General features: G+C 45.3%; 2 protein-coding genes and 1 non-coding gene across 3 annotated transcripts; 1 reads left to right on the top strand and 2 right to left on the bottom strand.

Moving 5' to 3' along the window:
* Positions 1–32233: 32233 nt before the first annotated feature.
* On the bottom strand, positions 32234–67923 carry ZFR (zinc finger RNA binding protein). The gene is made up of 20 exons (XM_056847971.1): positions 67859–67923; positions 67580–67664; positions 60465–60747; positions 58467–58611; positions 56994–57212; positions 55611–55858; positions 54515–54706; positions 53864–54149; positions 52961–53157; positions 50986–51105; positions 49589–49734; positions 49043–49205; positions 44481–44686; positions 43082–43232; positions 41721–41862; positions 36903–37000; positions 35980–36075; positions 33673–33784; positions 33414–33511; positions 32234–32424 (listed from the first exon to the last, which is right to left on the bottom strand). The coding sequence occupies exons 1-20, from the start codon at positions 67893–67895 to the stop codon at positions 32245–32247; spliced, it is 3204 nt and encodes a 1067-aa protein (XP_056703949.1). The 5' UTR covers positions 67896–67923; the 3' UTR covers positions 32234–32244.
* Positions 61656–61792, bottom strand: LOC130477225 (small nucleolar RNA SNORA66). Its single transcript, XR_008933312.1, has one exon. It is a non-coding gene; the product is annotated as a small nucleolar RNA SNORA66 (small nucleolar RNA).
* Positions 67924–76530: 8607 nt separating the features above from the next.
* On the top strand, positions 76531–98972 carry SUB1 (SUB1 regulator of transcription). Its single transcript, XM_056848409.1, has 5 exons — positions 76531–76542; positions 87808–87880; positions 92153–92272; positions 96729–96837; positions 98711–98972. The coding sequence occupies exons 2-5, from the start codon at positions 87809–87811 to the stop codon at positions 98788–98790; spliced, it is 381 nt and encodes a 126-aa protein (XP_056704387.1). The 5' UTR covers positions 76531–76542; position 87808; the 3' UTR covers positions 98791–98972.
* Positions 98973–136221: the final 37249 nt, after the last annotated feature.

Below are 136221 nucleotides of genomic sequence, written 5' to 3'. Positions count from 1 at the left end.
TAATATGGAACCATTGTATCCTGAAGTGATCTGTTAATGTGTGTAACCCAAAGCTAATCTGCATGGCTATTGTTGAATGTTGTCTTTGTTAGTCTGGAGGTTTTTTTTTTTTAGAACAGGAAGCCAAGCCTTATTCATTCTTAAACTCTCCTCTTTTCTGTTAAAGTTGTGCTGATGTTTATGAATTTCAATGGCTTCTCTGTGCAATCTGACAAAATAGTTGGTAGAATTGTCCAGTCTTTCAGTGTCTTGGAATAAGACCCTGTGTCCTGTTTGTGTCAGTCCATGTTCAGCCACTGCTGATTTCTCAGGTTGGCCAAGTCTGCAGTATCTTTCATGTTCTTTTATCCTTGTTTGTATGCTGCGTTTTGTGCAGCTGTGGAGAAGTTTACATCGGGACCACAAAACGCAGCATACAAACAAGGATAAAAGAACATGAAAGATACTGCAGACTTGGCCAACCTGAGAAATCAGCAGTGGCTGAACATGGACTGACACAAACAGGACACAGGGTCTTATTCCAAGACACTGAAAGACTGGACAATTCTACCAACTCTTTTGTCAGATTGCAGAGAAGCCATTGAAATTCATAAACATCAGCACAACTTTAACAGAAAAGAGGAGAGTTTAAGAATGAATAAGGCTTGGCTTCCTGTTCTAAAAAAAAAAAACCTCCAGACTAACAAAGACAACATTCAACAATAGCCATGCAGATTAGCTTTGGATTACACACATTAACAGATCACTTCAGGATACAATGGTTCCATATTAACATACCATACCATCATTAGCACATTATCTTGATACTTACAGGACAATGATTAGCACATTACTTTTGCAGGACAATACTCAGCTCAAACCCAACCCCTTTCTGACTATATATTACTCTTCCTACACCCTTGACACTGAGAGACACTGTCCTTCAGTGTTAATCCTCTGAAGATGCCTGCCACAGTTGCTGGCGAAATGTCAGGAAAGAAAATTCCAAGACCACGGTTACACAGCCCGGATAACCTACAAGAACCAATATAACTGATGCATTTTGTAAATTTTGCCACAGGAGCAGAGTAGTAAAGGACAATGAAGCCTTAAACTCAACCTCTTAGAATCCTATCCAGCCACCCCTCTGGAAGCCATTGTTCACACAGATGGGAAAGCAAAAGAAGTGGGGGGACCCGCATACATTTTTCCATTCCACAGAGGACTTTATTTTTCCAATGGAAAAAGAGTTTGGAGGAACACAATGCAAGAACACCCCTGTGGGATGTTCTCATTTTGGAATAGTACCGTAAGACAAAAGCATGTACAGACTTCTCTATGTTGATCTGTAGCACTAGATTGCAAGCTGCCTTGAGTCCCTATAAGGTAGAAAGGTAGCTAATGTTTAAAACAGAGAATGCCAATGTGTCTACAGCACAGACATACAGTATTTGCAAGCATATACATATTGCTGAAACATGACTAATTTTGTCTACAATTAGCATGCTATGACATCAGTGGTACATTACGTTTAAGCTGTAATCATTTCCACTGTTGCAGAAAGTTCAACCTGATGTCCAAATATGCTGCCCATCTTATTGAGACTTAGCAGAGTCACTGCCAAACATGTTTTTGATTACTGCAAAGTTTGTGCTTGGCATACTGGGGTTATGTTAGAGTTTGTCAAATTAAGTTGTGTACGGCAAAAGATTTACCCCAAGGTACACTATGAGTAGGTAAATCAATTACCGGGGGGGGGGGAGCTGCTGTTCTCACCTCAGCGCAACGTCTGTAGCAATCCTGTACTTTCAAGGGCTCAAAAGTATCTTGCTACTCAAAGCATGCCAGCCAGCCCTTGAATCATTCAGAAGAAGCCACTGCACAATCTACCATTCTCCTGTTCAATAGTCATGTAGCAGTAGCTGCTTTCATATAATGCTCTACACCTGATGCTTTATCTCTCTTGCTTTTGTAATATGGGACGCTGATCACTTGTGCATCAAAAGCACTTCCTTCTGCCCTTTTATATACTAGCGAATAAACAAATCCACTACATCAACCTCTTCCCTCACAATGCTCAGACAAGGATTCCTTTTTCCTCCCCTTTTTAAGGAAATCAGCTACTCCCAGATCCTGTTTGGCAACCTTTTATTCAAAGTTTCCATTCAACCTGGGAGGAGAGAGAGCCACAATCTAGTTTTGCTGCAGAAGTTTTACAAGGGTTTAATTTAAAAAGAACGTTGACGTCAAGAGGAAAAAGTTCTCTTCGGGCAACAAGAAAAGCGTGCCAGATCAGGAGGAAGACTGGAGATACAGTAGTAAAAACAAAGCTCTCTTAAATAGGAGCTGCATAAAAATGAGACTACAGGAGCTACTACCCCCCAAATAAAGCATGCGGGAGAAGATCAGGAAATGATGCCAAAGTAAAGTAGAATAACTTAGTTCATGTAGATCACAACTATCACCCCAACAGGAACCAAAGATCCATCGTCCTCTTTCCCATTTCCTCTTAACTACCTGTGAGGTACACCAGTGTAGTATAGTGGTTAGCATGTATATCTAATTAATGCTTGAGCTATGAACTGTTGGAACAGGCATTTAAGATCAAATCCCATTACCATCAGGCTCAATTCTGACATTAAAGAAATCTAAATTCGTTCACAATTGGCTTGAATCTGGTTTACTACCAGGCTCATATACTAAGCCCCCCCACCCCCACTCTAAGGTTAGACTGAAACCTTTGGTAAAACAATAAAGCAAAAAAGTTGAATAATCCTACTAAAACGGATTAAAATAATGTTTCAATGGTAGCTACCACCAGTGTTTGTTTTATTTTCTCTCACCTCTCCTTCCTAGAGTTATTTCTGAATTACCCCCTCCTCCCCCTGCACTGGCCTCCTCTGTGTATGCGGCTCCACCTCCTGCAGCAGCCTTTTTGTGGTTGGCTCCGCCTCCTGCAGTGGTTGCGCCCACCACCCTGTGTCAGATTTCCAAAGGGGCCCACAGGCTCAAAAAGTTTACGGACCTCTGGCCTAGAGCAACTGACTAAGATCTGGGAGAGCCAAGTTCAATCCCCACTCGGCCACGGAAGCTCACTGGGTAACTTCAGGCCAGTCACTCAGCCTATCCTACCCCCATAAGGCTGTTGCAAGGATAAAATGGAGAATGATACAAGCTGATCTGGATACCGAATGGGGGGGGGGGGGAGGCAGGATATAAATGAAGTAAATAAATCCCCATATCTCCAAGTTTCTTCAGACATCAGAATAGTCTTCCCATCAGCAATTTCTTAAGCTGACATCACTTCCTAGAGACTGCTTGAGGCAAATGTGGACCAATTCCATTGATTAAGATTCCCAGATACTTCCTTCAAAGAGGAAAGCTGAAAGGCAGGATCAACAGGTACACGAAGAGCTTGTTAAATTGCTTTTAGCTTTAACTTCTAATAAGTTAGAATACTGTCTCACTGAACTATGAATACCAATTGCTGAAGAGACAGAAAGAAACGGAAGGCTACTGCCTGCATGTGGGCTTCCTGGAAACATCTGGATGTTTAACAGTGGGAAACAGGATGCTGAATTCAATGAGCTATTGGGATGATCAAGACTCTTATGTCTTGAACTAATCTATTATTCTATAACCTTCATCCAGCATTTTACCAGGAAAAATTAGATCTTACACAGACTTGTCAGAAACCTTCTGCTAATGAGCCTAGCCTCCATTATTTGACATTTCTCAGATTACTTAAAATAAATCAATATTCACAGCAGTATGCAGCTTTAGGCTCAAGTGGATGCTGTATTTGCTTCCTTAAATGGACTAAATAACTGCAAAATCACCAAAGCTGTTGGAATACTGCAGAATCATCATCACATTATGGTCATTGACCAGCATTACAGAAAAAAGGAAAACATCAGTTCAATCCAATGGCAACGCAATTTGAGTCATTTTCAAAATGCAACCTTCAACCCTTTAAGACCATTTTAACCCACAATGTTTTTATTTTCCTTTCCCCCCAAATCCTGCTTATCAAAAAGCAGAATTTGGCTACTTGGCATGACATCTGATGGTTTTTGTCCGATAACAGAAAATTCAGTTTTATTTCATCAGTTTCATCAGAAATCCTATCTAACAGAGGCTTAAGTTTTTTTAATATAACCTCCTTATAATAAGGGCATCTCAAGAACATATGTTCTATTGTTTCCGTGAAATACTGCAGTATTCTGACTCCTTCCCTGTTTCACAGAGGACTCTGATCTTCAGCACTGTCCTAACACTGGACAACATAATACATTGGGTAGGGCAATTCAGGCAAGCTGTGAGAGCGGTGGCTAAAATGCTATTTCATGTTATTTTTGATGTCTTGGGAGTAGGTTTTTTTTTCTTGTTTTTACAAACATCTGCAATCCACAAATTAAAAAAAATCTTCAAAGTGGTATTGCTGAACTGTGAACTAAAGCTGGGTTTGTAATAAGGGATCTGAAGGAAAACAGGATGCAGGCTGATATCTGTTGAATGACTCAGTGTCGGGAACCTTGAAACAATAAGAACAGAATGCAGGGACATAAGTAGCAAGCATGAGCATTCCACAGGCGTGTGTGTGTCTATGTATATATATATATATTAGTGTATATATATAGAGAGAGAGAGAGAGAGAGATTATATATACATATAAATTTCAGGGGTGTAAGCTTTATTCGTTTTGACATTCAAGAGTTGGTCAAATCAGCAAGGAGGAAGCATATAACAAGGCAAGAACTTGGGGGTTTTATCCTTTTGGAGTGTTGACATCTGTCCCCACTGATGGTCTACCAAGCTACGACTACCTTCCAAACTCTTTTCTGAAGACAAGCGGTAATTATTCCCATGTATTGTAATAAACAGCAACAGAAGCGCTGTTGCTGTAGAAGCCAATTCATGGATGTGGAACATAAGATCCCTTCCTGGCCCGTAGCCTTCAGACTATCAGTCTGGTAGGGTGTGAGTGGTATATTGGAATACTTCCACATAAAATATCCCTGCCTGTGGAAAAAACAAGACATTGGGGAATTGTGTGGCTCTTCCTATTTGCAGTCTGAATGTTACTTTTTTAAAAGTCTAATGTGCAATGCAGATCAGCTAAAAGCCAATCTTTTCTCCCTAAAATGACACCGGTTAGAGTCACCAAAAGTAACTTCTTTGCACAAAAGACTGCTTCCCCCAAGGGGTGTTTAGATCAAAAGATTTATGTCTGGTGCCCCTTTGGATGACTGTGCACTTGTAGAGAAGGACTACTGTCAGTGGAGATGTGCTACTTGCAACTTGGATATGTATACTTGCATGGTTAAGGACAGCCTATATCCGTGTTGGCGAACCTATGGCACGCGTGCCGCCTCTGGCACGTGTAGCCCTCTCTGCCGGCACGTGCCCGGCCGCCTCCGCTCAGCCCCCGGGAAGCAGCCTCCCTTTCCCTTCCCTTCCCGGGCTGGAGGCGAGGGGTGGAGGCACGGCTTTGCCTGGCCCCGCGCCACGGGCGGTTCGCAGTGACTCCGAATTGGCTCCTCACGCCCGAGGTCGGACTGGGAGGCGCTTCAGAACGGGGGCGGGGAACAGCGGGCGAGCTGGGAGCGGTCGCCCTCAGGGACCCCCGGGGTACGTGGCCTGCCCCCCCGACTCCTGCCCCGGACAGAGCCCCGGCCTCATCGACCCGTAGCAGTCCAGGGGCTGCAGGGACACAGCTCCTTGCAAGGGAGGCCGGGCCCGCCCGCCCGCCGCAAAAGGCCCCCGAAGGCCGGGCCGCCACCTGCGGTGCCTCCCCCGCTCGGCCAAGAGGAGCCGCCGCCGCCGCCCTGGTTCTGTCCAGCGCGCAGCCCAGCCGAGCGGCCTGCGAAGCGGCGCGGGGGAGCGGGAGCGGCCAGTGCGGTGGGGGGGGCATGCTGCGGTGGCGGCCGGCGGGACTTGCGCCCAAGCAGTCGCGCACCACTTCGCCCTTGCAGCGCTGCCTTCTTACTCCTCCTCCCAGAGGCTCCTGGCCCAGCCTGGGCTCCGTTGCAGCTGCCAGAGAAACACAGTGCAGCACGGCCCTCCCTGAAGCCGCAGCGTGCAGGACTTGGGGGTGGTGGTGGGGGGGAGAGGTGGGAAGGCTGAAGCCCGGTCGCAGGGAGCCGGCTGTGTGTATGTGTGAAGGCTTTTCTCTCTTTTCTTCCTTTTTCTGTCACTCTCTCTCCTAATCTTTCTCTCCTCTTTTTCTCTCTTTCTCTATTTTTTCTCTCTCCTTTTCTTTCTTTCTTTCTTTCTTTCTCTCTCTCTCTCTCTCGCTCTCTTTCCTTCTTTCCCTGCTTCCTTTCTTCCTTCTTTCTGTCCTTCATTCTTTACTTCCTTCCTTCCTTGCTTCTTTCTGTCCTTCATTCCTTCCTTCTTCCCTTCCTTCCTCCTTTCCTTCTTCGTCCTTCCTTCCTTCTTTCCCTGCTTCCTTCCTTCCTTCTTTCTGTCCTTCATTCTTTCCTTCCTTGCTTGCTTCTTTCTTTCCTTCCTTCTTCCCTTTCTTTCCTTCTTTCTGTCCTTCCTGCCTTCTTTCCTTGCTTTCTTTCCTTCTTTCCCTGTTCCTTCCTTCTTTCTGACCTTCATTCTTTCTGTCCTTCCTTCCTTCTTTCCTTTTTTCCTTCCCTGAAGATCGACCGCAGGCTGCAAGCTGTGCCCCCCTGGCACCTCAGTTGCCTGGGCCCACCACTGGCTGCCCTCCCACCTGGGAGGAGGGGGAAGATCTGGGGGAGCAGAGGCACCCTCCAAGCCTTGTCTGCATAGCCTCCCCTAGGGTTGCCAACCTCCAGGTGGTGGCTGGAGATCTCCTGCTATTACAACTGATCTCCAGCCAATAGAGATCAGTTCCCCTGGAGAAAATGGCCACTTTGGCCATTGGGCTCTATGGCTGTGCAGTCTTCCTCCCCAAACCCCGCCCTCCTCAGGCTCCACCCCCAAAACCTCCCGCCAGTGGTGAAGAGGACCTGGCAACCCTAGCTTCCCCCACACACACACCAGGAGATCTACGCCCGGTATGGCCCCCGAACGATGTTATAAATATGCAAATGGCCCTTGGCAGAAAAAAGGTTCCCCACCCCTGTTCTAAACTAAAACCTCAGTATTCAGGTTAAATTGCCGCATTGGCACTCGGCGATAAATAAGTTGGTTTTGGGTTGCAGTTTGGGCACTCGGTCTCTAAAAGGTTCGCCATCACTGGCCTATATCCTGAATTTAATACAGGCTAACATCACCAGTGCCTCCTTCTTTGGCAGCTCTAATCAGCTGGTTGCACTACGCACTGTACCTCTGCATCTTGAGTTCCTTCTTTCCAACTCCCCAACCTCTGACTGATGTAAGGACTCAGATCACTGTTCTGACTCATATCCGATAAAGGGAGCTTTGACTCTTGAAAGCTGGTACCCCAAAAATCTTGCTGGGTCCCTAAGGTGCTATTGGACTTGAATCTAGCACTGCAGTCCTATGCAGAGTTTCCCCAGCTGTCAATGGGTTTAGACTGAAATAACACTGCATAGGATTGCACTGACAGTCACCCACTCTAGGTAACTGGTAGCATAAAACTAGTAGAATAGCCATGAGTTCCTTCTCAAGAGAAATTTATCCTACCAGCTAATACATGTTTTAAATAAATACCAACTTTGGCCTCAAGCTTTTTGAAACAATGAATTTACCTGTATATAGCTTAGAAAGAGCCTTGGTTCACTTACCGTGAAGGCTTCTTCTGCTCGTAGGTAAGAAGGGCGTCTTCATTCTGGGTTATTTTCCTTTATTTGCTAGGGAAGGCAGGATTCAAACAAAAATGCAGGCCTTCCGGTCCTCGGGGGAAATGACCCCCTCCCTTCGGAAAGCCTCAGTAGTTGAAAAGCTTAAATCTTATTATCTAACTTTGAAAAAACATTTTTCCCCTTTCAATAGACGAGGTAACAGAAGGAGCAAAACGACTGGTAACAAACAAAACACCTTTAAGGTGAACGTTAACAACTTAACTGAAGACACCCTCCCTCTTTTTTTTTTTTTTTTTTTTGATGTGTGCTTCTGGCAGGAACTAGGGAGGGGAAGACGCCCTTCTTACCTACGAGCAGAAGAAGCCTTCACGGTAAGTGAACCAAGGCTCTTTCTCGCTCTAGGTAAGAAGGGCGTCTTCATTCTGGGACTTACCAGAGCTGTTAATGAATTAGGGTGGGGAACTAGTCCTCCTGCACTGCCTGAAGCACTCCCAGGCCAAATGCAGAGGAATCTCTGGAGAACGTGTCTACCTTGTAGTGCCTGGTAAAAGTTGCCAAGGAAGACCAGGTGGCAGCACTGCATATCTGTTCCAGCGACACCCTATGTCGAAAAGCCGCAGTGGTGGCCGCACTCCTAACGGAGTGGGCCGTGATGCTGGACGGAGTACCTATGCCGGAATTTTTATAGGCTAGGGAGATGCAGGCCTTAATGGTACTGCTAATAGCCGCCCGGGACATAGCTCCACCTTTGTTAGGAGCCGTCAAGGAAATAAAGAGGCGCTCTGATTTCCTAATTTGTCGTGTTCGTCTGATGTAAATGCGTAGGGCTCTTTTTACATCCAGCGAGTGCCACTCCCTTTCCCTTTGGTTGGAAGGGTTTGGGAAAAAGGTAGGGAGAACTATCTCCTGCTCGAGGTGAAAACGTGTATGGACCTTAGGGATAAAAGAGGGATCTGTTCGAAGAACCACTCTGTTCTTATGAAAAACGCAAAGCTCCGGCCTTACAGAGAGAGCTCCGAGCTCTGACACCCTTCTGGCCGAAGTGACTGTGGTAAGAAAAAGAGCCTTCATGCGCACCCACTTGAGATCGACCGTTCTGAGAGGCTCGAACGGTGACTTGGTCAAGGCTTGTAACACGGTGCGCAGATTCCAGGAAGGGAATCTATGTACCACCGCCGGGGACGACAGCTTAACCCCTCTAAGAAAAGCACTGATGTGAGGGTGTTTTGACAAAGGATACCGGGCCACTCGAGGTACTAAGGTGGCTATAGCGGCCAATTGACGTCTCATGGTGGAAACTTTAAGCCCAAGCTTTCTTCCCTCTTGAAGAAAGGCTAAAATGTCTGCCACCCCGGGTCTCAGGGGATCTTTGGCGTTACGGTGGCACCACGTGGCGAAAACCTTCCAGGTAGCCCCGTATATTCTTTGAGTGGCTGGTTTCCTAGACGCTAAGATGGTATCGACAATGCCAGAATTGTATCCTTGATCTAAGAGGTCTCTCCTTTCAAGTGCCATACGGTTAGTCGATACCACCCGGGGTCCGGGTGGCAAATCGGCCCTTGGATTAATAGGTCCTGTCTGGATGGAAGTCGCCAAGGAGGTTGGATGGACATCTGTTGCAGAGCCGGATACCATGGCCGTCTTGGCCAGTCCGGAGTTATCATCAGTACCGTGGCTTGGAGAGTCCGAATGCGTCTGAGCACCCTGGGAATGAGAGGCAGAGGTGGAAATGCGTACAGCAGACCTGTCGGCCAAGGGGACAAGAGGGCATCTGTTTTCTCCGCCCCGGTTTGGTGATACCTGGAGTAGAATCTCTCGAGTTGGGAGTTGGCTGGAGTCGCAAACAAATCCACCTGAGGGATTCCGAATCTGATGGTGATCTGATGGAAGACTTCCGGGTGCAAGGACCACTCGGCCTCGTCGAGGTGTTGTCTGCTGAGCCAGTCGGCCTGAACATTGTGAACCCCCCGGATGTGCTCGGCTGATATCGAGGCTAAGTGGGACTCCGCCCACTCTAGGATCCTGGAGACCTGTTTGTGCAGCGAGGAGGATCTGGAGCCCCCCTGCTTGTTCACATGCGCCTTCGCAGCGATGTTGTCCGTTCTGATGAGAAGGTGCTTTCCAGCTAGCTGAGGACCAAAGTGCAGGATGGCTTTCCAAATAGCTGCGATCTCTAGGAAGTTGATGCTTCTCTTGAGATGGTTGGGTTCCCAGAGACCCTGAGCTGGTTGATCGTGCAGGGTCGCTCCCCATCCAGTCAGGCTGGCATCCGTGAATAGTTGGACGGGTGCTTCGTGAATATACTGCAGCCCCCGAGAGAGATTCCCGGGAACCGTCCACCAGGTCAGACTGTCTCTGACCGAGACTGATAGGCTGAGGAGCTTGTGTTTTTTCTTGGCAATGTCCTTCTGGAACGGGCGGAGGAACCATTGTAATGGTCTGGCCCGAAAGCGAGCCCACGGCACTGACGGGATACATGAGATCATGTGTCCCTGGAGCTTGGCCAATGCCATGAGCGGAAAGGTTGGAGCAGAAGCTGCCTGTTTCGCTAGAGCGGAGATGGACTCCACCTTCTCCGTCGTGAGAATGAAAGAGCTGATTGACGTGTCTATGATGACGCCTAAATGGGTCAGTCTCTGTGAAGGAGTCAGTTGACTTTTGCTCCAATTGATCAGGAATCCGTGATCCTGTAAAATCTTGAGCACGATGTTGGTGTGAACCCGACTCAGCTCCTGCGTGGGAGAGCATATGAGGATGTCGTCCAGGTACGGGTGTACCTGGACTCCCAGTTTGCGGGCCTCTACCATGAGGGTCACTAGAATCTTTGTGAAGACCCTCGGGGCGGAAGTTAATCCAAATGGAAGAGCCCGAAACTGATAATGCTCGTCCTGGCAGGAGAAGCGCAGGAACTTCCTGTGGTCCTGGTGGATGGGTACATGGAGATACGCCTCGGTGAGATCCACCGAGGTCAGGAAGGCTCGAGGTGTTAAGGACTCTGAGATGGATTTCAGAGTTTCCATCCTGAACCTTTTGTAGATGACGAACTTGTTCACCCATTTGAGGTTCAGAATGGCTCTCCAGTCCCCGTTTTTCTTTGGAACCGTGAAAAACACGGAATACACTCCCAAGCAGCGCTCTGATAACTCGACGGGCTCTATGGCCTGGATGTCTAGCAGGTGACGTATTGCTTCCTGTGTGCGGATTAATTTTTCTTTGCCTATTGGTTGTGTTTTGGACATGAACCTTGACGGAGGGGTCTTGCGAAAGTCTATCAGGTATCCTTGATCTATAATGGAAGACACCCACTGATCCGCTTGGGATGACCGCCATGCCGCCAGAAAGCGGGTGAGACGGCCCCCCACTGGGCCGACGGAGGCGTCATTGTTTGGACTGTTGAGATCCATACCCAGCTCTGTCAGAGGGCTGGGTGGAACGTTGGAACCTTGAATAGCGGCCTCCCCTCCGAAAGGAGCCCTTAGAAGAATTCCAAGAACCCCTTCGCTGTTCTCCGCGAAATCTCTGGAGGGTGTGGGAAGAGCGAAAGGGACGAGAGTAAGTTTTTTGGTCTCGCTTAAAGCTCTTGGGAAGCGCCTTCTTCTTATCCCTGGTCTCAACTAAGATAGGGTCAAGCTGATCCCCAAAAAGCTTCTTCCCTTGATATGGAAATCCCATCAGGTCGGCCTTAGAATGATGATCTACCTGCCAAGGCCTGAGCCAGAGGGCTCTCCTAGAGGCCAGCTGAGTGGCGATGGCTCTGGCTGAGAATGAAAGGGTATCCAAAGAGGAGTCAGCCAGAAAGGTGACCGCCCTGAGGATCCTGGACACTCCCTCCTGGGCTTTCTTATTTCCCTCGGGAATGAGTTGACGCAATTTGCGTGTCCAGACAATAGCAGCCCTGGACACTAGAGCCGATGTGACCGAGGCGCTGATGGCTAAGGCAGAAGCCTCATGAGCCCGCTTGAGTGAGATCTCTGCCTTCCTATCGAGAGGATCTCTGATGGACCCCATGCCATCTCTGGCCACTACATCATTGGAATGCAAGGCACAGACAGGAGCCTCTACCACTGGGGGTTGAAGCAATTGAGCTGAGACAGGCTCCAAATCATAGAACTTTTTAGCTATAGCAGGAGTTTGTCTACCTGCTAGTGGTTTTTCCCATTCTGCAGTAATCAGAGATGAGAAGTAATCTGGGACTGGAATAACACGAGAAGGGTTGGTATGTCTGTGAAAGAATTCTTTTGACCCTTTAAGTTTGTCACAGGCTTGGGGATCCTGTGGCTCAGACAGGTCCAAAGCTTCTAGGGTCTTAGCTAAGAGGGAGGGAAAGTCCTCCTGAGGAAAGAGCCTGAGTTGTTTTTCCCCTGGTTTAGGAGGATCCTCCTCTGGGGGGGAGTCCTCCTCCTCCTCTCCATTCTCATCCTCTGAAGAGTCTAGAGGAGACTGGGGCTGCATAACTACCGTCCCTCTGGGTTGGCCAGAGGATTGGCCAGTCAAGGTCTTTTCCCTCCCAGACGCCTTGTGTTTGTGGAGTGTACTGGGTCCCTCTAGAGGGTCCTGGTACTCCTCAGTGTCCCTGATGGAAGGAGTGGGGGTCGCTTGAGCCGCCAATAAACCATCCACGAAGACACTTCTGATGAGCTCAGTCAGTTCTGCCCTTAAGGCAGCCAGCCCCCCACCATCTGAAGTCCCCGCGATCGCTGGTACATTACCGGTAGCAGGTCCCTGCTGTGAAGACATCGGCCTCTGGGGAGCTTCATCGCCGCTAGTGAGAACGTGGCTAGCAGCCGCGGCGGTCATAGGGGGCCCCGATGCCTCCTATGCGACGGGCCCGCGGAGCGCTCTGCAGCCTCCGAGTCATTTGGCGTCCGGCTAGCAGCCGCGCCTGTCGTCCGGCCAGCAGCCGCACCAAGTTTCACCCGCTCCGCTACGGATGTAGCAGCGGGTGCGGTAGGCGGCCGGCTAGCAGCCGCGCCTGAACCCTTCTGTCCTGAGGGACAAATCTTCCTCTTCTTTTTTGTTTCTCCTACTGGGTCCGCTTTCCTTTTTCGCTTGGGGTTGATCCCCTTAGAAAGGCTTGGGGATTCCCCGCGGCTCGGGGCCGCTGCGACCAGGAGACCCGGGTCTAAATCTGTGGGCGAAATAAATTCGTCCTGGCTGGGCGCCGCCATTTTCTTTAGGCGGGAAAAGGTCTACTTCAACCCCCCGGGCCCCACACACACAAGACAAAAGAAGACGAAACGGACACTGATCAAACTGGCACAAAGGTAAGAAAGGGAAAACACGAAGGGGAAAAATCTGGGGGGGAAATGGAATACTCCCACTATAGATTAACAAAGAGGTTGTAATAAAATGGCGGAGCACCGCCACAAACCTGCTTCCCTGACAAAGGCAGGAAACAAAACTGAGGCTTTCCGAAGGGAGGGGGTCATTTCCCCCGAGGACCGGAAGGCCTGCATTTTTGTTTGAATCCTGCCTTCCCTAGCAAATAAAGGAAAATAACCCAGAATGAAGACGCCCTTCTTACCTAGAGCGAGAATGACATTTAAGGCTTAATTTATTTGGTACTAAATACTGGACATATGCTAAAACAGGCTTCAGGTAACTCAAAGTGAGTGTATATCTACAGTCCAGTGGTACGTTATAGAACAGAAAAAGCTCTAGATAAGATACTGCCTACTGTTCGAGTGAGTCTAGGATCTGGGAAACCCATGTTTAAATCCATTGCCAGCCACCATGAAGCTATTTAAGTACCAGTCACTCTTAACCTAGCCTACCTCTCAAAGGGTTGTCATGAAGGCAATTGGAGGTAAATATATGTTACTATGAGCTCCTTCCAGGAAGTGCAGAAGCGATATACTAAAGTCCACTAACTCACTGAGATGTACACCAATAGGAAATTGACCACAGTCATAGCCGAGGCTAATAAAGTGTACTGTGAACGTGACGCGTTAATCTTTACAGTAACTACTCTAGAAAACAGATATTCTAAACAAAGCAGTTTAGAAACATTCTGGTTTCCCAAACCCTGCCTTGTCCCAGTTTAGTGAACGGAACTTTACCATGGAATTTCCCCCACATTTACAAAGCCAAGTGCTGGTTATTTCAGGACAGCCCTCATCTGTGCATACTGCTGGATAGCCTTCATCCAAGTTCATCCTGAGGACGTCTGACATCTAAGGACAGCCTGATATCTTGCATATTACATTAAACAGCAAATTTCTGTGTTAGACCTTAATCCAAGAAATCTCCAAACCAGAGCTGATAGGTGTTGAAAATAAATACAGTAAGGTATTTATAGTCAACTGTAATTTTGGATATTCCTGCTTTATTTCAAACTCTTCATTCAGTTAATACCAGAACGAAACTAAAAACAAGTATAACCAGTATGGAGGCGGCCTGAAGGGCAAGTTCAAGTATTTGCTTTCATTTTTTTGGGGCAGGTATACTTTGACGAAAGTCATTGTCCATTCAACACATCAGAAAGTGGCAAACAGATACTATATATAAAGGAAGCTCCTTTGGTGTCTTAAGTACAATTAGGCTCAGCAGTTGTATTAACATTGGCTGTAAATTCTCCCAAGGAATACTTGGCTTCTGAACCATGGTTTGACAATTTTATGTATATACACGGCAAAATAATCAGAAGAGGTACCAGTCAAGGTTCCATTAATGTCAGATTACCAGAGTTCGCACATCTGAAGAAAAAACCAAAATAATTCATTCCAAACATCACATCTGGTCCATAGCTAGACCAGGAATCGATACTAAGCTCCCCTTGAACTCTGCCCTAAGCAACAACGTTGTGCAGCTCAACTACCTACCTTGAGCCAGTGTTTTGTTCTGAAGTATCTTAACTATAGGGGGACAAGGTAGCTGGTCAACTGTCTGCATATTCTGGCAAGCAAGCTATAGCAGTTAGCCCTACAAATGTATTTCTAATCCCCCTCCAGGAGTCTTCCTGATTGTGTGTTGACATTCTGGTTATTAATGAATCTTATAACCTTCACAACAAATCCAGGCTTTCCGGCAAAAGTACCTCTTTATGTCACCTACCTTACTCCCACCCTATTACTGCCACCAGCCATAGCATTAATCGTTCAATTTCCTTTGTCCCAGTTCCCAACATTGCTTGTCCCTCGATCTATGCCAGTGGTGTTGAACTCATTACGAGGGCCAGATATGACATAAATGTCACTTGGTGGTGGCTCCCTCATCTGGCTATATATTCTTTCTACCCAACCTTGGGTACCCAAGATTTATATCCTGCCCTTTCCCGGCCAGGGCAGCTCACAACAATCAAATACAAAAAACACTATAGTAAGGAAAAGGTTATTAACCAGACTTATTGTCACTTAATTTTTTAACTCCTTTCCTACTATTATTCTAAATGGCACAACTTTACATCCTCATGGAGCTGCTTTACTTCACTATCTTCATAATTTCATTTTGGGGTACCCCTACTGCAATCCACCCTGGTATACAGAAACTACAAGGTATCGCATTATTTCTTTCTGGAACCCTTCTAAAACTAATTTCCCCTTCTCTGGGGCCAGTTTGGGTAACAAACTGACAGTAGTTCCAGTCTCTTGCAGGTTATGGTCTACTACTACACCAGCATGGTGTAGTGGTTAAGAGTGGTGGACTCTAATCTGGAGAACCGGGTTTCATTCCCCACTCCTCCACATGAAGCCAGCTGGGTGAACTTGGGCTAGCCACAGCTCTCTTCGAGATCTCTCAGCCCCACCTACCTCACAGGGTGTCTGTCATGGGGAGGGGAAGGCGATTGTATGCTGGTTTGATTCTTCCTCAAGTGGTAGAGAAAGCCGGCATATATAAACCAACTCCTCTTCTTCTACTCCCACCCTTCCTTAAACCAAAACCTACTTAAACCAAAACCCCATCTTTATTTAGGTATGCTTGCTTTTAAAGGAAAGACATAGTTATGTACATACAACTAGTTCCCAGCCCCCCAGACCTAAAAATTCTGGAACATTTTAATGTAACCAAAGAACAGAATCCAGAATGAGGTTACACAGATAGAAATAATCTTTATTCATAAAGGCTCAGGTCCCCTTGAGTAGGAGTAGCTCCTACTGATGGTGCACATTTTCCACCACTGAAGCGACAGGGAGCCATTCATTTATACAGGAGATGGTTAGTGCACTTCAGCACCCACTAGCATTGAGGACAAAATCTCCTGCTCTCCCCCTGCCCAACAGCCAGCAGCCTCACCAACAGAAGGACACATATGCAAGAGAGCCTACAATACACCCCTTTGTACCTGTTGCTCCCATCAGAATGGCAGATGTTTTAGAAAATAGTATCATACAGCAGACCTGAGTATGTTCAGAGCACAGTTCCTTCACCATTAAGTAACTGCAAACTATTCCCTATAGGGAGAGGAAAAGGTTCTTCAGCAGTAAATTGCAGAATTCTCCACACAGCACTTAATTTAGAATCTTTATTCCGTTTGGCTCTGCAGCAGCCTAAAAGCAAACAACTGTTTATACTCTAAAGCCAACAGCTTAAAATGGTGTCACTGTACCATTTCACTTACAGCTTAAGTAAATTAGGGTTGCCGCTTTTTTAACAGCAACATATTATAAAGAAAGCCAGGATGCTTAGCACATTAGTAGCTGAAAGCTATTTGAACATTCAGTTTCTTGCAGCCCTGCTACTACCTAGTTAACTTTTAACCCAAAGTAATCTACATCTTTCCATTATCCTACCAGCAGCTCCAATTTTCAAAGCTGGGATGATGGGAAATACCTCTGTTACTGCCCTTTGACCCTAACCCATTCTTTCCAAAGCATCCTTGACTGCAATCATTCCTACTTAATTATACCTTTTAACTCCCACCCAAAAGCTTTTGAGAAACTGAAAAGTATATATATATAACCCCAGAGTTTACACAGAAGAGTTGGTTTTTATATGCCGACTTTCTCTGCCACTTAAGGAAGAATCAAACTGGCTTAAAATCACCCTCCCCACAATGGACTGTGGGTTAGGAGGGACTGAGAGACTGACTAGCCCAAGCTCACCCAGCTAACTTTGTGTGGAGGAGTGGGGAATCAAACCCGGTTCTCCAGATTCCAGTCCACCACTCCAAACCATTACTCTTAACCACTACACCAGGGGTGGGGAACCTTTTTTCTGCCAAGGGCCATTTGGATATTTATAACATCATTCGCGGGCCATACAAAATTATCAACTTAAAAATTAGCTGACCAAGCCCCAAGCAGGCAGCTGCCCCAGATGCCCCCCCCCGGGGCGCAGGCAAGCATCCAACCGGTGGCGCACTTGCCCACCTGGTGACACAGGATGGTCTGTTGCATCAGCTGGTTGTAGCCGTCCAGCTGCATGCTGGAGTTGCTCCTGCTTTGCACGGTCGGGGCTGGATCCTACAGCCGGCTCCTGGATCACCAGTCTTAGATCCTTCTGAGCTAGAGATCTGCCAGAATCCACAAAGGGCCAGACCAAATGATTTCGCGGGCCTTATACGGCCCCCGGGCCTGACGTTCCCCACCCCTGCACTACACCATGCTGGCTCTGCCTTCACAGAAAATTGGTGAAGACTAGATAAGCAACAAGGGAGTTTATTAGCCCACTGGCAAACCACCTCTGTTAGTCTCTTGCCATGAAAACCCCAAAAGGGGTTGCCATAAATCAGCTGCGACTTGACGGCACTTTACACACACACACACACACTCACTCTTCATTTTAAAAAATGAAGCCAAAAACAGCTTAGTATAACAAGGTGAAATCGCTTGCTTCCGACTCATGGAGACCCTATGAATCAATGTCCTCCAAAACAGCCTTGCTCAGGTCTTGCAGACTGAGGGCTGTAGCTTCCTTTATAGAATCAACCACTCTCTCATTGGGTTTTCCTCTTTTCCTGCTGCATTCAACTTTTCCTAGCAGGATTGTCTTTTCCAGTGACTCTTGTCTTCTCATAATGTGACCAAAGTACAATACCCTCGGTTTAGTCATTTTAGCTTCCAGGGTCAGTTCAGGCTTGATTTGATCTAAAACCCACTGATTTGTTTTTTTGGTGGTCCACGGTATCTGTAACACTCTCCTCCAACACCACACTTCAAAGGAATCTACTTTCTCCCTATCTGCTTTCCTCATTGTCCAGATTTCAGACCCATACTTAGTAATAGGGAATATTATGGCATGAATTAACTTGATCCTGGTTGGCAGTGAAACATCCTTACACTTAAGAATCTTTTCTAGCTCCTTCATGGCTGCCCTTCCCAGTCTCAATCTCTTTCGGATTTCTTGGCTACCGTCTCCCTTTTGGTTGATGGAGCCAAGGAATAGAAAGTCTATTCACGTAGCTTGTTTATATCGATTTTTAGCTCATCTCATTTTTCAGAATACCACCACCTGCCTATACTTATTGCCTGCCTATACTTATTACTTGATAGTCCCTCGTCTCTCTAGAGCCTTCTTCCTAAAGCCAGATCAAACGCAAACCCTTCAATGGTAATGCAAGGCAGAATTCTGAATTTACCTTATTCAGAAAGGACTTGTCCCTGTGCTTCTGGCTCTAGTGACTCATTAGCTCACGTGCTCTTGGAATGTAGTTTCTATGAGGATTTTAGATCGTGTTATATTTCTCCTCTTTTAATACATAAATCCAATGCCTCTGTGTCTGATCTAATGCCTTTTTTATTAAGTGATAGGGGTCCCAAGGCTGCAGTGGCAAGATTTATCTCAGTCCTTATACGCCTCAAACATTAGATTTAAAACTACGCTGCCCAAGATCAATGGATCTTCTAAGGGATAAAGGAAAAGAATACTGATTTTTTAACATAAAAACGCTAAGTAGAGGGGCAATCATACAGACAATAACTGTCATCAACATTATCAACCCTTGAGTATCTTGGAATATCAATTTTTAATTAAAAAAAACAAATTTAAGTAGAGGAGGAACCATTCAGACAACAGCGACCACCAACATTACCAACCCTTGAGTATTGGAGGGAGGAACATTAATAATAATTTGAGATATGCTGATGACACTACATTATTGGCAGAAAATAGTGAAGATTTGAAACGACTACTGCTGAAAGTTAAAAGAGAAAGTGCCAAAGCAGGATTACAGCTGAACATCAAGAAAACAAAAGTAATGACTACAACTTTAAGGTTGACAATGAGGAAATTGAAATTGTTCAAGACTTTCTATTCCTTGGCTCCACCATCAACCAAAAGCGACACTGCAGAAGGAGATTGAGACTGGGAAGGGCAGCCATGAAGGAGCTAGAAAAGATTTTGAAGTGTAAGGATGTGTCACTGGCCACCAAGACTAGATTAATTGATGATATCGTATTCCCTATTACTATGTACGGGTGTGAAAGCTGGACAGTGAAGAAAACTGATAGGAAGAAAATAGATTCCTTTGAAATGTGGTATTAGAGGACAGTGTTACAGATTCCGTGGACTGCCAAAAAAACAAATCAATGGGTTATAGGTCAAATCAAGCCTGAACTGATCCTAGAAGCTAAAATGACTAAACTGCGGCTATCGTATTTTGGTCACTCCATGAGACAACAAGAACCATACAGACAGCAACAATTACCAACCCTTGAGTATCTTGGAATATCTATTTTTAATATTAAATACATTTAAGTAGAGGAGGAACCATACAGACAGCAACGACCACCAACATTACCAACCCTTGAGTATCTTGGAATATCTATTTTTAATATTAAATACATTTAAGTAGAGGAGGAACCATACAGACAGCAACGATTACCAACCCTTGAGTATCTTGGAATATTAGACTTTAAATACAAAGGGAGAAATAAGGATATTAAATGGGTCGAGGTGGGGAGAGGGGAATTATATATATCTTTTTAGTGATAGTATATAATATAAACAATTTCTATCTTTGGTTCTTGTAGGTTATCCGGGCTGTGTAACCATGGTCTTGGTATTTTCTTTCCTGACGTTTCGCCAGCAGCTGTGGCAGGCATCTTCAGAGGATTAACACTGAAGGACAGTGTCTCTCAGTGTCAAGTGTGTAGGAAGAGTAATATATAATCAGAAAGGGGTTGGGTTTGAGCTGAATCATTGTCCTGCAAAAAGTTCCATATTAACATACCACACCCTCATTAGCACATTATCTTGATACTTACAGGACAACGGTTAGCACATTACCTTTGACACTTTTTGCAGGACAATGACTCAGCTCAAACCCAACCCCTTTCTGACTATATATTGCTCTTCCTACACACTTGACACTGAGAGACACCGTTCTTCAGTGTTACTCCTCTGAAGATGCCTGCCACAGCTGCTGGCGAAACGTCAGGAAAGAAAATACCAAGACCACGGTCACACAGCCCGGATAACCCACAAGAACCAATGAACTCTGACCATGAAAGCCTTCGACAATTTCTATCTTATGTGAATGGAATGATACAATTGAATGAATTAGTTTGAAAAAAAATAAAAAAACTTAAAAAAAGTATCTTGGAATATCTATTTTTAATATTAAATACATTTAAGTAGAGGAGGAACCACACAGACCGCAACGACCACCAACCCTTGACTATCTTGGAATATCTATTTTTAATATTAAATACATTTAAGTAGAGGGGGAACCATACAGACCGCAACGACCACCAACCCTTGACTATCTTGGAATATCTATTTTTAATATTAAATACATTTAAGCAGAGGAGGAACCATATAGACCGCAACAACCACCAACCCTTGAGTATCTTGGAATATCTATTTTTAATATTAAATACATTTAAGCAGAGGAGGAACCATACAGACCGCAACGACCACCAACCCTTGAGTATCTTGGAATATCTATTTTTAATATTAAATACATGTAAGCAGAGGAGGAACCATTCAGACCGCAACGACCACCAACATTACCAACCCTTGAGTATCTTGGAATATTTAATATTAAATACATTTAAGTAGAGGGGGAACCACACAGACAACAGCGACCACCAACCCTTGAGTATCTTGGAACATCTATTTTTAATATTAAATACATATAAGTAGAGGAGGAACCATATAGACAGCAACGATTACCAACCCTTGAGTATCTGGGAATATCTATTTTTAACATGAAAACAAGTTTAAGTAGAGGGGGGAACCATTCAGACAGCAACGACCACCAACCCTTGAGTATCTTGGAACATCTATTTTTAATATTAAATACATTTAAGTAGAGAGGGAACCATACAGACCGCAACGACCACCAACCCTTGAGTATCTGGGAACATCTATTTTTAATATTAAATACATTTAAGCAGAGGGGGAACCATTCAGACCACCACGACCAGCCCTGGAGCCTCTTGAGCGGGGGAAAGGGAGCCCTCGGCCCGCACTCACGCCTCCCTCCGGCCCTCCCCGCTTCCCCGCCTCACCTCGGGGCTAATGTAAGAGACGAACGACGGCTTGGCTCCCTTGGCGGCCGCCGCCGCGCCGCCGCCGCCCCCCGCGCCCAGCATGGCTGGCCCTGGCGCAGCCCCTGCGGCGGCGGCGGCACCCGGGGCCCAGCCGGTGCCGGCGGGCAGGGGCGGCGAGCGGGGCGGCGTGGGCAGCTCCTCCCAGGAGGAGTCCCGCTCTCCGGGCTCCTCACGCGCCGCCGCCTGGCTCCGTCTGGCGTAGTTGACTCCTCCCATCGCTCCGCTCTCACTCTCGGCCTTCGCGCGCTTCCTGCCCTATTTCTGGAGGGGCGCCCGGCCTCGAGGCGTGCCGCCATTGGGCCGTCGCGCTGTCGCTCGAAGCCAGGGGCGCGCCCGGTCGCTTTCCCGGGTTGGTCCGAGCGGGGGTGGCGGTTGGTGGCGGTTGGAGGGGAGGGGCCCAGCCGGTTTGAGGCCTGAAGGCGAGCTCGGATTGACAGCTCCGTCCGCCAATTCGGGAGCGGAGGCTTCCGCGGCTGACTGATGCGGCCGACGTCAAAAGGGAGTCTCTCCACTTGTCTGGGAACTTGAAGGAATCAGTCGCTGGTGGCGATTATAGTTGTCATTCGCGTACATTAAAACTACAAATGCATTATACGCCTCACACACTGCTTGAATTTTTTTATAACTTTTTAAATTGTTTTTTTTTATTACAATAGTTTCCAACATTCATTAAGGTGATTATATGATATAAACAATATTTCTCTATTCTATATAACTAATTAATTCATCTGTTCACATAAATCATCGATTGGTACCACATTTCTACATTTTTTTGCAGGGAAGTTGTAGAGTACTTTGTTGGTGGATCATTTCAGGATCTTCGTATTTTAATGCATACTGTTTATCAAGTTACTAATTTCTCATATTTTTCTAACTGGGTTTCCCCCGTCCTTTTCATACACTGCAAACTGCGATGTGACCAGGGATTCTTCCAACATCATTAGTCATTAGGATGATGCAAAGTTTTTTTTTTTTTTTCAAATCTTTCAACTTTCCTTTTAGAGCCAGCATGGTGTAGTGGTTAAGAGCAGTGGTTTGGAGCGGTGGACTCTAATCTGGAGAACAGGGTTTGATTCCCCGCTCCTCCACATGAAGCCACCAGGCAGGGGGACCTTGGGCAATTCAGTTCTCTCCGAACTCTCTCAGCCCCACCCACCTCACTAGGTGTCTGTTGTGGGGAGAGGAAGGGATATTTACGTTGACTTCCCCTCTCTCCTCCTCTATCTTTTTGATAACTTTATTGTCACCTTTGCATTTAATTTCTAATTCAATACAATACCTCATATATAAATCGGATTACAATTCTTAAAACCTAAATCATTAGTCTTAATAATATTTCTACCTTAATCAATTGAATTGGAACAAAACATAACCTTCAATACTTCCCAATTTAAATTCATTTTGACAATATATTGTCCATGCCTCCCATCCTCCCACAAATTCTGCTTGAATTTGAAAGGAGTACAATAGTAAGAAGGGTTGGTTTTTGTATGCCGACTTTCTCTACCTTCTAAGGAGAATCAAACTAGCCTACTATCGCCTTCCCTTCCTCTCCCCACAACAGACACCTTGTGAGGTGAGTGGGGCCGAGAGTTCGGAGAGAACTGAATTGCCCAAGGCCCCCCTGCCTGGTGGCTTCATGTGGAGGAGCGGGGAATCAAACCCTGTTCTCGAGATTATACTCCACCGCTCCAAACCACTGCTCTTAACCACTACACCATGCTGGCTCTAAAAGGAAAGTTGAAAGATTTGCAAGAAAAAAAAATCTTTGCATCATCCTAATGACTAATTATGTTGGAAGAATCCCTGGTCACATCGCAGTTTGCAGTGTATGGAAAGGACGGGGGAAACCCAGTTAGAAAAATATGAGAAATTAGTAACTTGATAAACAGTATGCATTAAAATACGAAGATCCTGAAATGATCCACCAACAAAGTACTCTACAACTTCCCTGCAAAAAATGTAGAAATGTGGTACCAATCAATGATTTATGTGAACAGATGAATGTGCCCCGCTCCCCGAGTCCAAAGCACTTCCAAGTTCACTGGGTCTTTTATATATTTAATCTATTTGTATCCTGCCTTTCTCCCAACGCAATTACAAACAGCAAAACAAATTAGCCCTTCCTCTCACTGCAGTCTTCTCCAAACATGACTAGCAGCTCTCATAAGTAGCACAGCAAATGACACAAACTGCTTATACCGATCCTTTCGTGAACTTAGGAAGAAGAGACTCCATAGGTGAATCTCACTAGGTACCATCTAGAACTCCACAGAGTCGCATAAATACCCGGGCTTTGGAATTCTATTATTCAGGTTCCAAGTCAACAAGAAACAACTTGAGGTCTCAAATCAATCTTTGTCCACATTGTAATAGTGTACATGTTGAACAAAGTCAAGCTGTCTTAGTTAGATATTCAGACACTGCTGGCGGGGAAGGGGTGTGTGTCACAGGGTCAACTCTAGAAACAGCACATGCTTCCAGATAAAAGGCACAGTCTGCGCAGGGCTTGGGATATGATGATTACAACTCGCAACTGTATATTGTCCAAGGAAAAGTTGGACTCCAGACAAATTTATAAAAATTTGGCTCCTATTAAATTCTGGAATTCGTATTGCAAGATTTGTGGCATTTTCTGGAAAGCAGCAAGGTGTCATGCCAATCCGGCTGTGGCACACTGTGTGACTCAGAAGAAGAAGAGTTGGTTTTTATATGCTGACTTCCTCTACCACTTAAGGGAGACTCAAACCAGCTTACAATCACCTTCCCTTCCCCTCCCCACAACAGACACCCTGTGAGACAGGTGGGGCTGAGAGAGTTCGGAGAGAGCTGTGACTAGCCCAAGGTCACCCAGCAGGCTTCATGTGTAGGAGTGGGAGAATTTCTACTTGTCTGGAAACTTGAGGAAATCAGTCGCTGATAGGGATTATAGTTGTCATTCACGCAAATTAAAACTACAAATGCATTACACCCCTCACACACTGCTTAAATTTGAAAGCAGTACAATAAGAAGGGTTGGTTTTTATATGCTGACTTTCTCTACCTTTTAAGGAGAATCAACCTGGCTTACAATCCCTTCCTCTCCCCACAACAGACACCTTGTGAGGAGGGTGGGGCTGAGAGAGTTCGGAGAGAGCTGTGACTGGCCCGAGGTCACCCAGCTGGCTTCATGTGGAGGAATGGGAGAATCTCCACTTGTTTAGGAACTTGGGGAAATTGGTCACTGATAGGGATTATAGTGGTCATTTGCACAAATTAAAACTACAAATGCATTATACCCCTCACACACTGCTTGAATTTGAAAGGAGTACAATAAGAAGGAGGGTTGGTTTTTGTATGCCGGCTTTCTCTGCCTTTTAAGGAAGAATCAAACCAGCTTATGATTGCCTTGCCTTCCTCTCCCCACAACAGACACCTTGTGAGGTGGGCTGGGCTGAGAGAGTTCTAGGAGAACTGTGACTAGTCCAAGGTCAGTGTAATCCATACAACAGTCCTGCAAGGCAGGTTATGATGAGATCAGGTGGGGAGGGGCTCAGTGGCAGAGCCTCTGCTTGGCATGCAGAAAGTCCCAGGTTCAATCCCCGGCATCTCCAGTTAAAGGGACTAGGCAAGTAGGTGATGTGAAAGACCTCTGTCTGAGACTCCGGAGAGCCGCTATCGGTCTGACTAGACATTACTGACTTTGATGAACCAAGGGTCTAATTCAGCACAAGGCAGATTCATGTGTTCATGTGACTTGCTAAAGGCTGTCAATTATTCATTTGACTATGCCAGATCTTAATTTTGCTCAGTGCTTCAAAGTCATTTTGGAATGATGGGGCATGGACCTACTAAAAGACGATGTCAGAACCCATAATTAGGACACTTGGGGTGAACACCCTTTGGGGTTATTCTAAGCCTGTGGTAACTAGGTTTTATAGGCTTAAAATAATATAAGTAACTAACAGTGCAATCCTAGGCAGAGTTACTCCAGTCTAAGCCCATTGAAATGATGGGCTGGAAACACATGAAGGACCACACAGGATGGCATGCGGCATGCCTTTCTTCTCTCCATGGGCTACAGCTTCTACGTCTGAGGGTGCGGCCGCCTCTTACTTTCAATACTAACCACTGTATAAGTATTGCAATAATGGTATTAGGTGTCTACTCTAGCCTGGGCTTCCTGGCACCCAGCCGTCATGTCTGAAAGTGGCTTATTTGTTAAACTGCTCAGTGAGATAAACGAAACAGCTGCCTGAAGCAAGATTACCAAAGCGGCTTAGGCTATTAAATGAAAGAAAGAAACTTTCCCCCAGCAATACAAAGCAGTATTAGATTGACTTGGAAAATCACACTTTAAATTCTGCTGGAGTTTGAACTGGGCATAGCCCACTTAGGGCTGCCTCTTCGGAAATTTCAGTTGGTCCAAAATAGAGTAACTAGGTAGAAGCTGGCTATAGGGATTATATGTCATCCCTGTACTGAAAGATTTGCACCGGCTACTTTGTTTCTGGGCACAATTTCTCAAGTCTAGAAAACACTAGGTAGTAGAGTAGGGTTGCCAGGTCCCTCTTCGCCATTGGCAGGAGATTTTTTTTGGGCGGAGCCTGAGGAGGGCGGGGTTTGGGGAGGGGAGGGACTTCAATGCCATAGAGTCCAATTGCCAAAGCGCCCATTTTCTCCAGGTGAACTGATCTCTGTTGGCTGGAGATCAGTTGTAATAGCAGGAGATCTCCAGCTAGTACCTGGTGGCTAGCAACCCTATAGTGGAGAGATGAACTATAAACCACTGTGCAGTGCAAATACACTTGAAATAAAAGGTTACAAACATAACAAAAAGCTTAATGCATACCAGTCACTTTGAACATTCAAATACAAATGGCCTCCCTACCACCCACCTGTCCTAGTTGCATCTCAGTTCCCTTCTAGTAAATGAATGCAGACTGATAGTAATCCAGAGCCAGTTCTAGGTTTGGGTGGGTCCTGTGCGCGCATGCGTGCGCACACACACACACACACTAGAGGCTACCTCAAGGACATCTTGGGCCTGTTAATTAGCTCACACAGTTCAGCTGTGAATCTGGTATGGGTGGGGGAACTCACTCTCACCCTGCCTAGTGATTGACTGAGAATGTCAGGAAATTATGGCCATTTTTTTCTATAAGTATAGTTAGAGAAAAGAATCTTTCTCCCTGTACTGGCGTGGTGTAGTGGTTAAGAGTGGTGGTTTGGAGCGGTGGACTCTGATCTGGAGAACCGGGTTTGATTCCCTACTCCTCCACATAAGTGGCGGAGGCTGATCTGGTGAACCAGGTTGGTTTCCCCACCTCTTCCATATGAAGCCAGCTGGGTGACCTTGGGTTAGTCACAGCTCTCTCAGCCCCACCTACCTCACAGGGTGTCTGTTGTGGGCAGGGGAAGGGAAGAGCATGTAAGGAGGGGAAGGCATGCAAGGGGTAGGTCTTTGGAGGCCTCAAAAAAGAGAAAGACATTCTTGAAGGCAGATGGACCATGAATAGGGTTGCCAACCTCCAGGTGGTGGCTAGAGATCTCCTGCTATTATAACTGATCTCCAGTCGATAGAGATCAGTTCACCTAGAGAAAATGGCCGTTTTGGTAATTGGATTCTATGGCATTGAAATCCCTCCCTCCCCAACCCCGACCTCCTCAGGCTCCACCCAAAAACCTCTGGTCAGTGGCAAAGAGGGACCTGGCAACTCTAACCATGGAAAGGAAAGGTTGTCCTCTGTCCACCTTTCTCCTGGACCTTTTTATGTTTCCCTTGGTCAGCCGTAGTACTATGGTGGCACCCCCCCTTCTTAGATATGTGGACAGAGGTGTGGACATTTTCCCCCTCATTTGTTGCTTACTTTGGTACTCAGAGGACATGAAAATGTTAGTAGATTTTCCAGCAGCAGCCACGTGAACCGATTAAAGAGTCAAGAAAGCTTTATTAAAGAACTAAAGATAGAAAGGTGTGAGATAGAGTCCTTACTACTCAGAAAGTAACCAACATCAACTGAGATGGATTGACTCTATAAAGGCAGCCACAGCTCTCAATTTGCAAGACCTGGACAAGGCTGTTAACAATAAGACATTTTGGAGGCAAATAATTCATATGGTCACCATGAGTCAGATGCGACTTGATGGCACTTAAAACACACACAGCTGAGAAAGAGTTCTGTTCTATGGAACTTCTGAGAAGAAGCAGGATATAGACCTAACTGCAGACGGAGAAGACCCTTGTCAGAAGGTAGTATGGATTCCCGCTTTACTATGGGACAAGGTTTCCCTCTGCTGCCCCCTGCCGGGTCTTCTTCCTTCTTTTGTACCCCAGACATTGCTTACTCCAACAGAAAACACCAAACCCAGTAACATTTTCCAGTCTCCCAAAACAATATGCCTGTCGGAGCTCTTGCTATCAGTCATGAAACTGTTCTTCTGGTTTGTCACAGATGCAGGTAGGCACAGTAACTTGGAGATTCTCAGCATGGGGTTCAAGGAAGAGGACTCATGTATAGCATGATTCTGGTTTTGTCATAGTTAAATTGTGGAACTCCCTGCCCCAGGATGTGGTGATGGCTGCCAACTTGGAAGGCTTTAAGAGGGCAGTGGGTATGTTCATGGAGGAAAGGGGTATTCATGGCTACTGGTAAAAATGGATACTAGTCATGATGCATACCTATTCTCTCCAGGATCAAAGGATCATGCCTGTTATATTGGGTGCTGTGGAACATAGGCAGGACAATGCTGCTGCAATCGTCTTGTTTGTGGGCTTCCTAGAGGCCCCTGGTTGGCCACTGTGTGAACAATCTGCTGGACTTGATGGGCCTTGGTCTGATCCAGCATTGCTTTCCTTATGTTCTTCTCTGTTTCACTGCAGGCAACCTGTTGTGTGTCATGCTGTTTTTATGCCTCGGCGTGTTTTTTTTAACGGCTGTGGTTTAATGGTTTTAGTCACAAGCCACTCCAAGCAGGACTCCAGAGAGGTGACATCTGCACTTTTAAAATAAGTAAATACATAATAGCCTTCTCAAAACATTATTGCTTGATTTCCAAGGCTATCCTTATTGATGTAGTGGTGCTTTGTGTGTGTTTTAAAGCAACATTCTGTTCTAAGGGGACTCCAATTCTGTGCAAGATCTGCCCTCTGAATTCTAAAATCAGAACGTAAATAGTATAAACCTTTAAAAAAGATATTAGAATGTTTGTGTCCTGTTTTAGGCGGTACAGTGGGTCCTGGTCTAGAAACACTGCCCTCTAGTGAGAGGGCCAGGTGAGTCGTCGCCCAGTAATGAGACAGAAGAAAAAAGGTTGAACATCAAGAGAGAGGGAAGAAGCAGCTCAGGTGTTTTTCCCACAGGGGTGAGAATTTTCTCTGAAGGGAGTTGGCAGAAGAGCAGCTATCTTAGAATCATAGAGTTGGAAGGGACCACCAAGCTCATCTAGTCCAACCCCCTGCACAATGCAGGAAATTCCGAACTACCTCCCCCCCCCACACCCCCAGTGACCCCCTACTCCATGCCCAGAAGATGGCCAAGATGGCCTCCCTCTCATGATCTGCCTAAGGTCATAGAATCAGCATTGCTGACAGATGGCCATCTAGCCTCTGCTTAAAAACCTCGAGGGAAGGAGAGCTGACCACCTCCCGGGGAAGCCTGTTCCACTGAGGAACTGCTCTGTAAGAAAATTCTTCCTAATGTCTAGACGGAAACTCTTTTGATTTAATTTCAACCCGTTGGTTCTGGTCCGACCTTCTGGAGCAACAGAAAACAACTCGGCACCCTCCTCTATATGACAGCATGGGCCTTTCGTTCTGGTGTTTATGGGACTTCTACTGCCAGGAAAAGTTGCCTCACAGACCCCATAAATAGAGTTTGCCAAGCATCCAGACCTTCCAGGAGTTCATGATTTAGGGCAAAGCTTCTTAAACTGTGGGTTGCGACCCCATATGAGGCCACATAACTGAATGTGGGGATAGTGAAAAATTTATTATCAGTAAATGTTTGATTCGTGTACCTATTTTATATACCTATATACCCAGGGTTGTGAAAAAATTTCTCGGGCAAAAAGAGGTCACGAGTGGAAAAAGTTTAAGAAGCCCTGATTTACAGCCCCGGAACTAGAGAGATGTATTTCTCCTTTCACCCTGACTATACATTTTATTGTTAACACTGTTTATTTTCATAACTCCCCTTTCTATTCCCCTTGTTTTTTTCCCGCCTTTAAATAAACAAATTCTGTGTGGGGATTTTTAAAGCAGCAGTTCAGGTTTTAAGCAGGGCACCCACAATTCTGTGAACACATGAAGCTGCTTTATACTGAATCAAACCCTTGGTCCATCAAAGTCAGTATTGTCTACTCAGACCGGCAGCGGCTCTCCCGGGTCTCAGGCAGAGGTCTTTCACATCACCTACCTGCCTAGTCCCTTTAACTGGAGATGCTGGGAATTGAACTTCGGACCTTCTGCATGCCAAGCAGGGATGCTCTACCACTAAGCCACAGCCCCAGGCCATTGTAAGGATGAAAGGGTTACAATAGCATACAACTGGTATTGTCACTTATTGTATTGCCTTGAGCACTTTAAACAATTATTATTGTTGTTGAAGGCTTTCACGGTCAGAGTTCATTGGTTCTTGTAGGTTATCCGGGCGCTGTGACCATGGTCTTGGTATTTTCTTTCCTGACATTTCGCCAGCAGCTGTGCCAGGCATCTTCAGAGGAGTAACACTGAAGGACAGTGTCTCTTAGTGTCAAGTGTGTAGGAAGAGTAATATAACCCAACCCCTTTGACTATATATTACTCTTCCTACACACTTGACACTGAGACACTGTCCTTCAGTGTTACTCCTCTGAAGATGCCTGCCACAGTTGCTGGCGAAATGTCACGAAAGAAAATACCAAGACGATGGTCACACAGCCTGGATAACCTACAAGAACCAATTATTATTGTTGGTTTTTAGCAAATGGGAGTGGCAAAAACTCTTTTTGGGTACCTATTTCCTGCACAAAGTTGTGCCAAGAGGTGCTGAGGCCAATCGACACCCCCTCCCCATGCTGTAGAACAGCAAGGGTTCGGTTGAATGCTGCCTAGCACCAAAGGAGTGTCTTCGAACAACCTGGTAGTGCAAGTGCACAGAATAAGCAACAGTGCCATGCCTCCTACCTTTCTTCACATACATGCTCAAATGAGCAGCAGGACATAAAGAAAGATCACTCAGTGGTTCAGGATTCTTTCATGGCTCGGACCTTTGGGTTCTTCCTCGTGATTGTTCACCCCTGGTTCTCAGCTTGCATTTCTTGTCCCTGTTCCTCTCAGTCTGCTCCCCACATTAGAAAATAAGAAAGGCCATGATGGATCAGACCAAGGCCCATCAAGTCCAACAGTCTGTTCACATAGTGGTCAACCAGGTGCCTCTAGGAAGCCCACAAACAAGATGACTGCAGCACTATTATCCTCCTGTGTTCCACAGCACCTAACTTAACAGGCATGCTCCTCTGATCCTGGAGAGAATAGGTATGCATCATGACTAGTATCCATTTTTACTAGTAGCCATGAATACCCCTCTCCTCCATGAACATGTCCACTCCCCTCTTAAAGCCTTCCAGGTTGGCAGCCATCACCACATCCTGGGGCAGGGAGTTCCACAATTTAATTAACTATGCATTGTGTGAAGAAATACCTCCTTTTATCTGTTTTGAATCCTCTCACCCTCTATGTGTATCATCCTTCATTTGGTGTATGTGTCGGGAAGAGGGAAAGGTTAGTTTTAATCCATTATGTTATTTGCAGTCAGGACACACTTGGCCAGGTAAGCAGTAATCCCACTCAGATAGTGAGTGAGGTGTATGTTCCCACTGTACAATGAATGCCAAACCATTTAACAGGTTTTAGTTTTTATTTGTGTATTCCACTGTAGTGCTGTAACAAATCACACCTGTGTACCAGAGCATACATCAACAACCAGATGTAAACCTGAATTACACCACTGCTATAATATTTAGCTGTTTGAAAGCGACATAAGCATACACTATGGCCACAAATAATTTTCTGGGATTTTGTTTGATAGCCTTCAGTTTGCCAGAAATATAGTTATCTACTTTCTGTCACTGAACAATTTACTACAGGACTAGCTAATGCAGCAATCTTACAGGCACTGATATGGCAAACTTTAATTTTAATTAAGAGCTAACACTGACAAAGCTATGTGAAAATTATTAGTCAACTCTTGTTCAAATCGGAAAAATGCCCTCGTAACTTGCATTGTAAGCAAAATTTCAGAAAGTTATTTTTTTGGGCCTTGCTATGTCGAAGTCAATCATACAAAGACCTAGGCATGAAACCTAAAACGATACTTTTTAAAAGCCCTTCTATTAAAAACAAAGTCATGCGATTTTTCATCAATTATGCAGTTGCTAGAATTGCTGCAAGTCCATACTGTATACATTTAGCATTTATACTGCTAATGAGTAACTAACAACAAACCTGATTAGAGTAACACAAATCTGCCTTAATTACACCATTATATCACTAAAGAGACAAATGCCATGGACTTGGCAGAAACATTTAATTGAGAGCACTTAAATAGCAGAATAAGAGAGGGTTAACGCTTCACATTTAGAAGAAATAATCCTGCAGCTTCACTTTACAAAAGAAGTGTTCTGCTATAAAATATTAAGCAAAGAGGAACTGTATGTCTAATACAAAGCAACTCACAGTTAGTGTCAAAAAGTAACTGAAAATCCTAAATAAAATATCAAAATACACAAAGCAACTGAAGCACAAAACGCTGTATTAAATACAGCCGGGATTTAAGTACACTGTGTACCACTTTAACATAAAGAACAGAAAATAAGGAGTTATTAATATTAGAACTTAAGTGATAAGAGGCAGTCTCATTAAATCAGAACAGTTTCAATTTGTGATCTCTTTCCATCCGTTCATAATTAGCCTGCACATCCTTGAAAGATTGTGTGAATGCCACACAAAAGTAATTTTTGTAACTTTTTGGATGCTTTTAAAGAGATATTAAGAAAAAAATCTGACAACAAATGGCCTCAGTTATCACTTTCTGCGTTAACACTGAATGTGCATTTAAAAAAGACAACAACTAAAAGTTATCATAGTCTTTCTTGTCTTTTTTCCCCTCAGCTTCGAATCCGTCTACTCCGTCACTGTCCCGTCTCCTTTTGCGGTTGTTGTGGATATTGAAACGCTGGTTCATCTGGGGCAAAGGATCCATTCCTAGAACTTTGTGTATTTGACGGAAAGCAAGGAGTCGTAGTGCAAACTAGTAGTCGGGGGGGGGGGGGAGAAAAGTATTGCAATTAACTTCTATGAATTTTAGTAAGCTACGTCAAGAACTCAATATTTTACAGTATGTAAAATTTTCAGAATTCTTCAGTATGTAACTTTGCCACATTTTAACTAAGTGCTGCAATAATGTAATTTGTGAATGTTCTGTGAATTTGTTAGTCATGTCATGGATAGGGGTTGCCAACAGGCCAGGAGAACAGTCTCCTGTCCCTTTAACAGAAGATTAATGTGTGGAAAGCTTTTCATAGCATGGAGGGTAAATGGCACCCCATTAAGTCTCCATTAAGGGGATAGGAAATTTTTCTCAGGGCGAGTTGGCAACCCTAGTAATGAAACAAATAGGTCTCCTATGGAGAGTGAACTGCATTTCTCCCCATTCTCTTCTATCAAAATGGGGGGATGTTGCTGTTTGTTCCTTTTCAGAAATAAAGTTAGCCGGGACCCAGGGAAGGGGCCCTTCTGTCATGGCAAAACTCCCTGCCTAGGGAGATTCTCCTAGCTCCTTCCAAGGCCATCTTAAGAACGCTTCCTGGGAATAAACCCTATTGAATAAACTTGAGCAGATCTGCTCAGAATAGCTCTCTTCGTTACCTCCTGTCAAGAGTCAGAAGATCCTTGATATGCCAAAAGGTTTCCTGACTAGTAATAGCAATGCTGCTGCTGCCTGTTTTGATTTACTTGGTGTATGCATTGCTTTTCATAATGTATTCAGTATTATTTTCTTAGTGATTTTCAGAAATGGCATTTCCTTTTTTCAACCTGTTCAGAGCCTTTATCAGTTGAAAGCTAACTGATAAACATATACAATTCCTTTTCCTTTTACTCCAGAAAGAGTAGCAAAAACTATCTTTTATAGGTGATTCATTCGTTAGCTTGGGTTTTATTACAAAAGATTGCATATCTTCACTATTTACCTATTAGATATCCAATACCTTTAGCCTTTTTAAATTAACTTTTAATCACCTGTGCACTTGAAGTAATATCTTCTCGCTGCTGGTCTGTCATTAAAGCAAGGGTGTCAAAAGGATCTTTTTCACATGGGTCCAGAAGGCCAGGACCTCCTAAATCAAAAAGGATAAACAACTTTAATTTTATTATAACTATATTATATAGGTAATATTACTTGTTACCTTAGTTAATAACAAAAGTATGTGTGCAGTATATAAAACTTGAAGTTGAACAGACTACCAGTTAAAGGTGTAGTCAAGAAACACAGCTTTACCTTTAAGGATAATTCCTGAAGATATACATTCAAACACTCTTCTAAGTGCATCCCCAGGGCTTTGTGGTCCAGTCGCGCTGCTAATTGCCTTCTCTACTAATAATTCCATCGCCTGAGCAGAATGAAGAGAAATAAAGATACTACTGTTTATACATCTGTTTAAAAATGAGACGTGGGATTTCACCAAGAACTTGTATGCAGCACAAAATAATTGTATGAAGGTTGTCCAATACAGCCTTAAAGTCCACGTAAAATTAACAAAACTTTAAACATAGAATAACAGCAGCATCGGCCGGAAGCCCAATCACATGATTCAAGTTCATATAACCATAAGTACTAATTAATTTGTTGTTATTGTAATAATGGAAATCTTTTTCTTTTTGTTATAAGCTGCCCTGGGTATTCCTTGGAACAGAAGGGAGAAACAGAAATCAGCAAAATAAATAGTAAATACTGCCACACTTATTTCAATAGAGGCCATATGAAACAGGACACAAATTACAGACTCTGTTGTTTCCTTTTCATTCCACAAAATGTCATCTCATCCTGTAAGTGAGCCAAGTAACTGAATGCAGGTTGGAATCTGGGGCAGTCTTGGCATGAAAATGGGACTCTATTGTAAGAAATACTGAAGAACCTTATGCTACAAGAAGTTGAAAAGAAACACAGCCAAGAAACAGTGATATAACTTGCAGGTCAGGGGTTCAACAAATGCTGTTGGTAGATGGCTAGCAGCAACTATAAGTCTCAGTTTGGAGAACACTTGTCCCCTAGCTACCCATCAAACTGAAGATCACAGGCTCCCAGCATGGTGTAGTAGTTCACAAGACAGCCAGCTTGGTGTAGTGGTTAAGAGCGGTGGTTTGGAGCAGTGGAGTCTGATCTGGATAACCGGGTTTGATTCCCCACTCTTCCACATGAGTCATGTGTGAGCTACTCACTCCTGCTGCTGCCTGGATCCAGCATTTGAGGGTTAGCGTCAAATGGTGAGCTGCCCCTGATAAATGTAGGAAAATTGGTGGAAACTGGAGGCTGCTTCCTTATATGTAGTCATGGATCTCTCCCTAGATCAGTGGTGGCGAACCTATGGCACGGGTGCCAGAGGTGGCACTCAGAGCCCTCTCTGTGGGCACGCACGCCGTTGCCCCAGCACAGAGTTCACCTGAGTTCGTTCCCCCAGCTGAGGAGGCTGGGGACTAGCGGTGCCTTCCCGGCTCCTCCGGGAAGCACCGGGCTCCTTCCCAGCGCCTTCTCCGCAGTCGCTGGCTGCGCGCTCCAGAAGTGAAGACAACAACGAGCCTTCTGCCGAGGACTGGAAGAGGTGGAGCCGGGACGGGGCTGGACCAGGAGTGGGACACCTGGGCAGCCGTCTGCGGCAGGCTGGTTGGTGACTGCAGTGCGGGGGATTGGCGGTGAGGGCCGAACGGGGGCCTGCCTGGCGTTTGTGCTGGAGCCGAGCTCTTTGCTTAGCTTGGGTTTCCACTCTGCTCGTTCATGCAACCGAAGGTGCCTCTGAGCGTGTGCAGAGGGCTGTCCCCACCATCAGCCCCCCCGCATAACAGTCTTTTTAAATTCGTATGAAGATAACAGTTGGAAAAAGAACCAAACTGAAGGGGTGGGGGCTATGCTCCAGCTGCTTTCCTTCCCCCGCTCGGCCGCCCATGCAGGGTTGCCAACCTCCAGGTAGCAGGAGATCTGCTATTTCAGTTCACCTGGAGAAAATGGCCGCTTTGGCATTGGACTCTATGGCATTGAAGTCCCTCCCCAAACCCCACCCTCCTCAGGCTCCACCCCAAAAACCTCCCGCAGGTGGCAAAGAGGGACGTGGCAACCCCTAGCCCCATGTGGACTTGTTGGCACTTTGCCATAAATAAGTGGGTTTTGGGTTGCAGTTTGGGCACTCGGTCTCTAAAAGGTTCACCATCATTGCCCTAGATCTAAGCCATCATTAATAATGGTCAAGTATCACATTAAGAAGCAGGTTTGCAGATGCTTAAGTACGAAGCAAAGTTATTCCAGGAAATTTTATGCATAATCCTGAGAAGGCGGAGGAGAAATAAATCACCTGTGAAGTCGTTCAATACAAAATCACACACATGTGCCCATCTACCCACCCCTATGTTATCATCACTATCCTGTACAGGAAAACGTCTTTTAAAATGTTGTGCACTGTTCAGAAATTAAGGAAGCAAATAGAAGACAATTTCTGTTAACACCCCTACTTCATACGCCGAACATGAAGAAAAACCATATCAGAAATCTGATACTTCAACTGGAAACGGCATTTGTGGTTCTAAAATTACTTACCCAGCTTGGAAAGTCAGACCAAGTGGGAACTCGCTGACAGAGGTCACGAAGAATACGTATGATAATGACACAGGACTGCAGACCATTAGCTCTAGCCTTGAGAGCAATACAAAATCAAGTCAATTAATCCCAGCGCTGACAGAAAAGACGCCTTTAAGAAAGCTAAAACGCCACTGTTCAATGGAAGCTCAAACACAGAAAAAGAAACAAGCCACTTGGAAACATTCCAGAGCTGCCATTTACAGAAGCATTTTATGCAAAGGTTAGTTAGTAACTTAACAAGTCAAGGTGCACAGGTTATACAAGACTAACATCCCTTGGTTTCCTGCACACTTTGACCTATGGTTCATCTGTAATAGAAAATATATCTTCCTATGATAGAAATACAAAAGTAAAGAGCTAAGAAGTATAGAGACTGAAAGGCCGTGGGAATCTCTTTGGTTTCTTTGTTGTGCCTTTGCTAGAGCGCAAAGTCACTTAACCAAATAGTTTCTCACCTTTCATTCCCTACACTTAATGCATTTATAGAAATAAAGGGAAAAGTCTTAAAATCTAACACACAAAGCTTTAAACACACATTCTGTTATTTAAAGCAAAGTTACTCTGCAGCCTTATGGAATACATTACTAATACAAAACATAGGTTCCCCCAAAAGCGAGTCAAACTTTAGTTGCCATCTTAATGGCCAGAAAAACAAGTTGTCAGATTGGCAAGAACTACATAAAGCAGATCTTCTGTACAGATTGTCCAAAATAAATGAGATTTTTTTTCTGGTCATTTAAATTTTAAATACATAGATATATTTACTAAGGGCAACCTTGATTTTCCCCCCTCCCACATAGTTCAACATCCAACCGAACAACTGAACTACTCTCTCTCTCTCTCATAAGGCTACAAGAAGAAAGTAAAATGATGTTCCGAACCTGGAACCACTTAGCGTGGCGTAGAGCAGCCAGAGCGTCAAGGCATTTTTGCCTGTCCAAGACGTCCGGTGGGTCTTTCACCATACCCGAGGTTACATCTAAAATGGATTGAATTCGCAAAATGCAGTGAGGAATGGGTGTTTGACCAGGTGAGCAAGACACTTCCTTAAATCAGCTTCCATGTCACACATGCCATTTGTATTGCAATCCCTGTCTCCAATGCGATTCAGTTACTGCCTCTCAATCCAGATAAGGACAGGAGCCCAATACACCGGACAATCGAGAGCGTAATGAAGATTAGCTCTCAATCTTGGTTTTTTTCCAATTGCCCACCAGATTATGCAGGATGCTGCCATTTGTTAAAATAAACCTCTGGAGGAAAAAACAAAAACAAATTTCCCCTAAAATTAAATGTTGAAGGAAGAATGGTTGGACACAGCGCACCAGCACAGGAAAACACAAGACAGAAGGAACACAAAAATCCACTTGAATGAAGCAAAAGTTACAACAAACTGTGAGCAGAATCTATCACGAAGCTCTCCCGCACCAGCTGCGTTGAAATGAACTGTGGTGCTTGTATTCGGTAGACCATTCATTTTAACAGAACTTGTGCAGAAGAACGTCTGGATGGATTGCGCCCTGTGTTTGTTGGGACAACTTAAAATGGTCACATGCTGCCTTAGACGTAGTCCTAGTTAATGGGCCCAAATTCGTCCTAGACACTCAAGACCCAGGATATAGTAGGATACCTCACATTAATGCAAGGTAAAATATACATTTACAGAAACAATCCAGATTACTTGGTTTTGTAGCATCTGAAGGAATGTGGAACATGAAATAGAGTTCCAAAGTCAGGAATATCTATAGATTTTTAGTAATTCTTGAGCTCTCTGGGTTTCTATTGTATCATGCCATGTATATCCATCCCAATTTCATCCAGAAAGATATCAAGAGAAAGCTGAAAAGACAGGTCTTGATAAGAAAAGAAATACCTAAACCAGCAGAAGCAATAAGCAATGTGGGAGAAAGAAAGAAAAACCCTTACACACTGCATCTGGTAAAGTCATATCCCCCCCCCCAAAAAAAAGGTTTTATCAAGTATTATAGCAATTGTGACTAAATATGTCACATATGGAATTTTTTTAACCTATGACCTCAACCAACTCTAATTGTCTGCAGTTCCATAATTCTGTCACTGCTGCTGATCAGTAAAAGGATACTTCTAATTTTTATTCCTCTGCTGAAGTAATATATTTGCTGTTACATTTTTCCTCGTGGCACATTAATCATGTATTGTAACTGAGTTTTGTGTGGATTATTTAGCTGAGTTGACAGAACATTTAGTATAGTCTAATGTAAGCAAACATACTGGTAACAGCAAAGTCAAGGACTCATGAAACACACCAACTAGAAGAATGTATGCGGAAGAATTTAACCCATCAGGCTTGAGGGTCAACCACCTGCATATAAAGAGGACACATCAAGCCTGAACTTCTGTCGATGACACACTTGATCTCAGCACAGGATAATCCCATTTCATCTACATTACATCAGATTTCTTAGGAAAAGCCTCTTTCCCCCTTCTTTATATGGAAATTTTCCTGGTGGGATTCGTGTAATTTTCCCTACTGGGTGACTTTTAGTGGCTATACCGATACAGCAAAGGAAGAGTGAATCATACCAGTGAGAAATTTAAAAGCAAATAAAAGAGACAGTAGGATCACAAGTGCATCAAGTAAAAGGAGAGTGAAGTTTAGGAGAAGTGGGTCAACTGAGGCCAAAGTAAGAAGTATGATTGGATAATTAATGTATTTAAAATGAATTCATAGCAATTTAACTCTGACAAAAGAGAAATTGTCTATTTAATATGACTGTAGGGCAAGCTCCCCATGTCTCACACCAAGCTATTTCTACTCTTAAAATTTTTACATATAAATAGATGTAATGACTTCAGTTTCTTTTTAATCAATCACTGAAGTCATTAATGATTTTAAGAATAATGGTAGCAAACATTCTATTTGAAAGCACTACTTGTTGATGAAAGCATCAACATGAAAGCATCAAACTATGGATGCAACCCAACTCTAGAAAAAATGCACGTTTTTGCCATTGACCTCAGTGGGAGATGGACTATATTCATTATGTATCAAACTTGAAGCCATCAGAAGATGCCAAAGCAGCTACAGAAATTGGGAATATATCTGGGCTGGATATCCATTAGAGAAACTCTTCTATATGTGGATTTTTGCATCTTAAGACTCCAAGTGGATTAACCCCTTAAACACTAATCCTTAAAAGAAAAAGATGCCCAACACCCTATTGACTTCAACCAACCAGTTTTAACTTAAAGTGCAGATTTTTTTTTACATTCTTTAAATAAGGGGTTAATCTTCAATAAGACATGCTGTGTCCACACTATTTCCTTATTAAAAAGTTAACAGGTATGCCATTCTCTTTAAAGTGCAGATGTGAATTACTACCCAGTCAACTATTTCAAAGCTAGTGTGAACACTGCTTAATTCTAGAGAGAGAGACAAAGACAAGAAAAAAAGACAAAACACAAAAGTAACAGTTAATGCTAGGACTATGCAACCAGACCCCCTCTTTGTATCAATATGGCAGGTGTGACACTGAGCTTTAGAAAAACCTTGGTCAAAAATCCTTCCAATGTCTTGGCAGCCATCCCTGACAGGATCAATTGTCTCTGCTAGAAGGCTTTGGACCGGGGGCTAATAAGCTATGGATAAAAAAATAGATACACACAGATACACTTTGCTGAAGAAAACACAATCCACAGCACAGGTCAGAGCATCTTTACTACTGCTGCAACTGGAGTCAGTTCAGTGAAATTTACTGTCAAATGCACAAAACTGTAAAGTAAAATTCCTAGACAGTTAACAGTTTTGCGTACACTAACCCCTCCTTCCGTTTTGAATTAAGATTACATTGAATTAATATGTCATTCGACTCTGTTGGCAAAGGTAAAATAAATTTCCTTAAAATTGAGTTCTTCCAGCAAAGCCTTCCTCGCCACCTGAATTCAACTCCCAAAAGCCAGCTAGAGTCCTTCAACCATGTTAAGACACCGAGCATTGGGAGCTGCAGTTAAGAATGTACCATTGGTTCTGCAGCAAATAAAGCAACAATGTTTATAGTCTTGTTTACTGAAAATATACAGTTAAAATTATCACCACTTAAGCATTTCAAAGGTAAACTTTTTTTGCATATTCATTTTAAGCTGCTCAGTGTCTTGAAGAAATTATTCAAAATAAAAAGCTTTGGTCCCCTCAAGGTAATACTTAGCAAGTGAATCAAACTTAGAATGGCAATGCTAATTCAGGTTTGGGTCAGACAAAAGAACAGAGCTTTGTTTTCTTTTGAAGGCAAAGAACCAATTTTTCTAGAGTTCAAACACTCCACTGTTGACAACAGTAATTGATTCTTCTTCACTGGCAAAATAAATTACGTATTTAACATTACAGACAGCAAATCACAAGTTAGCAATGCTTCTTTTTGCACCAAATTAGAAGTTGCGTATCACCAAGATGTATTTGGTGCTCAGTCTCTTAGTAAAGCTGAACAAACAAACAGAACTAATGGCAATAAACAAAGGCATTTCAGCTACTTCAGGATTTAGAAGGTTGACAGCATTATATACACTCAAAACATTTAGCAAACACCAAATATTAGACACCAGGGAGAAAAATCATATGGCCATTCATCTTCCAAGTTCTTGTTTCTTTAAGAAGTTTTTGTTTTACACAAAGCTTACTTCTAGGATAATTGTACTTCTAAAGACAATTTAAGGAATTGCTTAAATGCTGAAAGAATAATGCTGAGAATTATTTAGAATTGATTCCATGGTTTTATACACATTCAAATGCATACCTGCCCCCTCACAGGCGCACACACATTCTTCAACCTATACTATTCAAAATATAGCCTTCAATTCCATGCTTATAGATTCCTGGTCAGCAGTACCACTGTGTCTGCCAAAATAACTTTTTGCAAACACAAGACGAAAGAAAACAAAGTTCATTTTATCTGACCCATAAAATAGAGCCAACATACTGCAGACATTAAATTATCATGCTTGCTGGCTTAAGAATATTTGTAGCTTTCAATGAGTTACAGAGGAGGCCCTAAAGCAACACTGCTGGCACTAGTAGAACCACACTCTTCATAAATACACATTGGGTTTAAAAATCCATCTTCTGCTTTAATGGAATGACTTCACTAGCTCTTCTAACTAAAAACACGGCACATGTCAACCGTTCAATTACAAACTCCGATCTCAATTCCAGGAGCTGCAGGTGACAACCTCAAAAAACTAGAAAAACATATCTTGTTACAAAGCAAAGCCAAATCAATTTGAACTTATAAATCAACTGCACAATGATAGATTATGTGCAGCAAAGCCACACAAGAAACATCAAAAACTGATCTCATTTTGAAAACATATAATTCAGTTTCCTGATGTAATTTCTCCCACAGGCAGGAAACTTTTCCTGATGATCAACTTGGAGGTTCTTGCTATGGAACATTTCCTTTACCAAAGAACTGAGGTTTTGTTTGTTGAAAAGAAATTATTAGCTTTTCCAGAAATTTGAGGTTGTTGGTTGCAGTGAACAAGTCTAAAATGCATTATATTAAGAACTAAAGTTTTGGGGAGAAAACTCTCTAGCAAGACTGGTTGATGACTAGATTGGCATTAAATGTGTACCACATGCCAGCATGTTGCCTTCCAGGACTTTATGCCATCTAGAACAGAAAACATTCAAGGCAATTAAAACCGCGCATCTTTTAGCAACTTCCAACCTCCATCCCTCATGTTTTCTTCTCGAATGACAGGCGATGTCAGCGTGATAGTCACTTGCATTTTCGGTTCCACACATGAATTCAAAATGATTGCTGCTTCTTGTATTGCACACTTTATTTCATATTTCTCAGGGCTTATTACCTAAGCAAAGGAAAAATACAAAGCATCTACAATTTTTCAGAGAAAAAGGCACTAGTCATTAATGCAAATTATAAGGGGTTACATCACACTTTATGCCCTCTGGCTTCAAATAGGAGTGGGGCACACCTACTGTAACTGAACCCTGTATGGATTGAGACACCTGTTTTCTTGTATTTTGGCCACTTCATGTATAACAGCTCTTTCAGCCTCTGTGTATACACACAGACCTGCCAACTGTTTAGACCACTTCATGCATATGAAGCTTAAAAATGTAAAGGTAGTCTCCAGTGCAAGCACCAGGTCACAACAGACTCATGGGGTGACTTCACTATAAATCTGTCAGTCTTTGTTATTGTTTTACTACCAGGGAGCACGGTTACTTGTGTAGCATTTTTCATGCATAGAGGTCGTTCCAAAGCAGGATTTTCTCTACGCAATTAGTGAACCCTAAATACAAAGCCAGAATCAATACGAAGAGTCCTGCTGATCTGGACCAGTGGTTCATCTAGTCCAGCAACCCCTTTTGCACAGCAGCCAATCAAGTACCCTGAAGGGTGAACAAACAGGGCACAGCAGCCAAGGTCTGACGTTGCCTCCTAGCACTGGTATTCAGAGGCCTGCTGCCTACTGACTATGGAGGTTCCATTGAATTGCTAAAGGTAAAGGTCCCCTGTGCAAGCACCAGGTCATTCCTGACCCATGGGTGACGTCACATCCCGACATTTACTCGGCAGACTTTGTTTTCGGGGTGTTCTGCCAGTGCCTTCCCCAGTCATCTTCCTTTACCCCCAGAAAGCTGGGTACTCTTTTTACCGACCTCGGGAGGATAGAAGGCTGAGTCAACCTTGAGCCAGCAACCTGAAACTGACTCCTGTCAGGATCGAACTCAGGTCGTGAGCAGAGCTTGGACTGCAGTACTGCAGCTTACCACTCTGCGACCAGGATTCCTATTTAGTCACTAGGAATGACTATATCCTAGCACAGGGAAAGAAAACTTCACACACATCAGTTTCAAACACTGTGCCCCAAATAAGGATGGCAGAGGGAATCTAGGAGATAATTCTTTTCATGCAAGCACAGTATTCATATTATGTACCTAGAAAACAGTTTGTAACTAATCCGCGTGGTTTAAAATAAATCAGGACAATCAGAAAATCTGACTGGCAGAATGAAGTTTTAATCTTTGGGAAAGTACAGACCATCTCGAGACTATACATACAGCAAGCTGCTTGGGAAGGCTTTCAGCAATACGACTCAGCAGCGTCTTCGACGGCTTCTCAGCGCACAGCAAGACAAGGTTGACATTTCGGTCTCCTCGGAGGAGCAAGCCCTTTGCCAGCACCCCCACTCGTAAGACTCCTTTCAAAGCTCTGTGGGAAAATGAAGCTTCCGATAAATGTGGGTATTTCAGATCGTCGCCACTGTTCAAAACCGACTCTGCGGCTCTTAAGAAAAACAGCACTATGCAAAGGATCGCGCACGTTACCCATGACCTTACCTCTACAGTTCTGCACACGCACCAAACTAGGGCAGAAAGCAAAGGGTTTGGAAAAAGAGCTAGTTATCATAAAGAGATATAACTGTGACTGGTTCAGAATTTTCTTAGAGTGGTTCCTCAGTGGAACAGGCTTCCTCGGGAGGTGGTGAGCTCTCCTTCCCTGGAGGTTTTTAAGAAGAGGTTAGATGACCATCTGTCAGCAATGCTGATTCTGTGACCTTAAGCAGATGATGAGAGGGAGGGCACCATGGCCATCTTCTGGGCATGGAGTAGGGGTCACTGGGTGTTTGGTGGGGGGGAGGTAGTTGTGAATATGACCCTGATGGTCCCTTCCAACTCTATGATTCTATGAATGGGTGTTTCTGGCACTGGGAGGATCTCAGAACCCTTCTTTACTGCCAGCAATGGGGAAAGAAGAATAAGAGTTGGTTTTTATATGCTGACTTTTTCTACCACTTAAGGAAGAATCAAACCAGCTTACAATCACCTTCCCCTCTTCATAACAGACATCCTGTGACGTAGATGAGGTTGAGAGAGCTGAGAGAGCTGTTACTAGCCCAAGGTCACCCAGCTGGCCTTATGTGTAGGAGTGGGTAAACCAACTCGGTTCACCAGATTAGCCTTCTCCGCTCATGTTGAGGACCAGGGAATCAAACCCGGTTCTCCAGATTAGAGTCCACTGCTCCAAACCACCGCTCTTAACCACTACACCATGGTGGTTCTCACAAAGGATAGGCAGCTTCCAGCTTGTAGGGATGCACTGCACTCCTGAAAGATCTTCTCACCAAGACAAAAGGGAGGCTGCTAAGGGACCCCAGCTCCTGGTTACTCCTGGGCAATGCTTGTGCAACAACGAAGCCTTCTGTTGGCAAGCTTTAAGAGTCCCTTCCAGCCCTTTCTCTAAGTGATGCTGCTAAAGAGTGCCACCAGTGTGCACAAAACCCAAGATTTCTGGCTTTCAAGAACAAAACCCTGACTACTTTATCAGAAAATTCGACAGCAAGGCACAAAATATGGGGTCAATTATGATTCCATTTTGTCTTCTTTCCTCTCTAAATAAATGCTGACAAGAGATTTCAATGCAAAACAATAAACAAGATGCAAGAATATCAGAACGTGCCTGTCTTTAGTGCCTTCTTTTTTATCGTCTCCATCCTTGCCCTTGGTTTTGTCGTTGTCGGTCATATTATCAGACACCAGTTTCAATGCACGTTCAGTGATGGACACTATTTTTTGGACTGCCTGGAGTTCCTCCTCGGTTGGGTAGATAGCTGCATGCTTGGTCATCACGTAACGGTCATCTGATGAATCTGGTCGACGGAGAGGCTAAAACAGAGAAAGAGCATTTTAAAATTAGGATATGTTTCTCCTCTACATTTTATATATCTTAAATGATTTATGTTCCTTGCAATTGATTTTAAATAATGACCAGTTATATTAAGAGTGCTCAAATAAAGGACTCGAACTCTTGAGGGCAAGGTTATAGCATATTGTTTGTCTGTAGTGTGTCAGCAAATGCCTTAGGAGGGTGGGACAACTTTACTGTCCTTTTTGAAGATCAGAGCTAGAACACCTGAGATCAAAGGCCATTCACAGGGCAGCAGGTTTTTACTGTTCAACAGATCTGTAAACTTGCTGTGCACACCTGCTATTTCGATAACACCTGAGATGCAATGGGATGGAAAACGCATCAGTCCTAGAGGAGAGGGCCTTTTCAGCATAGTCAACGGAATTTTGTTTTTCCCTCGCTTCCTTTGTCAACATAGCACTTTATGGGTGTCCTGTTAGTTACAAGCAGAAAATTTCATATTTTGGATTCTACTGGATTATGAGGGTATTATAAGGGCTAGCTTCTCTAGGTTCACCACTGTCTCAAACATCTCTCAAGAAAATGAGGGCATTCTTAGTGTGTCTCACTAGCAACAAGCATCCAGTATCCTATTCAAGGGAGCATGTTTTACAAAGTTCCTTCTTTAAGTAGACATTCACTACTGACATGCACTTCAAATGCCACAGAGAGGCCAAACAATGAGACCAAATCGAAACAATGGCTACCCTCTACAATAAGTATGTGGGGTGGCACACTCATGCTGTGCAAATGGGGACCCTTAAGGCTGATATTATATACCACCACCGCTTGTCAAGGAAGGGCAGAATTCTGAAAGTTCAGGTTTTGCTGAAGACAGGGCAGTGTTCAGTTTAAGTTTGGGGTGGGGGTGTCTTTACTCTAATCCCCAGATGGACACTGCCTTCTCTTTATTTTAGAGACCATGGCTGCACTCCCTAATCCAGGGGTCCTCAAACTACGGCCCGAGGGCCGGATCCGGCCCCCGGAGGGCTTTTGTCCGGCCCGGGGACCGAGAAAGCCAGTCCCCCCTTGCCCCCCTCCCCAGAGCTTTTCTGGGCTTCCTGGCCGCATGCGCCCAGACGGAAGCCTCCCTCCCGCCCCAGTCGCCCCCTTCCCTGCTCCCTCTCCAGCCCAAAACCCCCTTTCCTGGTGGGAGGAAGAGGGCGAAGGAGGCGACTGGGCGGCGCGAGGCGGCAAGACGCCTTGTGCGCCGCCCAGTCGCCCCCTTCGCCCTCTTCCTCCCACCCTCCCCGGCCCAAAACCCCCTTTCCTGGGCGCATAAGGCATCTTGCTGCCTCGCGTGCCGCCGGGTCACCCCCTTCCCCCTCTCCCTCCCAGCCTCCCCGGCCCAAAACCTGCTTTCCTGGGCGCATGAGGCATCTTGCTGCCTCGCGCGCCGCCCAGTCGCCCCCTTCCCCCTCTCCCTTCCAGCCTCCCCAACCCAAAACCCCCTTTCCTGGGCACACGAGGCGTCTTGCTGCCTCGCGCGCCGCCCGGTCGCCCCCTTCCCCCTCTCACCCTCCCCGGCCCAAAACCCCCTTTCCTGGGCCCAGTCGCCCCCTTCTCTTCCGCAGCATGCCCCACCGGGAGACTTCTCTTATTGCCTAGCTTTGTGGCCTGGCTGGGCCTGGCCACCTCGAGCTCCATGCAGAGGCGCCTGGTCCTTTGGGGCCCTCCACGATGCAGCCCAACGTGGCCCTGGCGTTCCTGTTTTGGCCGCAGTCGGGCAGCGTTCTCACGGCTCGGGGCTCTCTCTCCTCCCGGGGGTATCCTTGTGGCCTGGAGGTAATTGTAGGGGCCCCTTGGGGGTGGGTGGGCATATCTCCACGGAGAAGAAGAAAAAGACTTGTGGCCATTTATGCACAGGAGGTTTTGCCTTGGATTTGCCGCTCTCCATCCGAATTTTCCCCATCCGAATTCTCAGAACTCAAAAGTAAGTTCCCCCCACCCCCGGGCAGAGTTTGGAGAATTCGGATGGGGAAAATGTTCATCTGGAGAGCGGCAAATCCAAGGCAAAACCTCCAGTGCGTAAATGGCCTTGGTTTTTACATGCCAACTTTCTGTACCACTAAAGGGAGACTCAAATTGCCTTACAATCCCCTTCCCATACTTTCCCACAACAGACGCCCTGTGAGGCAGGTGGGGCTGAGAGAGCTCTAACAGAGCTGTAACTTGCCCAAGGTCAGCCAGCTGGCTTCATGTGTAGAGGTGGGGAAACCAACCAGGTTCACCAGATTAGCCTCCGCTTCTCACGTGGAGGAGTGGGGAATCAAACCCAGTTCTCCAGATCAGAGTCCCCGCTCCAAAACGCCACTCTTAACCACTACAGGGGGAAGGTCCTGGCTTGCGAGGAGGATGCTTTTCCGGAGAGCCCCCTCGGCCGCCACCTCCTCCCCCGCACACGTGGGGAATTTGTTAATATTTTTTTCAAACTATAGTCCGGCCCCCAACAGTGTTTGAGGGACAGTGAACCGGCCCCCTGTTTAAAAAGTTTGAGGACCCCTGCCCTAATCAAAAACATCAAGAGGGGCCTCACGGGAAGCAAAGCCATCAGGAAAGAGTTACATTCTGTGACACAAGCTTCCTCTCCCGGAAAGTTAGTATCAAAATGTATATGGAAACCATTCATCCAAGAATCAAAGGCGTGGACCCCACAGCTTTAGCTGATCAGGGTTTCTAGTTTAGCTCAAGAGATGCGTGGAAGGTGTCAAGAGATGCATGGAAGATGCAGGCATGCTCAAGACTGCAACGCTGAGCCCATTTATCTGGAAAATTAAACAATCTACATCGAATATCAACATTTGGGAGTTGTGAAAGGGTTTGAAACAGTTGAGCTTCCTAGAAAATGAGGCCCACCGACAGTAAATATACATTGGGGGAAAATTAATTTCTTCATAACAGGACAAAAAATACATGGGCTCTGTGAGCAGCTCTCAGAGATGGGCAATAGACCTGTATTTCTTAAGTGCCTTCAGAGTCTGGTGTGCACACTGAAGAGACCCTCACCCACGAAGGAGAGATTGTCAATCTCAAGCACAAACCATAGGCATCTGATGCTTCTTTGTCAGGAGCCACATTGACATCACTACTTAGCTCCTCCCCCCCAGCACATGGACCCTGAAAGGAAGGAGACAGAGGATTTTGGCACCAGTAAGGGGAACTAAAGTACAGGAAAGTTTAGGATATCTGAAGGGCTGCAGATACTGCATTAAGCCCAGGATAGCTGCCACCACTCAGGAATCAGGTATGCACTGCAGGGGTGAGTTCAAGGGCAGTGAATCCAGTTTGCCATCAAGAAGAAGAGTTGGTTTTTATGCCCTGCTTTTCTCTACTGAAAGGAGACTCAAACTGGCTTACAATCACCTTCCCTTCCCCTCCACACAACAGACTCCCAGTGAGGTATGTGGGGCTGAGAAAGTTTGGAGAAAACCGAGACTAACCCAAGGTCACCCAGCAGGCTTCATGTGGAAGAGTGGGGAATCAAACCCGGTTCACCAGATTAGAGTTCGCTGCTCCTAACCACTACACCACACTGGCTCCACAATGCCAAGATACAGCTGCTTCCTCTAAGACACCTTGATGGCTTTTTTTCTGCCGGGGTCTCCAAGTGAATATAGGAGAGGCACAATCACAGAAATCCCTTGCCAATGAAGACATCATTTTAGGCCTCTTCTGTACAAAATCTGCGCAATACCTGAATTTTCAAAACCAAGGTGTGATTTTTATACAGCACCACCTCACACTTATGGCCACACTAAGTGTAGAGAAAGTCAGTGTCAATGAGACATCTATATTATGTTTTGTTTAAATTATATTTTTTCTGTGGGGTGGGGGGGTTTGTAAGCCACTTTGAACACATGAAGCTGCCTTATACTGACCCTTGGTCCATCAAAGTCAGTATTGTCTACTCAGACCGGCAGTGGCTCTCCAGGGTCTCAGGTAGAGGTCTGTTCACATCACCTACTTGCCTAGCCCCTTTAATTGGAGATGCCAGGGATTGAACCTGGAACCTTCTGCATGCCAACCAGATGCTCTGCCACTGAGCCACAGCCCCTCCACATCTGACCAAGTTCTCTTCCAGGATTAAGACCTGCAAGATGCCGGAGTCAAACCGGCAGCAGCTCTCCAGGGTCTCAGGTAGAGGTTTTTCACATCATCTACTTGCCTAGTTCTTTTAACTGGAGATGCCGGGGATTGGACCTGGGACCTTCTGCATGTCAAGCAGATGATCTACCCCTGAGCCATGGCCCCTCCCCGAGGAAAGCAGGGAGGAAAGGGTGATAGAAAGGTCTAAACAAACAAACAAACAAATGGTGCAGCTCATATTTACTCACCGCTGGTCCCTGGGGCTGTGGTGGCATCCCTGGTCTAACACCAAGTAGCCCAAGAGGGCCTGGGGGTCCATGAGGATATCCCCCATCAGGTATCCTGCGTCGGTCATCCCAGTGATGCTGCTCTTCTTCCATCCTCCTCCAGTACATGTCCTCCTCGTAACGCCTGAAGGACAAGAATGAAATCACGTTTTGGTTGCTATAGGAACAGCTTCACTTACTCTGCACTCAAGACTTCAGGTTCCATCAACGTTAATACCAACAAACCACAAAACAATTTTTAAAAAGCAACTATTACAATGGATGCAATCCCCCTCTGCTGAAACAAATGGGAGTTTTGCTACTGAATACTGTAGGAACGAGTTAGCACCCAAAGAAAATACTTCTTTGTCTTAAAAAGGGTTCACTGCTTACAGTCTGTTATCCAAGTGGTAAAGCCAAAATTAATTCACATTCTCCAAGGTAAGCCTTCACTGAAATATAGTTTACATGGCATGAATAGTATAATACCCCTTCAGCATAACTTATACGAGCCAACATATTTATTACCTGATCTCCATCCTCCACCGCTCCTCTTCTTCACGCCTTCTCCAGTATTCTTCTTTCTGCATCTGCTTTCTCATCTTTTCTTCTTGTATCTTCCTTGCCCGGATGCTAGGCTTTACCTCTACTTGCAAGTCAGGGTTTACTTTTTTCTGTTTCAAATGAAAGGATTTCAATTTTACTCTACCTAACCTTCCTGTCAGACTTACTGTCTATAGAAAGAGCCGATTATACGCCTGGAGGAAGATACATTTGTATTGCATTCTGACACAATGCTTCATGTTAAACGTTACAAAGAGCTACTAACATTCAGACCAGTGGAAAACAAGGTGCTAAGGAACCATGGCCTTTTCATACAATGCTTTGCATTGCTTTTATAGCTTCACATGCTGATGGGGCAGCTGTGTCCACCAGGTTTTGGGCAGCAAGGAGCCGGTATTGAAAAATCATTACACCCTCACTGTAATGTTCTGTGTTACAACTTTAATAGAAATGTGTTAAAATGGGGAGAATACAGAACTTAATCTTTAAATGTAGACCGCACGGTGCGTTTATGAGATAAAAACCTAACTGAGACATCTGCTAAAGATACCTGTTATTAAAGTTCTGAATAATCACTGAGCAAAACAGAAGAAAAATGCTTGGAACTTGTTTGGCAACGGGTGGAGGTTACATCTTCCCCTCACCCCTGCTATGCAAACCTAAGATCAGAAGGCAAGCGAGGGCTCCCGCCCTCTTTGCCCTCACCTTTCCCACCACATCTTCAGTGAAGAAGAAAACAGAGCAGTAGACATGTGGCTGGATGGCTAGAGAGGTAGTGATAACAAAAAAGGGTGGGGCTGGGAACAGCAATTATATGCAGGTATCCCATTTTTTGACCGCTGAATACTTCATCCAGGTATCTCATTTTAGCTATGCATTTCTGTTTCCATAACCACTAGTTACTTTTATTTACTTCATTTAATATCTTCATTTATATCTTGCCTTTCTCCCCAATGGGGACCTAAAGCAGCTTACATAATTTTCCTCTCCTCCATTTTATCCTCACAACATCCTAGTCCAACACCTTAACCACTACACTACGTTGGGTCTCAGTGTGTACACGAGGGCTAATAATATACCTTTTAAAAAAACAAGTCAGGTGAGATCCTAATTTTCACGAATTTAAGACATTCTGTACTTGGTTATGAATTTGCCTTTCTCAGCAATGTGTAGTTATTAATCTGTAACTGTTTACAATGTACAACTGTTCCTTGCAGGGCTTTGTGGCATATACAACACCAATCTTGTCATGGCCAGCCTCAGAGTAGACTGAATAGCAAAAACCCAAGTCAGTCAAGAAATAGACTAGAACCAACAGATGCAAGAAGGACCTCGTGGTCCTTTCGTCTGCGTCATTTCACCTTATACTGGAGTCTGTGTCGTCTTCCTTTTAAATGCATCTCCTTGGCATTAGGGTCATTAAAGCTGCATTCACACAACTTGCAGTGGAAACGGATCACCTTCCCTTCATCATTCCGCACCTTAGAAATAAAGAGAATGTCATTTCAGAATATTCACAAAATTTGCCATTTAGTTTGCACAATAATCTAAATGCATTCTTTTTTTCAAATCCCAGACAGATTTGAATAATAATACTGCCAATAAAAGTGTTGGACAAACTGGCCACAGTAACTCTCCATTGGGTTTACAGTCACTGGCTTTTGCAAACCACAGTTGATGCAGATCTGCAACCTTCTCAGCATCAGACTTCCAGACCAATTTGTGGGTGTAAAGGTCTGCCAAGTCGCAGCTGAATTATGGCAACACCTCATGAGGTTTTCAAGGCAAGAGACTAACAGAGGTGGTTTTCCATTGCCTTCCCCACACAGCAACCCTGGTATTCCTTGGTGGTCTCCTACCCACGTATTAGCCAGGACTGACCCTTCTTAGCTACTGAGATCTGACGAGATCAGGCTGGTTTGGGCCATCCAAGGTCAGGGCCCAAACCATGTGACTTTAAATATTTTGTTCCTTGCTGACTTGCAGGAAACATTTTATTTCAGAGGGTTTTAAAATTTAAATGGGGGAAAAACAGCTTTAACACATGAAGCTGCCTTATACTGAATCACAGCCAGTATTGTCTGCTCAGACTAGCAGCAGCTCTCCAGGGACTCAGGTCTATCACATCACCTACTTGCCCAGTCCTTTAATTGGAGTTGCTGGGGATTGAACCTGGGACCTTTTGCAAGCCAAGCAGATGTTCTACTGCTGAGCCACAGCTTTACTTTTTTGCCTGTTTGTATCTTTGTGATCCATGAAAACGTGATTTAATTAACACTGTTGGTTGTTTTAACTTGGGGGCAGGATATTCATCGCAAACCATGCAGAACAGTGGTTACCGAACCTCTACTGAACTGTACACAAATCAAATGAACAGAAATAAAACGTTAAAATGTTCACAGCACTTTCTGACCATTCCTTTTTGTTTCCCTATCTTTTATGTATCTTCTCTCTCAGAAGGTGGAGGCACAGTAATAGGCTAGTTCAGAAAGTCAGGTAACTGCAGGTTACAATACGTTCACTTTTCTTGTCACTGAATATCAGCTATCACTTACTAATTCAATGTCTGCACAGACACAAATCCACCGGTAACAATTTCAGAAACGAACAGCACCACGACACCAGATTTGCCCAGTGCTTTAAACACATACGAACACATGAAGCCGCCTGATACTGAATCGGATCCTTGGTCCATCAAAGTCAATACTGTCTACTCAGACTGGCAGTGGCTCTCCAGAGTCTCAGGCTGGGGTCTTTCACATCACCTACTTGCCTAGTCCCTTTAACTGGAGATGCCGGGGGTTGAACCTGGGACTTTCTGCATGCCAAGCAGATGCTCTACCACTGAGCCACAGCCCCTCCCCTTACAGCTTTCCAGTTTTACAAGCTTTCCCTACTGCATACCCCTCTGTCTGTTACACTGGAGCTACTGCTACACAGCTTTGAAGGCTTTTTTATTTCTTTTGCTGGGAGAATCACAAGTGCAGGGACACAATATAAGACTCAAGACACAGGCTGAGCAGGGGAACATCAGCAGAGAAATATAACTGGTTCACCATTCCCAATCTACAAATTTAATCAGACACCACAAATAGTTAATGGAACATTTTAAATTATTTTCCTCATGCATAGACAGGGAAGGCATGGTGGTTAATAGCATGCTGATTGACTTGATCTTGTTTTTCCATATTACAGGAAGAAATTTAGCACAGTAATTCTGAGTTTATGCTTTTTTGTACAACTGAATCTTATATATAGGCTACATACATACATACATACATACACACACACATATATTCAAATCTTATATATATTATATATATTTCACATTAATACCTCTTCCACATAGTCATGGCCCACTGGCTGGACATCACTTTGCAAAGCAGCAAGAGATGTAGGCGTTACAGGTTCAGAGGATGTATCTTGTTTGATTTCTTGGGTCTGTACTGTAGCAACAGAAGGAGCTGTTTTGACATTTTCCACTGCTTTTAATTCATCCACTTTGCTTCCTGTTGTCTGTAGTTTATTGCCACCTAATATAAAAGATTTAAAGTGAAATTTAATCTTTATGTACTTTTAGGTTAAACTTGTCATTCACAAATGTTTCTTGTCACAGTTTGGGGCCTGGGTATTACTCAAAAATCCACTTGGATACTCTGTAAATCTGACATCAAAGATTATCTGCCTTTAAAGACTCTTAAACTAATGTCTTCCCTTCTGATCCATGAAAGTTTCATAGCTTTGTCTGGTTAAAATTCTACGTAGCCTGCTTTAATGTCTTCCAAATGCAAACAGTAAGACACAGCACATTACAATTTTTCAAAAATAAAATGCTATGATGATCAGAAATGTTTAGCAGCTGAAATACATAGAAAAGTTCCAAAACTGGTATGATGCAGTAGATGAAGACTAGTTCACAAACAAGTTTGCAGAACTGCAAACTATATTTACTTCTACAGGGCTTTTAACACTCGAGAGACAAGGCAGACTACATTTTGGAGTTGCATTATATGGCAACTTTATGTTCAGCATTAATTAATGTGTGAAGATTGCCCAGGAAGGAGAAGTTTCAAGGGGCCTTACAGTAAAACAATAAAGCTAAACATGCAGAACCACTGGTAGTCAAAATCTCAGCAGAGATAGGGAGACGTCAGATACCGTACAATTCTAAATTTATACATAAGCAGGTTTAAAATGTACATCATTTGCTAAGGTCTGTAAAATGACTTCTGTACTTACCAACAAAATTAATTTTGGGTGTCGATATTTTCTTTACAGTGACATTAGTTGGAACTATTGTTGACTTGTTGGATGCTGCATTAAGCAGCACATTGGCAGAGGAAGTGAGAATTTTCACGGCAGAAGATGCAACGGAAGAATTCACGGCATTGCTGCTAGTTACGATATTCGAAGAGGCTGCTGTTGGTTTGGAAGCAGAAGCAGATGTTGAAGATGTCGCCTGGGTGACAACGTTTGGTTCAGTTGAAGGAATGGGTTTCCCAAGCTTAGTGTGCAGCTTAACCACCTAGAAGAAATAACAGCTCTAGTCATTAGCAAAATCTACACACACACACACACAAAAAGCGAAACGTGTCAGAATCATGTTGCTTGTACTTTTAATAGTATGCCAGTTAAAGGAACTGTCAGAAGCATTTGTACAGCAAGAATTAGGTTACTGAACAAAAATCTAATGAATTCTAATACACACATTATGGATAAACCCGCTCCAAAAGCCTCCCAATTTTTTCCACATATATCCTGTACGAAATCTTAGAAAAGTTTATTCTATGTGTACCTCATGTGCTGCATTTGTTGTATAAAATGTAAACCCCCCAATACCTTTGCCAACCATAACAAAGTTTACTTAAGGGGAGGGGAGACGAAACCTACTTTCTGATGCTTAGCTCCACGAATATGAGCAGCATAGGCATCGGCTCCAGTGCAAGACACATCACAAAGTTCACAGCGCAACTGGTTTTGAGTCCCACGAGCAGATGAATTGTTGCTGGTGGTATTCTGTGATGCTTTCAGGGCAGCTTCTTTCTTTTTATGTTTCTGTCCTTCCAGATGTTCCTTGTAAGTCTGTTTAAATGACCACACACAAAAAAAAGTAAAATACACACATGCTGTGTTATTCATCTCAATGAACAAGCAAAGACCATGAGGTAGGTTTATGACTCATTAACAGACTGATTTTGCTACGATATTTACATACATCACAATTTTCACCTGTAAGAATTCTGTTTATATATTCCAGAAAATACAATTCTCCTTACAATTACAATCTGCCAAAGAGTCTAGCACAGCAATTCAAAGAACACAACAATGTAAAATAAAATACCATGCAACAGGTAAGATAGATAAACAGTTATTTTAATGTCAACATGTGATCAGATACAGTTCAAGCAAAATGAAGGCTTCAATTTAAAGTTTTATTCAACTGAAAGGATTGATATCTACTTCTAAATGTGTATTACATTCAACCATTTCCAAGCTAGCATGCTTTCCAATCAGAAATCTCAGTTCATTCCAAACAGAAATGTTAAACTCAGGTTATTAATACATATCTGGTTTGAAGCAGAAACAAGGCCCAGAATACCATATTTGATATTACATAAAACTGTGGCCAGTATACAAAACTCAGACAATTAGTGGTGAACGCACTTATGTTTCTTGCAGCTTTCCCCCTTTACAAAACACCAGCACAACCGCAAAGCCTAAAATCCCAAAGGGAGGGTGCTAGCTTGATGTAGCTCTCTAGATCTGGCCAGCATCTTCAATATTCAACGTGTGCGCGAATTATGGGCCATCAAGTCGCTTCCACTTATGGCGACCCTATGAATTAATGACCCCCCCAAAAAAAACGTGAGCCTTCTCAAACACAGTACTGTTTATTGCAATACCTATTTTAACCTTGAAGCCTTCTTGGCCTCTTAACATATGAATATCTGCCACATACAAATGGATTTCACAATGAAAACGGTACCTGTGGTCCAGCACAGCTGATCTTACAGACATCACAGTAATGGATCTGGGGTGGTTTGGGGGGTTGTTTTGGTTTCAACTGTTTGTTTTGGAATGGTGCCTTTTTAGTAAAGGTGGTCCCTGTCCAAGCAGCTGTGGCGGCCGCTGCTGCAGCTGCCGCCGCCGCCTGTTTCTGTTGCTGCTGCTGCTGCTGGTAATAAGATGATGCAGCTGAATATACTGCAGCCTCATAGCCAGAGTAAGAGGTACCTTTAAACAATTACAAAAAAATGGGGGAGTTATATGTGTAACGTTTTGGCAATTATACTTACAGTTTTTCTCAGACATATAGCTAGAATTCCTTTCATTAAAGTGGGTGGATCCTACCCATATCCTACCACTCCATCGAGCAAAGTTTATGTATTTGTTTATTAAAATTTTTATACCCCAGCATTCCTTTAGGCTTAAGTCTGAAAACTTCCTCCAACTTAAGTGGCTCTTTCATTGGAGGAAGAGCCATGTAAGTTGGAGAAAGGCTCCTTAGGCTGGAGGAAGGTTGACTCCATCCCAGTATTTTCCACACTAACACAATGTGCAGAGATCAGTTTGCTTCAACCAAACCAAAACTAACGCAATATAAACCAGGGGTATCAAACTCATTTGTTACGGGCCAGATATGACATAAATGTCACTTCGTCGGGCTGAGCCACATGTACTATAAAATTTAATGCCAGGTACCGGAGATACAAAGTTTATAGAAGACACAGGCACAGCTAATTACTGATATTATTTTTTTAATTAAAATACAAACATGCTTAACACAATAACACTCTTACAGCAGTTTCTTTTATTTAATAGTCTTTGATCATCGACTGCAGTGGGCTCGCTAGCCCAAATTGGGACGGGAGTGTGGCTGCCTCGGCTGGCTCGCAGGCTGCATAAGAGCTCTCAAAGGGCTGGATCCGGCCCCCGGGCCTTATGTTTGACACCCCTGATATAAACGGTCTGCATGCAAGCACCTCAGATTATTTTGGCATTCATCTCAAATGTTTTTAGCCAATGTGGTTAAACAGGAAATTTTAAAATCTGTATTTCATGTATCTGTGAAGAATCAAAACAAAGATAACCAGGACAGGGCTCCTGAACAGCTCTCTGTTCCCACACAGCCTGCATTAATGGCCTACCATCATCTTCCTTCAATCACCCTTGTTACAGTCAGACAGCATCCCTTAGACAAAGCAAAAAATTCCCAGTGTATAGTATGTTCTGGGCACAGTCTAGCTTTTCTTGTTGAAGAGTTCAGACACATTTGGTGCAGCATTCTTGTCCCTCTGACCTCATAGTCTCAAAGATCCCTGACCTGTCATTTCTAACCTCTGAGGACCTTTCTCCGAACATTACTCACCAGAGTAAGTAACCGCTGTCGTACTGTATGTAGCACTCTGGGTATACGAGGGGACAACAGTAGCAGCAGCTGCAACTGGTTGCACAGTGGAAGATACGGGATAGATGGAGAAGGTGGTGGTGGCTGGGCTTGGCGTGGCTGGTTTAATGGCAGTCACTTGTCGGGTTTGCTGGGCTTGAGTATACTGAGTCGCTCCTTGGCTATAGCCGGCTTTTGGAGCTAATCAGGAGAGAAGAACTAAGTTATAATCAGTAAACTTCACATGCTAATAGATTTTGCCACTTGTTGATGTTACAACACGTTTGGAGACAAAAAATGTTTTGCACCAGATACTTGTGTGAGCAAATTACCATGCTGGAAGACCTATGATTGGTGTTATTTACATCTAGCCACAGAGGATAGGTTTATAAATTTTGGATATAATACTTTGTAAAGTGCATTTTCGGATGTGTTTTTGATTAATCATGTTTTGTATAATTTGACCGAGGAAGGCCCAACAGACTGAAACGTATATGGTCTATTGATCATTTATATTTTGTATATCATCAGCGGTGTTGATTATTTTTACAATGGTTTATACTTAGGATTTTATATGTAGCCTGCAGTCCAGGCCCATTGTCTTTATCCATTTTATTGTGTACACCTAATAAATATATGAATATTCTATTTTTAAAGAGTTTTTAGTTCTCAGCTAAACCCTTAGGTTCCCTCTATTATCTCGCTGTTCATTCTTAAACCAGCATGTTTACCCATGTTCCACAGCTTGTTTCCAACCAACCATGAGTGGTGTACGCATTTGCTCTATGTCCTCCCCCACCCCAAAGTTCCTCTGTTTCCAGAAAGATTTTCCCCTCAGCACCCATATGGATCAACAGCTATGCAGATAGTGGGGCTGCAGTGGGAAGAGGGTGAAACAGACCCTCCTCTCTCTTCATCAGTGCAATTAACATGGGAACAAGACAGAGGAAATCTATGCATCTTTCATTGACGGTTGGAAACAAGAAAATATATACCCTGGCTAAAATGGAAAAAAAAAACCTGATTAAAAATCAAACAAACTGCATGACAGGCTCATTTCACATTTTTCCTCATATTTTATTAAGCCAGAACAAACTGGCTACAGGGATAAAATCTTCAAGCCATAACTTGGATTAATATGCCAAGTGCATTTTTTATAGAGGTGGTGACCAGTTCATAGTTAGGACTGTGTTCCAAACTGATCTGTATGTGCACCATACAGATCAGTATCTAAAAACCAGCTGACTCTTTGGATAATGGCCACAGCAAAATTATTCAGAAAATTCTCTCTCCAGCTAAACACAACTTACTTTCTATACATGATCTTTTATAATGGGAGATTTAAAGAATGGGTGGCCCATCTATATCCTAAATAACCCCAGAAAGGGGGTAGTATTGTAAGACTACCTCCAAAATATACATGCATCTTAAAAGACCCCAAGGAATGCAACCCACCTGTCTGGTAGTACGATTCAGCTACAGAAGGTTGTGGCTGGGCAGCAGCTGCTACTGCAGCTGCCGTGGCTGTGGGTTGCTGATAATATTGCTTGCTGTCGTATGCCACAGCTGGAGCGGTGGATCTAACGTATGAATAGGAGTCCTTAAAAACGCACAGGGAGGGAAAAAAGAAGACTTGAGGATCTGAGGGTTTTTTCCCCTGGAACACATGAGATTGGTTTTCTGGAATCATTCAGAATAATTTAGTAACGATCGTTAAAATGCAGGTTTAACGAAACAATCTTGTGGCTGAAGAAGAATCTTCCTGACATTATTCAATATTTCTTTAGATTCCATCTTTCTACTCCAAAGAATACCTATAACAGCTTTTTAGTTTGTGCAATGTTAGTTTAATACTAAGTATTAATTTAATCTTGCATTAAAGGAAGTTATCAATGCACCTGAAATAATCAAAGCAGCATTTTCTCCTTTAAATAGCCAATTCATGCTTTAAAAGGGAGGCATCACTTTCTTAGGTCTGAAGCTATCTCTTAATTATAAAAAAGATATGATGCACTGCAGAGCATCTGTACTCAAATAGGCCATGCTTGAAGTCTCACAGGAAACGGGAAGGGAGGTAGAGCACAACTTTCAGGAAAAACAAACAAGGCAAAATACAAAATGAAACAAGGACAGCCCAATCCTGAAGGGGGAGTACTTATGAGGGCCCAGAGATGGCACAGCCGTGCTGCCTCCTGAGTAGCTTGTAGTGGAGTAGTGGGAGGGGGGGAGAAGCTATTTCCCCCAAGCCCTGTGAAACTCGCCTATAGTTTCACAGGGCCATGCCAGGGGTTTTGCAGGCGTAACTCTGCACCTGCAAAACGGGGCATTCCTGGGCCGATAGGGCTTAGGGAGTGGACTGATGTCATCTCCATTCCCAATAACACCCCCTGGGTGCCAGAGCAAGCATTTACACCAGAAAAACACTGCCGGTGAGGCAGTACTACTGCCCAAGCCTCACATTGCTGCGTGGCACCCCAACACCACTGTAAGTGCCCTTGCGCCGGCATCCATGCCACTTTGGACAGCGCAAGTGGCACTTATATTGGCGTAGGGGTCACGCCAGCTCCTGAGAAGCTCCGCCCCCCTTTCAGGATTGGTTGGGTAAACTGAATTAATTTATAGACTACATATTTCAGCTCTTCTTGGTACAGAACACTGACTTTATAGGTCAAGCACACAAACCAGGGATAGATGTCTTGAGACCACGAAGCAGCGCATAATTTTTAACTTGCTAGTAGGGCTTCACTTGACCAATTATTCCACAATTTAGAAAAGGTACTTCTCACACACTCAGAATCATTCCAACTGCACATGTTTACAACAGCAAGGCTGAGTTTTGGAATTCAAAACAGGCTTTGAATATCACAAGTGCCTGGGTCAGACAAGGTCCTAAATCAACAGACCGCCACATCCCCTCAATCTTATGTTCTGTATCCTATAATTATTTGGTAATGTCTTGGTTCCTTTATTCCCTGGTTTCAGAGGAATGTCTGAATATGTAATAAAAAGGATAACCGTATACGGTCGTAGGTGCTTGAACAAACTGAACATCCTATCTTCAGCAGGTATACAAAGTTTAGTCACCAACTTAAAGTACATTCTGAGGTACCAGGCCCAGGCCTGGACTTAGCTAAAGTTTTCTTTTGCTGATTCTTTAATAATAGCATTTTGTATTCTTTTTTAATGGAAGCCACTTCGGGGCAAAAAAAAGCGGCCTATAAATATCTATGTAAACAAACACCTGAGAGGATTTTGTATGTACATTCTCTTCCTATTGCCTTACTTATCCACTTTTCAAAAGAAGAGACTTACAGTGCATTCTTAAGGAGAGTTACTCCAGTTTAAGCCCATTCATTTCGATGGGCTTAGACTGGAGTAACTCTCCTTAGGAATGCACTGTAAATTCCACTACCACAAAAGTATGAATTCCATTTTTCCACTCAGTAGACCTACCTGGTAGTTTTGTGTGGTGACTGGAGGTGGCGGTGGGGGAGCTTCTTGTTGCCTCTGCGTATAACCGTAATCTGTTGCCGTATGCGCCGTGGGGTAGCCTCCATAGGCTGCAGCTGTCGCAGCAGCCGCAACAGCCACAGGAGCAGGCCTGGCTACTGCGACTGTTGCGGCTGCTGGGGCATAGGCAGCAGTAACTGTATGCGCAGCTACTGGCGCCTGATGGACAGTATAGCTTGCAACGGTGGTCGGATGGGAATAGGCTACACCTGAAGCTGGCTGCTGGCTGCATTTGGAAGATAACAAGAAGCATTACTGTTAATTATTTGGAGACACTTACATTGTCCCAGGTTCATGTGTACCTGAAAAATAAAGGCTAAAACAAAATCAGAAACAATTTATATTATTTAGAATAAGTCCTAGAATTCAAATTACATTAATGCTTTTTAACGAGGCTCGGTTCTATGGCCTTGAAAAAGTTCCAGCCGAGCATGTAAGGTACCTGGCACACATCTCTGGATGGGGTTCAAAGTTACTACTAATATTAATTTTACTTTGGTTCCAAGTAATTTAACTGATGAATGATTTTAACAAAGTAGTATTTTGAAGGCATGCCTAAGCATATAAGATTACTCTCAAACTGTCAGATTTTGTGGCAATCTATGCTCACGAAGTGAAATATTATAGTTCTTTGACATCGTTCCAATGTACTGGTACCATTGTTCTGCTGAGCAATAAATGTGTAATACCAGAGCCAGAAACACCCTCCTAGAAAGCTCTTGAAGAGGGAGATTTTTTTTTTTTAAAAAGAAGTGGTATTTTTGGCTTTCCAAACCATTTTAGTAGAAATGTGTTGGTTCATCACCTCTCCACCCCCAAACATCTTGCAAGACATGCCTAACAGAATCAGGACAGTTCTTTGAAACAGTATATTCTGGACACAAACAAAAAAACTCAGGAAACATTAAGAAAAATGGAAGATGAAAAAATGAAAGGGGGTATCCATACTGATTCACAGAATTTTAATATAATTCTTGAACATGTCTTCATAAAATGCTAAAGAAAAATGCAAAATTACACAAATAAAGCAGAACTACAGACAAATAACACTGATTAGCTTAATTTATAAATTTTAAAACAGAACAGAATATTAAGGTACTAATATGATCAAAAGGATATCATTTTAGAAATATATTTTGTTATGGTACAGAATGAACAGCCTTAATGTTATTACTTCCAAGGCCAATAAGGTTCTGTTACCACATTTACTTTAGCAAACCTGTTCCCCTTGCTTCTGCCACAAAATGCAGAGCCAGTGATCGAGTTTGCCAGATTTCACACACTACAGGAATCAAAAGCCTGCTGCAGGGGCCAAGAAGAAAGCCTCCATGTAGGTGTCAGCACCAGGAACACTCACAAGCCCTGGTAACATTTGCTGATCCTCCACAGGCACAGGGAGGATACTGAAAGGGAGGCATACTTGATGAACTAGTGGGTAAGGTGATGTGTGTGTTAAGTGCGGTCAAGTCGCTTCCGACTCATGGTGACCCTATGAATCAATGTCCTCCAAAACGTCCAATCGTTAACAGCCTTGCTCAGGTCTTCCAAACTAAGGGTTGTGGCTTGCTTTATAGAGTCAATCCACCTCATGTTGGGTCTTTCTCTTTTCCTGCTGCCTTTCACTTTTTCTAGCGTTATTGTCTTTTCCAGCGACTCTGTCTTCTCATAATGTGTCGAAAGTATGATAGCCTCAGATTTGTCATTTTAGCTTCTAGGGAGATTTGATTTATAACTCACTGATTTGTCTTTTTGGCAGTCCACGGTGTCCATAAAACTCTCCTCCAACATCAGATATAAACTACCAAAAGGAATTGTCACTTGCTATTTAATTCTTCACTGCTCTTTGCTCTGAACAATTTCTTATGGACGACAAAATCTAGATGACTCCCTCCCCCCCATACACGCACAAACACAAATTTATCACTGAATTAACATTTTTAAAGGGTCCTTCCAGTAAGGTCATGCAATAGATACCTGCAAGTTTTGTTCCCACTTCTTTCATTATAACCACTGGCTCCATTGTTCATATTAGAAATCACACACACACATCACAATATCCCAAAAGCTTTGTTACAATTATACTATAATAAATAAAGCATTGTAAAAGGAGTTCTAACAGATATTCTCCTCTGCTGTTGCATTAGAAAGTATCTGATATCTAGATATCATATCTAGATATGATAGAATGGAGGAAATTATCTGAGCCTAGGTAGAAGGGGAATACCCATGAGTGGATGGGTGGCATAAGGTGATTGTAGACTGGCTGAAATGTTTTCGTATCCACTTTAATGCTTTATTAAATTAATTTTATGTTGTTGTTACCCACACTGGGTCCTGAGATGCTCGAGACAAAGACAGGATATAAATGGTATAAATAAATATAATGATATAAATAAATATATCAGATTGTTCTGCTCTCTTCAGTACATGAAGTAATTTGATGCTCCGCATATAATGCTAAAACCTTGCTGTGCCCAAGTCTTCTGTCACTCACACACAGGGCACTTTCACTTATGCAAGGTTTCCCCTCCCTTCCCTCTGCAGACTCTCATATTGCACACCATGCTGCTACCCAGGATCCATCAACTCCCAGGATCTGCATTTTGGAGAGCATGGCAGATTGCAGCTGGAAGGGGGAAGTTATGTTCTGTGGGCACAGCTCCACTCAGGGGTCTTAGGATTCACAGCAAAGTATATTGGACAGAAAGCATCCATAGGTGAATGAGACATACTTCGGTTTGGTAAGGCTTTACAACAGTAAGGGATTAGTCCTATCCATAACAGAAGATTCCTAATTGTTTCTAATCCATCTAATTTATAAGAAATTCAAAATGATCATGTGAAACCATTTGTTCTTGCAGTACACCAAACCAAGGAAGACAATTCAAGACTGGGTAACTGTCAAACTTCACCTGTTTAAGAGCAGGATTGCTTTATACATGTGCTTCCCTGGACTCTAGCCTATGCTTACTAGAGGAATAAGCTCTTCTCATACAGTATGCAATGAAAAAGAGTTTTCCTCTGACATAAATGACTGCTTTGCATGACTAAAATACAGCCCTATTGTTAATACCATACAGATGCAAGGATTCCACTTTCCACATGACCTAACAGCTGTAACTGAGGTAGGAACAATAAAACCACTGTAGTTAAGGGTTCAACTAGAATTCTGAAATCACTAGACAATTTATTTAAAACATTTTATGTCAAATCTAGTTCTAATTTGTCCTTTCTCAGCAAGATGATAGAGAGAGCAGTAGCAGAATGACTCCAGGTCTTCCTGGATGACTAATCTGCATGAGTCCCCTTCCAGACTGGCCAGGCTATGGGATGGACATGGCACTAGTGGCTATACACAATTATCTACATTTGAGTGTAGCCAGGGGCTATGTTGCTGTTACTGGATTTATCAGCAGCCTTTCACACTGTGGATCATGCCATCTTGCTGAAGAATTTGGAAGTAAAAGCAATAATCAGTGGACATGCTTTGGAATCGTTTAAATTGTCTCTTGTGGATTTCACTTAGGTTGTTGTTGGAGACCAGCTGCCCTCATTGTGAGACATGCCCTGTGGGGTCCCCACAAAATTTATTTCTGTTCTGTTCCGTGCTATTCAATCTCTATATAAAGCCTTCAGGAAAAATAATTTGTGGCTTTGGAGTTGGATGTCATTATTAAGCTGACAACCCCCAGCTCTATATCTCTTCATCCAAATTACCCAGTGATGCTATAGAAATCCTGAGCAGCTGTCTGACAACTATGGGAAAGTAGCTAAGGGTGAATGAGTTGAAACTGAATCCTGACAAGACAAGGTGATGAGGGTTGGGAAGGCTGAGATCGTGAAGGACACTGTACTTCCTACATTGAAGAGGCCCAGCTGACACTTACTGACTTGGTTAAGAGTTTAGGGGTCATACTAGAACCCAGCATTATTGCTGGAAAAGCAAATTAAATCAGCTGCAACCCCCCCCCAAAAAAACGTTTCTCCCATCTTCATTTAGCATGGAAGATGGCTCGATTCAGTTGATGTGGCTACATGCATCCATGCTATGGTTACCTCATAGCTAGACTACTGTAATGACTCTACAAGCATCTCCCTTAAAGTCAACTCAGAAACGCCAGCTGGCACTGAATGATGCAACTTGATTACTACTGGGAGCTAAGTGGAGAATGCATATCACACCTATTCTGCAGTCTTTCCAATCAGTTACAGGGCTTAATTCAAGATGCTGGTCATCCCTACAGAGCCTTTAATGGCCTTGGACCTGCAGAAAACTGTGCTCATCTGACCAAGTGTTTTGAAGGTGCCACCCTGCAAATGGGTAAGATCAATAACTGCCCACGCACATGAATTCTCTGCTGCAGTTCCCATCTTGTGAAACAGCTTGCATTAGGTTAGAAAGGCTACCACCCATCTATCATTCCACAGACTGTGCAAAATAAATGCCAAGGAGAATGTTTTGATAAGGAAATTAGAACTGTAGTATAATGGACCAATCAGGAAGATGCTTTTATTAGGGAACAATCAGGAAGATGCTTTTATTAGGGAACAAGATTATAGTCTACTGCGATGTTTACTGCATGCGTCATGCTGCTTTTACTGTATCTGATCCACCGTAATCCACTGTTTATGGTATATCATGCATCAGTTTTTTCCTGTTTTCTAACTCCGTAATCCATGTCTTATTGCATTGTTTATTGAATGTCTTATCGTACCTGAGTGCCGGAATTTTTGTTAGTCTTTAAGGTGCTACTGGACTCTTGCTCTTTTCTACTCCAACATGGGATAGATTGACTCTATAAAGGAAGCCAGGGCCCTCAGTTTGCAAGACCTGAGCAAGGGTGCTAATGATAGGACGTTTTGGAAGTCCTTAATTTGTTTTGTTTTGGTTTTTTTTTTAGCCGTCAAGTCACAGCTGACTGATGGCAACCCTGGTGGGGTTTTCAAGGCAAGAGACTGTTCAGAGGTGGCTTGCCAGTGCCTGCCTCCGCCTCATGACCCTGGTATGAGAGCCAGCGTGGTGTAGTGGTTAAGAGTGGTGGTTTGGAGCAGTGGACTCTGATCTGGAGAACTGTGTTTGATTCCCCACTCCTCCGCATGAGTGGCGGAGGCTAATCTGGTGAACTGGATTTGTTTCCTCGCTCCTACACATGAAGCCAGCTAGGTGACCTTGGACTAGTCACACTCTCTTAGCCCCACCTACCTCACAGGATGCCTGTTGTGGGGGAGGGGAAGGGAAGGTGATTGTAAGTATAAAAACCAACTCTTCTTCTCCTATTCCTTGGTGGACTGCCATCCAAATACTAGCCAGGGCTGACCCTACTTAGCTTCTGAGCTCTGACAAGATCAGGCTAGCCTGGTGCTAGCCAGGCCAGGGCCATTAATTCATAGAATAGAATCATAGAGTTGGACGGGACCAACAGGGTCATCTAGTCCAACCCCCTGCACAATGCAGAAAACTCACAACTCACCCCCACACTCCTAGTGACCCTTACTCCATGCCCAGAAGATGGCCAAGGTGCCCTCCCTCTCATCATCTGCCTAAGGTCACAGAATCAGCATTGCTGACTGATGTCCATCTAGCCGCTGCTTAAAAACCTCCAGGGAAGGAAAGCTCACCACCTCCCGAGGAAGCCTGTTCCACTGAGAAACCGCTCTATCGGTTAGAAAGTTCTTCCTAATGTACAGACAGAAATTCTTTTAATTTCAACCCGTTGGTTCTGGTCCGACCTTCTGGGGCAACAGAAAACAACTCGGCACCATCCACTATACGACAGCCATTCCAGTACTTGAAGATGGTTATCATATCACCTGTCAGTCTTCTCCTCTTCAGGCTAAACATACCCAGCTCCTTCAACCTTTCCTCATAGGACTTGGTCTCCAGACCACCTTTGTTGCCCTCCTCCGGGCATTAGATTCATTCAATATACTTAGATGATCCTGTAAGGTGAGGGCGGCCAGCCGCTGGCCAGGTGTTAAATCTGTAGCACCGATGGATGACGCGGCTAAAGGAACCCGCTCCAACTGTGAGAAAATTCTTCCTAAGGTCTAGAATGGCTGTCGTATAGTGGACGGTGCCGAGTTGTTTTCTGTTGCCCCAGAAGGTCGGACCAGGGTCGACTTGAGGGCACTGAACACACGCAGAAAATAATTCCCAGTGGGTCGCCGTGTTAGTCTGTCTGCAGTAGTAGAAAAGGGCAAGAGTCCAGTAGCACCTTAAAGACTAACAACAATATTTTCTGGCAGGGTATGAGCTTTCGTGAGCCACAGCTCACGCTGTGGCTCACGAAAGCTCATACCCTGCCAGAAAATATTGTTGTTAGTAATATTGTCGAAGGCTTTCACGGTCAGAGTTCATTGGTTCTTGTAGGTTATCCGGGCTGTGTGACCGTGGTCTTGGGATTTTCTTTCCTGACGTTTCGCCCGCAGCTGTGGCAGGCCTCTTCAGAGGAGTAACACTGAAGGACAGTGTCTCTCAGTGTCAAGGGTGTAGGAAGAGTAATATATAGTCAGAAAGGGGTTGGGTTATATTACTCTTCCTACACACTTGACACTGAGAGACACTGTCCTTCAGTGTTACTCCTCTGAAGAGGCCTGCCACAGCTGCGGGCGAAACGTCAGGAAAGAAAATCCCAAGACCACGGTCACACCGCCCGGATAACCTACAAGAACCAATTGTTGTTAGTCTTTAAGGTGCTACTGGACTCCTGCTCTTTACACGCAGAAAAGACCCGGAAGCGAACCTCGGGGCCATCTGTACAGGCCGACTTCCGAGTAGGCGCTCCGGCTATTAAGTCCGCAGCGAAGGAGGGGAAAGGGAAGGTCGGGGCGGGGGCCGAGCCTTGACCGCGGGTGCCCATTTCAACCTCAGGCCCTAAGGAGGAGGAAGAGGAGGCCTAGCACCTCTGGCTCCACCCGCCTCTTACCCACAACATGCAGGCCCGGCGGCGTGGGAGAAGGGAGCGAAGGGCCTCGTCTCGTGTCCCGGTTTTTTTTTTTTTAAAGGGGGGGGAGGGAGAAAGAAGAGGCAGGAGGGACATTTCCCCCCGTCCGTTTACCTATACTGGGCAGCAGCCCCGGTGTGGGTGAATCCGAAGTAGTTGCCGGTGGCCATTTTGGCATCTTCCCCCAGCCGGCTGGGCACTGCAGCGGCGGCGACATGGCGTGACAAGAGGGGGGAGAAGAAGAAGAAGGAGAAGGGGGGGGGATAAAGGTCCCGGTCAGTGCCAGCCTCAATGTCCTTCCCCGCCCCCCCCCACCCACGCCAACGGCTCTTCTGCCCCCTCCCCCCCCGCTCCGGCCCCTCCCCCACCTCCTCGCCAACGGCCGTTACTCACCATAGGTGAAGGAAACTACCGGGCATATGGGAATCATGAGTCCGGGCTGTCACCAATGGCGGCGGCGGCGCAAGCACACTCGTCCCCCTCCTCAGCTTCGCACGGGCGCGTTATCGCGACCGACGGCCCCCCTTCTTTCTTTCTTTTTTTCCTCTCCCCCTTCTCTCGCTCTCCTTTTCCACACCGCCCACCGACAAGGTTTTCCACAGCGGCGAACTGAGAAGCCAGGCCTCGCTCTTGGGCATGCGCGGGTGTGTTGTCGGAGGAAGGGGGGGGCGACGGGAACTGTAGTTTTTTTTTGTCCTTCGAGACGGCTGTCCTTTCGCCTCGGCCCGGCTGAGCGGAGAGACGAGGGTGGAAGGGTGAGCGCGTGCGCGGGGGTTTGTTGTCGGGGGTGTGTGGAAGGGGTCGACGGGAAGTGTAGTTTTTTGTCCTTCGGGACGCCTCCCTTTCGCCTCGGCCAGGCTGAGCGGAGAGACGGCGGGCGAACGTGGGCGTCGAAGGCGGTGGAGCCGAAAGCGCGTGCGCACGAACGTGCAAAGGGTACAGGGAAATGTAGTTTTTCCGCTCTCCCGCATAAATCGCGTTTGGGCTCGCTTTCTGCTAGGGTAGACAGCTCTCCATCTGAAATTTTTTGGAGATTTGAGGGCGGTGTTTGGAGAGGGGAGGAGCACCAGCAGGGTTTAATACTGTAGAGTCCACCCTCCTAAGCAGCCATTTTTTCCCCCCAGGGGAACCGGTTTCTGAAGTTTGTGATGTGGTAAACAAGGGTTCGTGGGGGAGAGAGAGAGACCTGAGATCGTTATTTCAAGAAAACAGTTTATTTGCAGCTGCTGACTCAGAGGCCCTAGTGGGCAGAAATCTCTGAGCCCCGATTGTACTGAGGGAGAGATATTTATCCAAATTCAAGATGTGACAACCCATCAACATTCAGGGTAAAGCTGATAGCACTACAGACATAGAGGCGGCAGTAGCGTAACAGTTTCACCCAGTTCTTGTTATGGTTTACTGTAACCCTCCATGACTCTTGCCCCAATTCCTTAGCACACAGACATACATACACAGAGATATCCTGCCCAGCAACAAGCTATTCCCTTGCTGTCCTAATACATTTCAATACATTTACAGAAAGGAAGAGATTATTACCAATTGCTAAATCAGTGGATCTTCCACAGTCAGGGGAAGTCTACCTTGCTGTCTCATTTGGAGCTCAGTTATAATTCTGGGAGATCTCTGGGCCCCACCTAGAGGTTTCCAACACTACTTCTGATGTTACCTTTTCGAGGTTCATTTTCCGCGCCTGCAGAGCACAGGATAACTAGAGAAGTATTGTGGCTATGGCTAATGGATCGATGCATAAAATATGAATTGCGTACACTGACACTTTCACACATGCCAAATAATGCACTTTCAATCCACTTTCAGTACACTTTAACAATCCTTTGCAAGAGGATTTTGCTAGTTCACACAGTAAAATCTAGCTTCAAAGTGCATTGAAAGTGCATTATTCGGCATGTGTGAAAGTGCTTTGATGCAAAAGATTAACACAGCTTCCCCTATCCTAGCAGATTATTACCCAAAAGTAATTTATGTAGAGAAAGCGAAAGTTGCAAAACAGCAAAGAGTTGGTACAGTAAATGTTCTTGTCGGAACCCCACCCCTCCCCACCATTCTTGGCACTGCCTGGCTCTGAAATGGGTTTGCAGCTTAAATGGACAGCATAAGAGGTTGTGTGCGAGGCCCTCCATGTTCCTGCCATTCTCCTAGACTTGGAGGGGAGCGGCATGGCCATTTAGCCTGGCAAAATACATTGAGCCAGCCCAACTTCTAACTAGGCTGTTAACCTGCTTTGTAGAAACAGGACTTGAATTTTTGACAGTCGCAGCTTTCTCCCATTCCCCTAAACCAGAGAGGTATAAATGCCCCTGGTTACTTCTGCCTTTATGTAACTGTTTCAAGAACAAGTGGCAACTTTACTATCAGCTAGGTAGGTCAGGATATTAAGTTCCAGCTCTGAAGTCTGGTCCTACACATTCACTAAGAGGTAGAGCCCACTTGGTTCAATTAGGTGTATTTGGAGGCAAGCATGCATAGGATAGCAGTCTCACTCAGTGAAACAGAGTGGCAGTCATCAGTATTGAAAAGTGTGATGGAATGGCCCTGATGGCCCATTAATGCTGCTCTGCTTGGACCTCTGAGGCCCCCACAGATCGTTGAGTTTCCTGTGGCAACACTGTGCTTTCTCAGCTCTCCCAACCCACTTCCCATTGGGTTAAGTGCCACCAACTAGCCATTTTAAGAATTGCCTACAGAAAGGGCCAGTGTTCCCAGCTTTCCTGCCTGCATTGCCATTCTAAGGCTCCACCTAGTGTGTACGTCTCCTGCCACCCAGCAACGCTACCACAGGGATGGTTTACTGCACTTGTATGCACCCAGAGAAATATTGATTTAGTACCTGTCTGCCTCCCTTTCTCCTCACCCATTTGGAATAGTTTATTCAAATGGTGGATGTCTATGGGGTGTGGAGAACAACTGCCAGCATTCAAAATAGTAAAGAATGTCTTAAAAGTAAAAAGTCCATACACACATTCTCTGCACAGTAATGCATTGAGCAAGGAACACAAAAGAAAGGCTTAAACACCACAGTTCCCCAGTCCCTCATTCTGTATATGTCCTAGGTGATCTTCCTCTAGGGCAGTGATGGCAAACCTTTTAGAGACCGAGTGCCCAAACTGCAACCTAAAACCCACTTATTTATCGCCGAGTGCCAATGCGCACCACGACAACACTGCACAGCCCTAGGCCAGTGGTCAGCAAACTCATTAGTCAACAGAGCCAAATATCAACAGTACAATGATTGAGATTTCTTTTGAGAGCCAAATTTCTTAAACTATATAGGTAGGTACACTGAATAAAACTTGATATCATACTTAATGATCGTATTTATTGATAAAAATTAAATTGTAAGTTCCTGCCATTCCCCCCCCCCTCGGCTCTGGGCAGGGGGGGATCGGGACCGAGGCCGGGGCGGAGAAATCAGCCCCCACCACCCAGAGTCCAGGAAAGGGGGGGCTTTGAACCGCTCCCGCGGCCCAGCTGGGCAGCCGCGTGCCTACAGCCTCCCCCATCTGAGGCGGGGCAGAGCCAGAAAGGCCAGCGGCTGGGAGGAACCGTGCGTGCCGGCAGAGAGGGCAACGTGTGCCGGAAGTGGCACGCGTGCCATAGGTTCGCCAACACGACTCTAGGGCAAGGTCTTTACATTAGAAGTTACAGAGTTCTAAAAGCTTTCCATTACCTTGCCTGACCTTTGGCAATAGCGGCCATCAAGATGGAGCTCATGTGTGAGAGCTCCTTCTGGATGTAATCAACCAGAACAGACCTACCAGAATGGACCCCTCTTCCTCTGTGCCAAGGGATTTTACCTCTTCTGTTTTCTTACTTCCTTGTGGGTCAAATAATATTTTTCTGTAATGTCCAGAAAATGTAAAACAGCCCCTAAAGGAAACTCTTGAAAACTGAATGTGGGGTTATTGTCAAGGCCAAATCCAAAATAAAATGCATTTTCCCACAAAAAGTTAACTCAGCTTTCTTTTAGCATGTTCTTGATTCCCCTAAAGTCTCTTATAGAATATGTATCTATGGCCTGATACTAGTGTTTCCTATACATAACCTGTTCTTATTATCAAGAGTGAACATTGCCAGCGAAATTCTGTCATTTTTTCCTTAGGCTTTGTTGATATATGTCCCTGGGAGTGAAAGTAGCATCTTTGGATGTTTAATACAAGCTCTGTTATTTTTTTGAATACAGATGTGGGTGCAGTTTGTTATATACTTGGAGCTATTTGGATAGCACAGCAGAATATAAATATGAAATAAATATAATCAGCAGTAGGTACTTCTACAAAAGTTATTCAGGTGTGTAAAAGCCCCCTTTTAGAAGCAGCTGTAAATTAGGTTATATAGTTATACCTCAGAATTGTTTTTAGCTCCTCTGTTTCTTAGAGCATACCAAAAAGGAATCTGAGTTGGGAAGGCTCATGATGAAAAGCCACTGTCAAAGACAGACTTAGGAACTTAAACCTGTTCAATTCAGTGCATGTAAGAATATTTCTGGGATATTTTATGGATGGCTATTACAAAGCTTACTGGGAATGATGGCCAAATGGCAAAACAAGGTGCCTTGGCAGACCATAATTTTTTTCCCTTTCAACATTAATAACGGTTCCAGAGGGCATTAAACATGCATACCTTTATACAGCAGTAGTAGAAAAGGGCAAGAGTCCAGTAGCACCTTAAAGACTAACAAGAATATTTTCTGGTAGGGTATGAGCTTTCGTGAGCCACAGCTCACTTCTTGAGATACAGCTAGAATGTGAATCCATCTGTCTTTAAGTAGAGGAGAGTGAATTCAGACAAGCATTAGTATGTAAATGTTAACAGTATGTAACATTTAAATGTTAACAGTATGTAAATGTGAATAGCAGGCGTGATGGGATTAGGTGTCTTATGGCTGTTAGCTAGGGTTGCCAACCTCCAGATACTAGCTGGAGATCTCCTGCTATTACAATTGTTCTCCAGCTGATGGAGAAAATGACCACTTTGGCAATTGGACCCTATGCTATGGCATTGAAGTCCCTCCCCTCCCCAAACCCAGCCTTCCTCTGGCTCTGCCCCAAAAAACCTCCTGCCGGTGGTGAAGAGGGACCTGGCAACCCTACTGTTAGCCAGTATAGAACTACCTCATGATATTCTGTGGGCCTAACGTGTTCTTCCTAACATGGCATGAACCTGCCTTCCCAAAATTACTGGGGAAAGGATCCTGTTAAATCAGCCCATGATTAGTCCTTAGAGGCCATCAGTGACCAACCTTTATATCGGCTATAGTCCGGAGGGGAATATGCAAAATGGTTTAGCTTATGAGAAAAAGCATGCAGTGGATTTATTTTGTTTTCAGCAGAGAGAAGGGGATTGGATTAAGTTGGCAGAGTTTAAACCGGTGTCAGTGTCAGATCATTATCTGCTGAAAGCGTGACTGAATTTCGCACCCTTATTTAACAGGGGACAGGGAACCGATTAGCGTGTTCTGGTTTCCAGAATCCTTTGAATGATTGTAGCTGTCTTAATGGCAACTATGTTGACACTATTGTATCACCCTGGAATTGAGGATCAGCTTGGGCTACAGACAGAACTGTTTCTTGGTGCCCTCTCCATTAGTTTAATAGGGCCCCACTGATGTGATTAATGGACAAGTTAGGGGAGATGGAGGGGAGAGAGTTTTGATTGGTCAAAAGTGACTGTAAAACAAGCAGAACGCACCAGACCCCACCTGTATGCTTGTAGATGGCCACAGCAAAGTTATTTTTTCTCTGCCACCGTTACATCTGCAGAATTTTGATCAGCTAAACTGTTTAAGGTGTTCTGTGGCCTATAAACACCTAAGCCCACCACTCTGGTAGAGAGGACGATTTGACCCAGCACTGGACCATTTTTTGCTAGATTCTTTAAAGGTAAACTCTGATCTAGGCTGACGTGCATGTGAGTTTAGATGCGGTTCTGATGAGGAAGACAACACCAGCATCTCCTGTCTGATAGTAAGTTATGTGAAAGACTTCTACCTAAGACCTGAGAGAGCTGCTGCCAGTCTGAGTAGACAATACTGACCCTGATGGACCAACAGTCTGATTCAGTGTAAGGAAAGCTATATGTGCTCATCCCCTTCCACTGTTCTTTAAGAAAGGGCCATGGCTTAGTGGTAGAGCATCTGCTTGGCTTGCAGAAGGTCCCAGGTTCCCCAGCATCTCCAATCTAGCATAAACATCTGCTTGTCAAAGGTATCAATAATTTCAGATTTATCTCCCTGATTGATGTTGGGGTGAGGAAGGCCACCTGCATGCTAGACCCATGCCTCTCCTGGATGGTAAAACCAGGTCAAGAAAAGTGAAGGGTATCTCTTGCCAAAATTATTAAATCATCTTTAATGGAAGGCAAGTTTCAAAAGTGTTCAAAGATATAGTGATGTTTTTGTTGAAGACATGAATTCTGACAAGAGAGGATTTGGCAAACCTGCCTTTTCAAGGTAAGGTTATTGAACAGGTGATGGCACAGCAACTCAAGGGCTACCTGGTTAACACATGGATTACCTATTTGCAAACAGAGGCGATGCCTCATTACTAATCCTTCTCAATCTGCCTGTGCTTTTAACATGGCAGATCATTCAATTTTGCTGAGGCACTTGTAAAGGAAATTATAGGAGACAGCTGTTAGAAGCACTCTTCTCCCCAAGGTTTTTTTTCATTTAATTTGCAATCACTTACCTATAATTATTCACAGCTGAGATGCCAGTGTGTGTCAGAAATCCCATTTCACCAACAAAATCTTCCCCTCTGGGCTTCTATTTGCACTGTCTTTTATTTACTTATTACATATTTATTGTATTTCCATAGAGTGCCCAGTGCTTCTCCTATCCTCCACCCACTGTGTTGTAGTGCTTAGAGTGTTGGACCAGAATCTGGGAGACCCAGGTTCAAATCCCTGTTCTGTCATGGAAACATGCTGGGTGACTTTGGCCCTATCACACACACACTTAGCCTAACCTACCCCACAGGGTTGTTGTGAGGATCAAATGGCGGAAAGGAGAATGATGTAAGCCACTTTGGGACCCCACTGGACAGATGGTGGAGTATAAATGAAATAAATAAATGTATTCTCACAACAACCCTGAGTCTGAGAGGCAATGTGTGCTTAAAGATCCTGTAGGGAGTTTCAAAGGAAGTATGGATTTGAATCTGGGTCTTCCTAAACCTAGTAGCAACTAAGTTGGGTCCTACTATGTAATTTCGCATCATTCAATGTGTTAATACTTATGCTTTGCTTCAGTTGTTTTTTAGATTTCTGGTTGGTTCTACTATCCAAATCCTATTTCATTGCTTATTGAATGTCCCACCTTGTTGACTATATTGACCCCCTCAGTGTAATCTGCCTCGAGTCCCAGTGAGAAAGGCAGACTATAAAAATGCAAATGAACTACTTTGTCTTTTAGGAACACACAAAGCTGTCTTATACTTAGTTTGACCACTACCTACCTGTCTGTTCCTGACTGGCAGTGACTCTCAAGTAGAGAGCCTTTTCCAAGACCTCCCACCAGAGATTCTTTAACTAGACCTCGAACCCAAGACCTTTTATACCTAAAGCCACTGCTCTAGAACTGATCTACCTTCCTTGGTTTCTGAGGAAAGGAGCTTGACTCTCAAAAACTCATACCCCCAAAATCATGTTGGTCTTTAAAGTGCCACTGGACTCGTATCTAGCTGTTGTACTGCAGACCAACACAGCTATCCTCTGAATGACACAGTGGCTGAATGACACATGCATTGTATAGAGAGAGTGGACCAGGAGAAACTTTTCTCCCTCATAATACTAGAAGGTAGGGTCATCTGCTGAAGCTGGAGGGTGAGAGATTCAAAACAGATAAGAGGAAGTATTTCTTCACTTAATGCATAGTTAAATTGTGGAACTCCCTGCCCCAGGATGTGGTGATGGCTGCCAGCTTGGAGGGCTTTAAGAGGGGAGTGGACATATTCATGGAGGAAAGGGGTATTCATGGCTATTCATTAAAATGGATACTAGTCACGCTGCATACCTATTCTCTCCAGGATCAGAGGAACATAAGAAAAGCCCTGCTGGATCAGACCCAGGCCCATCAAGTCCAGCAGTCTGTTCACACAGTGGCCAACCAGGTGCCTCTAGGAAGCCCACAAACAAGACGACTGCAGCAGCACCATCCTGCCTGTGTTCCACCGCACCCAAGATAATAGGCATGCTCCTCTGATACTAGAGAGAATAGGTAAGCAGCATGACTAGTATCCATTCTAACTAATAGCCCTGAATACCCCTCTCCTCCATGAATATGTCCACTCCCCTATTAAAGCCCTCCAAGCTGGCAGCCATCACCACATCCTGGGGCAGGGAGTTCCACAATTGAACTATGCGTTGTGTGAAAAAATACTTCCTTTTATCTGTTTTGAATCTCTCACCCTCCAGCTTTAGCAGACGACCCCGTGTTCTAGTATTATGGGAGAGGGAGAAAAACTTCTCCCTGTCCACTCTCTCCAAACCATGCATAATTTTATAGACCTCTATCATGGCTCCCCTCAGCCGCCTTCTTTCCAAGCTAAACAGCCCTAAGCATCTTAACCGCCCCCCATAGGACAGTTGCTCTAGTCCCCTAATCATTTTGGTTGCTCTTTTCCGCACCTTCTGTGTCATGCCGGTAACACATCTCTTCCAGTTAGGGTGGCCAACCTCCAGGTACAAGCTGGAGATCTCCTGCTATTACAACTGATCTCCAGCCGATAGAGGTCAGTTCCCCTGGAGACAATGGCCGCTTGGGCCATTGGACGCTAAGGCCCTGAAGTCCCTCCCCTCCCTAAACCCCGCCCTCCTCCGGCTCCGCCCCCCAAAACCTGGCAACCCGACAAGGCCCGCGCCGGGCCCGCCATTTGCAGAGGAGGAAAGGTAAGTAGCCGGCAGGAGCCAGTCCCGGCGAGGTCTCCACCCTCGAGCGGGCGGGGCTGAGGAGGGCGACGTCACTTCCGCTTCTCCAATAGCGTGGTGGGGGTGGGGGGAGCGACGGAGAAAGAGCGAGGCAGAGAAGGAAGCAGAGGGAGGCTCGTGCCGGATAGAACGTGAGTGTCCGTTGCTTCTCTCTCTCCCTCCTCCCCCCAGCCCTGTTCTCGCGGGGGGGGGGAATAGAACGTTCCTCCTTCCTTCCCCCCCTCCCCCCCTTTCCTGGCTCGCGGGGCCAGAGGGAGCCGCCATTTTGCGGCCCCGATCCCCGGACACCCCCCCCCCGTGTGTGTGTGTGCGTGGCGGGGAGGAGGAGTCCTTTTTACAGCCCTTCCCCCGTTGGGAACCGGGGCGGCGGATTTGGGGGCGGCTGGGCTGGGGAAGGGGGGCGGGGGAGGGAGCATCTGCGGGGAAGGGAAGAGGGAGGGAGAAAATGGCGGCTGGGAAACGCCCCCGCCTCCCCCTCCCCCTTTTTTCCTTCTCCACCACCTTCCAGGAGTCCACACCTGGCCCCCCCCCGGTGCTTCCCGTTTGCATTCAGCCCAGCGCCCCCACCTTGACACGGGGTCTCTAGTCGTCCCCTTTGGGGCTTATCTATGGGGCTTTTCCCCCCTTTGCCTTTCTTTCCTCGTTATCTATGGGGCTTTCCCCCCCTTTGCCTTTCTTTCCTCGTTATCTATGGGGCTTTCCCCCCCCTTTGCCTTTCTTTCCTCGTTATCTATGGGGCTTCCCCCCTCCTTTGCCTTTCTTTCCTCGTTATCTATGGGGCTTCCCCCCCTTTGCCTTTCTTTCCTCGTTATCTATGGGGCTTCCCCCCCCCTTTGCCTTTCTTTCCTCGTTATCTATGGGGCTTTCCCCCCCCCCTTTGCCTTTCTTTCCTCGTTATCTATGGGGCTTTCCCCCCCCCTTTGCCTTTCTTTCCTCGTTATCTATGGGGCTTTCCCCCCCCCTTTGCCTTTCTTTCCTCGTTATCTATGGGGCTTCCCCCCTCCTTTGCCTTTCTTTCCTCGTTATCTATGGGGCTTCCCCCCCTTTGCCTTTCTTTCCTCGTTATCTATGGGGCTTCCCCCCTCCTTTGCCTTTCTTTCCTCGTTATCTATGGGGCTTCCCCCCCTTTGCCTTTCTTTCCTCGTTATCTATGGGGCTTTCCCCCCCCCTTTGCCTTTCTTTCCTCGTTATCTATGGGGCTTTCTCCCCCCCCTTTGCCTTTCTTTCCTCGTTATCTATGGGACTTCCCCCCCTTTGCCTTTCTTTCCTCGTTATCTATGGGGCTTTCCCCCCCCCCTTTGCCTTTCTTTCCTCGTTATCTATGGGGCTTTTTCCCCCCTTTGCCTTTCTTTCCTCGTTATCTATGGGGCTTTCTCCCCCCCCCTTTGCCTTTCTTTCCTCGTTATCTATGGGGCTCCCCCCCTTTGCCTTTCTTTCCTCGTTATCTATGGGGCTTTCCCCCCCCTTTGCCTTTCTTTCCTCGTTATCTATGGGGCTTTTTTCCCCCTTTGCCTTTCTTTCCTCGTTATCTATGGGGCTTTCTCCCCCCCCTTTGCCTTTCTTTCCTCGTTATCTATGGGGCTCCCCCCCCTTTGCATTCCTTTCCTGGTGCAAATAGGTTTCTCCAGCAACAACAACACCCCCCCTCCCAAAATGGATCCTTTCCCATCCCATCTCCCCACCCGTTGCCATTTTCCCTTTTTTTCTTTCCCCAGGCTCTCCTTGCTTTCCACTTCTTCACCCCCCCTTCCCATTTATTTAATTTATTGGAGATAATTCACAGTGGGTAGCCGTGTTAGTCTGTCTGCAGTAGTAGAAAAGGGCAAGAGTCCAGTAGCACCTTAAAGACTAACAAAAATATTTTCTGGCAGGGTATGAGCTTTTGTGAGCCACAGCTCACTTCTTCAGATAGCTGAAGAAGTGAGCTGCGGCTCACAAAAGCTCATACCCTGCCACAAAATATTTTTGGTAGTCTTTAAGGTGCTACTGGACTCTTGCCCTTTTCTATTAATTTATTGGAAGCATTTATGCGCCTGGTGCTCTCCTCCAGGCCCTGATGTCTTCCAGGTACTTTCTTCTTTCCCCCTAAGAATTGTGTTTTTCTCCACCACCCCGTTTTGAGTGACGCCCAGTGTTTTATGCATTGCAGCCCCTCGCCTTCCCGTTGCAAGCCCACTCGCCAAATGGGTGCCACAAACATCACAAGCCCCATGCCTTTATGGCATGGCTGGGTGATAGCAAGATGGCCGGCAGACCTTGCTGTAGCAGAGTCAGGCCTCATATTTCCTGCTAGTTGATCCAACTACAGGCAAAACCCACACCGAGGCATGGGGTGCATATGGGCTATATGATTGGGGGCTTGTCTTTTGGCTCATTTGCAAAAAAAGGTTGGCTGTTCTGGCCATTCCTCCTGCTCCAGTGGCCATATCTTGCAGGACATATGTTTTTAACCCAGTATGTTCTCGGGTACAGTCCATTTTTGGTTAAGGCCCTTTTCTCTAGACCTGTATAGATCTCTGACTTTCTGCTACTCTTTCATTTTCCATCTTCATTCCAATGGTTATTTAATTCTCCCACCAGTTCACACCAGTGAAGGCATTTTGAACATAGGTGGGCTATGCAGCCTAGTTGCAGAGCAAAATGTGCTGATTGTTCTGTATGCCTCTAAATCAGAGGAACAATGCAGGCCTCCCATGCCCCCCCTTTAGAAGAAGAGTTGGTTTTTATATGCCAACTTTCTCTACCAGTAAAGGCAGAATCAAACCGGCTTACAATCACCTTCCCTTCTCCCCACAACAGGCACCCTGTGAGGGTAGGTGGGACTGAGAGGGTGTGACTAGCCCAAGGTCACCCAGCTGGCTTCCTGGGTAGAAGTGGGGAAACAGATCCAGTTCACCAGATTAGCCTCCGCCGCTCATGTGGAGGAGTGGGGAATCAAGCCCAGTTCTCCAGATCAGAGTCCACCTCTCCAAACCACCGCTCTTAGCCACTACACCACACTGGCTCTCTTTAATTGGAGGGGTCTTAGATATTCCCCCAAAAGATGTGGTAGTAAACCACAAAACGATCAGTACTTGGACCTGCCCGAGTTGGGCTGCAGATGGCTATGAAAGAGCCCCAGTCTGTCTCTGGGCTGTGTGTTTTGCAGGCCTGCACGATGTAACAGATGCTGTCTAGCATCACTGTTTCCAAGTATTCTATCTGCACATTTACAATCTTGCCGCTTGGTGGCCTGTTTCTATTAGCATGCTCGTACTGTCAACCTTTGCTGTTTCTGAGCTTGTGTTTGACTCCTTCATCAAAAGCGCACTAGGCAGTATTCCCATTGTGTTTCTTCTGTATTCTGTTTCTTGCCTCCATCTCTCTCTGTCAGTCTCTCTTCTTTCCATCGTTTGATTCCAGTATTTCCCACCATAAGATCCCACCCGTTCCTGCCCCACAAAGCCTCCTTTTCTGTGACCTGTTTGCTATGCATTTAAAAAAAGGTAAAGGTCCCCTGTGCAAGCACCAGGTCATTCCTGACCCATGGGGTGACGTCAAATCCCAACGTTTTCTAGGCAGACTTTGTTTTACAGGGTGGTTTGCCAGTATCTTCCATTTACCCCCAGCAAGCTGGGTACTCATTTGACCGACCTCGGAAGGATGGAAGCCTGTGTCAACCTTGAGCCGGCTACCTAAAACCGTCTTCCGTCAGGATCGGAGTCAGGTCGTGAGCAGAGCTTGGACTGCAGTACTGCAGCTTACCACTCTGCGCTATGGGGCCATGCATTTACCCATGTCTTATTCAGGTGTTCTTTATTCTCCTCCTTTCATCCCCTTGATGAAGCACCTGGGGGGCTATCTCTAGTGTTCAGTTAAAACATGTGTGTCTGTGCCAGAAAGTTTGTGGAAAAGTCATGTCAAGAGGAAAACGCACTGCTCCATCTGGAGAGATGGTTTCTAGGCTTGGAAAGGCTGTTTCCTTACACGTATTCTACAGATGTCTTTTCTCCCCCTGTGGTCTTCTGGGGTGGAATTGCCAGAATATGGAACTGCAAATCCGTGCCTTCTGAAGATGTGAGAAGCAGTCCTGATGCTCACTACATGTAGTCAAAGCAGCCTTACTCTAAAGCGGAAACAGCCAGCTGGAAGCCTGCAAATCTATTGGGGGAGGGCTTATCTGACCCCTTGCAGCCCTGACCAGTTATGTGCAGATTGCCTACCTGCTTATCTACTCACGAAGAAAAGAAAATTGTTTTCAAAAGTGATGCATTCTATTTCTTTGGAGGTTGTCTGTAACATCCTGGCTTTGCCTGAGTGCATATGTCCAGAAACATGAAGCTTTTGTAGCTAGATGACGTCAGCCTTGCTGGAGTCTGGGCTCAACCAGCACAATGTAATGCACTTGCACCCCATCATGGATTGCCTGGAGACAGGGACACCCGTAAGGGGAGGAGGAGACATGATAGAAGTCTATAAACGTATGCATGGTTTGGAAAGAGTGGACAGGGAGAAGTTTTTCTCCCTCTCCCACAATACTAGAACGCGGGGTCATCTGCAGAAGCTGGAGGGTGAGAGATTCAAAACAGATAAAAAGGAAGCATTTTTTCACACAATGCATAGTTAAATTGTGGAACTCGCTGTCCCAAAATGTGATGGCTGCCAACCTGGAAGGCTTTGAGAGGGGAGTGGACATGTTCATGGAGGAAAGGGGTATTCATGGCTGCTAGTTAAAATGGATACTAGTCATGATGCATAACTATTCTCTCCAGGATCAGAGGAGCATGCCTATTATCTTGGGTGCTGTGGAACACAGGCAGGATGGTGCTGCTGCAGTTGCCTTGTTTGGGGGCTTTCTAGAGGCACCTGTTTAGCCATTGTGTGAACAGACTGCTGGACTTGATGGCCTTGGTCTGATCCAGCAGGCCTTTTGTTATGTTCTCATGAGGGGCCTGGGGCAAGCTTGTCACAGCTCCCCACAGTTGTGCAGGACTTCTGTTCCAAAGCCACTACAGATCACTCTAGGCAGCAGGCCCAGCACAGACTATAGGTGATTAGAGGTTTAGGGCTGCAAGTGAAATTTCAGTCCCAAGCCATTACTGGTTGCCTAGGCGACTGTCTGCACTGACTCCACTGCCCAGATGATCAGCAGGTTCTGGGAAAAGAAAGGCCTGGGTGTGGGGGTTGCCTTCATTTGCACTAGAAGAGGAGGAGTTGGTTTTTATATGCCGACTTTCTCTACCACTTAAAAGAGACTCAAACCGGCTTACAATCACCTTCCCTTCCCCACAACAGACACCCTGTGAGGTAGGTAGGGCTGAGAGAGCTCTAAGAGAGCTGTGACTTGCCCAAGGTCACCCAGCTGGCTTCATGTGTAGGCGTAGGGAAACAAATCCACTTCACCAGATTAGTGTCCGCCACTCATGTGGAGGAGTGGGTAATCAAACCCGGTTCTCGACATCAGACCCCACTGCTCCAAACCACTGCTCTTAACCACTACACCATACTGGCTACCCAAGCACTGGCTCTGCCTGGAGACCAAGGAGCCTTTAAGAATATAGAAGCTGTCTCTCTGCTCTGAAGAGCACACATTTTTAGTTAATGTAATGGTTTGCTTGCTCCATTGTTTCCAAAGGTCAAAAGAAATCCAGTTCCTTTCGATAAAGACCAACAACTTAACTCTGTTCTCGCTTTTAAAAACATCTGAATGCCGAATATCCAGCTAGGCTATCAGCCTGAGGTTGTAACAAGCTCTGTTTTGTCGACTTTGAAATACCTACGTTGGGAGAGAGGTTGTACCTTATCATGTGGTTCATCCAAGATTTCAGCTGTTCATAGTTCAGGCGCCCATAGTTTCAAGTGTTCCCGACCGCTTGCCAATGGTAAGAATTTTTTCCATCCTGGCAAGTGTCTCTTAAGATTGGCATCTCCAATGGCCTTTGAGGCTTTTCCTGGCACCTCCCCATGGTTGGTGGGCAGGGCCATTCTCTGGCAGGCCATGCCTGGGAAAAACTGCTCTTCGTACCTTCTCCCCAATCCCCTAGGTAGTGAGGCTGGTCAGTATGGTCACACAGGTTATTGACGGGGTGTTTGGGGGCTGCCAGGGGAGTAATGGTTGGTTGGAGCTGGCTTTGCAGAGGAAGGAAGCTGCAGTTCTTTTAGAATCCTTTTAACTTACAGCATTTTACATTATGTTTTCCCCATTTCAAACATTGTCCGTCTTGAGCTTCCCTCAACCTGATTTTGAGGCAGTTTGTTGCCCAAAGAAGCCCCGTTTCTTGCAGCTTCACTTGTTTCTTCCTAAATGGCTGTGTTTTTGAATCCCTGGTCAGGTAATTCAGCTTTCCTTCTCTGGAAAGCTCTCAAAGATCAAACGACTCTTCAGTGGACAGCCTGTGGGTTGGATCCCATCTAAGAGCCATGCACAGAAGTGTGATTCCTTCCCCCCCCCTGCTAAATGCCCCCTAGGGATGGATACCCCTAGGGGCAGCATTAGGGGGGAATTGAATGGCTGCTTCAGAAGGGGGTAATTGGCCATAATTGTCTCCTCTCCCTTACTTATGTGGAACTTTGCCATGCTGAAATTGGGATACGGTTGTTACTCTTCAGATTATATATATATTTCTCCCCTGAGATAGGAATATGCTATATATCAAATACACTTTCATTTTAAAAAATCCTGTTGTAGAGTTTTGGTGGCTGTATTGGGTCTTTTATTTATAGCATTTTTGCTGTTAGAAGTAGTTTGTAGAGGCCTCTAATAGACTCATTGCCTTTAAAAAACTAGCCACCTTGATATCACTTGCCTGTAATTGTCCATCTAGGGATATTTAAAATATTGGCTTGATGTCCTTGTAGACTGGTCTTTGGACTAGTAACGTATTCACCTGTTATGAGACACAACATTTTTTTATGAATCCATTCCCCACAGCATAATTCAAGACGAAATGAAATCTCCTCGAGTGTTGCTAAAGTCTCATTGGTGATAAAGCAATCTCAGGCAATCATTTCCCTTTATTGCATTTGAAAACGTAATGTAAAAAAATAAAAATATACAATTGTAAGGCTTTCAGAGAATAAGCTGTTAGTTCTGTTAAGCAGTAGGACTACCGCAGTTATTCACTGATTATCACAAGTTATGGATAATGGCTTTTACTGGAAATAACAAGAGTAATGGATTTTATATCTGACAGAGGTCCTCTGGTCAGCAGAAGGCAGTTTTGGTCTTGGTGGCCTTCCCCAAGTATCCCAGCGGTTATTGTGTAGCAGTTACCGTTGTGCGTGTTTGTGATGGGCTCTCAGTATCATATATTGTCTTTAATATGGGCCTAAGATACAGCTAAGATGGCTGGCTGGCAGAGTTGAATTGTGTTGCAGGAAGTATACCATGTTAGAGGGAACAGAACAGTTCAGGCAGAATTTTTCTTCAGCCAGACAAAACAACAGCTGCAGAAAGCCAGGAGTTGCTCTGTTAGCCCCAAAGACTGAAACACTGAAGCGGGTTGTGGTTGGACAAAATGGAGCAGATCTTTCTCTGCCTCCTAGCCCAGTCAGGTCATGTATGACGTGGTGTTAGGTGCATAGCAATGATCTTACATCTTCCTCCTTAACTCTTTATAGACTTACAGTTGCTTTTCCTGCTGGGTCAGCCAGAGTTGGGTCGTGTAAGAGTCCCTTTCAAGCCATGTTCTTTCCCCTGAGATGGTCGCCTATCGAAAACTTTTCTTTCTAAAACACAATCCAACTTGTCCTGAACAGTTTATATTGCGATTGTGCATTATATCCATGTTCTGTGTATGAGGTTGGCTCTACCTATGCAGCTGAATGAGGTAGTGGGATTAAGTATATCACTGCTGAATGAAGAAGAGTTGTTTTTTATATGCTGACTTTCTCTACCACTTAAGGAAGACTCAAACCAGCTTACAATCACCTTCCCTTCCCCTCCCTACAACAGACACCCTGTGAGGTAGATGAGGCTGAGAGAGCTCTAAGAGAGCTGTGACTAGCCCAAGGTCACCCAGCTGGCTTCAGGTGTAGGAGTGGGAAAACCAATCCGGTCCTCCAGATTGGCGGCCACCGCTCATGTGGAGGAGTGGGGAATCCAACCACTCCAAACCACCGCTCTTAACCACTGCACTGCGCTGGCTCTCAGCTGACTGATAAAAGCTCCCTGCAAACAGAGAGTGCATCCATGAGAAATTCTAACTACCCCTTCTCCTGCAGAGCTAGTGTCCAACGTGAAGGGAACTTTAAACATAGGGGAGCTTCAAATATGTGATTCCCACACACGTACACCTGTACTTTGAAGTGGTACTGCCTATTCTCCCATCTTGATATTCTGTCAAATGTGGAAGACCAGGCCTGGAGGACTCCGCATTTAAAATTCATTTTAGGATTTTTGAAGAGCTGCTTTTCGTCACGTTGAATTGCACAGACCGAGTATAAAAAACCAAAAGCAGGGGGGAATGAAGTTCTACCTAGCACATTAAGAATAGAAACTTCTTTTTTAAAAGAACTGAAATCAGAATATTGTCGAAGGCTTTCATGGTCAGAGAGAGAGATACACACACACACACATTCAAGATTGAATGTATATATATATATATATACATTCAAGATTGTAATATATATATATATATATATATATATATATATATATATATATATATATATATATATACACACATTCAATCTTGAATGTGTGTGTGTGTATATATATATATATATATATATATATATATATATTACAATCTTGAATGTAAAGGATTCATTGGTTGTCGCAAACTTATTCACATTTTTTTTAAGCCTGTTTCACTAGGCAGAAAATGTAAGTGTTGGGCAGTCTTTAAGCTGGTTACAGAAAGTACAGTATATACCCATGTATAAGCCGACCCGTGTATAAGCCGAGGTGCCTAATTTCTCCCCAAAAATGGGGAAAATTACGTACCCGCGTATAAGCCGAGGGTCGGCTTATAACCCCCCCCCCCCGCAGGCTTACCTGAAAGGCTCTCCAGCGGCGAGGGTCCGGCGGCGGCGCGGGGGCCTGGGCAGCCTTCCTACGGCTGCAGGAGGCTTCCCATGGCCCCTCCCGCCCGGGAAAAATGCCGGGGGGGCCGGGGCAGCCTTCCTGCGGCTGCAGGAGGCTGCCCCAGGCCGCTCCTGGCGGGAGGAAGTGGCGGCGAGGCCCAGGGGGACCCGGAGCAGCCTTCCTGCGGCTGCAGGAGGCTGCCCAAGGCCCCTCCCGCCTGGGAAAAACGGCAGGGGGGGGCGGGAAGGGCCGGGGCAGCCATCCTGCGGCTGCAGGAGGCTTCCCATGGCCCCTCCCGCCCGGGAAAAATGCCGGGGGGGGGGGCAGCCTTCCTGCGGCTGCAGGAGGCTGCCCCAGGCCGCTCCCAGTGGCAGGAAGCGGCACGGGCCCGGCGGCGGCAACGGTGGTAAGTTTCCCCCCTCCCTCCTCCCTCCCTCCCTCCCCCCCCCGTATTGACCCGTGTATAAGCCGAGGCCGGCTTTTTCAGCCCATTTTTGGGGCTGAAAAACTCGGCTTATCCGCGAGTATATACGGTACATATTTGCTGACAAAAAAAATTAAAAATGAAGAGGCAAGCAGGTCAAATTACAAATTTTAGTCAAACTATAAATCGTGTAAGATTGGAGACAGCACTGAAGTCTGTGTTGCGTTCTTCACAATTAACTAATTGTTTTCTTTTTATTACGTCAGTAAATTTCATGCCATCGTATTCCTTATTACAATGTATGGGTGTGAAAGCAGGACAGTGAAGAAAGCTGATAGGAAGAAAATAGATTCCTTTGAAATGTGGTGTTGGAGGAGAGGGTTACGGATTCCGTGGACTGCCAAAAAAACAAATCAGTGGGTTCTAGATCAAATCAAGCCTGAACTGACCCTAGAAGCTAAAATGACTAAACTGAGGCTGTCGTATTTTGGTCACGTCATGAGACGACAAGAGTCACTGGAAAAGACAGTCATGCTAGGAAAAGTTGAGGGCAGCAGGAAAAGAGGAAGACCCAACAAGAGATGGATTGACTCAATAAATGAAGCCACAGCCTTCAATTTGCAAGATCTGAGCAAGGCTGTCAAAGATAGGACATTTTGAAGGACTTTCATTCATAGGGTCGCCATGAGTCGGAAGCGACTTGACAGAACTTAACACACAAATTTTATTTAGGCTTTCTCTGCGCCGCCTGATCAGAGGCCTCCTCGAAGGCTGCTTGCAATTATAACACTGTAACAATTTTAAAAAGCCATTAAAAACAAGGTCTGGTCACTCCAGGACCGGGGCCACCAACCTATTGGTCAGGAGCAACTAGTCACTTGTGGTGGGTCTCGCTATGCTTCCCTGCATGTTTGGAAGGCGCAGCCAGCTGTGAGCTGGCTGTATTTTTCAGCCCAGCTCCAAGGCTTAAGTGCAGGTAAACAGTGGGCATCCTTTGTAAGAGCTTCCCTCTGGACCGTTGCCTGCTTGCAGGCCTTTTCATACATGCCACGAGCCAGAGCAGGAGGAATGTGCCAGCGTAGGGCTGTGTAAGTCTCATCTGCGGGCAGTGAGGCTGTCCTGGCAGAGCTGTCCCGGTGCTTGGCTGGCACCAGGGTGGTAGCAGCCCCTTCAAGCTCCACAGGTCTGGCTGTGGTGCACCACAGTGCTGTGCCCCCGCCTCTTGCTTCCCTTCCTCCTCCTCCCTTGCGGGTGGCAAGGGGCTGTCCTTGTGCTCTTCTGTTCCCCAGCCACACCTGGTCCCCCATTGATGCTCTCCCTGCTGGAGGTCCAGGGCTTGGCAGGCTGATGTGTCACTGGCACCCCAACAGGGATGGGGGAGCACGTGGAGGGAGGACCTGCCATGCCCCCTGGGAAGCAGTTTTCGGGGCTGTGCACTCTTCTCAGCAAAAAAAGGTTTGCTATCCCTGGTCTGGCAATGATTGTTTTATGTAATATTGGAGTGAGACTGGATTTACTTATTTAAAGCATTTGTTAGCTACCTTTCTTCCTTATGGAGTTCAAGGCGGCTTACAATGTTGATAAACTACATCAAATAGAATGCATAACATACATAAAAACCAAAATTTAAAATCACAGGACTGCTAGTAACTTTAATCCAAAGTAGTCCTAAGTAAAGCAGTCCGCAACTGCCTCCTAAAGATCGAAAGTAAGGCAGCTGGGCGTACCTCCCTGGAGAAGTTGATCTATAATCATGGGGCTACCACTAAGACGGCTTCCAACCATTTTTAGCCGTGGCATCCAAAAACCCTTTTAAAGTGATGTTTTTTATAACATTTCCAAACACTTGATACATCGCTGGGAATACCTAGTGCAGTAACAGCCTAAATCACAAGAGCCTCTTTTCTGCCTTTTTTGTGGCAAGCACTTACTATTTTTTCACAGCTTTTTCTTTTGTCCTTTCAGAATGCCTAAATCAAAAGAACTTGTGTCTTCGAGCTCATCAGCCAGTGATTCAGACAGCGAAGTCGATAAAAAGGTGATTATTTTATTTTAAAAATACTTTTATCCCTTCATTCCGCTGTACCTACTGGAAGCCCACAGTGCTGTTAAAACTTAATGTTAAAGCACAACCAATATAACACAGTGGGGGCTAGGGAAGTGGTAGCATAAAGCACCCAGGGACCAATTCTTCCCTTCACCTTTCCAAAGGCATTTATAAAAGTGTCCGCCTCGCACAGGCCCCTACAGTGGGTGGCATTGGTCATAAATGTACCTTCTGGGTGAATGTTCCATTAAGTTACTAACCTTGTTAATGTACAGTGCAGTCCTGAGGAGAGCTACTATAGTCTAAGCCCGTTCATTTCAGTTGGCATAGGATTGCTCTGATAAGTCATTAAAATACACTTATGTTGCCTAGTAGTCAGAAAAATAAATTCTCACCAAACATGCATTGTGTGCTGTGCTTAATGATTTCAGTTTTACATGGGATGTTCTTGGGAGCAAAGCGTCTTGATTAGGTTTGCTCAGTTTTCATTCCTGTCACTACTCAAAATCTCTGGAGTCTTGCAGAAGATCTTTTTCTTATACACACACACACGTGCATGCTGTGCATAAACCAACTTGTCATATGAATGTTTGATAACCAAATCCTTCGGAAGGCAACAACACAGTAAAAAATTAATAACCCCTCATTTCTGGGTGCATCTCTTTAACGATGCCCCTGTTTCTTGCAGGGGCGCTTTGTAGCATCTCAGCATGTAGACGGCTGCAGACCAAGGATCTTTCAGAATTTGGCTTGTCATCAATTTTTTAAAAGCAGAGTTAGAGCAATATGTTGGCTCTTTAAAAAAACACCTTTAGATAGCGTTCTACAGTAACTGCCTGGCTCACAGCAGTTCGGACGCTGTGTTCAGGGTTGGCAGTTTAGAGCTAGCCGAGCTAAATGCTGATTTAAACGAAATGTCATAATGGCATGCCTAATAAGACGTTTTTGAGCCCCAGTAAAGCTGGAAGTTGGATGCGAGGCTCCCTATTGGTTTTAATATCCCAAGAACATGGTGGAGAGGTACCTGTATCGCCCTCACAAGGACATAAGGGCCTTTCTGGAAGGGGAGACGTTGTTGGTCTCTGCTGTAAACGTGGTTAGGTCTGTCATTCTCGGTACTCAGATCTCTGCCAATTACAGAGAGCGCAGTCCTAAGGGGGGTTGGTTAAGCGCCTGGGGATGGCACAGCTGCACTGCCTCCTGAGCGGCTTCCCAGATGGAAAAAGGAAGGCCAAAAAGGTAATTTCAACAAAACCCTATGAAACTCCTCCAAAGGATTTCATGAGGCTATGCCTCCTTTTCTGCAGGCGTAACTCAGCACTGGCCAAAGCGGGCGATCCTGGGCCAAAAGGGCTTTGGGAGCTGACTAAAGTCAGCTCTGCCCCCAGGAACACCCCCTTGACGCCGGCATGAGCTCTTGCGCTGGGGAAATGCTGCTGGTGATGCTGCGCCTGTGCCCGTGGCTTGTGTGGCCGTGTGGCTCCCCAAAGCTAGCATAAGTTGCCCAGTGCTGGCGTTAATGTCAGTTTAGCTGGTGCAAGTGGCACTACTGCCAGCGCAGGGGTCTCTCACTGGCTCCTAAGCCGCTTCGAACCCCCCCTCCAATTAGGATTTTGCTGTAAAGGTACTTAAAGATAGCTTAAACATTTGCTGATGGTGTCCTTTTGAAGTGTTTGTCCTTAGAGAGAGTTCCTCTCTTGCATAGCTAGGTTCAAGCCCAGTAGCATCTTTGAGACCAACAAAGCTTTTCAGGGTATGGGCTTTTGAGAGTCAAAGTTCCCTTGGTCAGATTCAGTGTTCAACATCCAGAGCTTTCACTCTCGAAAGCTCATACCCTGAAAATCTTGTTGGTCTCTGAGATGCTATTGGACTCGAATCTACCTGTTCTGCCATAGACCAACATGACTACCCTCTGAAATTTTCTCATATATGTTGACATGCTAAGTATGGCTTCAAATATCAGCTTCTGATTCTGGGGGTTCCTCATTGTTTGCCAGTAAGATACAGAGCTTTCATTATGTGAAACAGAGTTCTCGGATGTTGGAGATTAAATGTCCGAGCGGATGTCCAGTCTGTTAATTTGCCTTGGCCCAGAATGAAGATGATGCAACTCAATTTGGTAGGTAAATAGGCTAGACCAGTGGTTCCCAACCTTTTTCGAGTCGCGACCCCCTTTTACAATTGCCAAGTAACCTGTGACCCCCGCCACATTTGCATAAAAAAGCATTTACATGTTTAAGCAGAAAGTTTCCTTTGCAGGATAGCTTCCCAAGGGAAGTGGTCAAAGCCACATCACCGAAGTGCTTTCCAGTTGGAAAAGCACTAGCTAGGAGGGACAGCGATGCTAACCACCGTCGGAATTAGCAGGTCAGATCCAAGGATCACAGCGCATACCACACAGTATCACCGCTGTAAGCATTCTGCTAGAGCAGTTTTTCACCAGCGCTATATTACAGAGCCAAGGTAGTGCAGTGGTTAAGATCGGTGGACTGTGATCTGGAGAACCGGGTTGGATTCCCCACTCCTCCACATGAGCAGTGGAGGCGAATCGGGTGAACCGGATTGGTTTCCCCTCTCCTTCACCTGAAGCCAGCTGGGTGACCTTGGGCTAGTCACAGTTCTCTTTGAGCTCTCTCAGCCCCACCTCCCTCACAGGGTGTCTGCTGTGGGGAGGGGAAGGCAAGGCGATTGTAAGCCGGCATATAAAACCAACTCTTCTTCTACAACCCTACCTAGAGTTTTCCTCTGCAAAATCTTGCTGGACTCACAGAGTTGACAAGGAGGGCTGACTTGCACGTTTTGGTGTCTTCCAGGTCCAGCATGGTGGCCTGCGTGTGGGATAGGGAGGCCTTGGGAAGCAATAGGAAGAGGCTTGTGGCGGGGCGTCGGCTCGGCGGCATGCAAAAGAGCCCCGGTGCATTCTCTCCCCACCCCCAGTGAAAAGGGTGTGGTGGGGTGCGAGCCCTCCCTCCGCCAGAGCCCCTGGTGCCTCTGCCGGCCCGACGGCCTTGTTCAGCTTCAGCTTTGACGCCGCCCGCTCAGGTGCCCCGCTCGGGTTTGGCAGGAGGGCGACGTCTTCCCCCGGCCCGTGGGCTTGAGGGCGGCCCGGGCAGCGGGGGCGCCTCCTCGGCCTGCTGCACCTGGCTGCTCGCCAGGGGAGCGCAACTGCCGCACCTGGCGGAAAGTGACGGGTGGCCCGGCGGCGGGCAAGGCAGGCGGCGGCCGCGGGGCCTCTCCACAGCGCGCGCGCAGCTAGCCCATCCGAGGTGGCCTTCTGGCCCTGGGCGGCGGGAGCCCCGGCACTCGGGCGCAAGCAGGCCCGCGTGCCTGACGGCGCTCCTGCAGGCGGGCGGGCACGGGGGAGCCGCTGCCCACCCAGCGGGCAGGCCGGCCGGAGGAACCGAGCTGCAGAGACCGGGCATCCCACCGCCGCTGCCTTACCTGCGTTCCCGTGAGGAGGAGAAGGAGCAGCAGCCGCATCATGCCTGTGGGCGCCCCCGCCGGCCCGAGGCGCATGTGGCTGCGCGCTGGAGGGAGCGCACCAGACAGCCCGTCCACCTGCCTGGGGCGCTTCGCTTCGCAGGGACTCGGCGGGCGAGGCGGGGCGGCCTCTCCCAGAAACATGGTGATGACCCCCCAGAAAACACTTCGCGACCCCCAAGGGTGTCGCAACCCACAGGTTGGGAACCATTAGGCTAGACTCAAAAGAGACCCTGTAAAATGTGAGAAAATTTAATAGGGTTGCCAGTTGGCTTCTTCCTGCCCGCTGTAGATAAATACGGAATTTGTGTCTAGAACGGAAAGATGTAATAACGAGAATATGGCACTTCCTAATGTTATAAACCTTTACATTAATCAAAAGATTTTCTCATGAAGCCAAAAAATGTGTCTTTATGGGGTGCAGTCCTTTCAAGTAAATAGTGTGCTGTGTGTTTGTACATCAAGTTGCCTATTGTATTGATAGTTCTTTTGAAGCTTTCCTGTACTCTGTAGTCTTGGAGAAGAGGAGGGCTATACCTCTGATGCAGTTTTCCAAAAAGCCGCATTTTCTACCCTTGCATATATTTAGAAGATTAAACAGGGCCCTGTGGCAGTCTCATGAAAGTGTCCCTTCTCTATTGTGTTAACTTTGCTTTCACCGGGAGTGAACGAGACGCTTGGACTGAATGCTCCCCACACGGTGAGAGGAGAGACTAATTGGCTTCAGAATCTAAGTACTGGTGTTTTTCACCCTCTCCTCGTTTTGATTTTTTAAATTTCAAGGCGAAACGGAAAAAACAGGCAGCCCCCGAAAAGCCTGTAAAGAAACAGAAGACCGGCGAGAGTTCTAAAGGCGCGGCTTCCTCCAAACAAAGTGGCAACAGAGATGAGAACATGTTTCAGGTAAAGATGGCCATCCTTGGATCGGAGAGCATCTGGTGGTGGTGGTGGGGTCTCTCGGGCAGACTGCACCGTGCATTTATAATTGAACTGTGCAGAGGGAATAAAAGACCTATTATACTCACTGGAAGGGGGGGGGGAGAAATCTGTCTTTTTCATAGCTTGTAAAGATTAGACCGGTATGGCGTCAAGGAATTAAAGCAGTCAACTTGCAGACATGTAGAATGCTGGCATTTGAGCTTGGTTGTACCACTCTTCAATGCTGCGATAGCTGTGGAAAGGAAAATGGAGGACCTGACCCGCATGTGTCCAGTATCTTCGTTCTTGCAAACACCGGGCGTTTATTTATTTATTTATTTTGCACCTACCTTCAATAGTTGCCAGTAACACAAAAGGGGGTAAGGCACGTGGATTTCTGTTGCACTATTGGGAAAACTTAGAGCATTGCTGTTGTGCCTAAGCCTAATCCATAGACTCCTGAAAATCTAGACTGGCGGTTTCTACTGTCTGGAGGTGGGATGCTGGTCTTTTTTCTCCCATGGGACAAAACCAATAGCACAACCAGAAGAAACAATCAGAAAATCCAAGCTGTAGCTGAGAGTGGGGGATTCTTCCTGCCTTCCCCAGAATAGAAGTTTGTTCTGTCCGTGGGATGAAATACAGGGACCCCTGCAGGTGAGGAAACGGGGAAAGAAGTTGATTTGCCGCTGGGAAAGAGTTAATGGCCCCTGCACTGCCATTCAATTTCACAACTCCCTGAGTCTGTGTGTCCTTCATATCCGCACACACACACCCCTCTAGATCTGAGCGTCAAAGTAACTTGAGAATGCTAGAGGAGGCTTAGGCTTCTCCCAGCCTTGCTCCTGGCCACTTTCTGTTGATGCCTGTTTTGGAATCCCAGGAAAAGATTCTTCTCCGCTTCTCCCCCCCCCTTGAAATCGACACCTCAGGTTGCAACTAAGGTAATTCTAGTTAATTAGATAAAAGGTAATCTATCCGGCGCTCAGTAGAATGCAGCCACCCGTGTGCTGATATGACTTACATACTGATGCATTGTGGGTTTTGCATTTGCTTTTTTGGTCCCCCCCTCAAAGCATGAGTGTTTCAGGTCAAACCAAACGCAAGGCCAAGTGCGTGACATATCAAGAGAGTCCAGCTGAGCTTCCCCCAGCCAACAGAGTTTTCCTGCATGTTCAGGGAAGCTAGGCTAGAAGAGGAGAGCAACCAGTCTGGGTTTGTCTAGCACCAGTCAGGCCAAATAGTCCCAGTTGGCCTGTGAAAGACACATTAAGTAACTCTGCATTGCTGAGAAATTTGGCTTGTGTTATGTGATGTTCACACCGAGGAGAGCTGTACTGAACCGTGGACTAGAAGGCTGTGTTGTGAAACGGTTGTGGAAGCGACTGGAAGATTGTACTTGAAAAGTGCCCTGACCAGGTCAAGATTACCGGAACCCTCATGGCATTGGGGCTATATTTGACAGCCCGTGTATTTTCAGTGTGGTCAGATCCTTGCTAATCCAGTGTAGGCGGTGCATTGGCGAATGTTCTTAAGTATGTGCGCATGAGAGGACTTAAGGATGCTGATGACAGGGTTAGAGTTTTTTAAAATGTCACCTTTATAATTAGCAGCGTCATGGTTGTGGCTTGGGTTAAAACTGCTGAGCCGCTTGGCGTTAAGGGCTTGAGCCGGAGAGCTCCACGTGAAGCTGCCTTGTCCTGAATCGGGCCTTTGGTTCATCAAAGTCAGTATTGTCTACTCAAACCGGAAGCAGCTCTCCAGGGTCTCGGGCAGAGGTCTTTCACATCACCTGGTCCCTTTAACTGGAGATGCCAGGGACAACCCTCTGTATGCAAAGCAGATGCTCTACTGCTGAGCCACAGCCCCCCCTGTTAGCTTTCCCAGTGACCTTAGGCCAGTTACCATCAGCTTCCATCTGTGATGTAATGATACTATTGGATTTATTTTATTTTTCACATTTATAGCCCACCCTCATCCCCATCCCCAGCAAGCCAGGCTCAGGGCGTGTAACAACCACTAAAATACATAAAATTATCAGACATCATTAAAACATCAGGAACAGGGAGGGGCTGTGGCTCAGTGGTAGAACATCTGCTTGGCATGCAGAAGGTCCCAGGTTCAATCCCCGGCATCTCCAGTTAAAGGGACTAGGCAAGTAGGTGACATGAAAGACCTGAGACCCTGGAGAGCTGCTGCTGGTCTGAGTAGACAATACTGACTGGTGGACCAAGGGTCTGATTCAGTATAAGGCAGCTTCATGTGTTCAACCTCAATAAACATCAGTAAAACATATAATAAACTCATAAAACAGGTGGCCTTAAATTTACCCAGGTGCCACCATGTAAAAAGATATCAGCAGGTCAACCCCCCACAGATGTCAAGAGTGAGGGGGAAGGTTGGGGAGGCCAGTAATGTTGGATCCTCTCACGGCTGTCCTGAGTTATAGGCCTGGTGGAACAGCTCTGCTTTACAGGCCCTGCGGAACTCCTTAAAATCCCACAGGGCCCTGGTGGAAGACTATTCCACCAGGCCCGAGTCCTAAAAAGCCCTGGCCCTTGCTGAGGACAGTCACACATTCTTCGGGCTGGGGACCACCCGCAGATTACTGTTAGTAGAGCGTAAGGCTCTTTGCGGGGCCTACCAGGAGAGGCGATCCCGCAGGTACGATGATCCCAGACCGTGTAAGGCTTTAAAGGATTACATTACTGGGTGGTTGTAAGGATTGCTGAGAACACAGGTGAAGCGACTTGGGCACTTAGAATGCTATATGAATGCTGAGTATTGTTGCTAATACTCAGTCCCTTGGCTACCTCAATCAAAAACGTGCTTCTGTTGATAGAACAGCTGTGCTGTGTACAACTACCATAACCATATCTTACTTCAGGATTTAGCTCCTGGGAGCCCCTGCATGGGCCACCCTAAGAGTAGCTGCAAATGCTGGCTATGAACGAGTAAAACCATAGAAGGACAAGCGGAGAGACTCAGGAAGCTGCTGTGTTTACAATGGATGGGGACCAAGGGGGTGTTCTTGCAGACGGGAAAGGGAATGTTAATGTGGGAGGGGCCAGGGTTCTACTTGTGTGGCTTTTTACTAGCACAGAGCATGAAGCACGTGTAGGAGTCAAATGTTAAAGAAGCAGACCAGAAATTGGAGTGGCTTCCTTATCTTACAGATTGCATCAAGATTGCACACTGCCTACAGCAGGTATCTGTTCAGAACAATTGTGAGATCTTCGATGCTAGAAATTCCAAAAATATCAGGATTGTGTGATACGTAACCCCTGTTGAAGATGTTGTATCCAACATGCAGCAGTGTGAAGGTGTGGTTAATAGGTACTGAAGCAAATTAGTCCACACTTAACTGTAAACAGAAAAGTACAGGTAACAGTAACTTAGCCTTGGCCAGATTAGTATGACTCCCTGCCCAGCTGTAAGAGCCCTTCATCCTAACACCATTCTTATTGTACTTTCAGCAGTTAGGCTTTTGAAGAAGTATCGGCTCTTAACTTTTCTAACCCCAGCATCCTGTTAATACCACCACTTCCTACATCAACGGTTTCAGGATGGGGTTTCCCCCCCCCCCTCACTGGGATTTCCTGCATACTGTAATCTCTGAACTACTCACATCTCAGTTTGATGCTACGAATCTAAACTTAGGTTTAAGGACCACCCTGATGACTAGGCCTGTTTATGATCTGACCAGTTAGGTAGAATCTATCCCTTTCTTAGTATTCATGCCTCTTGTCCCTGTCCCTTCATACACAGCATCCCATTTTTAAATAATTGACAGGTCTTCTGTGTTCCTGGCTGCAGACAAACTGTACGCCTCTTTGGTAGCCTTTGCCGACTGTTGTCAAGTGCTTGTAATCCTGGCACGTCATAGTTACTTGCTAAATTTCTAGACAAGTTTTAGTACTCAGGCCAATTTGGGTCTCTAATTTCTCTGTGAATTAGGTCATGGCCCACCATTAAACAAGGTACCAGATTGTTGCGGAGACCAGCTTGTATATTCTAGTTTTATCTGTGAACTTAAGTTTGCATTCATATTTCTGAAGGTAGAGGCTGAGGGGTTTTTTTAATCTTTATTGAGCAAAGACACAGAGTCTGTCTTCTATTTCCTTTGGGGACTGTTTCCATATCCTCTGTCCTTCCTACTACTGAATGGAAAGATCCATGGTTCTGCAAAGGCAATAATTCAGCTTGGTTTGGGCTTCAGATTAAAAAGCCAGATTTTGAACCCCTCCTGTCCTCCTGGGCTGTCATTTCTTGTTTACTTGTGAGAGGCTTCACTGGGGAGGGAGCGCTTTATCCCATAATCTCACTCAGAAATAAACTACAGACCGGTGTTGCTCTGTCTGTGGGCCTTTAGTATTGCTTGAAGGGGGCGGCTATTTGTGTCTGTTGAAATAATGATGTGAGTTCTCTGATTTATTGGCAGATTGGTAAAATGAGATATGTCAGTGTTCGTGATTTTAAAGGCAAAGTCCTAATTGATATTAGAGAATACTGGATGGACCAAGAAGGTGAAATGAAACCCGGCAGAAAAGGTAATTTGGTTGTGTGATGGTTGTGTGCTTTTACGTAGCGTTAAACGCAGTTTTGTTCCACTTCAGGGTAAGTGTTCCTTGTGTCTGAATATAAGACATTGAATGGAGGTGACCAGATGCGGTAGAGCAGGGGTACCCCCAACCGTTTTGAACCTGCGGGCACATTTGGAATTCTGACGCTGCATGGTGGGCGCAACAACAAAATGGATGCCACAAAATGGCTGCTGCAAGAGGCGGAGCCAGTTACAAAACGATTACAGCAGCCAATCTTCGGTAACACAGAGTAGATTATTGTGCTGCACAGCCCATCAAATCTCCAATCAAGTCTTACTGGACAAGAACCCTACCTGGCCCCGCCTACTTCCTTAAAACAGTTGGCGGGCGCCAGCAAAGGTGTCAGCAGGCGCAATGGCATCCACAGGCACCACGTTGGGGACCCCTGCAGTAGAGGGTTAGGGAATCCTGTACCTTTGGTGGTTTTACGGGAGGATGAGTTCTGACGGGTGGCTTGACTCTACTGTAAGGAGGAGAACCTCCTTCCTGCTTTAGTGCTGTTGTTAAAGGCAGCCGTGAAATACTATCTTCCTTCCTCAGTTACTCTGAACTGTGGTCACACAATAATGCCAATTGAATGCAGTCAGGTGTTTCCCCTGTGCTTCTTTATGCTACAAAGGCGGAAATGAGCAGGTTGGACATAGTCCCTGAGGCTTACTTGGAAGTCACGCTTTTCAGGACCAGTAATCTTAGGTGCCCAGTTCAGACACAGAAGGTTATAGTTTCAAGGTCTGCCCTTCCCCTCCTCTGCCTGTCCCCCCCTGGCACAGGTTCCTTTTTGACCTCTTCCTTCTCAGGTTTTCAAAGTGAGATCAGAAACCTGCTCGGTTTCATCTTAGCCCAGATTGGAAACAATCTCTCGCAGTACAAAGCCTGAGCAGGTGGGAGCAGGAGAGGGCACACCTGACCTCACCACCAGGTCGCTAAACTCTGGCTCTCATGTCTGAGCCAGGCGTGCAAATGGGCATGGCTTCCGGATGGTATTTTTGTGTTTCTGCTACCTTTGTTTGGTGCACAGAAAAAATCTGAAAGGATGCTGATGATTACAGAATGTAAATAGCACCAGGACAAGAATAGGCCAACTTATATTTAACCCTCTCAGGTATGTCCTTTTCAGTCCTGAGATGCTTGTGTGATTTTTTTAAAAAGCGGAATTGCAAGAAACTTAACTTTAAAAAGGATGTATGCAACTTCATGGGGAAACCACAGCCATCCCATGTCAGTTCTGTGTCTGAGTTCTGCCATTCATCTGCCGTTATTCTTCTTGGGGTGATGGGAATTGGTGCAATGTCCATGCCAACAGTTGGAAGGACAAGCATGTGGAACCTCTCTGATGTTGAGGTTTTTGAAGTATAGATAGGTGACCTTTGGTGGGTGAGATGCCTGGACATTTTTCATTGGATTTGGAAATTTCAGGTTGGTTGTGAGCATAGAACAGGAAAGGGAAAACTATGTCTGCTTCCATGAGGTCCTTGGGAGAAGAATGGGATAAAAAGTACTGGATAGGTTTCACCAGGAGTTATCAGGAAGTTATTCCTAATGTTTACCCTGAAAACTTTTGATTTAATTGCAACCTGTTGGTTCTGGTCCGACCTTCTGGGGCAACAGAAGACAACTCCACACCATCCTCTGTATGACAGCCCTTCACATATTTAAAGATGGCTTCTCCAGCTAGGAATTGTTCCCAAGGGTTTGGGGAATAAGAGTCCCAAGATCCGCGACCTAAGATCTTTTTAATTAGAGAGGCCGGGGATGAAATCTGAGGCCTGTTGCATGCAAAGCAGGTGCTCTGCAAAATAAGGGTTTATTTCCATTTCAGGTATTTCCTTAAATCCAGAGCAGTGGAGCCAGTTGAAGGAACAGATTTCCGACATCGACGATGCAGTAAGAAAACTGTAAAGGCCGAGCCATACCGGAACTCTACTGTTAGAGGTTTAAGTAGTCTTTTTACATTTGGCATTCATTTTCTAAACTTATTTGTTCCAAGCTATTGTATATTTGGATCGCAAAAAACAATTTGTAAGATGAGGACGCTTTTTTAATGTGCATTATTAAAAGTGTATTCTGAGTGAAGTTACAAATGTGTATACTTTTATTAAAACATGGTGTTCCGTTCTCACGTCGTGGTGTAAAATAAAAAACACGTTCAGTTAATACTCTTTGAGTGTGGTGGTATTGTTGATGGCCGTTTTGACTGAAAAGAGTCTTGATTTGATATTTTTTTCTCTCTCCATTTTTGACTTGTCTAGTAATGAGGGGTGTGGGCCGCGTATACACCAAATGGTGTTTTCCTGTCAGTTGTGGAAATACCCTGTGAGTCAGACAGTGAGGATAAGGCCTTCTTACCGTCTCTGCTCTGTGCTGTGGTCAGGCTTCCCCTTTCTCAGAGCAGACCTGCAACTCGCAGGTTTTGAAACTGACAATGGGGTCCCGCCTTACATTTTGCTTTCCTGTGATTATCCCTATAAGTTCAACTTATTCTGTTGCTTTGGAGGCATGTATCGATGACTCCCTTTGGTAACGTGGCACACGTGGATTCAAATGGAGAACACCACCACCTTGACCTGTTTTAACATTTTTGAGGGACTCTTGAACAGATTTGTGTAACTTTGCCGTAATGCTGGCCTTTCTGATCATGGCTGTGTGCACTCTGTAAATCAAAATAATGTGCCAAAAATGGATGCCGAATTTTGGACAGATGGTCCCGAAGAAGCAGTGGGAATCACTGTGGACAACCAAGATAAAATTTACTTCTTCACAAACTACCAGGGAGTACTGGTACTGTTTTACAGATGGCACCTTTCACCTAAGGATCTTAAGAAGATGTATAAGATCAGCTGAATCAACCCTGGCGATCAATGGGATGACAGATGTCGCCGCCAGATTGCCCTCACATCCAAATGGAAGGCAATAGTTGCCACTACAAGCTCAAGTACATTTTACATGGTTGATTTCCATGTTGTTTGTACTCCTTGGTTAGGTAAATAGCCATATGATAGACATATGATCACTACTACGCCAAGATACCTTGTACTTACAGGGCCGGTGCCACTCATTTTTGCACTCTAGGCAAGGCTAACTTTCTGTGCCCCCCAAATTGCTAACCAATTTTCAAAAACACATGTCCTGTAGAAAAAATAAAAGCACAAAACTTTTTGTAAGACGTTATAATTAGCTACATTCCATAGCACTGTTGTGGTACTTAAAATAAAAAATATAAATTGTCAGTTGCATTTTTTCCAAGAAACTAATCTGTTGAAAACTGCCCCTCGGGCCAGTTCTGCGCTCCACTGAGATCTGTGCCCTAGGTGACCGCCTCGTTAGCCTAATGGTAGCGCCGGCCCTGGGTACCTTCTGGGGTGTAGCAATACTACTGTTCAAGGTGACATCGCCAGGCCCCACCCATGACCTCACTCCTAACATCATCAGGCCCTACCCAATGAGTATCCGGGATTATGATAACGGAGAACAGGTGACTTTAGCACACACACACCCAGTGTAATGATGCCCTTTCAGTCAAATTGCTGACTACCGGTTTGAAGATTTCTCCTATCCAAGCACTGGTGCAAATTCTTTTCTGCTAGCTTTATCAAAGGTTTCAGGGGCTCCAGTTCCACGAAAATAGCATGGTATCATGCTTTGCTTTATACCAACAGTGAGCCTCAACTTTGCAAAATACTGGAAGCAGAGAGAATCCCCACAAAAGAAAGCCTGGATTCTAAGAACGGAGGGAATGTTTGTTCCAGCGTGGTGTAGTGGTTTGGAGCGGCGGACTCTGATCTGGAGAACCGGGGTTGATTCCCCACTCCTCCACATGAGCGTTGGAGGCTAATCTGGTGAACTGGATTTGTTTCCCCACTCCTACACACGAAGCCAGCTGGGTGGCCTTGGGCTAGTCACAGCTCTCCTAGAGCTCTCTCAGCCCCACCTACCTCACAGGGTGTCTGTTGTGGGGAGGGGAAGGTGGTTGTCAGCCGGTCTGATTCTTAAGTGGTAGAGAAAGTCGGCATATAAAAAAGCAACTCTTCTCCTAAAACTTGCAGCCCTGAAAAATGGTCAAGATGTTTGGAAATCGGAATGGCAATGGAAAATATTTTCCCAAAGAACAGAGGCCCTGAGTTCCGATCTGTGAACTTGTTAAAGAATGCATACTTTTCTACCCGATTCTGTTTTAGGAAGGTTGTGGTGACGGCTGCTGACTTGGAAGGCTTTAAAAGGGGGAGTGGACAAATTTATGGAGGATGGGGCTATCAATGGCTGCTAGTCATTATGGATATCTACTGGCCCCAGCACCAGAGGCAGCATGCCCTCTTTGTACCAGTTGCTAGGGAACACAGGTGGGAGAATGCTGTTGCAGCCATCCTGTTTGGGAGCTGTGTGAGCAGAATATTGGACTTGATGGGCCTTTGGCCTGATCCGTCATGGCTCTTCTTATGTTCCCACGTTCTTAGGTTCTGTCTGTTTTCATAAGAAAAATAAAATATAGATACCATAATTCTCAATATGAATCTAGAAACACGAAATAATTAATCGGAATATAATCATTAAGATGGTTACTTATTGTGATTTTAAAAAAAGTTCAATACCAACCCTGGAAAAAGCCCAATCTGTATATGAATGGGAACGTATGCAGTGTATGTTGTGTTATGTGGTGTTAAAAACTAATAAAATGTTTAATAAAAAAAATAATTTTTTTAAAAAGAAAGGGTTGCTGTATCATGCATCCTCAAACCGTAACCTGCAACCTTTCCCCATGATCCTCATTAATTCTAAATAATGTACATTTCATGCAAATGTCTTTCATTTGATTGGTGTACATAATATTTAACTGTGGAGTGTACAAAATATGTTGAAGAAGAAGAGTTGGTTTTTATATGCCGACTCTCTGCTACTTAAGGGAGACTCAAACCTGCTTACAAGCACTTTCCCTTCCCCTCCCCACAACAGACCCCCTGTGAGGTAGGTGGGGCTGAGAGCTCTAACAGAGCTGTGACTAGCCCAAGGTCACCCAGCTGGCTTCGTGTGTAGGAGCAGGGAAACAAATCCAGTTCACCAGATCAGCCTCCGTCGCTCGTGGAGGAGCGGGGAATCAAACCCAGTCCTCCAGATCAGAATCCACTGGTAATAAAATGGACTTTGAATTATCTGTGAGCTAGATGATCACTAGGAAAAGTTGAGGGCAGCAGGAAAAGAGGAAGCCCCAACAAGAGATGGATTGACTCAATAAGGGAAGCCACCGCCTTCAATTTGCAGGATCTGAGCAGGGCTGTCAAAGATAGGACATTTTGGAGGACTTTCATTCATAGGGTCGTCATGAGTCGGAAGCGACTTGTCGGCACTTAACACACACACAGATGATCACTGTTTGGGCGACAGGACTCTGTGTTCCAACAGCCTTCTTTCCCCCTTCATATGCCTTTCCTCACTTCTTTCTTAGTGAGTAAGCAGCCTTGGTAAAAATGAAACCCATAGCTTCCGGAATACCAGCTTCAGTGAATCACTGGTTGTAAACGCACAGACTAGCCACTAGATGGCAACGTTGTGCTTCACATTAACTCTAAAGTTGAAACGAACCACCACAAATGTCAGTCTTGATTGTGGACCTCTGAGCACTGAATTGTTTTTCTGGGCTCCATGTTTCTAAGCTTCCTGCCTTAATTTTTATGGGTCTAGTCTGTTTTTTTTTTGTTTTTTTTAAAGAGAGGCAAAGTGATTTGTAAAAATGCAGGAGCCCAGCTTGTAGCCTGGAAGATTATCTTATTTATGGTGCTGGAAATCTGACTTTTTGTTTAATTAGAGCAGGGGTGGGGAACGTCAGGCCCGGGGGCCTTATAAGGCCCGCGAAATCATTTGGTCTGGCCCTTCATGGGTCCTGGCAGATCTCTAGCTCAGAAGGACGCTGCCCTGCCTGAATCTCTTGGGCCCAGCTGGGGACAGCAGAGCTCAAAAGTGAGTAGCTCCATGTGGCAGACGCTCGGAGCCGTCTCCGGTCGTGCCTCTTGGCTAAATGTCTGACCAAATATAGCAGGCTAATTTTTAAGTTGATAATTTTGTATGGCCCGCGAATGATGTTATAAGTATCCAAATGGCCCTTGGCAGAAAAAAGGTTCCCCGCCCCTGAATTAGAGGTTTGACGAAGCCAGGAGCGGGAAATGGGGTGGGCAGACAGAAAGATATCTTGAGATTTAGTTGATCTTTGACATTGTCATGTACTAATAGAAGTGCTGTCTCCAGGAATTTGGAAGCCTTCAAGCAAAGCACCCTTCTGAATGTGAAGGAGGCCAGATATGCAAATGGAAAAATTCATCATTTTTGGGTCTTTTGTGCCCAATGAGAATAGTGGCCTTGTTAGCGTACGTGACCCCTTTGCCTCCAAATGCCTGACCCACTTTCTGAAGATGCCCTTAAATGAGAGGTCAAATCTAGCCTTCCTGGGTCTGAGACTGAGATTATACTTCAACAAAGGTATGTTGTAAACCGTCTGGAAGGTTGCAAGGAGCCGAGCCCAAAGCCATCAGGCAAAATGAACACAGTGATGCTCCCCCAAGGCCTGTGATGTCAGATGTTGGCCTGTAGGTCAAAATCTGGGGAGGGTAAGAAGAGCCTAAGGACCCATGGGTGGGCTGCTGTATGTTAATGCAAAACACAGAAGCCCTAAATACGGGTAGGGTTTACCGCCTGGATTTTATGTACGTGTATTATTGTGTGTGTGTGTAAAGTGCCGTCAAGTCGCAGCCGACTTATGGTGACCCCTTATGGGGTTTTCAAGGCAAGAGACTAACAGAGGTGGTTTGCCAGTGCCTTCCTCTGCATAGCAACCCTGGACTTCCTTGGTGGTCTCCCATCCAAATACTAACCAGGGCTGACCCTGCTTAGCTTCTGAGATCTGACGAGCTCAGGCTAGCCTGGGCCATCCAGGTCAGGGCAAGTGTATTATTACATACCATTTAATGTCCTTTTCAATTATTAATTAATTGCAATTCAAATGTAATAATGTTAAAATGCAGGCCTGGAATTTGTCAGCTATCCTGACATCTTATTGGCCAGAATGCTGAAAGTAGGTTTGCCAGGTCCCTCTTCAGCACCGTCAGGAGGTTTTTGGGGTAGAGCCTGAGGAGGGTGGGGTTTGGGGAGGGTCTTCAATGCCATAGAGCCCAATTGCCAAAGCGGCCATTTTCTCCAGGGGAACTGATCTCTATCGGCTGGAGATCAGTTATAATAGTGGGAGATCTCCAGCTAGTACCTGGAGGTTGGCAACCCTAGCTGAAAGGCGGGACCAGTTTTGTTTTGCCACAGTGGAATTCCTCACCTCCAAACAAAACTCCCCCCCTTTCTTATAACTGAATAACTATCAAACTACCGAGCCTGTATCAGTCCTAGTATGAATATTAATCATTATACCTTTTGGGCTTGAAAGGCTAATCTTAGAAGATGGATCACCACTAATATTCTGCCCTAAATCCTGCTATGATTTCCTCAGTGTACTTTTCCCTTCCACACCCAGCATGGTGAAGTGGTCAAGAGCGGTGGACTCTAATCTGGAGAACTGGATTTGATTCCCCACTCCTCCACATGAATCCAGCTGGGTGAACTTGGGCTAGTCACAGTTCTCTCTGAGCTCTCTCAGTCCCACCTACCTCACTGTTGTGGGGAGAGGAAGGGAAGGCGATTGTAAGCCGATTTGATTCTTCTTAAAAGGTAGAGAAAGTTGGCACATAAAAACCAACTCCTCTTAATTTTTAGGGTGGAGGATGATTCTAGTATCTTCAGTGACATTTTTACGGCCCTGTTTTGAGAGCAGTCAGGAATGTTTTAAAATGATATATAATTATTAAGCTTTCTTAGGGTCGGAAAGTTCAACAGATGGAACGCATTCAGCTAGATGGAGAGGAAGCAGCTTCGCTGGAGGGCGCGGGGTGAAAAATATTGTGCCTGTTAGTGACGGGAAAGCGACACGGTCTTCTCCAACTTTGTTTGGGTAGCCAGTTGAATGTGATTGAAGTCAAACCAGCCACGAACTATCGATTAAACTTGACTAGCTGTTCCTTCTGTTTAAGATCAGCACACCAGCCCGTAGACATATGCAGGGGGGCAGTGAACCGAAGCAGGTCTCACTTCAGTCTGGCATCATATGAGTAACTTTTTTAAACAGAGTGTTCATAGGTCACCAGTATGCTTTGAATTTACAAAGCAAAGCAATCTTGTGATAGTGAAGGAATAGCTAATCTGAGTTAGGTGATTCTGAACATGCTTCCTTGCTGAAGAATGTCTTGCTGATCGGATGAATCCACCTAGTCCAGTATTCTTGAGAGGGGCTGTGGCTCAGTGGTAGAGCATCAGCTTGGCATGCAGAAGGTCCCAGGTTCAATCCCCAGCATCTCCAGTTAGGGACTAGGTGATGGGGAAGACCTCTCTGCCTGAGACCCTGGAGAACCACTGCTGGTCTGAGTAGACCATACTGACCTTGATGGACCAAGGGTGTGATTCAGTATAGGGCAGCCCCATGTGTTCTTGTTGCAGCCATTCATCGTCTCTGGCAATCCCTATCAACTAGGCAAGGTAGTGTAAAGCCAGCTGGGTGACCTTGGGCTAGTCACAGTTCTCTTAGAGCTCTCTCAGCCCCACCTACCTCACAGGGTGTCTGTTGTGGGGAGAGGAAGGGAAGGAGATTGTAAGTTGGTTGATGGGCCAAGGGTCTGATTCAGTATAAAGCAGCTTAATGTCTTCATATGTTCAATCCCAGCTACCAACAGGTGCCAGGTCACCCCCAGAAATGGGTCAGTCATCTCAAGGTAGACCAGCAGTCCATGTTTCTCTCCCAATGGAAACTGTTATCATAAAAGTCAATTCTAAAACTGTCGTTCTGTATTAACACTGACAAAATATTACAGGCCTTTTCCTGAGAGTGCCAGCTTATGTTATGTGTGTGGAAAGTGACATCAAGTCACAGCCAACTTATGGAGACCCCAGCTTTCAAGGCAAGTGAGAAGCAGAGGTGGTTTGCCATTGCCTTCCTCTGCAAGAGCCTTCCTTTGTGGTCTCCCTTCCAAGTACTGATCCTGTTTAGCTTCTGAGATCTGACGAGATTGGGCTATACCATGCTGCTTTCCCTCCCACCTACTTACGTTACACCATTATAAATAGAAAATTGCCCAAATCTTGCTAAATTCAGGATACATGCTTACAGCTGTGTCCATGTGTCCCAAATGTCTCAGCACACTTTTTTCTCTGAATAAAAGTTAAGAAAGAAACTTCACTTCTATAGCTGAAGAGCCTAAAAGAGTTGCCTGCTTTCAGATAGCCAGCGTGGTGTAGTGGTTAAGAGCGGTGGTTTGGAGCAGTGGACTCTGATCTGGAGAACCGGGTTTGATTCCCCACTCCTCCACATGAGCAGTGGATGCTAATCTGGTGAACCGAGGCCAGGGTGAGCTTGGCCTCCCTTATTATGTGGCTTAAGATGACCACTAACCCACAGGGCCTGGCCCCCCTGATATTGTAGGACAATTTTAGATCTTCCTGCTTTCAGGCGGTTTACAGGAAAATGGATAGCCTAGGCATTGACGCACAGGCTGTGCAGAAAATGGTCCATGGCCAAGCCAAAAGGTTCATAAAACAAAGAATTTGGGATATTGAACGACAGGATGATCTGGGAAAATGTCCGGATTATAGGATTTGACTCCGGGTTTGATTCCCCACTCCTCCACATGAGCGGCGGAGGCTAATCTGGTGAACTGGATTTGTTTCCCCAATCCCCACTCCTACACATGAAGCCAGCTGGGTGACCTTGGGCAAGTCACAGTTCTCTTAGAGCTCTCTCAGCCCCACCTACCTCACAGGGGGTCTGTTGTGGGGAAGGGAAGGTGATTGTAAGACGGTTTGAGTCTCCCTTAAGTGGCAGAGAAAGTCAGCATATAAAAACCAACTCTTCTTCTGAGTATAAAGTGGCTCCAGCACCTTATTTGTACCAGTGAGACCGTCCAAGTCTTAGGAGAGCCTTCATGCTGACCCGCTTTCAAGCTCTCCCCTCAGCAATGGTAGAGGGGCACTTTAAAAGGACCCCGATAAGTGACAGACATTGCCCATGTGAAATTGGAGAAATGGAAACAGTGGCTCATGTGCCATTAAGATGTTCTTGGTATGAAGAGGCGCGCACCAAGTACATTCTCCCTTTGCTGAAGGGCCCTAGAGAGCCCGTAGAATCAGAAATATTGCAGACACTTCTGGAGGGGGAAAAAGAACTGGTTACCTTAGCCAAAGCAATAGCTCTTAAAGTTTGCCTTTCAAAGGTTTCCTCAAGGATGGGTCTAATTTTAAATTAGGGGGATAAGTAAAATCTAACTTGATGGATTTGTAGATTTGTATTTTAAATGGTATTAAGCTTAGGGTACTTGGTCTAACTCTGATAATGGAAATGGACTATACCCCTGAATGGTTAATATTAATGTAAATATTTAATTGTACTGCAAACATTTTATTCTAATTGATGTTTTACGCACAGATATATTATTATATTTTTACCTTTTAATCAATGTTAATCCCTTTGAATATCTTAGAAGCAGATATACTGTTACATTTAACCTTTTAATCAATGTTGAATATTTGAATATCCGTTTAAGATTTGCTTTGCTGGTCAATGACCGTAATGAATTGAATTGATTGATTGAATCTGGTGAACCGGGTTGGTTTCCAAACTCCTACACATGAAGCCAGCTGGGTGACCTTAGGCTAGTCACAGTTCTCTTAGAGCTCTCTCAGCCCCACCTACCTCACAGGGTGTCTGTTGGGAGGGGAAGGGAAGGTGATTGTAAGCTGGTTTGATTCTTCCTTAAGTGGTAGAGAAAGTTGGCATATAAATACCAACTTTTCCTCCTCTTCTTCCTCCTCCTCCCTTGTGCTTCTACTTTTGTCACTGTTCTGGGTATGCCTCCTGACTGGAAAAACGTGAACCCAGGGCACTGACTTATGCAGAGATTCAACAGGCAGTCTCTTCCGGGGACAGGGAATTTGTGTTGGGGTGATAGAATGATCCACTTACACCCAGTAGAGGGATGCGTAAGAGTTACCCATCACTAGCAGAGGCTGGGTGGAAGTGCTAAGCAGAGAATCATGCAGGGAATCACCAGGCAACCTCCTCTATGGATGTGTGTATTAGACTCATAAAAGTCCGGAATTGCTTCATTTTTTGCAGCACACTAGCTGTTCTCTTGTGTGCCCTGGCGCACAATCTGAGAATTACCATGGTATGGAGTGTGCAAACACAACTGAATCGACTCCAAGAATGGCTCGAGGCATGTCACATCCGAAACGTTCAAGCATGTTTTCATTGCAAATGGAGGGAAATAATCCCAAGCAGCTGTTTTCCTAGCAAATAGCGCTTACGTCCCTCGGCAAGACCTTACCCCTGCAATAATTGCTCTGCGGAGGAACACAATTATTTTCTTTTAAGGTTTCCAGGCTGGAAATTGATGGTATCAGAACGGCTTTCTCTATCATCGAGGGGCGAGTCTTCCAAGCCCCGACCTCCTGCTGTTGTTAATATGATGAACTCCATGTAAAAACAAAATAATCCACGTACTCGGCACTCGGAACTGTTTTGATGTTTGCAAAATGAAATCCCGCTGGCTGGTTCTTTTCCAGCCACATTATTCAAAGGATGACTTTTTGAGACTATCCCTCCGGTGGCCGCAGCAGTTTGTTCATCTTCTGGCAGCAGCAACCGGGCCTGTACTGAATGCCTTGGAAATGGCTGCAATTAGCTGGCCATCCTTTAAATAAGCAAGGCTAACTCTGCCCCAGGTCCAGCGCTCTTAAGGCTATTTGCCAAGTCTTTTCCTTTTTGAAAACTCAAGGGTGTGAATCTCGCAGATTTGTTTCCTCCGTTGCATCAGCGTTTAATTAGCTATAATCCCCGTGAAGCATTTATGAAGGGGGTCTTCTGAGGGCTGCGGAAGCATTTGCAATGGGTTTTCAACCTTTTGCTAGGGATGTTTCGCTTGGATTGTTTCTGGTTGGGGTCTAGTAAATCATGCACCGTAGGAACACACGAGCACGTGGTTGATGCTGTTGGTACGGCTCGTTTCCTTTTTGAACCCAAGGTCAAAAGGAGTTTTTAACTGTGCCAAGGGCTGTGTTGACTTTGTTTGTCGAAGAGGGACTTTGGAAGAAGAAATCGGTAATCTATCCCAAATTGGACTGTACAGACAAGACCTAAGCTGGCAGGTCAAGGAATGAGACTCCCACCTGAAAGAAAGTTCTACAAACAAATGTCCTTAACTTCTTTGCAGACTGTCTCCCCTTCTTGCCATTCTGTTTTGGAATGCACCAACGTATCGGAGATGCTCAGTTCCTTAACTCCAGAATAGCAATCCATTTAGGGTTGCCAGGTGCCCGGTGGTGGCGGGCAAACCCCCGGCAATTCGCCCCTCTGCCTGCCGACCAACTGAGGGTCAGCGGGCAAATGTGCACGCACGCATACACACCGCGCGCATGGCACTTCTGGTTTATAACTGGAAGAGCCGCCTCGCGAGGGGCCTTTTCCTCTTAGTTTGAGTGGTAAAGGGCCGCTTTACCACTCAAACTAAGAGGAAAAGGCCCCTCGCGAGGAGGCACTTCCGGCTGTAAACTGGAAGTGACGCGCATGTGCGTGAGCGCGCGCACGCACAATCCCGACCACAGCCACGTAGCCTCTCCCTGGAGGAGAGAGGGGACCTGGTAACACTAAATCCAATGGATTGAGGACCTTACAACTTTATCAACATTTGCATCATGTATGGCATATGGAAGACAATTGCGCATGGATATATTTTTAGATATTTGGAAATCTTTGGTAGAGGCTTATCTGTAGACAGGAAAGCTGACAGGAAGGAAGTTGATTCATGTGAAATGGGGTGTCTGAGGAGAGTTTTACGGATACCATGGACTGCCAAAAATAAAAATAAGTGGGTTCTGGATCGAATCAAGCGTGAACTCTCCCCCGAAGCTAAAATGACTAAACTGAGGCTATCGTACTTTGGTCACATTATGAGAAGACAAGAGTCACTGGAACAGACAATGATGCTAGGAAAAGTTGAAGGCAGAAGGAAAAGAGGAAGACCCAGCACGAGATGGATTGACTCAATCAAGAAAGCCATCGCCTTCAGTTTGTAAGACCTGAGCAAGGCTATTAATGATAGGATGATTTTGTAGGTCATTATTCATTCATAGGCTCACCATAGGTCAGAGGTGACTTGACAGCATTTATCACACACACATCTATAGTCTTGTCACCATAGTTGTGATATTTTGTCATATTTTATATTTCCTTCTGATTGGGGTAAAATAAATTTTAAAAACCCAGAAAATTCCAGAACAGGTAAGATTGCCAACCTCCAAGTACTATCTGGAGATCTCCTGCTATTACAACTGATCTCGAGCTGACAGAGATCAGTTCACCTGGAGACAATGGCCGCTTTGGCCATTGGGCTCTATGGCATTGAAGTCCCTCCCCTCCCCAAACCCCACCGTCCTCAGGCTCCACCCCAAAAACCTCCCGCCGGTGGCAAAGAGGGACCTGGCAACCCTAAAAACAGCGGAAACTCTTTGATTAGATAGGAACACTTTGGGGAGAGGTGGAAAATAACATTTCCTTGCCGGCAATCAACACCTGTTTCCCCCATGATAGTCAGTGATCTGTTGTTGCCGTTGCCTCTTCTTCACTCCGTCTGCACCTGCATCTTTGGCCTTATCTCTGTTATGGCTGTTCCTAAGCGCCGAGTGATTTCCTGCATCTCCAAAAAGGGATGCAGGGCTCGGGGAATTCTCCAGGTGCGACTCACGGCCCTGAGCTCACAGGGCTTTCTGCCTCCATTCGAGCCCAATGCGGCTCCCGCAGAAAGCGAGGCCCGGCCAAAAATCCCATTACTGTGTTATTTTGGAAAACGTCAAGATTTTTTGGGGTCAGTCTATAGAAAAGACAAAAAAAAAGCGGTCCCTGTCAAAAACAAAATTGCCGGAGAGCAAAGGATATGTAATGTGTTTGTTACTACGGCCTGAAACGGAAGTCTAGCCAAACAGATGGAAAGCTGAATTCTGCCTACTGCAGACAATGTGGTCTGGAAGGGATTGCAGAAATATAGCTAAAGACAAGTCCGGCTGTCACGAACTGTTCCAAGATCACTCGTTTTCCCCCCGTTATGCCTCCTGCTGAGTAAAGCTGTGAAATCTTCCTCTTGGCTCGTAGAGGTTGGGCTTGCAGTGTTAAAGCTGCAGAATCAGAAGGAGGAGGCCATGTTGCCTGGGACCTAGGGTTTAGGCTTACCAGGTCCCTCTTCTTCGGCGGCAGGTTTTTGGGGTGGAGGTGGGGGAGGGGTCGCATGCTCCGGAAGTGCTGCATTGCAAAGGGGCCGGTTTCCACTCAAAATTCCCAGTTTCAGAGGTAAAGGCCAGCTCCAGCTTGGGAAATACCTGGAAATTTTGGGGGTGGAGCCTGAGGCGGGAGGGGTTTGGGAGGGGAGGGACTTTAGTGGGTTCCAATGCCGTAGAGTCCACCTTCCAAAGTGGCCATTTTCTCAAGGTGAACTGATGTTTGTTGCCTAGAGATCCCAGGAGATCTCCATCTACCACCTGGAGGTTGGCAACCATAGTGGCAACCCTACCAACAGGTATGTTCCAGGGAGCTTCTTTCACTCTTGTCCCACCTCCCTCTTCCTCTTGACCTTCCAGGGCATGAGTTCGGGACTGTGTTGTTCTTGATCTTGATTTCCAGGGACACTTTTTTACAGTTAAGGGTCTTGTCTAGTTCCTTCATGGAACTTCATGAGACCCAAGATCGAAGCCCCACTCTTTTGGTAAGTTGCTGGATGAGCTTGGGTCAGTCATTCTCGTTCTCGGCCTATAGGGTTGCCGGGTCCCTCCCCGCAACCAGCGGGAGGTTTTTGGGGCGGAGCCTGAGGAGGGTGAGGTTTGGGGAGGGGAGGGACTTCCATGCCATAGAGTCCAATGGCCAAAGCGGCCATTTTCTCCAGGGGAGCTGACCTCTATCGGCTGGAGATCAGTTGTAATAGCAGGGGATCTCCAGCTAGTACCTGGAGGTTGGCAACCTTATTGGCCTAATGTGCCTCACAGGTTTCTCGTGAGGATAAAATGGTGGAGGGAAGAGTGATGCCGGTTGCCCTAAACTCCTTGGACGAGGGACAGGATAAAAACATACTAAAATAAGTAAACAAACAATGGAAACTGGCAAAGCAAACTTTTGGGCCCTCCTTTCTCTCCAGCAACAACTTTCAAGATTACAGGGTAAGTCAGCTTGCTGTGTAATTTTCTTTTATTTTTTTAAAAAACTGTCTAATTAATGTTTGTTCAATACTTTTTGAACACACTGTTATGTTTGAGTAAGGAAGCAACATGAACTGCTCGGGCGCTTCTGTGTATTCATGCCTCTGTGGCCCCATGATCCCTGGCCATTGGCCACGGTCTACAAGACCTTCATGTGGTACTTAAAGAATGGACTGGGAGAAGCGTGATGTTCAAGGAGGAAATGGGAGTGTGCATTTATTGATCAGCCACGTTGAGTCTGGATACGTACTTACTAGGGTTGCCAACTCCAGGTTCCTGGAGATTTAGGGTGGAGCCTGGGAAGAAGAAGAAGAAGAGTTGGGTTTTTATATGCCGACTTTCTCTACCACTTAAGGAAGAATCAAACCTGCTTACAATCACCTTCCCCTCCCCACAACAGACACCCTGTGAGGTAGGTGAGGCTGAGAGAGCTCTGAGAGAACTGTGACTAGCCCAAGGTCACCCAGCTGGCTTTACATTGGTTTGGCTAGATGATAGTGACGGCCAGAGATGATGAATGGCTGCAACAAGAACACATGGACCTGCCTAATACTGAATCAGACCAGTGGTCCATCAAGGTCAGTATTGTCTACTAAGACTGGCAGCAGCTCTCCATCACCTACCTGCCTAGTCCCTTTAACTGGAGATGCCAGGGATTGAACTTGGAACCTTCTGCATGCCAAGCAGAGGTTCTGCCACTGAGCCACAGCCCCTCCCCAACTTCACGTGTAGGAGTGGGGAAACCAATCTGGTTCACCAAATTAGCGTCCGCTGCTCATGTGGAGGAGTGGGGAATCAAACCTGGTTCTCCAGATTAGTTCTCCAGGCTCCGTCGTCTGTTTCTCCTATTGGACAGTGGATTTTGGCCATCCAACCATGGACTGGAGGTAGGGTTGCCAACCTCCAGGAAGTTGAAAAAAACAGCACGTAGGCTCAAACTGCAGCACACTTACTTTACATTCACAAAAAACTACCATGCACAATACTTAAAATTTTCAATGTGCCCCGTGGCGCAGAGTGGTAAGCTGCAGTACTGCAGTCCAAGCTCTGCTCACGACCTGAGTTCGATCCTGACGGAAGTTGGTTTCAGGTACCTGGCTCAAGGTTGACTCAGCCTTCCATCCTTCCGAGGTTGGTAAAATGAGGACCCATCTTGCTGGGGGTAAAGGGAAGATGATGGGGAAGGCACTGGCAAGCCACCCCATAAACAAAATCTGCCAAGGAAACATCAGGATGTGACGTCACCCCATGGGTCAGGAGTGACCTGGTGCTTGCACAGGAGACCTTTACCTTTTTATATTCAATATATGACATACAAAATTCTTACACACAATGCAACAATATTACAGGAATTCTCTATCTATCTATCTATCTATCTATCTATCTATCTATCTATCTATCTATCTATCTATCTATCTATCTATCTATCTATCCTAATCTATCCCCTCCCAACACCAAAGCATACAAAATCCCTCATTGTGTATAATGAAACACTGTTTGCTATATCAAATAACACAAAGCATTGTGAAGCGGACAAACATCTGTCAATTTCCCAATGTCATTCCTGCCTAAATAGGCAAAAAGAGCCATCAAAGGCTGTGGAGGTTTCCGCAGAACGGGCGAACAATGTTCACATTGGACGGCAGGGGTGGTGCTGGTGTACGCTCACAGAAACGCCCCAAAGAGCAAAACAACGAGAAAATGCTGTATTTTCTTCAGATGGAGTCAGAACACCCCAACGGGATGTATCCACACTTCATAGGGAATGAAGCCCAACCCGGACACCACCTCTAGGTTGGTGTACGTTTCGAAAGCTTCCTCAGCTAGTTGGTCTTCACTTCTTTCTTCAAGAGAGTACCCTGCTATGTGGGTACATTGCCCGCCATTTCATAAGGGCATGTAAACCTCTAGAGACAAAAATCAAAATACCCATAAAGAGCTAGTTCACATATTAATTCTGCATGTTATGTCTCCATTTTTCATACTATATACATTATTTTAGTTTAAATGAATTTAAATCCACAACTGGGGTGTGTGTGGCTCCGGGTGGTTGGGAACTGTACATAAAATGGGGTGTTTTGTAGTTAAGTTAGTTCTCTCTTCCCTTTTACCTGAATAAAGCGGTTGCTGTTGGAACTCTGTCTCCGGCCTCGTGTGTAACCTATACATATGTAATAGGTCTACTCAGAAATAAGTCCCATGTTATTTAGTGGGGCTTATTCCCAGTGTCATTAGAGTGGCAGCCAAGATCCCTAAGGAATACCAGTTGGGTCATCCCCACAATATTCTTTCTGCAAATACTAAAAATACATAGTATTATTTCCCCCTTTGGAAAACAATGGGCCCACACAACATTTTCACAATGCCGTATTATTTGTGGAGGGAGCTGCATTCCAGTTCTTCTGGAATGCGGCTTGGTGATCGCAATACTCTTGGACTGTGGTAACTCTGAAAAACACGCAACTATCAGCAAGTGGCTCGCCTAGATGAATGCGGGAGAACATATTTTATCCTAAAAGATAGCAGTCAGCAAAGCCATCCAACGTGTTATGATTTGGCTGTTTTACTCTGCTCGTGAATGCTCAGAGTCAGATCAAACCTGAGGATTCAGGAACAGGATCCTGTTTTAATTCACAGATTCCCTTGTTTGGACTGGTGGGCTGGTTTTGTGGCTTGCGATTTCACCATAATCGTTTCACTGTCCGTGCAGATTTACTACATCAATTCCAGACTCCTAAAAGTGGACTGATTGATCTGTGGCACTACACCTACAATTTGAGATATGATCTCAAATTGGGAAGGGGCTGTGGCTCAGTGGTAGAGCATCTGCTTGGCATGCAGAAAGTCCCAGGTTCAATCCCCGGCATCTCCATTTGAAGGGACTAGGTAGGTGATGTGAAAGACCTCTGCCTGAGACCCTGGAGAGTTGCTGCCAGTCTGAGTAGACAATACTGACATTGATGGACCAAGGGTCTGATTCGGTATAAGGCAGCTTCATGTGTTCATGTGATCTGGATGAGCCGATCATTGGATCATCAGTAGTTACTCCAAAGTGCTTACAGCAATATAGGATCGGTTGGCTAGCATTTCTGATACAGATTAGAGGGGGAAAGGCAGCATGACCTAAACAGAATTAAAAATCCATTGTCTGATGTCTCTGTTCTTAATAAACTGTTGCTGATGCCTTACCTCCTCAACATAAGTAATTCAGAATGTAGCTTTCAACTTAATGCAATATAATGCTCTCCCGTCAGCACTGATAGAATGTAAATATAAAAAGATTTCCTTCCAGGAACGCATGTGTATCTGCCAGGTTGGTAGTGTAGAGACAACAGAACTTGCTATTTACTGCAGGATTTACAATCAAATTCGGCAAGAATTGATACTACACATTTTGGCTAGCCTTTCAGCGAGGGAAAGATCCATCCAATTAATGAAAATACTTTCAGACAGGAACCCATGAACACATGAAGCTGCCTTATACTGAATCAGACCCTTGGTGCATTTAAGTCAGTATTGTCTTCTCAGACTGGCAGCGGTTCTCCAGGGCCTCTGGCAGAGGTCTTTCACATCACGTACTTGCCTAGTCCCTTTAACTGGAGATGCCGGGGATTGAAACTGGGACCTTCTGCATGCCACACAGATATTCTACCACTGAGCCATGGCCCCTCCCCATATGAATAATGAATAATAATGAGATAATAAGATAATAATGGAATAACGAGATAACTTATAAAGTCGCCAAATACACAGGGCTAGGTAATAAGCATAGAAGCACTTGGTCTAATTCTGATAAAGGAAGTGGAATATATCACTGAATGAGTAATATTAAGTAAATATTTAACTTTATTGTAAGCATTTTATCCTAAATAGTGTTTTCTGAACAGATGTATTGATATATTTTATCCTTTTTAATCATGTTAATTCTTCTGAATATTTGCTTTGCTGGTCAATGATCGTAATAAATCAAATCGATAATGATTGGGTGAATCCATCTTCCATCTCCACTCATCCACATTACTTTTTGTTGTTGAAGGTAATCATGTAAGGGAACAATCTGAACTGGAACTAAGCAGGAAGTATGCCACCTCCTTCCACTGCCAGGAAGTTGTTTTTGGGTGTCGAAACGTTTGGGATGTTTTTTTTGGTCTTGGAATGCTTGGTTTCTGAAGAATTGTCGAAAGGAATAAATTCTAGCCATTGTTCGGTGCCTTTCTGGTTTGGTTTGGTTTTTAATGCGAAACATTTTCTTACCGTCTGCCCTCTTCCAGAATCCTTGGTCAGCATCCAATCTTAACAGCAGCCTTAAAGGAATTACAAATTAGGTCATAAACATGTTTTTGGCTGGTGGAATTACTCGGTGTGGCAAGACTCATCTCTCATGCCCATTTGATATGCAGAACTAAGTCTTATTTCTAGTCAGTGTTGGGAAATACCACCATGGTTCCTGCATTCTTTCTGCCCCCTCCCATTCCAAATAGTGGGACACATCATCGGAGCCAGCATGGTGTAGTGTTTACTGTGTTGGACTAGGATCTAGGAGACCCAGGTTCAAGAGGTTTCAGCCTTGTTCCTTGGCAAAAGGCCACAGTACACAATATGAAATCCACATGTCAAGACATAGGCTCTTGACCTGACTCACGGTTATACATTCAAGCATGGACTCACCTTTAAAAACCTCTCAATTTCTCCATTTGGTTGCAAGCAGGGCAAAGGGAAGGGAGAGGCTTTGGGTCTTCCTGCTGTGGCATTTTTGCCACTGGAAATGGGGCCAGGGCACAGTTTGCACCCTCCTCTGGCACTGTGTGTCCGTCCCAGGGCACATGAAGCCACAGGAAGGGACAAACATGGCCGCTCCAGTGCCATTTCCATTGGGTTTACTCTACAGGACCAAGAACACTCCCCTGGGGCTGTTTAGGGCTGGGAAAAATGGCACATGGAGGAAGACACTGGCTGCCTTTCCATTTCTCTCTGATTTTTCTTCTGCTGCCCAGCTGAGCTCGAGGGAAAGGGCCTGGTAGGGATGGGAGACCCCCCCACCCATGGCGAGAATTTGGCAATCTTAGCATGCTGTGAAGTAGATTAGGTTGAGAGAGAGAGACAGATAATAGTCCAAGGTCACCCAGTGAACTTGGTGGCTGAACAGGAATTTGAACTTGGGTTTCCCTAGTCAAAAGTCCAGGATTTTGGCCCCTACCCCAAACTACACTTTTTTCTGTACTTTTCAGATGCTGAGAGTGGATTCTGTAGAGTTGTAGTGGATCCGAGAGGAGATATGATAACCATGTTCAAGTACTTGAAGGGCTGTCATATAGAGGAGGGTGCCGAGTTGTTTTCTGGTGCCCAAGAAGGTCGGACCAGAACCAACGGGTTGAAATTAAATCAAAAGAGTTTCCATCTAGACATTAGGAAGAATTTTCCAACAGAGGGGTTCCTCAGTGGAACAGACTTCCTTGAGAGGTGGTAAGCTCTCCTTCCCTGGAGGTTTTTAAGAAGAGGTTAGATGGCCATCTGTCAGCAATGCTGATTCTGTGACCTTAGGCAGATGATGAGAGGGAGGGCATCTTGGCCATCTTCTGGTCACTAGGGGTGTGTGTGTGTGTGGGGGAGATAGTTGTGAATTTCCTGCATTGTGCAGGGGGTTGGACTTGATGGCCCTGGTGGTCCCTTCCAACTCTATGATTCTATGATCTGCTGTGAGTGTTTATGGCTATAGGGGCTTTATGCATGCCAAACAGCCCTCTTGGATCCAACCAATCTTCGGTGGACTGCCACCATTTTCAGAAAATTAACGATGATGAAGAAGAAGAGTTGGTTTTTATATGCCGACTTTCGCTACCACTTAAGGAAGAATAAAACCAGCTTACAATCACCTTCCCTTCCCCTCCCCACAACTGACACCCTGTGAGGTAGGTGGGGCTGAGAGAGTGTGACTAGCCCAAGGTCACCCAGCTGGCTTCATGTGTAGGAGCGGGGACACAAATCCAGTTCACCAGATTAGCCTCCGCCGCTCCTGTGGAGGAGCTGGGGAATAAAACCCGGTTCTCCGGATCAGAATCCAGCACTCCAAACTACCGCTCTTAAACCACTACCCCATGCTACACACACGCTGTGTGGCATCAAGTGACTCTGTCAGGCCTGTCCTGGATATCTGCTGCCATAGTGTGCATGGGTGAACATGGCACGAAAACTACCTTCCTTGTTCCAGAAGGGAATCCGGCTAGTTCCCAGCCTCCTATTACTGGTAGGGCGAAGTGAGTTACAGGCTCATGGTGGGAAGGTTAACAGAGAAAGTCTCTCAGAGTCAAGATCCAGTTTTAAAGTGTTTATTCCAAGTACACACAGATTGAGATCAGGGGAATGGAGAAACAAGACATAGAAATAATTTTTTTTAGAAACTGGTTTCTAGCAAACTCTGGACTTACAAGGCATTGCTGGTTGTTATGTCTCTCTAGTGAGAGGGGCCAAGCATTCCATAGCTGAAAGCAGACAGAGCTGCAGTATTTCAGGGGTTCACCTTACCAGTCAGAAAGTGGGGAGGGGGCTCATGCAAACTGTTTCCTCCAAAATTACCTACTTCCTCGCAATAAAGTGGGGTTTAGACCTATAATTTTTTGCAGTAGCTGCAAAGCTAAGCACGGGGAGTGCTGGGTGAGTGGTCCAGAGCTGTTGGATGGGGACGGGGGTGGTGGTGGGGACTCTCTATTTTCCTTTGCTGGAGTGTTTAGGGTTGCCAGGTCCCTCTTCACCACTGGCATGAGGTTCTTGGGGCGGAGCCTGAGGAGGGCGGGATTTCAATGCCATAGAGTCCAATTGCCAAAGCGGCCATTTTCTCCAGGGGAACTGATCTCTGTCGGCTGGAGTTCAGTCGTAATAGCAGGAGATTTCCAGCTAGTACCTGGAGGTTAAGCTGTACAAACAAACTCACTTATGCTGAAATTAAGTTATAACAACAATCAGCACGTAGGCTCCAATGTAAAAATAAGACTATTACAAGCAACGTTCCAACAGGAATTGTAATCTCCTTCAGAGTAAGGTAAGTGAACAATACTGTTTCTCCACAGCAATATAAGTAAATCAAATCAATAGCAATGTACAGCTTAAATAAACAACCTAATTATATTCCCCATGAGGGGTGTAGGTCAGTCCAAAGTATGCAGGAATAATACTTCAAAGTCCAAATTCCTATTGGTTCTATCAACATAAATATGGTTACTTCACCCAAATAAGTCCAAACAAAAATGCAGAGGGGATAACACTCCAATGGCTGCTGACAATGTGATGGCAGAAGACAGCAATTAGCAGGAAACAGCAAGACGATACCCCAGGTTGGTATTCGTTTCGCATATACTTTGCTTCTTCAGTTGTGTAGAAACTCCAAGGTGAATTACCTCTGTAAAATAATGCAAATACATACACATAGCAACTCAAGTCTGAGTACATACATAAATTATTCCATGAAGTCATTTTCTTAGTTATGTCTTACCATATGTCTTATGCTTTCAGACCTCAACAAGGTTCTCTGACCAAAAGGTTCCTCTGTCCTACTGCGAGGTAATTGATTCTATGAGCGTAGCAGAAGAGACCTAAGCCGCGTTTGATTTCTCCACTCCTCCACTGAGGAGCAGCGGACTCTAATCAGGTGAACCGGGTCTGTTTCCCCACTCCTACACATGAAGCCAACTGGGTGACCTTGGGCCAGTCACAGTTCTCTCAGAACTCTCTCAGGCAGCCCCACTTACCTCACAAGGTGTCTGTTGTGGGGAGGGGAAGGGAAGGAGACTGTAAGCTGCTTTGAGACACCTTAAAGGTAGAGAAAAGCGGAGTATAAAAACAACTCTTCTCCTCCTCCTTCGATGGCCATCTAGGTGTCAAATCCTGGAAACATAGGTGATTTGTACAGGCTCTTCAAATGGAGTGTTGGTCAGCTAAGATCCTCACGCAAAACCGTACAGCAAAACTGGTGTTCCTCCATCACACATTCATGTAAGAGTTGTTGCACGAAAGGTAAGCAAATCTGACGGTTCTTGGACAGGTTCATATTATAGACTGGAGTAACCAGATGATCATGGCTGCAAGTGCCATACCCCGAGATGGTAGGGACTGCTCATGAGTAGAGGGAAAGAACTTGAGAGACCATGTTTGTTGTTGCCTGAGCTCCTTGGAAGAAGGATGAGAATTTTTTTAAGTAACAATGTGCTGATAGATTGTGGCAATACTACGAGAATCCTCAGAGAATGTCCTGTGTGCATACACATGCCTTGATTTCTCATTGCACAATATGAGAACTCACTCCACTGAATTTTTGGGGGGTGAAATGAAGAAACAGGGAAGTCCTGAGTCACAAACCTCCGCGTGATATTGTATGGAAGTAACAGTTCATACAGATGGTGCAGTAATCATGCAATAACAGGTGATTACACGCATCTTACAAACTATCCCTGTGAATGTGTGCTGGAATTACAGAGGGAGTCTGTGAAACTAGCAACAGAAATGAATTGGACTATTCCTAGTCTGTAGGAAGAAAGTAGCTGCAAAGAAAACACCGTCATGCTAGGAAAAGTTGAGGGCAGCAGGAAAAGAGGAAGACCTAACAAGAGATGGATTGACTCAATAAAGGAAGCCACGGCCTTCAATTTGCAAGATCTGAACAAGGCTGTCAAAGATAGGACATTTTGGAGGACTTTCATTCATAGGGTCGCCATGAGTCGGAAGTGACTTGACAGCACTTCACACACACACACACACACACACACACACACACACACAGGAAGAAAGTAGATTCCTTTGAAATGTGGTGTTGGAAGAGAGTGTTACGGATACCATAGACTGCCCCCCCAAAATCAGTGGGTTATAGATCAAATCAAGCCTGAACTGACCCTAGAAGCTAAAATGACTAAACTGAGGCTATTGTATTTTGGTCACATTATGAGAAGACAAGAGTCACTGGAAAAGACAGTCATGCTAGGAAAAGTTGAGGGCAGCAGGAAAAGAGGAAAACCCAACAAGAGATGGATTGACTCAATAAAGGAAGCCACAGCCCTCAATTTGCAAGATCTGAGCAAGGCTGTCAAAGATAGGGAATTTTGGGGGACTTTGATTCACAGGATCGCCATGAGTCGGAAGCGACTTGACGACACTTAACACACACACACATCCATGCACCACATACAAGTGATGTTCATGGACCACTTTGAAGCAATAGCCTCATATTACACTGCATTTCAGTGCGGGAAGGACAGCTTACAGGAAGAGGAGTAGGAAACCAAATCTGAGATCTCGTCGAGTATAGCAAGCCCTTTCCCTTGTAGCGGACTTGGACCTCCCCCGCATTTTGAACTCAGCTTGTCGACTCATCGTTGTCTCAAGTCACATAATATGAATACTTCTGTCTCTCACACACCAACCTCTGGGAAAACATTTGGACGAATGTTATTAATCCCTCTGGTGCCCAACATGTCTCGGAGATGTCTACAAAACAGCATGTGAATAGCCCTTGGAATGGATAGAATTAGAGGTTTCTGGTCCAAATAACAACGGAAGCCTGTCACGCACCTAAATAAACAGGCAGGCGTGCCAACGAATACACTCATTTATGGGGGGGGGGAGGGGGCGGGTGTTAGTGGTGGAGGCATGCTCCACCAGGATTTCGGGAGGAATTCTTTCTGGCTCACAAGTTGAAGGCATTGCTTTGCTGGGTTCGCACATCGGACCTGGGACCCTTTTATACGCCCCCAGTAAAAACCATGGGGATGCAGGTAAAATCCTTCCAAACTATGTGAGTGGGAAAGGGGAGAGGGTGGAAGACAGTCTAGAGCAGGGGTGTCAAACTCAATTGTTATGTGTGTATGTGTGTTAAGTGCAGTCAAGTCACTTCCGACTCATTGCAACCCTATGAATCAATGCCCTCCAAAATGTCCTATCTTTGACAGCCTTGCTCAGATCTTGCAAATTGAGGGCTGTGGCTTCTTTTATTCAGTTAATCCATCTCTTGTTGGGTCTTCCTCTTTTTCTGCTGCCCTCAATTTTTCCTAGCATGACGGTGTTTTCTAGTGACTCTTGTCTTCTCATAATGTGACCAAAATAAGATAAGCCTCAGTTTAGTCATTTTAGCTTCTAGGGTCAGTTCAGGCCTGATTTGATCTATAACCCACTGATTTGTTTTTTTGGTGGTCCAGGGTATCCGTAAAGCTCTCCTCCAACACCACATTTCAAAGGAATCTATTTTCTTCCTATCTGCTTTCTTCAATGTCCAGCTTTCACACCCATGCATAGTAATAGGGAATACCATGGCATGAATTAACCTAATCTTGATGGCCAGTGACAATTGTTACGAGGGCCAAATAAGACATAAATGTCACTTGGTCAAGCTGGGCCATGCCTTGGCAGCCCAGATCAAGAGTGGAGGTGTGGCTGCCTTGGCTGCCTCGGTGGCCGTGAAACATCCCTGTGTTGGTTTTGCCCAGAAATGGACTTGTCTACAAATTGCCTCCATCTTTTAAAGGGTTTTTCCTAAATTGCTACTAAGACCATTCATTTAGCACTTTCAGTGTTTAACATGCTTCACCTACATGCTCTTGCTGGAATCTGTACAATAGCTCCATAAGGTAGGCCAGTATTATTTATTCCCATTTTGTCCTGGATGGCCCAGGCTAGCCCAGTTTCATCAAATCTAAGAAGCTCAGCAGTGTTCATAGACTGAAAGAATCATAGAGTTGGAAGGGGCCATACAGGCCATCTAGTCCAACCCCTGCTCAATGCAGGATCAGCCTAGAGCATCCTGGTTGGTCCTGGTTAGTATTTGGATGGGAGACCACCAAGGAAGACCAGGGTTCTATGCAGTGGGAGGCAATGGCAGAGCACCTGTGTTAGTCTCTTGCCTTGAAAACCCTACAGGGTTGCCCTAACTGGACTGTGACTTGACAGGAATTTCCACCCCCATATTGAGCCTCGTGGCGCAGAGTGGTAAGCTGCAGTATTGCAGTCCAAGCTCTGCTCACGACCTGAGTTCGATCCCGACAGAGGTTGGTTTCAGGTAGCTCACGGTTGACTCAGCCTTCCATCCTTCCGAGGTTGGTAAAATGTTGGGGATAAAGGGAAGAAGACTGGGGAAGGCACTGGCAAACCACCCCATAAACAAAGTCTGCCTAGAAAACGTCGGGATGTGATGTCACCCCATGGGTCAGGAATGACCCGATGCTTGTACAGGGGACTACCTTTACCTTTACCTTTTACCATATTGAAGAAGAGGGTTGAGAGAATGGGTCACCTACAGTCACTGAGTGATTTCTTGGAAACGGCGATATTTGAATCAGGTACCTTCTAGAACACAGTTTATTCTCATGCCATGCAATCCTAAGGACACTTTTCTCAGGATTTTCCCATTGAGTAGACCTGAGTATTCTTGAACACATTATGCCTTATACTGAATCAGACCTTTGGTCCATCAAAGTCAGAATTGCCTACTCAGACCGGCAGTGGCTCTCTAGGGTCTCAGGCAGAGGTCTTTCCCATCACCTGCTTGCCTAGTCCCTTTAACTGGAGATGCTGGAGATTGAACCTGGGACCTTCTGCATGCCAAGCAGATGCTCTACCACTGAGCCACAGCCCACTTGTTAGTCACGGTGTTACACCACCCCCAAAGTGGGATATGTTGCTGAAATGTAATGAAACATTCACAAGATTGGTTCTTTACTTGGGGAAGTCAACCTCAACATAGAAAAGAAGCTGAGAAAGGACATGTGAGTGGGCCTTCAGTTTGCCACTGAAAATGTGCATCTGGTTCCTATTAATATAACACTATAGGAAGCTCTTGTTAGTGCTGCCAGGGTGCCTTGTTTCAATATTATTCTTCAATATTATGTCGACAATATTATGTAGACATCTCCTAGACATGTTGGGCACCAGAGGGATTAACGACATTCATCCGAATGTTTTCCCAGAGGTTGGTATGCAAGAGAGAATTGTACTATAATACCACTTTGTTCGAAGGGAGATTCCAACAGGAAATTTGCTGAATTAGGATTCATCAATAGATTTGATAGTATTAGGCAAGGGATTTGACAATTTTCTTAGTCTCGCTAGGTGGTCAGTTACTTAAGCATAAGGGAGAAGTTGCGTTATCACTATTATTATAATTTCTGAAGGATAACCCCTGGCACCAGACGAACTGGGCCTCAAAAGCTTATGCTAGTAAAAAATAGTGTCAGTCTTCAGTGTGTCACAAGATTCCTGTGTTATCTCCAATTTCTGAACACTTTGGTACAAAATTTGAGTCCTGTAGCACCTTGTGTGTAAAATGCCATCAAGTCACAACTGACTTATGGTGACCCCTTATGGGGTTTTCAAGGCAAGAGACTAAGAGCCAGTGTGGTGTAGTGGTTAAGAGTGGTGGACTCTAATCTGAAGAACTGGGTTGGTTTCCCCACTCCTACACATGAAGCCAGCTGGATGACCTTGAGCTAGTCACAGTTTTCTTTGAGTGCTCTCAGCCCTACCTATAGGGTTGCCAACCTCCAGGTGGTGGCTGGAGATCTCCCAACTATTACAACTGATGTCCAGGCAACAGAGATCCGTTCCCCTGGAGAAAATGGCCACTTTGGCAATTGGACTCTATGGCATTGAAGTCCCTTCCCTTTCCAAACCCCCGCCCTCCTCAGGCTTCACTCCAAAAATATCCTGATATTTCCCAACCTGGAGTTGGCAACCCTACCCACCTACCTCACAAGGTGTCTGTCGTGGGGAGAGGAAGGGAAGGAAATTGTAGGCCAGTTTGATTCTCCTTAAAAGGTAGAGAAAATCGGCATATAAAAACCAACACGTCGTTGTCTTCTTCTAACAGAGGTGGGCTGCCATTGGTTTCCTCTGCATAACATCCCTGATATTCCTTTGTGGTCTCCCAAGTACTAGCAAGGATCAACCCTGCTTAGTTTCTGATGAGATCATGCTAGCCTGAGCCATCCAGGCCAGGGATCTGTAGCACCTTAAAGACAAACAAAAGTGGCGATTTCTAGACATAACCTGAAGATCAAACTTGGTGCGATGGAGTTCAGAGCTATCTGTATTTTAACGGCATATTGGACTCGGGCTTTACAGGGTGGGGAGAGGGGGTTCAAACCTTTCTCCACCACTCCAGTTTTGCTAACTGAAACACATATACCTACCATATTGGTATTAGTGCTTTAGATGGGGGGAAAAGATGGGTACCCGTGATCTTCATTACATCTGCTTTGGCCCTCGATCTCATTGATTTTGGGCACTCCAGTGTAATTGGTGTCAAGCTCAGTAGCGAACACAATCCTAAGAAAACAAGGAACTGTTTTACACTATTAGGGGCTTGGCCTCATCTAGCCAAGGGCTAAGCAATCTGGGAGTGGAATTCCAAGTTGTCCCCCCCAGTAGTGTTGCCAATCTCCAGATACTAGCTGGAGATCTCCTGCTATTACAACTGATCTCCAGCCAACAGAGATCAGTTCACCTGGCGAAAATGGCCCCTTTGGCAATTGGAGTCCTCTCCCCAAACCCCACCCTTCTCAGGCTCTGCCCAAAAAACCTCCCACAGGTGGTGAAGAGGAACCTGGCAACCCTACCCCCCAGCCTTCCTACTTAAGTCCCTTTTGCTGAAGACCTCAAGGTGGGCTGAAGCTCCACCACAAAGCTAAAGCTGTTCATATCTGGGGTTTGTGCCTGTTTGCTCTACTGTGAGCTTCACGTGTGATGTGCAGTGTCACACAATTAAATCCCGGCTACCATTATTACACAGCCAAGAATGAGAGTCAGCTCTGGTAAGACTACATATGGTCGCAGGGAGGTAGGAACCCTCTCAGACACACATTACAATCATCCATTATACTATACACTCTCATAAGAACCTAAGAAAGGCCATGTTGGATCAGACCAAGGTCTATCAAGTCTAGCAGTCTGTTCACACAGTGGCCAACCAGGTGCCTCTAGGAAGCCCCCAAACAAGACAACTGCAGCAGCACCATCCTGCCTGTGTTCCACAGCACCAAACATAATAGGCATGCTCCTCTGATTCTGGAGAGAACAGGTATGCATCATGACTAGTATCCATTTTGACTAGTAGCCATGAATAGCCCTATTCTCCATGAGCAGGTCCACTCCCCTCTTAAAGCCCTTCCAAGTTGGCAGCCATCACATCCTGGGGCAGGGAGTTCCACAATTGAACTATGTGTTGTGCGTTTATCTGTTTCGAATCTCTCACCCTCCAGCTTCAGCAGATGGCCCCAGCATTCAGGTATTATGAGAGAGGGAGAAAAGCTACTGCCTGCCCACTCTCTCCACACCATGCATCATTTTATAGACCTCTATCATGTCTCCCCCTTACCGTCTTCTTTCCAAGCTAAACAGCCCTAAGCGTTTTAACTGCTCCTTTTGAAACCCAAGGTGCAAAGAAGAGCAATCCGTTTTGTGCAGCTGCAGTGTGTGTTAAAAGCTTGATCCCACCCCCCTAATCACTCATGATGTGCGTCTTGTCTGGTATAGGGAGCACCTGCACTTTAAACACATTTCCTCCTCTTGTGGATCTTTTTCTCCCAGACTTATAGCCCCCTAGCTGAATGTTCTGGACTGCATTTGTGAGCTGCTACTGAGTCTACATATTTATGTGCTCCGGACCCTTTTAAGTCTGATGGCAGCTTTGCCGAAATCTCGCCGAGTCTAAATCGAGGACTTGGAAGGCTTCGCTTTGCAAGCTGACCATTTTGTTACAGAAATCAAAAGGAAGGGCCGCTGTTGTGATTCCTGTGCTACAGCTCAGCAACATCCTTCCAGCTAAGTCTGGTTTCCTACACTTCCTCTCCTTCGACGAGAGTTGCCAACTTCTGCAGCGAGAGTTGCCAACTTCTGCAGCGGCCTCTGCGGCTTTCCCTTTAACCGCCGTTTGCTCGGCAGTAATTAGCAGGTGACCCTGTTTAACTTTCTGCACAACAAACCCACTATTAAAGGCACAGGAATAGATCACGACAGGTAGCCATGTTAGTCTGTCTGTAGCAGTAGAAAAGATCAAGGGTCCAGTAGCACCTTAAAGACTTACAACATTTCCTGCAGGTGATGAGCTTTTGTGAGTCACAGCTCCCTTCTTCAGATACTTATTCAATTCTTTGCTATCTGAAGAAGAGAGCTGTGACTCGCGATAATTACACCCTGCCAGAAATTTTGTTGGTCTTTAAGGTGCTACTGGACTCTTGCCCTTTGGCCAGTGTGGTGTAGTGGTTAAGAGCGGTGGTTTGGAGTGGTGGACTCTGATCTGGAGAACTGGGTTTGATTCCCCACTCCTCCACAAGAGCGGCGGAGGCAAATCTGGTGAACTGGATTTGTGTCCCCGCTCCTACACATGAAGACAGCTAGGTGACCCTGGGCAAGTCACAGCTCTCTCAGCCCCACCTACCTCACAGGGTGTCTGTTGTGGGGAGGGGAAGGGAAGGTGATTGTAAGCCGGTTTGATTCTCCCTTAAGTGGCAGAGAAAGTCGGCATATAAAAACCAATTCTTCTTCTTCTTCTACTCCTCCTCCTCCTCCTCCTCCACCACCACCACCACCACCACATTTTTAAAAAAAATAGTCAGTTGGTAATCCAATCTTCAACCTCAATATTGTTAAGAGACCATTGATGCTAAACTTCCTTCATGGAATTCTAGTGACAGATAGTACGGTGCAGTGCTGGGGTCCCCAATCTTGTTGAGCCTGCGGGAACTTTTGGAATTTTACAGATGGGGAGTTAGTGCTGCAATACTGTTGGGGGCAATCACAGAATGGTTGCCCGGTGGTTCTATGGCCAAATACAAACACTTGGCAGGTTGCAAGTAGGGTTGCCAACAACCTCGAGAGAAAAATGTCTGGTCCTTTAACAGAGGCTTAATGCATGAAAATGGGCAGCTGCAGCTTTTCATGTGCGTGTGTTAAGTGCCATCAAGTCGCTTCCAACTCATGGCGACCCTATGAATCAGTGTCCTGCAAAACATCCTATCCTTCACAACCTTGCTCAGATCTTGCAAACTGAGGGCCGTGGCTTCCTTTATAGAGTCAATCCATCTCTTGTTGGGTCTTCCTCTTTTCCTGCTGCCTTCAACTTTTCTTAGCATGATTGTCTTTTCCAGTGACTCTTGGCTTCTCATAATGTGACCAAAGTACGACAGCCTCAGCTTAGTCATTTTAGCTCCTAGGGTCAGTTCAGGCTTGGTTTGATCTAGAACCCACTATTTTGTTTTGCTTTGCAGTCCACAGTATCCGTAATACTCTCTCAGCTTTTCATAGCATGGAGGTAAATAACATCACCTGGTAAATGACATCCCATTAAAACTCTGTTAAAGGGACAGGACCCTTTCCCTCTAGGCTGTTGGCCGCCTTGGTTCTAAGTCAAGCATCCTTCAGCAATGGAGGCAGCTGTTTTTGAATGGGCGCTGCCCTGCAGACACAAAGGTGATACCTCCTGTTTGTTTGTTTTTTGATGCACCCCGATTCCACTGAGAAATAGGAAAGCTGGGTCTGGCTTTTTGCTTTGGGGAAGAGATGCCTTGGATCGGCAAAACCCAGGACTAACTTCCTGCTTTAGTCCATAAATCTCACTGTGTGGGTTTGCTCCTCTGTCTTTATCTCTCAGACTGAACTACCTCCCAAAGTTAATACAAAAGAGATAAACAAGATAACCCCCATTCTTGTGTAGTGCCCTAAGCTCTCTGGAGGAAGCATGAGATATAAATGTAAGATGCAAACAATGTATTAAGTGTCACATGTTATCTGAAGATCTTAAGACAACCTTTGGTGCAGATTTGAGGTCAGATCTCGGAGTTTATTCCAATAACTTAGTTTTAAGCTAGACTTTTTCTCCAGATCTTTAATGAGGCTCTTAATGGTGGATCTGAGAAATTCACATTGCAGGCAATAGTGATGTTTGTATGAATTTTTAGAGCCCGTATAATGTAGTGGTTAGAGTTTCAGACTATGATCTGGGAGACCCAGGTTTTAATCCCCATGCTGCTACGGAAGCTTACTAGGTGACCGTGGGAGCCAGTGTGGTGTAGTGGTTAAGAGCGGTGGTTTGGAGTGGGAGACTCTGATCTGGAGAACCGGGTTTGATTCCCTATTCCTCCACATTAGCGGCAGAGGCTAAAATGGCGAACTGAATCCCCCCCCCCACTTCTACACATGAAGCCAGCTGGGTGACCTTGGGCTAGTCTCAGCTCTCTCAGTCTCACTTACCTCACAGGGTGTCTGTTGTGGGGAGGGGAAGGGAAGGTGATTGTAAGCGGGTTTGATTCTGCCTTAAGTGGTAAAGAAAGTCAGCATATAAAAACCATCTCCTCCTCCTCCTCCTCTTCTTCACAATCTCTCAGCCTAACCTACTTCACATGGTTGTTGTGAAGATAAAATGGAAGAGAAGAGAATGATATAAACTGCTTTGGGTCCCCAAAGGCAGGGTATAAATGAGGTATAGATAAATAAATACATAAATGTTTCTAATTAAAATGAGGATGCAACATAAAGTCCTTGGAACTGTTGCTGGATCTTCCAGTAGCATTTGAACTACCAATTTATCTCTGGCTTATCACTGGAAGAATCATTTACTTTTAGTGTCAAGGTGCTCACCTCAGGTGCGAGATTGGGATTACCATTAAAGGGCACCAAATAGTTACTTAATTTACTGCTAAGGGCACATTCCAGCCAAATGTAAACTCTTCTATGAGGAGTACTACCAAACTTGAGTTCTCATAACAATGTGCTTTGTGTGATCCTCTTTCTGAGTGTATACTATTTAAATCCCATTCATCACCAGAAAGATTAAAATCCCACATGAATCATGTATTCATCCACCTCAGCCCCCTCCCCCCCGCATGCCTCCTGCACAATCTCTTATTTGAATAAACATTTCCTGCTCTGCTTGAGTTCTCAGCTTTCTCAGGAGCCCTCTAACAATTCATTCTGGAAAAAAAGTACACAGTAGGAGTGATTTATGAATATTGTGGATGCAAAGCTGCAGATCGCTTTATCACCAATTAAACAATAGGCTGAATAAATGACATAACCACAGGGGAAGACCTTGGAATAGTCCTGGAACAAGGGCAAGAGTGAAATTGCTTACAATTCCATGTACCTACTGTCAGTCTCCAGTTTCTGCCGGCCCACCTCCAGGTACTAGCTGGAGATCTCCTGCTATTACAACTGATCTCCAGTCAGTAGAGATCAGGTCACCTGGAGAAAATGGCCGCTTTGGCAATTGGGCCCTATGGCATTGAAGTCCCTCCCCAAACCCCACCTTCCTCAGGCTCCACCCCAAAAAACTCCAGGTATTTCCTAACCCAAAGCTGGCAACCCTAGGCTGCACCCTTCAGCATCCGAGGTGGTGCTCAGCGGACAGGGATTGGGTCCCCTTGGGCGCTCTGCAGTGCACTTTTACTTCAGATCCACACTCACTGTGAAACTTACCAAATAAGCAGCCTCCAAGACAACGGGAATACGGGGAGGGTGGCAATCGAAGCCGAGTAGCCATTTTACATGCAAAATTGAGACTCACACCCATGTTTAACTTAGGACACATGCATGAGATCCCACCCCTTGTTTTTTTTTTTTTGGTTTGGGCATGCAATTTTATCTATAAAACGCTAAATATATGAATGAGGAGGAGCAGTTGAGGGAAAGATTTACCATTTTATTGCTAAAATTGCATGCCCAAACAAAAAAGGAGCGGCGGCTAGAGAATTGTGATCATAATGCTGAAATAAGCAGCATCCCCCTGGGAAAAACAAAAATGGCATTGAGGGGAGGGCTTGGATGAGGGTGGGAGAAATGAGAATGGGGGCATGGGAAGAGAAACTCAAAGTTGAGTCTATGAACAGAACTTGCACCAATCTGCCATGATTTGGGTTTGAAGCAGATTTTAAATTTGTGGCAAAACAGCATCCTGAAACCCCAGGGGAAGTGCGGGGTGGGAGCAAAGTGACTTCTGATTCTGAAGGTCGGAAAAATCATGTATAACTCCAGCAAAGCACCAAACAGTCCAGCGGAGAACGTGAGGCAAAGTACCCATGAATAAATGGCCAGAGTATCTTGAAGCGGTTTATAATACAAAATCCATAATCATATATGACAAAAATATCAGCCACAAATTATAATTTCAAAGCAAAATGTTTGCAGTAATAATCACAGCCATGATAACAAAAGATGAGATTCTCAATATTTTAACAGAGGCCCAAAAAAGAATCTTCCAGAAGGTGTCTTTGATAAACTTTCGAGTGATTGTGCACGAGTTCTTCAGTCCCAACAGGAATGTCTTTGCAAACCACTTCAGAGATCTACAGACCTTTACGCTGTTCATATTACCATTATTCTTCTCAAGTTTATAATACCTGAAGGAAAGGGGGAGATTCCTAGAAAAGGATTCCATACGTTTGTTAGTAGTTTGATAAGCTTGTTTGACTGGAATACAGGATATAGTGAGGAAGCTAACCTGAGGGGTGTATAAAAAACCACCAGGAACCCCACTAAAGTAATGCGGGGAGGCTTTGAAATTCCATTAACCACGATTGTTTCTTATAGTTTGAAAGGAATGCCAAGCATCTGAATTAGGAGACCCCAGACGTGTCTTCCGCAGATATTAGCCTAAGCAAATATTTTCTTCCTTGCTATTTTACAAGTTCTCATATAAAGTGTAACAACAGCATGGGGATATGCTTGGCTGGAGGCAGACGAGGCTGTTAAATAGTTGACGGTGGTATTATAGTTACAAGCATTGGGCACTCTGAATTTGTTGGCCCCATATTATTATTTCTGGTGAACCAGGTTTTGGAAGAAAAATGGCCTAGGGGTGAGGATCTGCTTGTCATTGGATATTGCACTCTCGTGGAGCAAGATTCGAGTCCAGTAGCACCTAAAAGACCAAAATTTTGAGAGTCAAAGCTCCCTTTATCAGGAAATCTTGTTGGTGCTACTGGACCTGAATGTTGCTCTACTACTGCAGACCAACATGGCTATCCGTCTGAAACTACACTGTTCTAATAATTCAGCTCCTGGATTTTCCTGTTGGAACAGGAAAATCTGGGTGGTGATTGCAATAGCATATTATCTAATGACAAGTAGATGCCTGTGAGCAAGGCGCTGGGAGATCTGAAGGGCAATAGCAATCACACAGTATTCCGATTTGGCTTGCGACCACAGTGTGGGTGATGAAGAGGGGACTGAACTCCCTCACCCCTTTGTAGTTTTGCAAATCAACCCCTCCCCAACTTGTAGGGTTGCTAACTCTGCCTTGGGAAATTCCCAGAGGTTTGAAGGTACCACCTGTGGAGAGTAGAATTTGGGGAGGGAAGGGAGTTCAGTGGGGAAATTGTGCTGTAGAGTTTGCCTCTAAAGATGCCATTTCCTCCAAGGGATGTAGTTTGGAGATCAGCTGTAATTCTGGGAGAACTCCAGGGCCTTCCTGGAAGTTGCTAACCCTACTTATGAGCCCTGGAAAAGGGGGAGGGGAAGACAATCAAAGAGAAAGCACCTGAAAGATCCATGCTTCCAGAGTTGATAACATTCAGGGGAGGAGGCATAGTTTCGATTGGTGGGAATCCCTGCTTGCTGGAGCCCTAGAGTTGCCAAGTTCCAGATGGTGGTAGGGGAGGGGCTGTGGCTCAGTGGCAGAGCATCTGCTTGGCATGCAGAAGGTCCCAGGTTCAATCCCTGGCATCTCCAGTTAAAGGGACTAGGCAAGTGGGTGATGGGAATGACCTCAGCCTGAGACCCTGGAGAGCCGCTGCTGGTCTGAGTAGACAATACTGACTTTGATGGACCGAGGGTCTGATTCAGTAGAAGGGTGCTTCATGTGTTCATGTGTGGCTGGGGATTTCCTGGGATTCCAACTGATCTCCAGGCGATAGAAATCAGTTCACCTGGAGAAAATGGCTGCTTTGGAACACAGGCAGGACAATGCTGCCTCCGTCGTCTTGTTTGGGGGCTTCCTTGAGGAACCTGGTTGGCCCCTGTGTGAACAGACTGCTGGACTTGATGGACCTTGGTCTGGTCCAGCATGGCTTTTCTCATGGGGACTCTATGGCATTATACCCCATTAAAGTCCCTCTCCTCTCCAAACCCCACTCTCCTCAGGTTCCACCCCCAAAATCTCCAGGTATTTCCCAACTTGGAGCTGGCAAGCCTATGTAGCCCCAATCCAAGTTAAAGAGCCTTATGGTTGCGATGTGCTTTTAAAAGCACTGGGACCTCTCATACCGTTAGGCCTTGACACCACACAGGGGGTCACTGCGGCTCTTCAGGGAAAGGCAAAGAGGCATCTGCCACCCCCTTTCAAAGTTCTGACAGATCTACAGCCCACACTCATTTGGAGCGCTCTCCTCTCGCTGCTTACTTGAGGATGTCAGTGAATGATTCTCCGGTTGATGCTGTTTGGAGTTGTGAGGCAGAAATGTCAAACAGGCAATGTCAAACAGGCAATCTTGCTCTCTGGGTGGGCCTGGAAAGTTCCTTTGCAAACCCACCCGTATGGAATCCGTGTCAACTCTCAGCTTCTGGCCAAAAGATTCCATTTTTAGAGACACATCTGAAAGCTGTCGTGTTTGTTTGTGTTAGAGCTCTCAGCTTGCCCAGAACGGAGATGTTTCAAGAGCCTGTCTCAAAGATGAAGGTAGAAACACAGTCAGATCCTCTTCTAAAGCTTATGCTACAAAATAATGAGCGGCTAAGGTGAATATAAAAAGATTTTGACAGAATAAATATGTAAGCAAGAGGCAATAGCTTTTATATTCTCTTCTCTCTTTTTTTGCAAATAATCATAGAGAAACAATATGGCAATTGGAGCATTGCTGTTAATAATTTACAATGTTCTTGTGCAGCAAAACTCCTATGCATTTTCACTTAGAAGTAAGTCCTACTGAGCTCAGTGGGTCTACAGCCCTACATCCCTATGAAAAAGTGAGAGCCAGCATGGTGTAGTGGTTAAGAGTGGTGGTTTGGAGCAGTGGAAGCTGGTCTGGTGAACTGGGTTGGTTTCCCCACTCCTCCACATGCCGCCAGCTGGGTGACCTTGGGCTAGTCACAACTCTTAGAGCTCTCTCAGCCTCACCTACCCCACAAGATGTCTGTGGTGGGGAGGGGAAGGTGATTTGTAAGCCAGTTTGCGTCTTCCTTAAGTGGTAGAGGAAGTCGGCATATAAAAACCAACTCTTCTTCTTCTTCTTCTTCTTCTTCTTCTTCTTCTTCTTCTTCTTGATTGAAACCGTAAATGTGCAAAGACCGAAGTCTATCGTTTTTCTTCCTCTGAACAATTATGTGAATAGTTCAACATTATGCCCGGTTTTGCCGATGGGACTGAGTTTCTAATCTTGTGACTTTCGAATCTTGTTCAGAGCCTTTGTCCGTTTCTCCAACTTAAAGGACTCTTCCTGCAATGGAACAGCTGTTAAAGTTGCAGGAAGGCTCCTTAGGGTGGAAGAAGGCTTCAAGCCTTGCTTAGTGGGGTTCCAGGGGCTCTGCCCTTCCCACTCTCTCTTTTGCTTGAAATAGGGTGTCCAGATGAAAAAAAGAAGGGAGGGCTTCCGGAGATCTAGAACACAGAGTTTTGGCAATGGCCACATTTTGAAAGGTAGAGAGGCCCTTTTACTTTTATTGCTATTATGGTCATTGACCAGAAAATACATATTCACGTATATAAAACATCCAAGTAAAGACGAAAGCATTTTTCAATAGGACAACATCAAAGGACTAATTCATGATAATAGTAAAACCGTTTAGCCATTTGTATAATTCCAATAACAATAGAGTCAATAAATAAATCTGTAAAAGCTAAAATAAAAATAAAATACAGTAAAAACGTGAATATGAAATTTAAAATTTAAATTCATTTAGCATTTTTATCATTATACCTACGGCAAACTTTATATACAAGAGCACAGAACTTAGTGACATTACTTGTGACTTGTGGATTTTAGTCAGAGAGGAGTTTTTCGAGTAGAGTTTTTTCAGAACAACCTGGGATGTTCTTTAGTAAAGGGTAAATAATCTTCATTCGCAATCCATTGTAAAAAGGACAACATCAAAAAAAAACACATGTTCTCGAGTCTCAGGTAGAGAGGCCCTTCCTTTTCTCCTTTGCATGTGGGTGTCCTATATAGCAAATCGTGCAAAACTGAAATTAAAATTTTGATGAAAACATTCTCTTGGGGGGATGAATATAGGAGACTCTCCCAAGACCAAGGAGAGGCATAATTTTTTGTGTGCCATCAAATCTCAGCTGAGTCATGGCAACCTGGTGGGGTTTACAAGGCAAGCAGCATTCAGAGGTGGTTTTCCATTACCTGTCTCTGCATAGTGACCCTGATATTCTTTGGCGGTCTCCTATCCAAATACTGACATGGGGTGACTACTTAGCTTCTGAGATCTGACAAGATCAGTCAACCCTGAGCTTCCAGGTCAGGGCAGGGACATGATAGAGCAGGGGTTCTCAACAAGGGGGGGGGAATTCCCCCCCAGGGGGGAATGTTAGGGTTCCAGGCGGGGAATTTGGTCCACTATTCAGCAAAGTGTGATGTCCTGTAGATTAAATGCAAGCTGTAAAATGGTAGTTTTTTTTCTGAGTTAGACTATCTTGGGAAGGAGGGAATCATATTCTGAACAATGGTGAAAGGAGGGAATGGAGCAAAAAAAGGTTGAGAACCACTGCGATAGAGGTTTAAACAATTGTGCCCAGGGTGGGGAGAGTTGACAAAGAGGCAAAAAAGAACTTTTTCTCCCTCTTGCAAAATGCTAGAACTCAAGGGCACCCAATGAAGCTGATGGCCAGTTGATTCAGGACGGACAAAAGGAAATCCTTCTTTACACATCCAGTGATTAAAATGTGGGATTTGCTGCCAGAGGATGTCGTGATGGCTGCACTCAAAGACAGCTTTGAAAGAGGATTAAACAGATTCGTGGAGGATAGGACTATCAGCTAGGGCTGTTGAAAAAAAAATTCGGTATAGTTCGGCTTCGGCAAAATTTGGCCCGTTTTTATTCGGGCCGTGCCGA

The sequence above is a fragment of the Euleptes europaea genome, chromosome 4, assembly GCF_029931775.1.
Source record: "Euleptes europaea isolate rEulEur1 chromosome 4, rEulEur1.hap1, whole genome shotgun sequence".
NCBI classification, from domain to species: domain Eukaryota; kingdom Metazoa; phylum Chordata; class Lepidosauria; order Squamata; family Sphaerodactylidae; genus Euleptes; species Euleptes europaea.
The sequence above is the reverse complement of the archived record's forward strand: the minus strand, read 5'-3'. Positions and strand labels throughout refer to the sequence as shown.

What these genes read in the sequence shown, in the direction of transcription:
- ZFR (XM_056847971.1), bottom strand. Translation starts at nt 67,895, where the DNA reads ATGATTCCCATATGCCCGGTAGTTTCCTTCACCTATG. An exon ending in AAAGAAGGCACTAAAGACAG is followed by an intron (nt 43,233 to 44,480) that starts GCACGTTCTGAT and finishes ATTTTCCCACAG; the next exon opens with AGCTTTGAAAGGAGTCTTAC. An exon ending in ATATTACTTCAAGTGCACAG is followed by an intron (nt 32,425 to 33,413) that starts GTGATTAAAAGT and finishes CCCGACTACTAG; the next exon opens with TTTGCACTACGACTCCTTGC.
- SUB1 (XM_056848409.1), top strand. Translation starts at nt 87,809, where the DNA reads ATGCCTAAATCAAAAGAACTTGTGTCTTCGAGCTCATCAGCCAGTGAT. An exon ending in GAGATGAGAACATGTTTCAG is followed by an intron (nt 92,273 to 96,728) that starts GTAAAGATGGCC and finishes ATTTATTGGCAG; the next exon opens with ATTGGTAAAATGAGATATGT. An exon ending in AATGAAACCCGGCAGAAAAG is followed by an intron (nt 96,838 to 98,710) that starts GTAATTTGGTTG and finishes TTTCCATTTCAG; the next exon opens with GTATTTCCTTAAATCCAGAG.